We start from the raw sequence: 144,179 nt of genomic DNA, 5'->3' as shown, positions 1-144,179 counted from the left end.
TAAATATTGTTATGAGATACTAGTCTTGTTCAAATCCTACAGAGAATATGGATATTTTTGCTTAAGCCAACAATTGACATTCCAACCAGCCTTTTGGGGTTATGACTCCAATATCAGTGTGATTTTTAAAGCTTAGCAGCGCTATTCAGACCTGTCTCACATACATGCCAGCCAATATCCAGTCAAGGATCTGGTTAATAAGTAGTGGTCGTCCTGCTGTTCAGCTCTCAATGACCACATAGTTTAAAGTTATGTCTATGCATGTACAAATTGAAAATGAACCCAGAAGTTCATAAACCACTTCAAGGAGTTGCAATCCTGAGCTTCCTTCTTTCTGTCTCCTTAGTACCTGCTGGTTTCCTAGGGTCCCCTCTTTGTTCTTCTGATCAGAAAGTGAGTGTTTTGGTAGGTTTGGTACTCTATTCTGAATTTCCTGCAACTATCCCTGCATCTCAGATGAGTCATAAGAAAATATAGACATGGAACAAGCCACAGGAGTTTGTTCACCCTTTGGGGCCATGACTTTTGCAATAGGAGAGCATGCCCCTCTGGTAGAATTTGGATTCCTGTGTGCACCTGTTACTGCCACAACTGCAGTTCTTGGTGGCTAAAGTAAATGAAACACTAGAGAAAAGGGGGGGGGGGGGGGTGAAGATAATGGTTTGCCCAAGCCTCTCTGAGCTTTAGTTCTCTTTGCCATTCTTTGAGCCAGAATTAGAAAACCTCTCCTGGGTTCCCTCTGTGTATGCCCCAGCACCCACTTAAGGTTTCAGGAGCCTCGAGTTCATGCCAAGGAACACTAGAGCGGGAAGAAAAACGATAAACTCTCCATTCAGGTCCTCTCTATTTACTTTTTCAAGTCCTCAGATGTTCCACACAATTCTGCCCAGTTTCAGAGGTTTGTTCTGTGGGAGAAACAGGGTGCAGGAGTACACTTACTCCATTGTACCTGGAATCAGAACTTCTCCAGATTTTTATAAACACCTCTAAGAGGAAAGAAAAAAAGAAAGACAAAGATAAATGAGGTTTTTTATTCTACATTTCCTGCCTAACTGAAAGCTTAGCCTTATTAATGCTAGGAAGAGGAAAAATGTAAGTGTGGGTGGATGAGGTGGGACTATCATGTAGTCATGTGAAACATTTCAAAGCCAAAAAAAGGAAAGAAAGTCTTTTAAGCTTTACTTTTACAGGCTTCTATTTTACCCAGTACCATCTGTGGGAAAGGAAATAAGAAGTGAAAGGCAAAAATTAAAATAAGTTTTGGAATCAGTAAAAGACTAAAGAAAGTTTTACTGGGCAAGTGCATATGGATTCAGGAAAGAAGGAAACACACTATACTTACTGAGGTTGTTTTGTACCATCTCCAAGCAAGGGCTTGCCAGGAATTTCCCTTTTTCCATTTACCCTGCTCAGAAGCCCACCACAAAGAGCAAGGCTTGGGTTTGCCCAAGCCTACACTTGAGACCAAAATAAAACCCTTTTACCTCCTAATAGAGGACTGAGATATGAGGACTGATCTGAAAGCCGTTTTTATTGCTTGTCCCTCTTATTTTTTATAACCTTATGTGTCCTTGATATCCTTACCTTTCATCCACACAAATACCTAGTGTGGATTCTTGTATTTCTGTGTTTATTAGGTTAGGTCACAATAGAGATTGACCTCTACACAATGTGCCACTGTGTTAGCTAGTTTCAGTCTGAATCTATTAATTCTGGTTGTGCGGGAGCGTGTGTGTGCGTGCATGTGTGCACCTGAAAAAATTTTCAGAATCAAAGTTTAATCAAGAATATATGGTCCTGAACTGGCAAACTTCTGATTATTTAAATTTTCTCCTCTCTCTTTCCTACGAGTGTCTTTGTAATGGACTCTCATCCTGTTCCTGGTAAAGTCAGAAACACTGTTTCTTCCACTGTCAAGGGCTGAGAGTGAGAAAAGAATTTCTGGGTACAATTTATAAGACAAAAATACAAACTCTTCATCCTAAATGAGAAACTAAAATTTACTTTGAAACCTGCTCTATTTGCCCGGACATGACTCTCAAGGGAAACATCCTGGAATCTCTGCTAAAACGAGGGTTGTTTTTACTCAAAGCACTGTCCCTCCAGTCAGGAGCTTGGCAGGATACCAAAAGTTTTGAGTTTGGGGAACTGAATTGCTATCATCCCCACAGCCCTGAACCAGAGCAGGCATTTTGTGTGTCAGGGAACCATCCTTTCTTCATTTTTACTTACACTGAGCACAAATTTTTCCATGTGGTGGGAAATCCAAAGAATTACTTAAGTCGTATTTTGGCCAGAACTGAGAGTTGCTTCATTCATAAACTGACATTTATTGAGTTTTCTGCTATGGTCAAGGTTTTGTTCTAGATCTATACACTTGGGGATAGAAACAACATAAGTCTCTGCCTTGAGAAGACTACATTTTAGTGGAATTGTCAAAGGGTAACCAACAACCAGAGAAGTACAAAATAATGGGACATAGTAAGTGGTGTAAAGAGGACGATGAGGTGGGGGAGGGAAAGGGGAAATACTTATAGAATGAGATGGCCAAATTATATTGTTATAATGTGTGCATGTAATAAAGAATCCCATCATTATGTATAATTATAATACACCAATAAAATATGGAAAACTTTTAAAAATACAGAAGGTGATTAATGGAAGAGACTCTAGTCATTTGATCTGAGATGGTAATAGTAGACTTCTTTGAAGAGATGACTTTAGGTAGAGGCTTCAGTAAAAAGAAGCTGCAGGCTAGTCAAAGGGCAGATGACCCAGACTGAGGAATCAGTGAGGTTCTGAGACAGGACAGATGTTTAAGTACCAAAGAAAGTTGATCCAAATGGAGCTGACCAGAGAGAAGGAACATCAGCATTGCACAAAGTAGCCATTGGACTTTCAGCTCAGTCCCAAGTAGGAACCATCTTGACACATCCAGTCCCCAGTATTTCTGGAGGACTCAAAGGAGAGGGAGCCTAAATGTATTTCAAATACCAGGTTTCTTTAATAAGAGATCATGTGATAGGAGATTTTGGCTTGTCCCCAGAGCCCTGAAATAATTCATTCAACAATTTTCAATAATTAGAAAGTACCAGGTACTATATGATTACTCATGATCATGGCTTGGCAATGAAACTGGAAAAATTGTCCTTGGACTTATTTTCCTGGGAGGTAATTACTACACTGGTAAGTGGTATTAAGTCCTGTTGCAAGTTTGAAATATCCTAGGACAGCAGTGGCTATTCTTTCTGCATTCCTGGGTGGTTTTTTGTGGAATTCTCCAGTTCTTCATCCTTGGTTCTCTTCCCCATTTTATACTATTTTCTTTTTTTTTTTTTTATCATGATTTTTTTTTTTATTGTAAACAAATGGGATACATATTGTTTCTCTGTTTGTACATGGCGTAAAGGCATACCATTTGTGTAATCATAAATTTACATAGAGCAATGTTGTTTGATTCATTCTGTTATTTTTTCCCTTCCCCCCACCCCTCCCACCCCTCTTTACCCTCTATACAGTAGTTCCTTCCTCCATACTTGCCCCCCTCCCTAACCCTAACTCTAACCCTTCCCTCCCCCCCATTATGTGTCAACCTCCACTTATTAGCGATATCATTCGTCCTTTGGCTTCTATTTTCTTTTTTTATCTTCATCCAATCTGATAAGTATAGTCCCTGTGCTTATATGAAACTTGCATTTGTGTATGCACATTTATCCTGACCTCTGAACTCATGTACTTCACTGCCTACTTGTCTTCTCCATTAGGCTGATAGACATCTCAAACCTAATGTGTACAGTGCTGAATTTCTAATCTTCCTTGCCAATCCTTTTTCACCCACCATCTTCTTTGTCTGAGTTGACAATTTCACCTTTGTTCAGTACAAGAACCTCAAAATCATGCTTGACTTCTCTCCTTCTTTAAATCTCATATCCGATCCTTCACAGATTCTGTTGGCTCAATCTTTAAGATATACTCAAGCACTATTATTGATATATTACTGCTATTCCCCAGTCCAGGTCACCATCCTATTCAACTGGATTATTGCAAAAGTCTCCTGTCTGGTCTTCCTGCTACTACTCTTGGTCCTTTTCAGTCTAATCTCAAAATGGTCCCAACAGACCTTCAAACCAAAAGTTGGCTCATGGCACTCCCTTGCCAGAATACCTGCAATGGCACCCCAGTTCATTAAAATTAAAAACTGAAATCTTACAACAGCCTACAACTATCTTTTCTTCCATGGGTTCCCTGACTTCACATTAATCAGCAACTTTCCTCTTTGCACACTTTTTCCTAATCACACTTGCCTTCCTGCCTTAAACTCCTGCCTCACCATTTCCTCTGCCTGGGTGCTCTCATCGGCTGTACACATGGCTGATATCTTCTTCCCATCTTGGCTTTAGCACCAGCTTCTTAGTGATGCCTACCGTTCATCCTGTTTAGAATTGTGACCTTCTCCACAACACTCATTATCTCCCTTACCTGCTCTGTTTTCTTGAGTAGCACTTCTAACTTCTAACACAATGTAATGTCCTCAGTTTGTTATTATCTGTCTGTCACCCCTCACTAGGCATCAGTTCCACAAGGCCAAGGAGTTCTGCTTGCTTTGCTCACTTGTGGAAACTCGAGAGTCTAGACCGTGGCCTGACAATTACAGATGCCCGGTAAATATTTTTTGTCCATCAACTGACTGTATGATATGTGGCCCTCCTGATACACTACAGCTGTCTCTAAATGCAATTCCTTGCATTCTAAGCTTTTAATAAATTATCTCTGGCAACCTATTTAGCTTCAAAAATGCACTAATTGTGCAGTGCTTCATGAAAGTTTCTCATCTAGTTTCTAGTTCATGGAAACTTTTGCAGAAAGGTCACTATCAATAAAGTACAGCTCATTTTTTTCTTTTTATAGGAGTACAATATATGTACAGAAAATTGCATCTATCATAAGTGAATAGCTTGTCCTATGTTCACAAAATGAAGTCACCATGTAGCCAATACTCATAGGATGTACCTTGTCAGCACCCAGCTGCCCCCTCCTTCTTCCCTTCCTGATTTCTAACTTTATAGATTAGTTTCAGCACATTTTATTTTAATTCCATACTGGGATTCTAATATTTTCATTACCGTTTGTATGAAACTGATCTTATAGTCCAATTTTCCTTCCTCACTGACAAAGAAATACAAAATTCGAAATATTTTAAAAATTATAAACAGAAGGAATTTATCAGAAGCTCATATTTCAAAATAGGCTCTCTGGCAAAAATTGATTAAACATAGATGATTAGACATATCTACTTTTACCTCAAGTACATTGAGGAAAGACTGTGACATATGCTATTTGTCAGAAATATATGTCAAGTGCTAAGATACTCCTTTATTGCTGTAGTGGCTTGGAATATTGATGCTTTTAAATTTATCGGGATTTTTCTTAAAGTAAGAGAAGCTTGCTGAAGAACCATTTTAACGTATGTGGGTGAGCGTTGTTCCTTGTCCCCTCACCTCCCCAGTTCTATTTTCAGCACTTCTCTTCTCTGCATGGGCAGATGACTCAGACTTATTATTGCTTCCCGCCTTTCCCTCAAACTGCTTCTGATGTCATGGGGAATTTCCTACAATCATCAATGGGACGCTGCCTGGTTTAAGGATGGGGCAACCCTGCAAGTCAGAGGGAAGTTTCCTCATAGACAGAACCTCAGACAACACATCTAATTGGCCATTTAACATGAAATATCAAATAACCTGAGATTTCCCGAAATGCAAAAATATATAAGATTGATGCCAAGATCACCTGAAGGAGATATATAAAATATGTAAATATATATATATATATATATATATATATTTCCTTTTTTTTTTTTTTTCTACCAGGGATTGAACTCAGGGACACTCAAACACTGAGCCATATCCCCAGCCCTGTTTAGTATTTTATTTAGAGACAAATTCTCACTGAGTTGTTTAGAACCTCCCTTTTTGCTGAGGCTGACTTTGAACTCAAGATCCTCCTGCCTCAGCCTCCTGAGCAGCTGGGATTACAGGTGTGCACCACCACACTCAGCTCTGAAGGGAAGTTATGTGGCGCATTTCTAAGAAAGGCTAGTCTTTGAGGCTTAGTCCCATGTAAATGTCTCCCAGAGAACACTACATAGAAGGAAGTGGTCAGGATGACCTCTCCCTTGGTTGTCAGTGAGTATCCTTCCTTGGCTTCCATGGTTTGAATATTTTTATCCCCTCAAAACTCATATGTTGAAATTTAATCATCAATATAATATATTAGGAGGTGGGGGTCACTGAGAAGTCATGAAGGCATTGACCTCATGAATAGGTTTAGTACTTTTATACACTAAGCCCCAGAGAGCTTGTCCTTTCCACCATGTGAGGACACAGAAGGTACCATCTTTGAGCAATGGAAATAGTCTTTCTCCAGACACAGAGTCTGATGGCACCTTGATCTTAGACTGCCTGGCCTCCAGAACTGTGAGAAATAAACTTCTGTTGTTTATAAGCCACCTGGTTTGTGGTGTTTTGTTACAGCAGTCCAAACAGACTAAGACGCTGGCCTTGTCTATGCTTGGGCAAATGACCCAAGCACAATGAGGTTGTGGGAACCAGAATAGAGGCAATATACTGAAGCAAAAGCCTGGACTACTTCTCACCATGGCTGATCTAACAACTGCCACTGCTGAGTGCCCAAATTTCTAAAATAAGTCAATACTGAGCCCTTATTTGGCATCATTTCCTAGGGACATTAGCCATTGAGACTGATTATATTAGATTTTTTTGTCATGGAAAGAGCCGTAATTTGTCTTCATGGGACTAACTGCATATTCTGGAGAGTAACTTCCCTTCCCTGCCAGGGGCACCATAGGTGGTAGATTGCCTGCCTCATCCACCCCATGGTATCACACACACCTTTGCTACAGATCAAGAAACTCATTCACAGTTAGTGGTAGTATTAGCTTCACATCATGGAATTCATTATCCTTACATCACCTGGAAGCAGTTTGGTTGATGGAATGACAGAGTGACCCAATGAAGACTCACTTACGGCACCTGCTGGGAGACAACTTCTTGAGAGGTTGGGCTGCTGTCCTTGAAGTGGTCAGATCAGTGGTCTACATGGGGTATCGAATACGTGGCTCTGGGAACCCAGGAGCAGGTGGCCAAGTAGCTTCTTTCACTATTTCCCTTAATAAGCCACATCAAGAATATTGTCTTATTTCTGAAACATTGCATCTAGGGGACTTGAGGTTCTTGTGCCAAATGGAGAGGAATACTTCTACTAGGAAACAGGAGATTGTCTGTGAAACTTCAGGCTATTCATGCCATTGATCAAGAGTAGAAAATTGGGTGCCTGTATGACTGACAACCAGGTGACCTGGGATGGATATTCTTAGATCTATTCTCTTCCCTTTCCTGGCATGCTCTGTGGCCTGGGACACCAATCTCTACAAAACCTGAGGTCTAACTTGCATTTCCTTGTCTTCAGCAATGAAACCCTGTCAAGAGCCAGCGAGCAGAGAGAGGACAATGCTAGGATTTTGATGCCCTTCTCCCTGTCCTTCCTGCCTCTCCATGTTGAGGCAGAGGCTCCAACTGCTAGCCCTGGTGGCCTCTTCCACAGTTCTCTTATCAGGCCAGGGACAGCACTCTCTCCCCTTGTCCCTGCAGACCTCCAGCTGTGAGGACTAATCCCTGAGTGTATCCTCAGCTCTTTTTGGTTCCATTAACCCTGCCTGCACCTCTGTAAATAATCCTCACATTAGATTCTTTTCAGCTAAACCCTTTCGAGTGTGCCATCTGTTTCCTGCTAAGACTTCAATGGATACAGCAAGGAAAATGGCTGGGAAAGGAGGGAGGGAGGGAGGGATGCCAGTTATTGTGAAGTGGGGGAGATCTTGAGGCTATAAGGCTGGTAAATTACAACAGGCCTGAATAAGGCACAGTTTCACAGGCTGAAATTGGCCAAGACAAAAACAATGATCTCTACTGGTCAGACATCATAGTTAATTTTTTAAAACTGCTGCCAGTTCCTGTGGAACTAATTGGGAGGCACCAAAATTAAGGATGCAGGACTTTCAGTGATAAAACTGAGACAGTCCTGGGTATACTGGGATATTGGTTATCTCAACCTGTGGCTATAAGTAGGGCCTCTGAGTCCTGCCCAGCTGCTGTGGCAGAAGGGACATTCTAGGTAAAAGAACACTGATCTTGAACCCCATGCCTCCTCTTCTCCCTCCTTTGTCAATGGCAGATCTCACTTATCTCTCATGGAATTCTTTCTTATTAGTTCTATATGCAGTTTGAGAATCTCTCTTACCACAGTGGTTCCAGTAGCCAGTTGATCAGAGTTGCAGTGCCAGAGAAGAACCCATCTGTCACCCTTGAGCTTTGATCCCAAACTCAAAAGCTGATCCAAACCAAGCGGAGACTTTCAGCCTTGGGCCTTGTTAAAGAGGTGTGTGTGTGTCTGTGTGTCCTTTCAGGGTCCCTTGCACTTGGCCGAGAACTGATTGATCCTGGTCTTCTGTGCCTCTCTAGCCCCTATAAAAGTTCCAAAGGTCTGGCAATGTGTCCTAAAAATAGCAGCACACACCTGTGTAACAGGAATGATCTGCTAGGCACTCTTCTAAGCGCTTTGTATTTTAAAAATTATCTGTTTTAGGAACAAGGAAGCAGGAAATTAAATGACTTAAGTGACTCTTCTTGGCTCACAGGGTAGCATTCTGCAGACCTAGGACTCCAATCCACTCAGTCAGGGTTTCAGCCCCCTCACCTGTTCACCTATGTGTCCTTGGCACCCAGATCACAGCCTGGAAGGTAGTGAGTGCTTGGTCACTAAATATGTGCTTAAAATTCTTACAAGAAGATGAATTGTCTGCTCAGTTTCTCCCTTTTCTGGTCTGTCCCCTTTTCTATGAGCCCTGCCTAGGTTTTGTAAGGGCCTCTAAACAAGCACAACCTTTGACCCACTAAGCCAGCAGCTTAGTCAGAGCCGAGAGTGGCCCTGTGTAAGTGAGTTTAAGTCTAGGCTCTGTCAGTCTCTATAATAGCCTCAGAGTTGTGCTGAGAGGCAAGAACCTTGGCCTGTGGTAAATACTTAGTGTTAGCTTCGTTTACTTTGTTATTATTACAAAAAACTGGTGAACATAAGTGCAGAGGTGAGTTCCCATTCCAGAAGGATCCCTTTACTCATCCTGGCTCCATCCCCTGGCCAAGGGCTCTTTCCCTGAGTGGAGTTCACCGGCAGCCTCTTCGTTTCTCCTCCTCAGGGAAAGGAAGGAGAGAAATCCTTGCGCGCCCTCTAGAGGACAGAAGTGCTCCTGACCTTCAAACCTTCTATGACCTCCCAAACCAGCAGGGTATGTTCTGGCATCTTCTGTTTCTTTCTCCAAATGCTTGTCCCTCCTTCTGGGCTGTTTACTGTTTATTCCTCTGGATCCACCTTCCGCTTTTTTCCTACTCTGCTCTGGGCTCCAGGATGCTGACCTGTGGGCTCTTTTTCCCTCTCTGGTTCGATTTTAACCAGTAAAAACCACCAATACTAACCAACGGGGAAGTTGGGATATTATTACCCAGACTCCTCCCAGTCAGGCTGCTAAGAGTAGGCAACCCCCACTCTACTTAGACCCACGGGTTCTAAGATCCAGCTTCCTAGTGTGGGCTTTCCACATTGCCCCTCAGACCCAAGGGAGGAACTGGCTTCCTGCCATTGCTAGCCCTGGCACAGCACCTCCAGCTTCGTTTCCCTTCATCCTGGCCACACCTTTGTAAACAGCCCTTGATTAACTCTCCTCAACTACCTTGCCTGCCTGTGTTGCCTCATCTGGTTCCTGCCAGGTCTACTGATACCACGTTCAAATTCCTTGATTTAACAGTCTTATCTCTCCTGCACCTTCCCGATACTTCCGTGCTCTAACAAACCAACTACTCACAGTTACCCCAGTGTAATCAATCACAGGATTCTCTACGAACGCTTCCATCTGCAGGGCCTTACATGTTCCATACCCAATCTCTTTGCAACTCACCCTCCACCCTGACCCCTACCCAATACCAATCCTCTTTAAAGGCTTCCGCTCAGGTTGCAGGTGGAGCTTGGCAGTAGAGCCCTTGCCTAGCATGTGTAAGACCCTGGGCTTAATCCTCAGCACCTGCACCCATGGGCTTCAGCTCAAAGCTCATGTCTTCTGATTTATTAAGTACAACCATGTGTTTGTGTTGGTTTCTGTACATCTTTTCTCTAAATGTCTATGGAGGACCTTAGGTAGTTTCATTATGTTCTATTGACTGGACTAATTAATATGGGTTGAATTAGAATTCAACCCCTACACAACATTTCCCTGGCCATAGGGATTTCTATGCAGGTGTCCTTCTCAGCAAGAACCTGAGGAACTTTGTTCTGTGGTGCTGTCCCTTTCAAAAATGAGCAGGGAACATATGGTTGTACCTACCACTGGCAGCCACTTTGTCCCATGAAGAATGTTAGTGAGAGGAAGAAACTAGCAAGGAGGGAAGTCAGAGTAAAGAGGATCACTGGGAAACAGTGTTATGGCCTTGATCAAATCATGCCCAAAGCTGTCGTGCAGGTTTGAAATAGGTTTTTGGATGTATCATCTAAAAATATATGTAACACTTTTGGTTAATGAAAAAGCAATATTCATAGGGTACTGTTTTAGTCAGCTTTTTTGCTGCTGTGACTAAAGGACCCAGAACAACCATGCAGGAGGAAGAGCTTATTTGGGGGCTCGCGGTTTCAGAGGTGTCAGTCCACAGACAGCCAGCTTCGTTCCTTAGGGCTCAAGATGTGGCTGAACATCATGGCAGATGATGAGTGTGGTGGAGAGAAGCAGCACACATGATGATCAGAAGGCAGAGAGACTCCACTTCCCCGATACAAATATATACCCAAAGCCATGCCCCCAGTGCCCTACTTCCTCCAGCCACACCCCACCTACCTTCAGTTACCACTCAATTAATCCCATCAGGTGATTCATTCACAGATTGGGTTCAGACTCTTACAACCCTATAATTTCTTCTCTGAACCTTCTTGCATTGTCTCACATGTGAGCTTTTGGGGGACACCTCACACCCAAACCATAATAGCTACAATTAAAAAACAACTTATTTCTTCTGCCCATTCAAATTTACCTCAAGAGCTATTTTTTACCCTGCTACTGGATGTAGTCTTGTTGGGGTACACTCAAGAGGCCCCAAACCCTATCTGTACTTTTGCTGGTAATAAAAGTTCTTCTAATCACCTTTCATTACAAAATTGTTTATTTCAGCAACTAAAGAATCCCTCTCAGTGTAAGTCAAACTCCTGGAATTCTTTCAACATGAAAGCTTCTCGCCCCCAGCGCCAGTCACATGAAGCAACTGGTTTGCGGCTTCCTACTTGAAAGACCTGAATGGATGTTTGAGTCCTTCCCATTAGAACTGGAGAACTGAGCACTTATTGTCTTGAAACCCTGGCAGAAATTGAGATGGAAGGGGCAGGAAGAGTTTCTCTGTAACATTCTAGCCCACATCTAGAATGTCTAGTCCCTGGCAGACTCCTCTGCTGTAGAGACAGATCCTACAGAGATGTTCAAGCACGGTTAGCACTTTGATGCTAACTGATGTCGTCTATTCCTCTACCGAGCTATAAACTTTGGAAGTCAGGAACTGAATCAACTGAACAAAATGGGAGACTCACAGACCACATATAGCTGTTTAGGGAGGCGAATAACTACTTATCTAACTTATGTTTCCATATGGAGTGACTTCCCCCAGGTGATAATCCTGACCTCTCTCCTTTTGCTTTCCTGGCCTCTTATGGGGCAGAGCTAACTGGAGGAGAGTTTGGAAGAAGGAAACAAGTATATTCAGTTCCCACTTCCCCATTTCTCCCGACCCCTTCTCTCCACATCTGTCTGCAAAGAGAGAATATGTTTTACTCTCTTAGTTGCTTTTGTTGTGATATAGGACTGGATTGGGGAGGGGGACTAGTTAATTCAGGAGCCTACTAGCAAGCTTATTTGATTATCCACTTAAGGAAAGTCCTTTATTGTTACAACACCAATACTAAAGCTGATATCTTGACCCCAATTTGCCTGAAACCTGTGTGACTCAACTGTTGTTCATGTGGATGGGAAAGAAAAGGTCTTATTTTGAGGCTCACATGAACATCATCACAATCCACTAACATGGTTCCCAGCCCCCCACCATGGCCCAAATAGTTTAAAGGACTATATTTGTTTTGTAACAGCAAAAAAAGAAAAGAAAAAAAGTTGTGAGCTCATTTTTAAAGTTGTAACTTAAAATTAGGGAGATTTTTAGCCAAAGATCTGGATTTCCAGTGTATCATGATTATTTCAATAATTTGCTAACATTAGGGCTGTATTTCTTGGTTTTTAAATTGTTTTCTGAGAAAAAGTAAAAAGAAGTTTTATTGCTTTGCTAGCAAAGGAGAAACACAGGGGACTCCTGTCCCAGAGGCTGTAATTCTGCCCCTTGGCAGGAACAGGGGACTTTTAAAGAGGTGATTCAAAGGCTGCATTCCACATGATCTCAGTCCTGAGTTGTAATTCACTTGTTAATTTGGGGGAGAGTCATTGCTGAGATCTTCTGGTGCCATCCCCAAAGTCTGGATTACATTGTTCCTATGGTGGTGTGTACTCAAGGACAGATAAATCTGCCTAAAATGGGGAAGAAAGGTAATCCTGCTTCCCCTGAGATTAGGGAGGGGGAGAGATTAGGAAGGAGCCGGGAGAGAGGAAGAGAATAAAACACGTCCATTTAAAAATCAGTTGCAGCAGCAGAGCAGCGAGGGCTATATTCAAAGCATAAAGTGGACCACTTTACATTTCTCCACTGTCAATTTCTTCATTCCATTTCTATGGAAAAATGGATGATGACATCTCCAAGCTGCTCCCTGTGGAAAGAGGGCAAAGTTGGGGGAAGTAACCCAAAAGTTCTTGTTCTCTATCAGGTGGGGTATGAACAGTTCAGGGCATTCAGCATCAGAGCAGTCCAAAGGTCCACAGTGAAGGATGGCAGATGACTGGACAAGGCACACATAGGGCAGGTATTACGTTACGACAATAGTAAACAGGACAGCAAAGCGTTACATTTTTGTAAACAATAGCACAGAAGCAATCAGTATTTTAGCCAGTCTCTGAAAACCATGAAGATAGTAACTCCTAATCATATCAGTGAAACAGTCTGTATTTCTTATGGTAATTTCTAAGACTGACCAGCGGCTGTCCCTGATAGATGAGGAATGTACTTCCCTGCTCTGTCCCATTCCAATTAGCCATATTTTCTGGATTTAGCAACTATAAATGCAAGATACCCAGATTAAATTTGAAGTTCAGATAAACAGTGCTTTTGTTATCATTTTTTTAGTAAAAATACGTCCAGTATAATTAATACAATTGAGTTAGGACACTGGTATTGTATCTGAGAACCCTACCTTGCTCATTTTTGTTACCCACTTGGGCTTTGAATGTGGCTTTGAATGTGGGTCCCTTGTACTCATTTGTACTTATTTTTATATGTTCAATGCCTAACACACTTCCTGGCCTATCAAGTTTCTTCCATGTCCAGGTTGGGTGAGGGAAAGGGTTTCTGTTGGAGGGGAGGGCTGGCTATAAATTAATCACTAAGAAACTTATTTAATAGAAGAACCACAGGGGACAATTATCCTTTGAAGCAGGGGCATGACCGATTGGGCCACACCAATCTGGCTCTAATAGTGGAAGAGCCCACCTGTCCTTTATTTATAGTCATATAGGTAAAGGGGGACCAGGATGAGCTGCTTCTGTGAGAAACAGGATGGGGTGGAGTTAAGAAAGTCCTTCGCTCTTGTGGGTCATGTGACACATGCAGGACACACAAATTCTGGCAGTGAGCCAGAATTCCCATCTCTGCAGGGAAGTCGCATACTTCGGGCTATCTGAAACAATCTCTCAATGATTGCCAGCTCCTGAGACCAGTTTTCCAAGTCTGATGGCTCCACCAAGCCTGATTTTACTAGTCATAGATGGCTCCCCACACTGGCCCATTTGTGGAATAAATATATCCATGGAGCCTGAGGACTAAGACTGTATTCCATAGTCATATGAGATGAATAAAAAGAAACAACTTCTTGCTGACCACCTTTTCAGCAAAGATTGCACATTTATGATTATTGAGGCACAGCCCTGAACTGGAATTGTGGAGCCTCAACTTGAAGTCTTGGGTCTATGACTGACTTGCTGAATAGAACTGGACAAGTCTAGGGGCTGGGGAGATAGCTCAGTCAGTAGAGTGCTTGTCTTGCAAGCAAAAGGCCCTGGGTTTGATCCCCAGCACCACAAAAAAAAAAAAAAAAAAAAAAAAAAAAAACTGGACAAGTCCAAAAACTTTCATGAACCTCTGGTTTTTCATCATTAACTGGAATGAATTGAAATGCTTGCTTTCCAGGGATTTTACCAAAGCTAATTTCTTTAAATTTAATTTTGATTCTGAATATTGTATCATAGAGACAGATTAGCATATAGAGAATTTGATAGTAGTATTAGCATCTGGAAAAGTCAACTAATGATCATGTAACTGATAGTAAATCACCTAATAGAGGAACAGGTTACTTTTCATATCCTCAGACAATATTTTAAAAATTTCTGATCTAATACAGAGAATGGAAGCCTGAAATTTTAGAAGAGTATGCAGTATGATAATTTTTGAGAAGTTTAAGATGCCATGGGGTGCAGCAGGGCAAGCCTGTAATCCCAGCACTCAGGATGCTGAGGCAGGAGGATCACTTGAGTCCAGGAGCTCAAGACCAGCCTGGGCAACATAGCAAGATCCCATTAAAAAAAAAAAAAAAAAAAAAAAAAAGAAAGAAAAGACAGAAAAGAAAGAGAGAGAGAGAGAAATATTGATTTGATAACAGCTTCTTAGGAGAAAGCTACAAAAATGATCACATCTAATGCCAATTCAAGAAACTACAACACTATTTTTAAGATGTTTGTCTTCAGCTGGGTACAGTAATGCACACCTGTAATCCCAGTGACTCAGGAAGCTAAGGTAGGAGGATTGCAAATTTAAGGCCAGCCTGCAGTTTAGACCCTGCCTCAAAGTAAAAATTAAAAAGACCTGGGATGATGTGGTTCAGTAGTAAAATGCCCCTGGATTCAATCCCCAGTATCATTAAAAAAAAAGTATTATCATGGAAAAACCTTGGTATATGTGGTAAGTTCAGGGAACTGCCAATTATTTAAAACCTCATGGAGATCAATCCATGGTGAACTGACATTTATTGTGCATTTAACAAATGTTAACATGATTAACAATTTTAACAGATTTAGCAAATATTAGCACAGGGCCTGGCTTGTGCTAAGTGCTTTCACCTAAATCAGGGAGTCTCAGTCTCAGCACTATTATCATCTGGGGTTGGACAGTTCCTTGCTGGGGAGCTGTCCTGTACACCTCAGTGTATTCAGCAGCATCAGAGACACGCTGATGTGACACTGATGCCACAGCATCCACATCCCTAGTTGTGATAACCACAGATTCATTGAATGTCCCCAGAGTTGGGGTGAGGTGGGGATTGTTCCTGGTTAAGAACTCTGACCTGGATAATCCACAATATCCAGTAAGGTAGAATCTTTGCAGGCTTTACTGTGTCAATACCGCCCTGTGGACTATGCAGACCCAGCAGGGAAATGCTTCCTTAGTCACTGTTTTCTCATTTGCCTCCAGGGGACACAACCAATGTAGCCTGTTCCCAGATATCTCACTGACTAGATCATAAAATAACTTCCGCTGTTCTTCCTGTGCCAAGAGAGTCAGACTGAGTCCCTTGGGCTGGAAAAGCCATGACATCAGAAAGCTGTTCTTTGACCGGCCTTCCTTCTCCTCCCTCTGATAAGAGTGTTTACCTAAACCTTAGGATGGTTGGCAGATGGAGGGATAAAGGTCTGACTCTTATTAAACATGATCTGCCAGGAAGGAGATGGTAATGATACCCATATTATCTTGGTGGTGTTAAATTTATTTTATGGAAGCAAATGGAAATTTTCATGTGATTCTTCACAGCTTTTCTTTTCTCAATTACTTACTCATCTAGACTTGAAAATGCACTGGTACAACAAACATAACAAGGCCTTTATTAATCCCTGACATCTTGGTTGTAATGTTCCAATTCTGATCTTTAGTTATTTATCTGAATCTGTGTGTTCTCATAAAGGACTGAACCTGAGTCAGGGATCAATGTGGCCACAGGGATAAAACACCCAGCAGCAGTGTGCCAGAATCACCTGTGGTTCTTCTATTTAAAAATAAAAACTCAAGCCTGTTTTCTGGCTCCAATCTCCACTGCTCCCATCCCCCAAAAATAAAACAAAGATTATGACTCATCTCCTGCCCCATCCAGGGGTGAGTGGCCTCAACTGAGAACCAGAGGTTTGAATGTATTATTCTGAAAGTGTGTTGGGGTATAAAAATGGTTGAGGAACTGACAAACATATTCCTTAATTTTTATGGAGAGGTTTTGATATTGTCAAATTAATAAAACACATTTATTTTCACATTCAATGTTCAATGTAAATTCCTCCAGGCCTGTGTTAGACTATATAACTCACCAATTTCTCTTTGAAAGAGAATTTTACTTCTCTGCCAGACATGAGACTTTCTTTGGTTGATGAAACCTTAGAAAGCCACTGTGGGCATCACCTGCAGTCTTTTCCAGCTGCCAGTCACCAAGAATGTTCCCCACAATGATTTCCCTGACAGCCTGTTTTCTGGATTGAGGAAGATAAAGACGTGGGAAGTGAGCCTCTAGCTGACCTCTGATGGAGATGTGATGTGAGCAAAAAATAAATGTTTTTATTTTAAGCCATTGAAATGTTTGGGTTTATTTGTCACAACAGCATATCTTAGACCTTCATGAGTGATGCAAAGAGCCAGAAAGATTATTTCAATACATGAAACAGGCTGTGAATGGTAGTAATAAGGATGCATATTGAGTCAAACTGAATACTTTAGTTCACCTATAGGTGTTGACATTTTTAAAAATGTTTGAACACGTAAGTGTCCAAACAAAACACATCTTGTGTGTTTGCTTCAGGACAGTGGGCTACCAATTAGTAATCAAAGCTATAGAATTAAATTTTTTTTACCAGAAACTGAGTACAATGAAAATGGTCCTGCTATAAGATTATTGACTAAACTGCAGTAATTTTTACAATACATAAGAAATTTAGGATGTCCAAGTTTGAAATATATTTCTAAAATACATTAGAAAAGGTTCAGATTTGTGATTTTCCTTATGTAGAAGAAACGATTCTTAATTTAGTTTCCTTCTATGAAAATCCCAACTCTATTATAATACACAGTTCAGACTGAACTTTTAATAACAACTCTATGCAGAAATATCTCTTCCTCTCTCATTTCTTCATGAAATCACACATTTGCATTGGGTCCCTACTAGGACTTAGACGTTGTTCTGGCATCTAGTGGATGTCTCAATCCATTTTCTGTTGCTGTTATTTTTACTACAGACTGAGAAATTATAAAGAATAAGAAGTTTATTTGGTATTTAGTTCTGAAGACTGGGAACTGTGGGTGGCTGCATCTGGCTTCTTGCTGGGGGGAACCACAGAGCTCCTCAGCAGCACAAGGTGGAATGTGATGAGACAAAACTTTCTTGCTCGGCTCCCTCTTCTTCCATAGAGCTGAGGCCTCCCTTATGGCCTCATTTAACCCTAACTATCTGCCAAAGGTCTCACTCCAGATAGGTAGTTGGGTTAAGTTTCTACCTTCTTAATACCTCACAATGGAGATTAAATTTCAATGAGTTTTAGTAGGGACATTCAAGCCATAGCAGAGTATTAACAAGATAAGTCTTTGAAAAAGCCTACTGAATGGGAGAAAATCTTTACCACACACATCTCAGAGCATTAATCTCCAGGATATATAAAGAACTCAAAAAACTTAACACTAAGAAACTCAAATAACCCAATCAATAAACGGGCTAAGGAACTGAACAGACATTTCACAGAAGAAGAAATACAATCGATCAACAAATATATGAAAAAACCTTAAACATTTCTAGCAATTAGAAAAATGTAAATCAAAACTACTCTAAGATTTCATCTAACTCCAGTCAGAATGGCAATTATCAAGAATATAAGCAACAATAAATGTTGGCAAGGATGTGGGAAAGAAGATACACTCATACATTGCTGGTGGGAATGCAAATTGGTGCAACCACTCTGGAAAGCAGTATAGAGATTCCTCAGAGAATTTGGAATGAAACTACCATTTGACCCAGTCATCCCACCCCTCAGTTTATACTGAAAGGACTTAAAATCAGTATACTACAGAGACACAACCACATCAATGTTTATAGTAGCTCAACTCACAATAGCTAAACTATGGAACCAACCTAGATGCCCTTCAACAAATGAATGGATAAAGAAAACATAGTATATATACACAGTGGAATATTACTCAGTCTTAAAGAAGAATGAAATTATGGCATTTGCCAATAAATGGATGGAGCTGGAGAATATCATGCTAAGCAAAAAAAGTCAATCCCCCAAAACCACAGGCTGAATGTTTTCTCTGATATGCAGATGCTAATTCACAATAAGCTGCGGGGTGGCTAGGGAAGAATAGAGGTACTTTGGATTAGGCAGATGGGATGAAGGAAGGGGAGTGGACAAGGGGGTAGGAAGGACAGTAGAATGAATCATAGGGTAATCATTATTACCCTATGTGCATATATGATTACATGACCTGTGTAACTCTACATGTATGACCGGAAGAATGAGACATTATACTCCATTTATGTATGATGTGTCAGAATGCATTCTACCGTCATGTATAAATAATTAGAACAAATTAAAAAAAGAAAAAGGGAAAGAATAAAAAAAAAAAAAAGGATAATGTCTTTGCCTTCATGAAGTCTACACCCCAATGATGGTCTCATAAGTGACCCTAGCATACTGCTTCTGACAGTATGGCATATTTCCATGAGGTTTACCGAAGGCTTCTTAAGTTTGTTACTGTAACAAATACTTGAGATAATCAGCTCACAAGAGAAAAGGATTAATTTGGCTCACAGGTTTGGAAGTTCAGTCCATGATCAGTTGGCCCTGTTGCTTTGGGGTCGGTGGCAAGCCAGCATATTATGGCTGGGAGTGCATGGTGGAGCAAGCTCCTCACTTCATGGTCTGTAATGAAAAGAGAAAGGAGTCTAGGGTGCCTCTGAGGGCACACTCCCAGTGACAGAAGATGCTCCACTAGGCCCTACCTCTTAAGGTCTACCACCTCCCTATGGTGCCATGGGTTGGGAATCAAGCCATGAATACATGTGTCTTTGGAAGACATTACAGATCTAAAATTCTAGTGAAAGATAGGTGGCTATTTGTGTTCATTTCGTTTAAAGAAAGTCTTTTTTATTAAGTGTCAGAATCAGTGGTTCTTAATACATTCATCAAGGTATAAAACTATTACCACTAACTCCAGAACATTTTCAACACAACAAAGTACCTTTCTCATTAGTAGCCACTCCCCATTCTTTCCTTCCCCCAGTCTCTGACAAACACTAATCCACTTTCTGGCTCTATGAATTTTCCTATATTGAACATTGCATATGGAAGGAATCATACATTATGTCTAGTTTCTTTACTTAGCATTAAAGTTTTAAAGTTTTGTCCACATTTTACCATGAATCAATACTTCATTTCTTATTATCAGATAATATTCCACTATATAGATGCAACATACTCTGTTTAACCACTAATAATTTCATAGGCCTTTGGGTTGTTTCCATTTTTGGCTACTTTGAGTAATGCTGCTATGAACATTTGTGACCACATTTTTGTGTGGACATAGGTATTCAGTTATTATACATACATACCTAGGAGTGGAATTGCTGGCTTAGATGGTAAATCTATTGTTTGAAAAATGTTTGAACACTTTAATAACCAACAAAAATATGTCTGTGGACTTATAGACTGTTCTGAAAAAAAATTAAACATACAATTACCAGGGGGACATTTCTAAGTAAAAGGTAACTATAGTATTTTACATTCCTGCTGGCAACTTAGAGGACTTCAGCTTCTTTTTTAAAAAAATATTTATTTTTTACAGACTGCATTTTGATTCATTGTACACAAATGGGGTACATCATTTTGTTTCTATGGTTATACAAGATGTAGATTCATACCATTTGTGTAATCATACATGTACATAGGGTAATGATGTCTGTCTCATTCCACCATTTTTCATACCCTGCCTTCCTCTCATCCTTCTATGTAATCTAAAGTTCCTCTATTCTTCTCTCTCTCCCCACCCCCCACCCCATTATATATCATTATCCACTTATCAGGAAAAACATTCAACTTTTGGTTTTTTTGGGATTGGCTTATTTCACTTAGCATGATATTCTCCAATTCCATCTATTTATTTGCAAATGTCATAATATTATTATTCTTTATGGCTGAATAATATTCCATTGTGTATACATATATCACAGTTTCTTTATCCATTCATCTGTTGAAGAGCATCTAGGTTGGTTCCACAATCTAGCTATTGTGAATTGAGCTGCTATAAACATTGATGTGGCTGTGTTACTGTAGTATGCTAATATTGTCCTTTGAGTATAAACCGAGGAGAGGGATAACTGGGTCAAAAGGTGGGTCCATTCCAAGTTTTCTGAGGATTCTCCACACTGCTTTCCAGAGTGGCTGCACCAATTTTCAACTCCACTAGCAATGTAAAAGTGTGCCTTTTTCCCCACATCTACGCCAGCATCTATTTTTGTTTGTGTTCTTGATAATAGCAATTCTAATTGGAGTAAGATGAAATCTTAGAGTTGTTTTAATTTGCATTTCTCTAATTACTAGAGATGTTGAACACTTTTTAAAATATATTTATTAATCGCCTGTATGTCTTCTTCTGTAAAGTGTCTGTTCAGCTCCTTGGCCCATTTATTGATTGGGTTCTTTGTATTGACTTCAGCTTCTTAACATCCTCACCAACAGGTATTATGATCTTTTTTATTACAGCTATCATAGTGTCTATGAAGTAGTATCTTGTTGTAGTTTTGATTTACATTTTCTTGCAACTAAGGATGTTGGGCATCTTTTTGTAGGTTTACTGGACCTTTATATATCTTCTTTGTTGAAGTATCTATCCAAATCATTTTTGTCTATTTTGTTAGTTGATAGGAACATGCACTTGAAGAAAAATGAAAGTGTAGTCTGAGAGAGAATAAGAGGGAAACTAATTTTAGAAAAGGTAGTGAGAAATAAGTGATGTAAGTGAACTGATTATGCAACGATTTTGAAGACTATTCAAGATAAAGGGAATAGGAAGAGCTATGAAAAAAGTTAAATGTGGTAATAAAATAGGGAGTGGTTGGAAGGAGGGGCCATAGTACACAGGTTGGTCTAGGGAACTCTCTTTGTGGACTGACATTTAGCAAAGACCTACTAGCACCATCAATTTCATCTTTACCATCATCTCTTTTATGCAGTCACTTGTAAAGTCCTAGTGATGCTTCACATTAACTGATCTTCCAATCTTCTAATTTATGATGAGGAAGCAAAGGGAAAGCAGGCAAGTAAGTTTCCCTAGTGGGAAAAGGGAGAAAAATTCCTCTAAGTGGAAGCCTGCCAAAACACATGGAATTGGCTACATAAACTGAATTACTATTGTTTTATTTTTATGAGACAGCAATAGTAACAACATTATTTTTCTAAAAGGTTAAAACTTAAGCTCTGAACCTTAGAAGAGGAATTACAATTTTTTTAGGATAACCATTTGCCAACAGGAATTATTGGTTCAGGACCAAGGACAGCATCCCAGCTTTTTTTTTTTTTTCTGCCCCCTCCCTTCATTTTAATTATTTCACACCTGTACAAATATCTCTTATTTTCCTACTGCAACTGTTCCAATAATGCCAGACTCCTTTGCTACAGTGTACTCCATTGTACTGAGTTCCTCCATAAACACCAGTTTTATTCACGGGCTTTCTTTCAACACCTCCCCTACTTTGATAGTAAAATACACATAACACAACATTTGCCATTTACCCATTTTATGAGTATACTTCCATGACATTAAGCATATTCACATTTTTGCAACCACAACCATCTACCTACAGATTTTTTTCATCTTCACAAACTGAAGCTCCATATCCATTAAGCAATAACCTTCACCTGCCCCCCACCCCTGATTCCCTGAAAAACACTATTCTAGTTTGTTTTTCTCCCCTCTGCTTTTTGATTGGTTTCACAGGATGGTTCACCAACAGCATAAGCATCTAAAACTTAGGAACTTGAACTTGTAATAAATGCCAATCACTGGACCCTACTGAGACAGAAACTCTGGAGTAGAACCCTAAAATCTGCATATTAGCTCCGGCAGGAAGCACCTTTCTAGGCTAGCTTCTCGGGGCAGACCGCCCAGTGAGAGCCTTTCGACACAGAGCCAGCCACAAGTCCCCAGGCCAGCGGAGACCTCTGACCCGCAAGCAGCTTCTGGGACCAGGGCTGGGCAGCCAGAGACCTCTCCAGGCAGCCTTGCCCCCCTCCAGCTGCAGGCTTTTTCCACGGGGCGATCCAAGATGGCAGACTAGAGGGTTACTGCATCTCCAGTTGCTCCAGAACCCAGGATTCAAGAAGGGGAGGCATTGAGAGACTCGGACTAAAATAGAACCACGGGGTGAGTCTCCCCCACCCAGTGAAGCTCAGCTGGGTGGCAGGCCCAGATTTGAGCAGCTTATTAGAGTAGGACAGGGCAGATAGAGTCTCCCCCAGGAAGCTCTGAGCACTCTGGCAGTGGGCTCCTCCCACAGGGCCAGATTCTCCAGCCAAGCGGAGCAGGCCCCCCAGTGAGAGCCCTTCTGCACAGAAGCAGCTCGGCCAGCTCCAGCCCGCCCTGCTGCCAGCTCTGGCCCACCCGCAGATTGCTTCAGAGACCGGCACAGGGCACCAGGGACTTCCCCAAGCAGCCCAGCCCCCTCCGGCAGGAAGCGCCTTTCTAGGCTAGCTTCTCTGGGAAGACCATCCAGTGAGAGCCTGTCTACACAGAGCCAGCCACAAGTACCCAAGCCAGTGGAGACCTCCAACCTGCAAGCAGCGTCTGGGACCAGGGCTGGGCAGCAAGAGACCTCTCCAGGTCTCTCTCCCTGGAACCAGTAGCAGGCTAGGGGCAGCGTTCTTCAGAAGCACTACATTATCAAGTTACTCCAAGACTTCAGGCTACTGAAGGCTGGTAGGTGATACACTGGAAATCTACAGGGACACTATAAGCCAATAAAGGAAATCTACAATTTCACAGAGTCCCACTGATATCTGACCAACATCAGAAAACAAGGGAAGAAAATGTCCCAAACAAACCTAGATACTATATCAATAAAACCCAATGACAGCACAGCAGAAGAAATGTCAGAAAGGGAGTTCAGAATGTACATAATTAAAACAATCAGGGAAGCAAAGGAGGAGATGAAAGAACAAATGCAGGCATTAAACGAACGCACCAATCAACAGTTAAAAGAGCAAATACGGGAAGCAAAAGAGCATTTCAATAAAGAGTTAGAGATACTGAAAAAAAACCAAACAGAAATCCTTGAAATGAAGGAAACAATAAACCAAGTTAAAAACTCCATAGAAAGCATAACCAATAGGATAGAACACCTGGAAGACAGAACCTCAGATATTGAAGACAAAATATTTAATCTTGAAAACAAGGTTGACCAAACAAAAAAGATGGTAAGAAATCATGAACAGAATCTACAAGAATTATGGGATATCATGAAGAGGCCAAATTTAAGAATTATTGGGATTGAGGAAGGCTTAGAGAAACAAACCAAAGGAATGAACAATCTATTCAATGAAATAATATCAGGAAATTTCCCAAATCTGAACAATGAAATGGAAATCCAAGTACAAGAGGCTTATAGGACTCCAAATATGCAAAATTACAACAGACCCACACCAAGGCACATTATTATGAAAATACCTAACATACAAAATAAAGACAGAATTTTAAAGGCCGCGAGAGAAAAGAATCAGATTACATTCAGGGGGAAACCAATAAGAATATCAGCAGTTTTTCAATCCAGACCCTAAAAGCTAGAAGGGCCTGGAACAACATTTACCAAGCCCTGAAAGAAAACGGATGCCAACCAAGAATCTTATACCCAGCAAAACTTACTTTCAGATTTGAGGATGAAATAAGATCCTTCCATGATAAACAAAAGCTAAAGGAATTTACAAAAAGAAAGCCAGTATTACAGAACATTCTCAACAAAATTTTCCATGAGGAAGAGATGAAAAACAATGATGCAAATCAGCAATGGAAGGACCTAGCCTAAAGGAATAGCCAAATAAAGGAGAAACCAAATCATGTCAAAAAACAAAAATGAGTCAAATGACTAGGAATACAAATCATATCACAATAATAACCGTGAATGTTAATGACTTGTACTCAACAATCAAAAGACATAGACTGGCAGATTGGATTAAAAAGAAAAATCCAACAATATGCTGCCTGCAAGAGACTCATCTCATAGAAAGAGATACCCATAGACTAAAGGTGAAAGGATGGGAAAAAACATACCATGCACACGGACACAGCAAAAAAGCTGGAGTATCCATCCTCATTTCAGATAATGTGGACTTCAAGCCAAAACTAGTCAGAAGGGATAAAGAAAGACATTACATACTGCTTAAGGGAAGCATAAATCAGCAAGACATAACAATCATAAATATCTATGTCCCGAACAGTGGCTCATCCATATACGTCAAACAAATCCTTGTCAATTCCAGAAATCAAATAGACCACAACCCAATAATACTAGGTGATTTTAACACACCTCTCTCACCGCTGGATAGATCATCTAAACAAAAATTGAATAAAGAAACCATAGATCTCAATAACACAATCAACCATTTAGACTTAACCAACTTATTTAGAATATACCATCCAACAAAGAACGAATACACTTTCTTCTCAGCAGCACATGGATCCTTCTCTAAAACAGACCATGTTTTATGCCACAAAGCTACTGTTAGCAAATACAAGAAGATAGAGATACTACCTTGTACTCTATCAGATCATAATGGACTGAAATTAGAAGTAAATGACAGAATAAAAAACAGAAACTTCTCCAATACTTGGAGATTAAATAATACACTATTATACAATGAATGGATAACAGAAAACATCAGGAGGGAAATTAAAAACTTCTTAGAAGTAAATGAGAACAAAGACACATCATATCAAAATCTCTGGGACACTATGAAAGCAGTACTTAGAGGAAGATTTATTTCATGGGGCGCATTCAACAAAAGAAGTAGAAATCAACAAATAAACGACTTAACACTACAGCTCAAAGCCCTAGAAAAAGAAGAGCAGACCAACACCAAAAGTAGTAGAAGACAGGAAATAGTTAAAATCAGAGCCGAAATCAATGAAATTGAAACAAAAGAAACAATCGGAAAAATTAACAAAATAAATAGTTTGTTCTTCGAAAAAATAAAATTGATAAACCCTTAGCCACACTAACAAAGAGAAAGAGGGAGAAAACTCACGTTACTAAAATTCGGAATGAACAAGGAAATATCACAACAGACACGAGTGAAATACAAAACATAATTAGAAGCTATTTTGAAAATCTATATTCCAACAAAACAGAAAACCTCGAAGACATCAACAAGTTTCTAGAGACATACGAATTACCTAAACTGAACGAGGAGGACATACACTACTTAAATAAATCAATTTCAAGCAATGAAATAGAAGAGGTCATCAAAAGCCTACCAACAAAGAAAAGTCCGGGACCAGATGGGTTCTCAGCCAAGTTCTACAAAACCTTTAAAGAAGAGCTCATTCCAATACTTCTCAAAGTATTCCATGAAATAGAAGAGGAGGGAACCCTCCCAAACTCATTCTATGAAGCCAATATCACCCTGATACCTAAACCAGACAGAGACACATCGAGGAAAGAAAATTTCAGACCAATATCCTTAATGAACATCGACGCAAAAATTCTCAACAAAATTTTAGCAAATCGCATACAAAAATATATTAAAAGATAGTGCACCACGATCAAGTGGGTTTTATCCCAGGGATGCAAGGTTGGTTCAACACCCGGAAATCAATAAATATCATTCACCATATCAACAGACTAAAAGTTAAGAATCACATGATTATTTCAATAGATGCAGAAAAAGCATTCAATAAAATACAGCATCCCTTCATGCTCAAAACACTAGAAAAAATTGGGGTAGTGGGATCATTCCTTAACATTGTGAAGGCCATCTACGCTAAGCCCATGGCCAATATCATTCTAAGTGGTGAATAACTGAAAGCATTCCCCCTAAAAACTGGAACAAGGCAGGGATGCCCTCTTTCACTACTTCTATTCAACATTGTTCTTGGACTCTAGCCAGAGCAATTAGACAAACCAAAGAAATTAAAGGGATACAAATTGGAAAAGAGGAACTCAAACTATCCCTGTTTGCTGATGACATGATTATATATTTAGAGGAACCTGGAAATTCCACCAGAAAACTCTTAGAACTCATAAGTGAATTCAGTAAAGTAGCAGGTTACAAGATCAATGCTCATAAATCCAATGCATTTTTATACGTAAGTGATGAATCTTCAGAGAGAGAAATTAGGAAAACTACCCCATTCACAATAGCATCAAAAAATAAATAAATAAAATACTTGGGAATCAATCTCACAAAAGAGGTGAAAGACCTCTACAATGAGAACTATACAACACTAAAGAAAGAAATTAAAGAAAACCTTAGAAGATGGAAAGATCTCCCATGTTCATGGATAGGAAGAATTAATATTGTCAAAATGGTCATACTGCCAAAAGTGCTATATAGACTCAATGCAATTCCAATTAAAATCCCAATGATGTACCTTACAGAAATAGAGCAATTATGAAATTCATCTGGAAGAATAAGAAACCCAGAATAGCTAAAACAATCCTCAGTAGAAAGAGCGAAGCAGGGGGTATCGCAATACCAGATCTTCAACTCTATTACAAAGCAATAGTAACAAAAACGGCACGGTATTGGTACCAAAATAGACAGGTACATCAATGGTACAGAATAGAGGACACGGACACAAACCCAAATAAATACAATTTTCTCATACTAGACAAAGGCGCCAAAAATATGTAATGGAGAAAAGATAGCCTCTTCAACAAATGGTGCTGGGAAAACTGGAAAACCATATGCAAAGGAATGAAATTAAATCCCTATCTCTCACCCTGCACAAAACTCAACTCAAAATGGATCAAGGACCTCGGAATCAGACCAGAGACCCTGCATCTTCTAGAAGAAAAAGTAGGTCCAAACCTTCAACTTGTTGGCTTAGGAGGAGACTTCCTTAACAGAACTCCCATAGCACAAGAAATAAAAGCAATAATCAACCACTGGGATAGATTCAAACTAAAAAGCTTTCTCTGAGCAAAGGAAACTATCAGTAATGTGAAGAGAGAGCCTACAGAGTGGGAGAATATCTTTGCCACTCATACTTCAGATAGAGCACTAATATCCAGAATCTATAAGAACTCAAAAAACTCTACACCAAGAATACAAATAACCCAATCAACAAATGGGCTAAGGAAATGAACAGACACTTCACAGAATAAGATGTACAAGCAATCAACAGATACATGAAAAAATGTTCAACATCTCTAGTAATAAGAGAAATGCAAATCAAAACTACCCTAAGATTTCATCTCACCCCAATTAGAATGGTGATTATCAAGAACATAAGCAACAATAGGTGTTGGCGAGGATGTGGGGAAAAAGGTACACTCATACATTGCTGGTGGGGTTGCAAATTAGTGCAGCCACTCTGGAAAGCAGTATGGAGATTCCTCAGAAAGCTTGGAATGGAACCACCATTTGACCCAGCTCTCCCACTCCTTGGCCTATACCCAAAGGACTTAAAATCAGCATACTACAGAGATACAGCCACATCAATGTTCATAGCTGCTCAATTCACCATGGAGTGTGGAACCAACCTAGATGCCCTTCAGTTGATGAATGGATAAAGAAACTGTGGCATATATATACAATGGAATATTACTCCACCATGAAGAATGATAAAATTATGGCATTTGCAGGCAAATGGATGAAATTGGAGGATATCATGCTAAGTGAGATAAGCCAATCTCAAAAAACTAAAGGACGAATGATCTCGCTGATAAGCGGATGAGGAAATATAATGGGGGGTAGGAGGGGTTAGCGTTAGGGCTAGGGTTAGGTTTAGGGTTAGGGATAAGGAGGGTGGTAAGAATGGAGGAAGGAAGGACTGTATAGAGGGAAAAGAGGAGTGGGAGGGGTGGGGGGAAGGGAAAAAATAACAGAATGAATCAAACAACATTGCCCTGTGTAAATTTATGATTTTTAATAAAAAATGGAAAAAATATTTTAATAAATTAATTTTTAAAAAAATAACAAAAAATTGCGTATTAATGGATTAATACAATATAATACTGTTGTTGCTCTATGGATATTTCCATCATTCCTATGGACTTACTGCTTTACAGAACTTAGTTTTTCCATTGATTGGTTTTCATTGTTTCATGTCGTGAATTCTGTCTCCCCAAATAAACCATTGAGGATAATAATCATGTTTTTAAATTTCTTTAATAGGTCTTTTCAATGGTATAGAGCTGGCTATCAATAGTGAAGGTCTTCAATCAATATAGAAGCCATTTATTGTGCCTCTGCTATCTGTCAGGGATTGTGATGACTGAGGAATAATACCAAAATGAAAATATCAGTTCTTGTCTTTGCCAACCTTTCTTTAATAAGGTCTGGTAGATGAATAAGCATAATATAGATAGATGTAATGCAGCAATATAAAATTGAGCCAAGTAGAACACTAAGGGACATACTATAGACCCAAAGGAAGAAATAATAAGTTATATTTTTATAATATTGAAACTGGTTCAGATAAAGATAGTTTCAAGCAAATGTATCTTTCCAGGCCCTGAGATAGGTTTCTTTGTGTGGTAGCTAGAGGGAGAGACTAGCATGACATTCACAACTATAGGAACAATTCTGGCAGTACCTCCAAAATGTGGCTGTGCATTGTTAACACCGATCATTTAAGTACTGGCCCAGGGGAGATGTCTGGGTAGACAGGAAATAAGACTTGGTTTGAGGCATTTTAAAGTACACTTAAAGTGCATTTTAAAAGCACTTTAAATGCATGATATGTGCAGTGGTTCCCAAATATTGATACATTTTATAATCACCTAGACATCTTGTTTAAAAACACAGATTTCTAGCATTCACACCAGACTTCCTAAATCAAAACCTCGGGAATGGGGCCCAAGACACTGTACTTTCAGAAAGCTACTTTAGTGATTCTTACATATTTGTTGACAGTAAGCAGGGTTGACAGGCAAGGAGAGAATCTTGAAGTCAGAAAGCAAGGTAAGGGTTACTAAAATAATCTCAGACACAGAAGAAGAGTGCCTAAAGAGTGTCAGGAGCCACAAAAGCAGAAAAATAGGAACATTAAAAATATGCTATGAAGCTTTAGTTAATAGAATTTGGAGAAAGTTAGTTGAAATAAATCATGCCGTTAAAAAATATGTTGTTGCTTTAATGATTGAAATCAATTCCCTTTCTATGTCCTCTCCTATACTTCAGAGCAATTGCATGAAGAAAGAGTTCCACTGTTTATAATCAAGCTGCACAGTATGTTTAATCCAAGTGCCATATAATAATATGAACAGTAGGTGGCACTTTTGTGCTATACCTCAATTTCCAAATTTAAAGACTACTAACCTGGGAGGATTAGAGCTTAAAACTATAAAGGGTTCTAATAATTAAATTCAACTTCTGGTCCGAAAGAGGCCTGTAAAAGAAATACTAATTAAAGGTCATTTTTCCTTATCTACTACATGACCTGCAATGACATCTTGTAGATTTTCAAATATTGATCTTGCCTATGGCTATGTTCATATTAATGACAGGTTTACAATTTGGGGAAGTCCCAAATAATTATTGTAGCAAGTGGAATTAAATGAATTCAAGTAAGTTTATTTACTTGAATACTTCCTCAACTTTGACCATGTTTCCAAATGTGCACTTCTGAGATATTGCTGTTTGCAAACATGAGGAATGGTAGAAAAGAACAAAATCAAACATGGAAAAGAACTACAAGAGGGGCAATTTGGAATATTAAATAAAGGCTGTGGAATGAAAATAAAGAATGTATTACTTTTTATTTTAAAAAACATTATTGTGGCTGGGGAGATAGCTCAGATGGTAGAGTGCTTACCTCACAAGTACAAGGCCCTGAGTTCAATCCCCAGTACTGCAAAAATAAAATAAAATAAATAAATAAAATAAATAAATAAAAAACATTATTAAATCTTGGCTGGTATACAAAACTTTACATATCTATAATACACTTGTAGTTGTGCAAAAAGCACCATGAAAGTGAATAAAAGAGTGGATTTGGAGGTGAGACCGCTGAGTGTCTAAAACTGTCCAGGCTGTTATTTCCTAGCTGTGTACCTTGGGCAAGTAATTTAATGTCTCTGCATATGAACTTTCTCACCTGTAAAATGGAAATGGTAGTAATAGCACCTCTCTAATAAGATAATTATGAGGATTAAATGTCAAGCTGTATAAGGTATTTTAAAAAGTATGTACCATGTACATCATAGGTATATGATAAACTTTTTAAGGTCAACTTTAAATGATGGTACAATAGGTAATTTCTCCCTCATCTGTTCAATTAAAAACATATTTTGTTTGGCTTTGCTTTACTAATGAACTAAAAGATGATTTATTGTTATATGCCACTGATATTTTATGGTTGGTTGTTCCAGAGCATTATTGTAGCAATAGATAACTGATATAGCAGGAACTCAATAAAAGGCTGTTGAATAACTACACTAGATATACAGATATTTTACAGCGAGTATGTAAATGTTCTTTCATAACATTCTGTCTCCTGTCTTCATGATTTGGCTATCTTAAAAAGAAGTATTTCTTGAAAACAAAACTTTAAAAAACTTTACTAAAACATTTAGAGAAAATTTCTATATTTAAATTCTCTTTTCTTTTGAGCTAATTTCAATTCTTTCTTACTTTTTGCTTACTCTTCTGTGCCCAATATTAGACATATCATGGCTGTGAGAAATCCTGAGGTCTTGATTATGCCTCTTCCAGTATTGTTATTTTTTATTATGGTGAAACATGCATGAACTATAACTTAACACTTTAATCATCTTAAGTGTACAACTTGCTAGCATTAATTACATTTATGGTGTGCAAATATTTCCACTGTTTCCGAAACTTTATTATTCCAAATAGAAACTCTGCACCATTAAAAGAATAACTCCTTATTCTCCTTTCCTCCTAACCCCTGGTAATCTCTATTCTACTTTTTGCCTCTGTGAAACCATCTATTCTAGGAATTTATTAAAAGAAATCATATATGTTCCTCAATGTCTGGCTTGTTAATATGTTTTTAACATCCACCAATGTGATAGTATACATCAGATTTTCATTTTTATGGCTGAATAATATTCCCCCATACGTATATATCACATTTTATTTACCCATTCATCTCTTGGATAGTACTTAGCTATTTCTACTTTGGCACTATAATTTAAAAATGCTGCCATGAACATTAATTTACAAACTATTTGTTGGAACCCCAGCTTTGAATACTTGTGGGGTATGCCTAATAGTGAAATTGCAGGATCATAATTTTCTCATTGACTTTATTTATTTATTTATTTATTTATTTATTTATTTATTTATTTATTTATTTATTTTTGTACTGGGGGTTAAACCCAAGGGTTCTTTACATCACTGGTCCTTTTCACATTTTTTTTTTTTTTTAACTTTGAGACAGGGTCTCACTAAGTTGCTAAGGCCAGACTCAAACTTGAGATCCTTCTGCTTCAACCTCCTGGATCACTGGTATACACGATATGATTAACTTTTTAAGGAACTGCCAATTCTGTTTTCTACAGTTCTATGCCATTTTACATTCTCGTCAGCATTTAGGGTTTTTAAGCATACCAGGTATTTTTAAAAATGTCAAAGCCAGACTGGGAATAAGCAGCAATACTTAAAGAGTCCTACCACAGATTACTGACAGGTTGCTAGTATCAACACACTTTTTCTTTTTGGTGCTGGGTAGCAAACCCAGGACCTTGCATATACTAAGCAGGTGTTCTACCACTGAGCATGCCCCCAGTCCTTTATCAATACTCTCATCTCTAAGATTAGAGCAATATTTCTTACCATTGTAGCTGACACTCACATAGCAATCATTTAAGGAGCTTGTTACATGTGTAGAGCCCTAGATTCCACTCCATTTGTGTGAATCAGCATCTATGAGAATGGAGGCCTCTATATCAGAATTACACATACTAAAATATAAGCCAGACTCATCAACCTGGACTGCTGAGTTCTTTAGGTCAGGGAAAATATTTCAGTCATATTTGTATATCTCAGGGTCATGTACATACAGCATATATTTAAGAAACATTCTGGAATTACAATAATATTATATTGCAATCTAAAGCCATTTACTACCTGTTTAATTGCTAAACTCAGTCACTACACAAGTTAAGAGAATCTGTAATTAAAGAAAGTAATATGCCTAACACAGAACATGTATATTACCATGGTCTATCATGCCATTTTATTGCCAAGAACCTTTGTTCTATAAATTTCAGCTGTATCCTTCATCTTTTGAGGCAGGGTTTTAAAAAAGAAAGAAAGAAAGAAAGAAAAGGATATGGACTTGAAAGAGCTATTTTGGTAAGGCCTGTAAGACCAATATCTAAGAATAAAGTTTAATTTGCTAACGTTGGTAACATTTTGCAACTTCATAATGTTGCTGAAGTACAAATGATACTATGTGTAAGAAAGCTTAGTGTAGAAATGGTTATAGTTACCACGTGGCCTAGTAACTGAAACCAAAACACGTTACTAAGTCTTTAAAGACTGTGTAATTTTATTATTCTAAAGCATTCGCAAATGAGCAGATGAGAATAGAAACAAACAGCAGAAAAACATTAAAATAGATGAACATCATAGGTATCCAGCTGCGGATGGAGAGATGTGATTATACAAATTCAAATCTGTCCTCCAGGGATTTAGATACTCTGAATATACTAATACCTAGCAAGCTGTTCCTCTTCATATCAAATCTCCCTCTCCTGTCACAACAAGCTTTAGGGGACGAGTTAGAAACCCGTGGGTACGGTCTCTTTAACGCGTAATAGAACGCTGATTGCATCGATGGCAGGTTCACAGCCCCTTCTCTTCCAGTCACTTTCATTCCCATCCAGATTACCATCCCCTTCCAGGTATCAAATCCCGGAGGACGCTAGCGTTAAAAAAAAGTTGGTTAATAAACTTTGCTTTGGCGTGTGTGATAGCGCCTGATCCCGGAAAGACCCGAGCGCAGACAGAGCCCCCCCCCCCCCCCGCCCCGCAGTCCCCTGCGCGAACCTAGTCTCCGGGCTCGTCTGGTCACGCCTGGAGCGCGGGGTTTGATTGGGCCGCCGTTGTTGTAGTGACCGGGAGGCGCTGCCGCTCTGGGCAGACGGTTCCGGGCGCCGCACGGTCCCCCCTCCCACCCTGCCCCTTCCCCTCCCCCGGTTCCCCCCTCCGGCTGGAGTCCGGAGCTGACTGCTTCCCCCATGGCCTCCGCTCCGGTAAGGACCGGCTGGCCCGCCCCTTCCCGAGCCGTTCCCGCGGGCTGCGGGGCCAGGTCGGGACCGTGTCCACACCTGACGGGAGATGGTGGCAGGTGTCAGCAGCCGGCTCCGCCGCTAGCCCCTCGCCCTGGGGCGTCGGCGTCTCTCTGGGGCCGGGCAGCGGGAACGCCAGCCTAGGGCGGGCTGCGGGGCTCTCCTCCCCGGGTCCCGGAGCTCCGGACAGAGCCCGGCCGGCCCATGGCCCCCAGAATTCTCAGAGGGTTTCCGTGGAGCGCCTGCGTCAGAATCACCTGGGAGGTTTCTGACTAGTACTGAAGCCACCTGCGGGTTCCGTGCCGGAGGGCGGGGCCTGGGACCGTGCATTCCGAAGGACCCGCCAGGTGGTCCCTGGTCCGCTCTCCATTCTGGGAAGCCGGGATGAAGGCTTTGGCCCCTCTGCGGGGGCAGCGGCCGCCCGGCGTCTCCCTGTTGGGGTGCTGGGTGCCGCGCCCGCTGGAATGCTGCTGCCGAGCGCTCCTACTCCGCTACCCGCCATCTGTGCGGCGGTTCCCGATCCTCCCCCGGAACCCGCAGCCGAGGTCCCGACCCCAGAGTTTCAGATTAGCACCTGCTTTTAAAACTTGACAACTTTCCTTCCTAGGAGGACCCCGTTCTGGAGCGTTATTTTAAAGGCCACAAAGCTGCAATCACTTCTGTGAACTTCAGCCCCAGCGGCAAACAACTTGGTAAGTTTTCTTTTTTCTTTTTGCGATGAAACAACAGTTTAGTTGGCCGTAAACCTTTCCTTCTGTGCAGGCTGGCCCCCGGAGAACCACTGAGAACCTCTATGGGGGATAAGAGCGTGGGAGACTGGGGAGCTTGGCCCAGCCAGGGACTCTCTGGTCATCCAGGTCCCGGTTTGGCATAGAGCCGCCTGCCGGCTGGGCCTAGCAGATGACTTTCGCAAATGAACCACCAGGAGGAGCGAGTGGGAAGGGGAGGGGTTTGTCCTCGGCCCGGAGAGGGTGGGGTGTTGGCCGGAGAGTTTGTGAAAAGTTCTGAGACGAGCAGGAGGAAGTGGGGAGAGAAGAACTGGTCTGTGCCGGAGGCCGAGGACCCAGTGTTCTCAGGTGGCCCCTGGGGAACTCGGGTGGCTGGGAAGGAGCCGAGCGCCTGCATGAAAGGAAGGACCTACAGGGAAACTCACCCCTACCTGGGCCGGGCACTCAAGCTGCGGGTTTCGCAGCGCTTCTGCGTGGTGGCTTGGTGGCCGGGTCTACGTCCTAGCCTGGAGGATCCGGATGGCTGTGAGGTGGACCTGGGCAGGCAAGAGCTTCCTGCTGCTGGCGCTTTTAACAGTGGCTTATATCCTGGTGGAACTCTCGGTCTCTACCTTCCAAGCTTCCCCAGAGGCCGGCCATGCCAGGCAGCAGGGGTCAAGAGGGCTCTCAAACTTTGCGAAAAAGGCAGAGGATTTGTCTCGACCTCTTTATGAAAAACCCCCTGCAGATTCCCATGCCCTTGGGGAGTGGGGGAGAGCAAGCAAACTCCAGCTCAATGAGGACGAACTGAAGCAGCAAGAAGAACTCATTGAGAGATACGCTATCAATATTTACCTCAGTGACAGGATCTCTCTGCATCGCCACATAGAGGATAAAAGAATGTATGAATGTAAATCCAAGAAGTTCAACTATAGGAAGCTTCCCACCACCTCTGTTATCATTGCTTTCTATAATGAAGCCTGGTCAACTTTGCTCCGCACCATTCACAGTGTTTTAGAAACTTCCCCAGCAGTCCTTTTGAAGGAGATCATCTTGGTTGATGACTTGAGTGACAGAGCTTATTTGAAGGGACAACTTGAAACTTACATCAGCAATCTTGATAGAGTTCGCTTGATTAGAACCAATAAGCGAGAGGGACTGGTTAGGGCCCGCCTGATTGGAGCCACTTTTGCCACTGGGCAGGTCCTCACTTTCCTGGATTGTCACTGTGAGTGTAATTCTGGTTGGCTGGAACCACTTTTGGAAAGGATTGATAGAGATGAAACAGCAATTGTTTGTCCTGTTATAGACACTATTGATTGGAATACTTTTGAATTCTATATGCAGACTGGGGAGCCCATGATTGGTGGGTTTGATTGGCGATTAACCTTCCAGTGGCATTCTGTCCCCAAGCATGAAAGGGACAGGCGGCAATCCAGAATTGACCCAATCAGATCACCCACTATGGCTGGAGGACTGTTTGCTGTTAGCAAGAAATATTTTCAATATCTTGGAACGTACGACACTGGAATGGAAGTGTGGGGAGGTGAAAACCTCGAGCTGTCATTTAGGGTATGGCAGTGTGGTGGTAAATTGGAGATCCACCCATGTTCTCACGTGGGCCATGTGTTCCCTAAGCGGGCACCATATGCTCGCCCCAATTTCCTACAGAATACTGCTCGGGCAGCAGAAGTGTGGATGGATGAATACAAAGAGCATTTCTACAATCGAAACCCTCCTGCACGGAAAGAAGCTTATGGAGATATTTCTGAAAGAAAATTACTACGAGAACGACTTAAATGCAAGAACTTTGACTGGTATTTAAAAAATGTGTTTTCTAATTTACACATACCAGAGGATAGGCCAGGCTGGCATGGGGCTATTCGCAGTATGGGCATATCCTCTGAATGTTTAGATTATAATTCTCCTGACAACAACCCAACAGGTGCTAACCTTTCATTGTTTGGATGCCATGGTCAAGGAGGCAATCAATTCTTTGAATATACTTCAAACAAGGAAATAAGGTTTAATTCTGTGACTGAGTTATGTGCAGAGGTTCCTGAGCAAAAAAACTATGTGGGAATGCAAAATTGCCCTAAAGATGGGTTTCCTGTTCCAGTAAACATTATTTGGCATTTTAAAGATGATGGAACTATTTTTCATCCGCACTCAGGACTGTGTCTTAGTGCTTATCGGACACCTGAGGGCCTGCCTAAGGTACAAATGAGGACTTGTGATGCCCTAGATAATAATCAGCTTTGGCGTTTTGAGAAATAGAGCACAACAGCACTTTTATCATAAGCTGACAGTAGCCCCAGTAAAGATTGTATTTTATCAGAATTCACAGACGTCTGTGAGAGCACTAGAAAGGTGTGGCTCATTTGGGGGTATTACACTGAAACTGTGTACATAGAGTGCTGCTGTTTAATAGTTCAACGTGCCTTACTTATGAGTTGTTTTATTTAAGAGATTTGTCTATATGGTCTCTTCTCCTTAAAGAAATTGACTGTGAATTGAGATACACAGAACACTTAAGTGCCAGACTTCACATTACAGAATGTAAAAGTCCAAGCAAAATTGGGTATGATTTATGTTGGTGGGTAAGTTCACTGCACATCTCATTTTTTTCTCAAAACTCATAAATGTGCAGTTTGAGCTACTGCTATTTTGATTACATAGGATTTGAATTTATTTTAGCCAGCACATTAAATTTTATTTTTTGTTTATTGTTTAATTTTCTTTTACTCAAGTAGAAATCAAAGAAAGTTGTTCTTAAGGAGAAAAAGACCTAGTGTAAATATATTGTCATTGGAAGAGGGCATCAGTTTGAATGTGAATTTGGAGGTCTTTTTATCATACAGCATCTCAGAAAATCATACCCACATCTGAATGAAAGGGGAGATATTTACATTCCACAATTTGTAAACTTGAGCTCTTGGACTTAACTGACTTATACCTCAAATCATTAATTTTGTAAACTGTCCTCTCTGTGAATTTGTTTGAGTTTAGGGCGTTTTCAGATTGCACTTCCTTAAGTTATGAATGTACTAGAAAGGGACTCATTCAGAATACTGTGTCTCCCTTTGTTAATGCTTAATCATTTAAAGTAAACACAGTTGAGGCCGCTCTGAAATTAAACCCAACTGTGTTAAATGTGTGAAACTGAAAGCAAGCCAGGTTCTGCAAAGGCGTCTACAATTTCTTGCTGATCTGGAAATTTAAGAATTTGTCTTAAGATCACAGGTTAAAAAGACTGTCGTGGCAATTGCAATTGCTGCCTTCTATCATTTTCAACACCTAGCAGCCTGGCACATAAGTAACTTTTAGTAAATGGGTAAATGAGTGACTGAATTAATGAATGGCTCAGCCAAGGCATGTTACTTTGGTCAAGTCATTTGACATACTTGGTCTTCAGTTTCCTCATCTGTGAATACTGAACGGGATCTTGATGATCCCTTCCAGTGAAATGTTGATTGTACATTCTCCCCTTCTCATACTCAGTCACTATGCAATTTCTACAACACTTTTTATGTCCTCGCTTAACATAAGTAGTGTTGAGCAGTTGAGTAATGTTCAGTCCAGGTGTGAACCTGGATAAGAGGGTTCAGTTTGTAGTCATTTCATTTTGACAATTGTTGAACCAATTTTGTTATTAAAACTTTTAAGGTCTAAAACATAACTAAGAACATAAACTTTTTCCAAACTAAATTACTTGAGAAGTAAACACACAATTTTAAAGTATTTTTTTTACTGATTTTATACCAGTGTTATATTCAGACATCACAAATAGAATTTAAAATTAAATCTAAATTTACTTCACTTTGCTCTAGAATTATTTTTAAAAAAAGCGTGATGCTCCATAAAGAATTAGTCCACAGTATTCATAGGTGAAGTTGTTTTTAGTGTTTGATGATTTGTCAAGTAGGAACTTTGCAAAATCTGAATGTAAGAAAATTATTTAGGAAGACCATATCAAAAATTATAATTGCTGTGTAATTGTGGCTATTGTTTATCTTTTGCCTCTTAAAATAAAAATGTGTTTATAGTTTCTAGCCTTAAATTTTATCAAAAAAACTGTCCAAATCTCATGTGCAATGTGCTCAACCCTGGGTTTAATTAAAAAAGAATTTATAATAACACTCTGAATTTTTTGAGTTTCTCCTAAACCTACCCTCTCTCCCTCAGTCTCCTTTCTAAAATAATTTTCTGTTTTTTACTTATTTATTTCTTTTTTTATGTGTTCTTTTTAACATCCTATAATGTGGGAGAGCTAAAATGACTATATTCTACAAGTACTTATTGGAGTTATTTTATTTCAGGATTCTGATCCTCTTATCAAAAGGGAGAAAGAGTACTTTACTTAATTCTTTATTTACCTTTTACCCTAAATTGTTGAGTGTAACCAGTGATCTTTTGGTTGGAAAATTTAGACTGATCCTTTATTTATCCCAATAATACAGAATGGTCAGGCTATTCATTCCTCAAAATATCATATGTAACAGAGAAACAAGACTTTGATGTTTTTATATATTGGCACATTCCAATTTAATTCCCAAAACATGCTCTAATGCTACATATAAAATACATTTTGATTCCTTAATTCTAATTTATTGTTACCAAAGCATTCTCATTATAGAGAATTAAGAGTTGACTTTCAAGCTAATTTACATACATAGTAATAGTTTTATGAAAATATTTAGTGGGCAATGAGTTTCCACTTTAAATGTTCACTCTATCATTTAGTGACCAATTCTAGGAATAGATTGACTAAATAAGCTCATTTATGTTTTGAAGGAAATGATAATTTAGTCATTGGAAGAATCTCTAACTCAAAATAACTTCTTTGTAAGAGAAAATTTGTTTACTCACCCAGTAGTAGGCTTTTGCATACATATTTTTGTTAGCAAATCAAAATTTTCTAGATTAAAGATGATATTATTTCTAAGTTGTATATTCTTAGTTGTTTGGGGGACTCAATTCTAATTAATAAAATATCTAGTATTGACTTTTCTTTTTGAATGACTGTTTTAATGATATTTTTGAATGAGCACAAATACTGTTGGGGTTCAGATTAATCTCTTGTTGGGGTTCAAATTAATCAAGAGATTAATCTGAATGATGAATTTATTTCTATGTGATGAGAAGTTTTCATCCTTTTTTTCCTTTGTTAATGGTATTTGTAATGTTGATTAAGACAAAATAAAATGTATGTCTAATTATTTTTGCAAATGGATTCTGATGATTTTAGTCTATGGTATTACTGCCACATGTATGATGACAAGAGAGGCAAGTTAAGCTTTTAGTTTTTTTACTTACTTGAAAATACAGACAGAATATTAAAATTCAGTGTTCCTTTATTATTTTTCAAGGTGTCATTAACCAGTAAGTATTCTGAAGTGGTTTTAGTACTGTTATTGCATTAATTCCTCATGAACAAACTGGAAACAATCTAAGGATCTATAAGACTCTGTAGGGCAACTGTATAAGAAAACAAATAGCAAATGGACCCCGGGTACAAGAGCACTGACTTCTTTTTCTTTTTTTTAACTTTAGAATGAGCTTTGTTTGTTTTCTTTCGGTGCATTTATAGAAGCACTAATTCAAAACCCTGGGCTGAAAAGACAAATGTCTACCTTATAAATCACATAACCTCACACTTTCCCTGTACATAAGGACAATTTCCTTCCTCAAGTAGCATATCTCTTTCTTTTTAGTGATTCCTGGCTAACACCTCTCCCTCTCCCTAGTAAGACAATAACTAAGAATGGCTGTTGTAAGAACTGTTTTTATCATATGTCTTATAGCCACATTCAGGATATATAGAAGTACAATAAATATTTTCTTTTTCTATGTTTTTATACCCTTAGAAGTTATTGTAAATAGGTGTGCCATAACCCTGCTTTCTTACTAAGTGACTCTTGGAACCCTGTGCAAATTACCTCTCTCTGTGTTTCAGTTTCATGAAAAAAGACTAGAAAATCCAAAGAGTCAATATATTTGTGGTTTCCATGGCTTAGGAGAGGGAGAAATAAAGAACAATTGCTAGTATGGATTTTTTTTTTTAATGGGAGTTGATGACAGTGTACTGGAATTAGTGATAGTAGGTGGACAACTTTGTACAAAACCTAACTTATATACTTTGTTATTTATTTATTTGTTTATTTTTTGTACTGGGGATTGAACCCAGTGGTGCTTAACCACTGAGCCATATCCCTAACCCTTTTTTATTTTTTTTAGAAACAGGGTTTCACTAAGTTACTTAGGGCCTTGCTAAGTTGATGAGGCTAGCTTTGAACTCGAAATTCTCCTGCCTCAGCCTCCCAAGCCACTAGAATTACAAGGCATGCACCAACATGCCTGGGCTGAATTATATACTTTAAAGGGGTAAATTTGGTGGTATGCAAATTATATTTCAAATTATATATATATATTTTTTTTTTAGGTACGAATATGAATATTTATTTAGTTTGGGAAATAAATCATTTTTAAAATGACAGATTTTTAAAAGCCCTTAACTACCTTCAGTATTACAAAATCCAGAAAACCAAAATACACTATGTCTTTCATTAATTGCCTAACATATTTCTAAAATAATTTTCCTACATCTATTCACTACATACTCTCTCATTATCTCTTCATATAATGATTTTGCAATTTATTTTCTATAGAGATAATAGAAAGATAATTCATTTTTTTCCTCTAGAAAATATTAAAATTTATTTTTGTTTTTGTTCTTTTCAGGGCCAAAGACCAAACAAACTCAGGGCTGTGTGTGTGCTATGCAAGCACTCTGCCACTGAACTAAATCCCCAGCCCCTAAAAATTGTTTTTTTATAACTCATAATCTAAAAAAGTTTATCCCAGCCTCATGACTTGTCATCAATAATGTCATATAGATTTTTAGTACTGCTTTCAATTTTAGTGAACTTCTACCACATTTCTTTCATATGGAAGTAATATTTCAGGACATTCCAGTTTTCTTAAGCAGTGACTAACCTTAAATTCTTTATTTTTTATTTTTTTCTTTTTTTGCAGTGCTGAGGATTAAATCCAGGGCCTTGTGCTTGTGAGGCATGCACTCTACCAACTGAGTTATATCCCCAGCCCTTAAATAGTCTTTGGATTAAAAAATAAAAAATTAATTAGCTACTCTTCTGTCAGTTGTAATATGAAATAATCCAGAACTTATTTTCAAGAATATATCTTTTCCTTTTAAATAATTGCTTTTGGTATGATCTGAAATTATGAACTCAGATCACTGTTTTTGGCATAATCATTATTTTGTACCACAGACCTTTAATTTTTATGTAAATAAAAATTTAAAATATATTTAAAACTAAAAATGAATTCAACCATATATTTTTAAAATGAGAGAAAGAATGCTTCACATGCATACTAATAAGAAGTCTTTAGTTGTTTTCTTTAAATATTCCAAAATGTCTTATCAAATTAAATTATACATCTAAGTTTCATCAAAATTCTTACTATTTTACATCTTTTTTGTATATGAGTTTGTCTTCCACATCTCAAACGATGTCTTTTTTTTTTATTGTAAACAAATGGGATACATGTTGTTTCTCTGTTTGTACATGGCGTAAAGGCATACCATTTGTGTAATCATAAATTTACATAGAGTAATGTTGTTTGATTCATTCTGTTATTTTTTCCCTTCCCCCCACCCCTCCCACCCCTCAAATTATATTTTTAAAAATCCTTCAGGAAAATAAAATGATGCTGGGAAATTTCATGTGTCCCAAAATAAATTTTTCCGTGCATCTCTGTGTATGTTTTACTGTATAAGAACAGCCAGGGGGGGGACTTACTATTAATAATATTTAAATCAGTTTGTAATTTGTAGAATTAAGAAAGTTTTGATGTATGTGTAAACTCTTTCAGCTTCTGCTTAATGCTAAGTGGATCAGGGAATCAATTTGTATTGGTGTTTTTCCTGAAACTTCTCAGAAATTTCAATCAATCTGTGTGGATAGGAGAGAGAGTATTATAAAAGGTGACATTAGTGTCTGAATTGTATAGTTGTTCATGACAGAATGAAAGAATAGAGAAGTCCTAACTTGCTAATAATTGGGTGCAGTTTTTTCCTTGATACCAAGCTCTCACTAAGAGATTAGCCACTACAAGTTGGTGATGTCCTCCTCAGCTATCTGGTCACTGTTCTAGCCCTTTATTCACATTTATCTAATCATGTTCCAAAGGGGTGAGGGGAAATTCTCTATTTCTTTAGTTCTCCTTTACTTAGTTACTGCTACTGGGTGCCAGATACTACCCTCTATTCTGGTATACTTACAGAGGAGAACAAAGCAGACGTGCTTCCTAAAATGGTATGCAGAGTTAATGGTCCAGTGGTATAGGCAAATATTAACAAGTAAATCTGGAAATCCATGCATTACATGCAAATTGATGGAACAAAGGAAAACAATCAAATGTTGTGAAGTGAAGAAACTGTGTATTGAGGAGTGATAACAGTGAAAACACTTAAATGATTGAGATCAAGAAATAATCCTCTGCAGAAGTTAGATTTAACTGAAGCACTGAAGGAGGAGTTCACTAGGTAGACTGAAGAGAGAGTAGAATAAGCAAAGACCAAGGGTGGAAAGGAACTTGTACTAAATCAAGGAAGTAAAAGGATTCCAGAAAGGTGTGGGGGAGCCTGATGAAGGAAAAGAGAGATGAATTGCAAAGTCAGCTTGGGCAGGGCTGCAGACCCTGCAATGGGTTAAGTGGTGGCCTTCCAAATGTGTGCATGACCCAATTCCTGGAACCTGTGATATGGCCTTATTTGGGGGAAAAGGTCTTGGTTCTTGTAATTAAGGATCTTGAGATTAGATTAGCTTGAATTATGTGGTGGGCCCTGAATTCAAAGGGGAAAGTGCTCTTAAAAGAGAAACACAGAGATAGGGAGACCAAGTGAAGCCAGCTGGGGAGATAGTGATGCAGCTGCAGAGCCACGATTGCCTGGAGGCACCAGAAACTGGAAGAAGGAGGGAATGGAATCTCCCCTAGGGACTTTGAAGGGAGTACATCTCTGCTAATACCTTCACTCCTGACTTCCAGGACTGTGAGAGAATACATTTCTATTGATTTTAACCTGTAAGTTTGCAGTAGTTTGTTATGGCAGCCATAGAATACTGGAACATATTTGGGGATTTTATTCTGAGTGTTGTGAGAATTGTTGAAGTGTTTAAGTAAGGGAATGACATGATCTGATTTAGACCTCAGAAAGAGCATCCCAGCTACTATGTGGAGACTGAACTACTTAGTAGAGAAAGCTTTTAGGAACTTTTATAGTAACATTAACAGGAGATAACAGTGATTCACAATAGGTTGTTGACCCTCAAACTAGAATGATTGGGGCAAGAGATAGATTTGAGGGTTCTAAGCATTGTTATGGTTTAGATATGAGGTATACCTCAAAAGCTCATGTAAGACAGTGCAAGAAAGTTTAGAGGTTTAATGATTGTTACAAGAGTCTTAAACTAATTGGTGCATTAATCCACTGATAGGGATTAACTGGGTCATAACTGTAGGCAGGTAGGGTGTGGCTGGGAGAGGTAGGTCACTGTGGGTGTGCCTTTGGGGTATATATTTTTGTCCCTGGTGAGTGGAGTTCTCTCTGCTTCCTGATTGTCATGTCCTGAACTGTATTCTGTACCATGCACTTCTGCCATGATGTTCTCCCTCACCTTGGGCCCAGAGCAATGAAGCATACTGTCTGTGGACTGGGACCTCTAAAACTGTGAGTGCCAAATAAACTTTTCCTCCTCTAAAAGTGTTCTTTCAGGTCTTTTAGTCATAGTGGCAAAAAACTAAAACATGCATACAGATGGTTTTTAAAGTCCTAGAAAGGGATGAGATCACTTGAGAAAAAGTAGAGCATTGAGATCAAATGGCCCATGTCTGAGTCCTAAATAGAACCAAACTTCAGATCAGAAGAGGAGATAGCAAAAGACTCTAAGGAAAAATAATCAGACAGGAGGGAAAGACATTTCATAGGATCTTTGAAAGTCAAAGTCTAGAGTAGGGTATAAATGCTGAAGAAAGAAGAGAAGGTCATTACTTATTAGAGAGTGGAGCAGAGAATTTTTAGAGAATTGCACACACTTTGTCATGTAGAAAAGCCATGTGAAATGAGTGCTCATGAGTTTATAGTGTTTCCAATCTGTCAATGGGGGAAGAAGTGTTCAGCAAGTTCTTATTAGAACAAATGTTTCTCAGAAAATGTTGAGTGGGATTTTGCCAGGGGAATTTAAAGAAGGGAGAGTCAAGGGACTGAAGGTATGTGTAAGAAGAGTGTTATAAGGTGAAGATGTTATATAGTGAGATGAAGTTGGTGAGAGGGAGCCTCTGAGAATATAGGTCAATAGATTGGGATTCTGGATAAGATAGAAGCTGTGAGTAGGTCATAGAAAATGAAGCAGGCTGTTATGGGGGATTTTGAGTAGTGATTTGCTAAGTGCTGCTGGTAACAAGTTCCAGGGTGTGACTATAGGATAGGTTGCTGAGTAGGCATGAAGAAAAAGTCTCTGTAGAGACCATTTTCTTCTGTTTCAAATGTTTACCACCCCATCTTTTTGGTTGTATGGCTCCTCGTCCCTCATACCTCCCCCTAAAATACCACTGATCACTGTAGCTACATTAAATATTCCATCCTCACACAAAATTATCGTAATGATTTCCTGCTTTATCTTCCAGTTCCCTTGATACAATTTAAAAATTTAAATAGAATATTTCAAAGTAACTAATAAATAGAATATTGAATGTTCCTACCACAAAGAAATGATAGATCTGAGGTGATAGATATACCAATTACCCAGACCTGATCATTGCACATAGTATACATGTATTGAAATGTCTGCAAGTATTTACAATTATGTGTCAATTTAAAATGTATTTTAAAAAATAAATTAAAATTATATATTTTCCTACATATATATGATCTGTTTGCCTGTTTCTTCACTTGAATCTTAGCTCCTGATTTAGAGATTTCGTCTGTTTTTATACTGAGCATTACTCCCTTCCCCCACATGTCAAAGAGGTCAGATACCTGTTGAACAAACTAATAATACTAGCAGATGGAACAGAGAGAAAAACTGTGTCCTGAAGTAGGTAAAGGACGAGAAAATTATTGTTGCTTAAGAGGGGTTCAGGAAACTTGGTATTCCCAAGCAGAGCCAGAGACAAGGCGTGAGTAGCTAAGGAAGAGGAGGAACTTTCAGAGAGGAAGATGTTAGCTTTAAGGGAGATCATCCATGTAGGGGATACTCTGGCCCAGTGGTAGCTTTTGGGAAGAACAGAAAACATGCAAAGGGAATATGTGAGTGCAGGTTTGCACAGTGATTATGACCACACACTGAAAACTCAAAATTCTGTCCAGACTGGAGGAAATGGAGTGTGGGACATGGTAAATCCTGCTTCTCCATAGCTTCTTGGAAGGTGTGGAATCTTGAGTTTCATAGGCTGGGTTGGGATGTGATGAAAGGGAAGAAATGGGAGAAGCAATAGTCCATGGAGGTGTTATCATCACTTTTTATGGACGCAGAAATTGGAAGTGTAATAATTTGCTCAAAACTGTGTAGAATAACAAAAAGAGGTGTGTTGTACCTGGTTCAGAGTCTGATTCTTCTCTGTTAGGCTAATTACTCTTTTCCAGAGAAGCCACCTTCAAGTTTAAACAAACATTAAAAGGTTTTCACATGGTTTGCAGAATCTGAGCTGGACTTTAAAAGTTTCCATTTAAATATATAATTTTAACATTGACTTTATCACTTTTCCCCCTTTTCTCCTTCAAGGTTACACCATCATTGACTCAATCTCTACTTAACATGTGGGATGTTTGTAGAATAAATGATGGTAAAGAAAAAGTCAGTCTCTCCTTTTTTTTTTTTTTTTTTTTTTTTTACTGAATAGCAGCAGAGTCAGATTTGGGATTTTAAAAGTTATTTTCCCTATAGTGAAACCATACTGAAAGAAGTTTCCTGAAAATTCTCTTTCTTTAAAGTTCTTGGAGGTAGCCTATCTGTATAGTAGCTTTGTTGAGCTTCTGTTTTAGCTTTAATAATCACATTCAGGTGCTAAAGAAAATTACACAGTGAGAGGCAATATCAGAGTGTTGTAGTCAGCTTTTTTGCTGCTATGACTAAAAGACCTGACAAGAACAATTAGAAGAGTAAAAGTTTATTTGGGGGCTCACAGTTTCAGAAGTCTCAGTCCATAAGTGGCTGGTTCCATTCCTTGGAACTTGTGGGACTCAACATCATGGCAGAAAGATGTGGTGAAGGGAAGTGGCTCACATGGTGATCAGAAAGCAGAGAAAGACCCACTTACCAAGTACAAAATGTAAACCCCAAAGGCACACCCCTAATGCCCTACCTCTTCCAGCCTTACCCTACCTGCCTTCAGTTACCACTCATTTAATCCCTATCAGGAGATTCATTCGCTAATTGGGCTAAGGCTGTTATAACCCAATCATTTCACCTCCACACCTTCTTGCACTGTCTCACTCATGAGCTTTAGCGGGGTACCACACATCCACATCATAACACAGAGTGCAGTATTTCTCATATTTCAATGTGCATCAGAAGTGAGAAACTTGTCAAAAATTCATATTCCTGATTTTCACTTTGAAGAATGTCTGATTTTCCTAGAAATGTACATTTTTAGCAAGGTCCTCAGTAATTCTAGTTGAGATAATCCGTAAATCCTCTGCTTTGAGAAGCATTGGCTTATTGGTTGAAAGCCCGGGCTTTGGAGTCTGATAGGAGTGGGTTGAAAGTTGAGCTCTACCGTCTAAAGATACCTAACTTCACTAAGATCCCTTTTTATCTATAAATAGGAATAATTATATTTACCTGCCTTGCTGTGAGGATTAAATAAAAGAATGCACATTAAGTGTTTAAAAGAACCAGGCCTATAATAATAACTCAGTGAAGTTCTGTGTGTGAGTCTTCAAAGACATGTGGAATTTGAATGAATTAAAATCATTTTCTATAGATTGTCATTACTAAAGATTATTTTTTAGAGTGCCCGCAGTTCCTTTTGATCCTACTTAAACACTAGCAAGCTAATTACAAAGTACCAGCTAGAAAGAAAACATTCATTTTATTTCCTCATTCAGGGAAGATGAATTTTAAATGAATGCTACCACTTAATTATTGTATGGTGTACCTGGATAGCACAAACTAATTCTGACAGTGTTTCAGTGTTAAAATTTATCTAGTTTAGTTTGGAGTATTATCATTTTATCATGCAACCCTCACCCTTACTTCCAATTTGGTTTATTAAAGTGTTTACCTGGGGATGGTATTTTATTTTTCTTTTCTTAAAAGTGTTCATAGAGATCTCCTTTTCACTCATTTCGTTAGAATTCCCAATGGATTTGTACATGCACAAGGCAGTTCAGTGTCTCTTTTGTGACTCAAAGACCAGCAGGAAGCTGGAAATGCAGCAGAAAGTATAGTCATGGTACCTTCAAAATAGAAAGCTGAGTTTATTTCCAGTAGTGGATTTTATAGTAGAATGTAATAGAAGAATGAAATATGTAAGAAGACTTCAGGAATCCTAGAAACACCCAAGGATTTCTCTGTGATGGTGGTGGGAATTATCAGCATTCTTTTGAATATAGAATGAAAAGTCCTGAGAAGAAATGTAATTCAAATTTGTAAAGTCATGTCAAGCGCTTCATTATGGACATGAACCTTTTCAGCAAATTCTGATGTACATGCTCTTTGACTCAGCCCCAGCAATAATTCTTCTAGGAATTTGTCACAACAATATATTTATACATTGGAAATCACACTTGTACATTGCAACATCATTTGTAAAAAGCTCGAGATTGCAGACAAATAGGGTGGACTTCTTAAATAATTTAAAGATACAGCTACACACAGAACATTATACAGTTATTAGGAAGAGTGAGGCAGATTTATGCCTCCAGCCAGGGCAGTAATAGGTATATGAAACAGCTGTAAAATTAGGCAAAATACATGAGATAGTGCTGCTTTCAGTCAGTGAGCTTCTGAAAGTACAAAATGATGATCCTTGCAAGAAGACAAACACACAAGGTGAGTCCCTGGATTACCTTGACTTTTTTTAGAGGGATACTTTTCCAGCAACAAAGCAGAGAGAATAGAACTGAAGCAGTGGCATCCTGGCTGAGCTGAGGAGGCAAACTTCAGAGTTCTGGGATGACTGCTGGAGGCTGAAATTTGTGTGGCAGAATTCCTGAGAAGTTGCTGAGCTGAACAGGTAGACAAAGGTGTGTGTGTGTGTGTGTGTGTGTGTGTGTGTGTGTGTGTGTGTGTGCCTGCCTGTGAGCACACACTCACGTGCATGTCCATGTGTGTATGGAAGGGAGTTTCACAGTCTTTAAATCATTCATCATCCCAAATGCTCTTAAAAGTCCCCACCACCTCTTTAACACTCTCACATTGGGGACCAAATCACAGCATGAGTTTTGGTAGGGACAAATCACTTAGTAATAAAATGTTGTTACATTTCTAATTTCATTGCAAATGATTATTAAAAATATATACATATGTAAAAGTACTTATGTAGAGAGAAAATGATAAAGAAAATGGACAAAATGTAAAACATGGCAAAATCTAGGTGGGAATTGTGTGGAAGTTTTGTGTCCTACATTGTAATTTTTCTGTAAGCTTGAAATTGACCAGAAAAAAAAATTACCAAAAATAGAGGAAGAACAGAATAAGGGAGCTATATTAACAAAACATGATCTCCAAAATATATTGTACTAAACGGGCTGAGGGAGGGGAGAACTGAAAGGCTACATGCAAAAGAGCAAGTGCAGTATACTATCATTTGTATAAAAAGTACATGAAAATGGACACACCCATTCATATAAGTATATAGAGATTCCTGAGAAAATGGTAATGCCAAAAATGGTAATGTGAGTTGCCTCTTAGAGGGGAACCAGGCAACCAAGGAGTGGAAAGGGGGTTTCATGAAGTACCCTTTTGAATTAGGTGCATGTTTTACCATTTGAAAAGACAAATAAGATATTTAACAAAACACAGCAACTGACGGCAGTACCATTTCTTCTTTAGAAAATAGTACTCCAGACAGAGCAAACTTCTTAGTAATTGCAGTTGGTTTCTGTTAAATCAATGAATGAGAGAGCTTGGGTTAACTAAAGAAAGTCATTGCTATTCAAGGTAACACAAAAACTACTGGCTTTGGGGACGGCGTGCAAAGAATCATGGTTCCCATTAGTATGTTCTGTTTTGTCACTTCCAGCAACAAAGCAGTATGCCAGGAGAGCATGGGCTTTGCTCTCTCAGATGTCCTCACAAAGATTTCTTAAAATAATTCACTATTGTTTCAAGAATGTATAAACATATACAAAGAAAATATAAAGTCTTTTTTTAGATTGATAGGTTTGCTTGCTAATCTTTTTCTTAACTTCCTTCTTTTGACATTTTATCTCAAAATAGACAAGTTGAGGATGAACGCTACGTGCTTTGACATTTTAAGTTATGTGGTAATGTTTATTTAGGGTGTGGTTCCATGGAAACATAGAAGCAAATGCCACGTTGACACAGTACAACATTGACATCAGAAATCAAATACCTTTTATTATAATGATATTGAGTTTGATAGGACAATTCTTTGGTAAGAAAGAAGGTTAAGGAACTAAGTAGGAAAATTCAGCATTGGTTTTCATAATTTTTAGTAAAAATGCTTTATGGAGTTTTATATATTAGTATTCATTTTTTTTTTCCTCCAGTGTTCCTGAAATTTAGAAGAAAATATAGAATGTGCCCTGAGCTACCCTGTCATAATTGGAATATTTCTGCTTCAGGTGTCTCATATTCAATAGGCCTCTGAAATGCCACCTCACCTAAATCTACTTCTACAGGTTGTTCTTTTTAATCACCATACTATACAGTCAAAACCTCTCTCTGAGCTCCAGGTAGATATATCCATCTTCCTACTTGATGTTTCTACTTGTATGTCTGATTCACATCTCAAACTTACTATGTCTGAAAACAAACTCTTGATTTCTGCACCATCCTGCTTCACTCCAGACCCCTTTCTCTTCCCATTTTATTAAATGGCATTAGGATTTTTCTGGGTATTCCTTCCAAAAGGCTGGCACTTTTGCTACTTCTCTTTTTCTCTCTCTCACTGCTAATCCATTAGCAAGCCCCTAGACTCTACCTCTACAATGTGTCTTGATTTTAACTGCCTCTCCCATTTCCGTGTTCTCAAACTTAGCTTAGATTCTATTGTGATTTGAATATGTGGAGTTCCCCAAAAGCTCCTGTGTTACTACAGGAATGTTTGGAGGTGAAATAATGGAATTATGAGAGCTGTCACTTAATCAGTCCATTCCGGTTCGAAGGGACTAACTGGGTGGTAACAGTAAGCAGGTGGGGGGTGTGGCTGGAGGAGGTGGGTCACTGGGGTGTGCCCTGGAAGGGTGCATCTTCCCTACCATTCCTTCCCTTTCTCTGCTTACTAAACAGAACAGCTTCCCTCCACCATGCCCTTCCACTATGATGTTCTGCTTCACCTTTGGTCCAGAACCAATGAAGTTGGTTCCCCATGGAATACATCTCTGAAATGTGAGCCAAAATAAACGTTTCTTCCTGTAAGTAGTTCTCATCAGGTATTTCTTTTTGTCACAGCAACACAAACCTGAGTAACACAGACTACCACCTTCTGCTGACTAGATTATTACAAAACTTGTGAATTGTTTTTCTTCTTCAGTTCTGTCTCCCTGCCTTTCTGTATTCTCCACACAACAGCTATAATGATCATTTTATATTTTTTCTAAATGTTTTTTGAAAAATAGATATATGCCAAAAACTTGTACAAATTATAAGTGCATAGCTGGATCAATTTTCGCAATGTGATGTGGCCATTCAACCAATACCCAAGCAAGGAAACAGCATTACCAACATTGCCATGCTTCAGCTTTTTTGTTACTCTGATAAAAGTCCTGGATAAACAACTTCTAAGGAGGAAGGATTTATGTTGGCTCACATAGTTTATTAATTTATTTATTTATATTTGGTGCTGAGGATTGAACCCTCTGCCTCACCTGTGCTAGGCAAGCACTCTACCACTGAGCTACAACCTTAGCCCCAGTTTCGGAGGCTTTTGTCCATGGTTGGTTGGCCCTGTCACTTTCAGGATTGTGATGAGGAAGGATTTCATGGTGGAAGCTGCTCATTTGTGGCTGCTGGGAAGCAAAGAGAGACAAGAAGGGGCTGGGGTTCTAATACCCCTCAAGGTCACATCCAGATAATTTAACTTCCTCCCCTAGGTTCCACATCTTTAAAGTCCCACAACTGCACAATAGCACCACAGGCTGGTGCCCAAGCCTTTACCACATGGGTCTTTAGAGGACACTTATCCAAACTCTACCATACTAGAAATCCAAATAATCTCTAAATTTACTTCTGACTTCGTAGGTTAGTTTTACTTCTTTTTAAACATCATACAAATGAAATTTAAGCATACAGCAGTTATACCACATAAATGTATGCAGTTTGCTTTGATGACAGTTGAGTATCTAGTTTTGATCTCTTTTGAATAGTGCAGCCACTGATGTTATTGTATATGCCTTTTGCCAAACATGAATTTCTGTTGGATATATATGTAAGAGTGTTAACTGTCAAGTCACATAAGAGTTCTAGTCATTCTGCATCCCCACCAAGGTTTGCTGTTTTTGATCTTTTTCATTGTGACCATTCTGGGTGAACTTATAATGATATACCATTGTGATTTTTGTGTTTGCTTGATCATCAGTGGAATTGAGCACCTTTTCATATGTTTATTGCTTGTTTGGATAGCTTCTTTCATGAAGTGCCTGTTTTAAGCCCTTTGCCTATTTTCCAATTGGATCATGTACTTTTCTTATAGATTTGTATGTTCTAAGCACACTTTGTTATATTGGATGAATATATCATCTCCTAATCTGGCTTTCTTTTTCATTTGGTTAGTAGTTCTTTCAATGCACAGTTGTATGAATTTTTGTATACTACAAATTATTCTTTTCTTCACCATGATTAGTAATTTTCATGTGCTTTAGCAGTCTGCCTACCCTAGGGTCATGAAGATAACTTGTTCTCTTCTAAAAATTTATTGTTTTATCTACCACATTTTGATCTATAATCCACAGACTTGATTTTTGTATATAATATGCAAAGTTAAAATTTGTCTATAATTTTTATTTATAACATAAACTTAATTCATTTTTTTCTTAAAATCTAGTTTACCCCACATGATTTTTTGAAAAGACTGTCTTTTCCTCATAGCAGAATGAAAATATTTTTCAAACCATATCATGTGATACCTCCTTTCCAAAATCCTACAGTGGTTTCCCATTGCACTTAGAATAAAATAATTCACTTTCTCATTAAACTTAGAATAAAATGGCTACTTTTCTGATGTCTGCCTCTTTGTAGGCTTCCCTCCCACTATTCTCTCCCCTTCCCCTCCACTATGGCAAGTTGGCCTCCTTACCATTCTTCAGTCTCCCAAGTTCATTATTGCCTTATGTTTTCCACATGGGGTCGTACCTCATTTCACTCAGCTCTTGACTCAGATGTACTTTCCTTAAAAAGGACCACCTAAATCACCTCATTCAGTATTCAAGTCTAAATAATATATAAAAGTCCTCTGTATGTGTACGATATTAGCAATGTTTCCCCTACTGTCTTGTGATTCTTTGCTTTTGTATATCTTGTTGCAGCATAATACTTGAACTCAGTAGGGTCCTAAGCATGATGCTCAATGATAACTCACTGTTTCCCTGTTTTGTTTACAGTAGTCTCAGATAATTTAGACCCTGGTATGAATATTTTATAATTTGGATGAGCTGTGATGGAACATCAGCATGTTGTACTTTTTTAAAAAAGGGTGCTAAGTGGCATTGTAGTTTAAAATATATTAACTTGCTTTAACTGTTTACGTGGAAATATGTTTAGGCTAAGTTCATGTGTATTTTACATATTGGTTAACAAACTTGTAGAACTTCAGTAACTATATAAAGGCAGGTGCTGTTTCTCCTTTAATAGTGATATTAATTATGTTTCAATTTTACAAAACTGTAGCCTTTCTAAGCATTCTATAGCCTAGACTTAGTGGTTCTCATTGCCTAATTCTTATTATTGGGACTATTTGGGGACTATATGTGTATAATGTGTAGATTTGTCTTTAATTTGTTTATTCATTCATTCCTTGCTAAGGCATTTATTTCTACCATTGATCACATTCATTTTCCTTCTCAAGAGTTTTTCTTTAATACATGTGTGTTTGTATAATTCAGAAACAAACCAATTCAGAATATATATATCATGTTTTAAAATTTTTTTAAAAAAATTCTAATTAGTTATACATGACAGTAGAATGCATTTTGACACATCATACATAAATGGAGTATAATGTCTCATTCTTCCGGTCATACATGATGTAGAGTTACACAGGTCATGTAATCATATATGCACATAAGATAATAATGTCTGACTCATTCTACTATCCTTCCTACCCCCATACCTCCTCCCCTCCTTTCACTCCTTCTTTATCTAGTCCAAAGTACCTCTGTTCTCCCCGCATATTGTGAATTAGCATTCGTATATCAGAAAACATTTGGCCTTTGGTTCTTTGGGATTGGCTTATTTTGCTTAGCATGACATTCCCCAGCTCCATTTCTTTACTGGCAAATGCCATAATTTCATTCTTCTTTAAGACTGAGTAATATTCCACTGTGTATATATACCACATTTTCTTTATCCATTCATTTGTCGAAGGGCACCTAGGTTGGTTCCATAGTTTAGCAGTGGTGAGTTAAGCTGCTATAAACATTGATGTGGTTGTGTCTCTGTAGTATGCTGATTTTAAGTCCTTTCAGTATAAACTGAGGGGTGGGATGACTGGGTCAAATTTCATTCCAAATTCTCTGAGGAATCTATACTGCTTTCCAGAGTGGTTGTACCAATTTGTATTCCTCCTTGCCAACATTTATTGTTGCTTATATTCTTGATAATTGCCATTCTGACTGGAGTGAGATGCAATCTTAGAGTAGTTTTGGTTTGCATTTTTCAAATTGCTGGAGATGTTGAAAATTTTTTCATATATTTGTTGATTGATTGAATTTTTTCCACCAAACTTCTTCTCTTAGAGTCTTAAGCTAATATCTGACACATGGTTCTTTATTAAGCATGAAATGTCATAAAACTTCAGAGTAGAAAGACATCATCTTGTCTACATATAAAAGCATATCTGGATTGAATGACAGAAATAGAAAACAGTTGGTAGATTAAAGTATTGCATCTATGATTAATTTTCTAAACTGACAGTTGTGCTGTGGGTACACAAGAGAACATCCTTATTCTTAGGAAAAACCACTAAATCATTAGGAATCTAAGTGTCATTATTACAAAACTTATTCCCAAATAGTTCAAGAAAAAAATTTTTATGGGTGTTTGTGTGTGTGTATGTATACAAATGTTTATGTACATGTGTGTGTATGTATACAAGTGTTTATGTACAAAAAGGAAGGGACAAATTATAAGCCAAATAGGGCAAAATTTAACAGTAGTACTTGGGTAAAGAGTTTTTTAAATATTACTTGCTATTCTTGTAAATTCTGTAAGTTACTTCTGTGATGTTATTTCTAAGTGAATAGTTTTTAAAATGATCTCATCCATCCCTCTCAGAAACAAAACAAAACATACAACAACAACAACAACAAAAACATATGCAACCCACATGACAGGAAGGTTAGGCAACTTCCCAGTTACCCAGAGGGTAAGAAACAGAGCTGACCCTCAGTGTGGAGCACTCTGTTCTAGGTGCTGTCTTCCCCTAGTAAATAGTTTCTGAGCTCTTATTTATGCAGGAGCCAGTGATATTGTTGTGTGGACACAGCCAGTTTTGTATAAACATGATGTAGCTTTGTGTATTTTTAAAATATATTTTTGCTGTTACCTGGTCAGCCTTGCAGCCTGCAGGCCTGCTGTTACCAGGACACCTTGTTATCAGATGTGCCACCCATTGTAATGAGACCTGCCTGTGTTTGCATTTTAACAAACCATGGTTTGTTCTTCTATTTCTTGATAGTTACTGCTTCTTGGGATACGTTTCTCATGCTGTGGAATTTGAAGCCGCATGCTAGAGCTTTCAGATATGTGGGTCACAAGGATGTTGTAACCAGTGTGCAGTTTTCTCCACTTGGAAACCTACTTGCATCTGCCTCACGGGACAGAACCGTGAGACTTTGGATTCCTGATAAGTAAGAGCAAGAAATGTTTGATATGCTTTGTATTTGGAAATGTGAAAGAATGCTGGCCTCGGTGTTGTTTTTGGCCAGGGTGCCTTGGTTCTCCATGTATACCCCTCCAGCAGGAGGATCTGGTCTTTCTTATAAATAACAGGTGAGTTCCTAGAGAATAAAGGCAGAAGCTGGTGACCTTTCAAGGTAGGCCTGAAGCACACAGTGTCACCTCTGCCCCATTTCGTTGCTCAGAGTAAGTCATTACACCAACCCAGATTCAAAGGGAGGAAAAACAGCTGGAATCATAGCACTCCTGTCTTAGTTTCTCATTCGCTTCCTGTTGAGACAAGATGGAGTGGTCAGGTCAGCCTGCAGTGGAGAGGAGGGCCTTTACAAAGACAACCAGCAGATGACTGCTGGGGTGCGCAGTGTAGAACTAAAAATCAAGGGGATTTTGATGGTACTGCTGACTATCTCATGACTTCCCTTCATTGCAGATGCCAAGTCTTGTCTGTTATCTCTGGGATTTATGCTTGAATTCAGGCCAAACTATACTTTTGATTTCTGCTCATGGAAATCTGCCTTAAGTCCTCACTGAACTAGTCCCTGAATGCTCCCTCCTAATTTTTGTTTTTACTGATTTCAGTTATTCCTGATGGATTATCAGATATCAGGTGATAGAGATTAATAATTAAGTAGGCTTTGCCTTCTATAGGGCACTAGAAGAGCCAGCCAGGTTAGATCTAAGAACTTTTAAGTATTGATTCTTCCCAGTGGAATTCAACAAAATGTATTGAGCTCTTTTTAGTGTCTCACGTTGTGCTAGGTGCTGGTCTTACAGAGATGAATAAATCATCATTTCTGTCCTCAAAAAAACTTACTGCTTAGTAAACAGAAACAGGTTGATTTTTTAGAAGTCTCAATATAATGTAGGTATAATAGTTACAGCAGATGGGGAGCAAACTGAACCATATAGCTTGGTCAAGGAGGTCTGGGGACAGGGAAAGAGTCTCACATGAGAAGGCATAGGTGTGTTTGAAGCACTCTGACCATTCTGAGTACAAAGTTCAGTGCAGTGGCAAAGATGCCTTGCCAAAGAACTTGGGTGTTGCACTTTATGATGGAGGGAGCCAGTGACACGTTTACACTGGGATTTATTTGCTTGGGTGGCACTTTAAGCAAGGTAATAAGCACAGTACATAGGTGATGGAGGAGGGGATAGGAGATTAGAGCAGGGAGGCTAGTTAAGAGGCTTTTGCAGTAATCCAGGTGAAGGGTGTTAGGATATATCTACCTGAAGGCAAGCAGAACCAGGATAGAAAGCAGAGGAGTGTTCAAAGGATATTTAGGAAGTGGTAACGATAGTGTTTGTTGACTTACTAGATAGGGAAGTAGGGAGTGACTTCCAGGCCTCTGACTTGGAGATAGTCAGGTGTTGCTCTAATCAGCCACGGTAGCAAATACAGGGTGAAGTTCAGGTGTATGGGACATCAGGGTAAACATTTGAAAATTCGAGACAGATGTATGTGTCTGACTAAATTCTGTTGCCCAATCTTTTTCAAACAGTTATGGAAATATTCCTTGTCATATATTATTAATATGAATATGATCTTCTAAATGGGAAAATTGTTAAGTCCTGGATATAGTGTCATCAGAATATGACTTGAGAATTTAGGACACAAAGTAGTATTTCCCAAACCTGGAACTCCAACACTACGTAGTCTGGTCCTGTTTAAACTATTTTTCTGCTTCTTCTCAAATGCCTCAAAATATTTTTTTAATTTATTATCTTTTCCCCTCCCTAGACCAGAAAAAAAAAATTTCTAAAATTTCAGAGTGTTGATGTAGGTTTTAGAAATTATCTTTTGTTTTGTTTGTGCTTGTAAGATTGCTCCTACAAGGCAAGCAAGGCCTTGGGTATACACTGGGACCACAGGTTGTGTTACCTCATCAATATGAAATAATAGTTATGAAGAATACAGTACAACATAGTTTTCTCATACTTTTGTCAGGTTTTTTTATAAGAGGTAAACTGTTTTGTATGTTTCAAAGTCTATACACTGATGAAATATTGATTATAATTAAGTTGAGTAAGTTATTAATATTAAATGGTGTCTTTCTAGGAAAGGGAAATCCTCAGAATTTAAAGCTCATACAGCTCCGGTTCGAAGTGTAGACTTTTCAGCTGATGGCCAGTTTCTAGTTACAGCTTCCGAAGACAAATCTATCAAAATATGGAACATGTTCCGCCAGCGCTTCTTATATTCCTTGTACCGACATACACACTGGGTACGCTGTGCCAAGTAAGTACAAAAAGTTTCATAATAAGACTTCCACTCTCCCCACCACACACTTTTTCTTCTGCAGCCCATGTTTGCCCCTTAACCTCCAGAAAAAGGATTGAAGCTATATTCATTCAGTCACTCAGCAAATATTTATTGTGTGACTGCTGTGTACTGAGACCAGTAGTAAACAAAGCAGTCAAAATCACTTGCTCTCATGGAGCTTCCTTCTAGACAGACAATTAAAACATTAGGACAATAGAAAGCTATGTCAGATAGTGGTAAATAATGTAGAGGAAAGTAGAGCTGGGATGGAAGTGGGTGTGAAATTTTAAATAGGTGTTCAGGGATGGCCTCATAGAAGGTGGCCTTGAGCACAGACCTAGAGGAGAAGAGGGGGTGAGGCTTGAAGAAATCTGTGAAATGAAGGGGGAGTCTGGTGGTTGTTGGAGGAAAATCAAGGAGCTGGGAGCGTGGAAGTGGAGTAGGAAAGGCTCAGGACAGGATAGCTCTGACATGTACCCTGAGTGAGAAGAGATGCCACTGTAGTATATTCCTTTCTCTGATTTTATTTTCATGGGGTGGGATCACCTGACTGCTGTGTGGATAACAGACTGTCAAAAGAAGAGAGATATTATTAGGAAACTATTGCAGTACAAGTCCCCACCTGGATCCTGGTGGGGATAGTGGGGATTGTGAGAAGTGGCTGGATTGCAAATAGTTTGAAGTTAAACCAACAGTACTTGCTGTGACATTGATGTGACAGAGTCAAGAAGGACTCCAGGATCTTTGGCAGCAGTCCTATGGAAGACAAATTCTACTGAAGGCATTATTGTTAGCTATCTGCTAATGGCCACAGTGCCTTTCCTGTGCATAAGGTACACTGCCAAAGTACTTCATATGCCCATCTCATTTTCTCATCAGAACTTCCTGGGCAGGAAGCGCTCTTTTATTCCCCCCACTTTGCAGATGAGGAAAGTGAGTTTCAAAGTTAAATTTTGTATTCATCTAGTTGAAAATGATAGAAACCCAGATAAATTCATTTTATGTTCCCAAGGTAGTTAATTAATTGGCTAATGTGTTTGATAACCTCAGAGCAGGGAAGGAAATACTAGAACCAGGGACTGTGTATCCTATCTCTGGGCCTGTGCACATGGAAGCTTCATTCTGTCACACACACCAGCACTGAGGCCATGGCCAGCTCCAGGCTCCAATCCTCACAGCTCTGTAACTAGAGAAGAGAAAGGCCACCCTCTCTGCTCCTTCTAGAAAAGTACCCTGCTGACTGGCTCAGGTGGCATGCTGTGCCCATCCCTTCACCTAGCGTGAGATGCTGAGGTTGCCTCAATTCAGCTCAGCTGCCTGGCTTGGCCAGAAACAGGGTCATACCCACTGTGAGCTTTGGGCGTTGGGATAGAGGATGGTCTTCACAGAAGGGGTACTGCTCAAGCATGGTCACTGGGGAGGCCTGGGGGGTGGGGACTAGACCCTGCACCCTCCCTGCTTGTGCCTGTTGAGTGAAATAGCATGCCAAGCGACCCAGCTAGGAAGTGGTAGAGTTTGAGTCTGAGTCCAGCTGGCTGTCTGCTCTTTACTGCCCATGCTCTTCACTGTTTTTTTGGTCTCAATGGGACATTATTTTCAGGAAGTGTTGATTATAATCTAGGGTAATGAGCCTGAGATAGAGAGAAAGACATGCTGTTAGTCAATAGTTTTGTTTTTTTTTTTTTTTTTCTCCTAAAGATCTCACCCACTTTTTGGCTCTGGCAATCTCAGTGTTTTTTCTATATTTAACATATAGCTATGGGTTAAGAACATGAATTCTGGACCTAAAATATAAGTCAAAACCCAGGCCTACCACTTATCAGCATGTGACCTTTGATGAAGTCACCTTGTGTGTCAGTTTTCTTCCATATAAGTTGGGATGATGGCAACAGTAACCTGCTACATAGGTTGTTAAGATATTTAAATGAATAAATATAGAGATAGAACCTAGGATAGTGCCTCCCACATGGCGGTCACTACAGAGCTCTTAGCCATCTCTCATCATCATCACTGGACTTACTGAATTTTTAAAGACACCTGTAACTTGAGTTGATCATTTCTTATGTCCCTTGCCAGAGAGCTTGGCAATAAGTGAAAACACCGTATATTGATTTAACTAAGCAAACAGAATATTTCATGTACACTCTAATAATAGTCATTATTTATCAAGTATATTTCTTCTGGAAAGAATGAAGGTGGTTTATGATAACTCCTATATCTATATATATATCAGTCATTAGAAGGAATGGGGAGATGATTCTATTTAGAATCATTATGCTCAATACAAATTTAGTATGATATTTATCCTGATTTCCTACCCCTCAGATATTAATGGAATGATGGTGGCTGGTGTAGTTTTCATTTTCTTGCAGTTGTCCATGCAAGAAAATTTTTCTTGAAAGTAATTCTAGCAGGTATTTTATTCATTGCCCTTATAGTGAATCATCTATATACAATATAAATGTAAAAAAAGGTAACACTAATGTAAGACAAAAAAAAAAAAAAAAAAAAACAACTCATGAAAAGTCACCAATTTTGGTCCTCAAAATATTCCTTTAATTGGCATAGTGCCTGCTATATATCACATATCTGTGTTATTTGCATGAAGATTGTGTGTCAGCTTTTTATCACTGAGACCAAAATACCCAACAAGAACAACTTAGAGGTGGAAATGTTTATTTGGGGCTCATGGTTTCAGAGGTCACAGTCCATAGATGACCAGCTCCATTGCTGTAGGCTCAGAGTGATACAGCACATCATGGAGCAAGGGCCTAGTAGAGGAAAGCTGCTGAGCTCATGTGCAAAATGCATTTAGTTCATCACCACGAATCCCACAGTCAACAGCTCTGGCATTGCCCAAAAGTCCAATCTAAGTCAAAAGTCACCTCTGAGATTCAGGGCAAACACTTTGACTGTAAGCCCTTATAAAAATAGAAAACAAATTACATATATCCACTATACAGTGGCACAGAGTAAACATTCCCATTCTAAAAAGGAGGAATAGAGGCATAGGAAGAAGGGATGGGGCAAAAGCAAGATCAAAATCCAACTGGGCAAATAGGTCTTATAACTCTGCATATAGCATCTAGGATACATGGATGTGAAATGTGCTCTCCAAAGGACTTACAGCCTTTCCCCTTTGTCCTTGCCAATTGAAGTCCACATGACCTCTCTTAGCCTGAATTTCTCCACAGCCAGAAGCTTTTCTTAGCATATAGTCCACATTACTGGCATCTTTTTATTCCTGGGGTCTCAATTTCAACTTTGGCTTTACCTGCACAGCTTTACACATCACCTTCTTAGGGACAACCCCCAGGGACTCTGACCTTGCTACACTTTGCCTGGCCTTCCAGACCTTCCTTTGAAATCTTAGTGGAAGTCTCCATGACCCCTTAACTTTGCTATCCAGTATTCATGCAGAACCAGCACCATGTGAATGGTGCCAAGGTCTGCTGCCAGCTTGCACAGTACCTGGGCCCCCTGGAATCACATCTGCAGGGGTACTGCACAGGCATGGTCACTGGCAGGGATGCAGGGGACTAGACCCTGCACCGTTCCTGCTTGTGCCTGATGCATGAAATAGCATGCCAAGTGTCCCCAGCTAGAATGTAGTACAGTGAGGGTCTGAGTCCAGCTGGCTGTCTGCTCTTACTGCCCATACTCTTCACTGTTGTTTTGGTCTCAATGGTACATTATTGCTCAGGAGGTGTTGATTATAATCTAGGGTAATGAACCTGAGGTAGACAGAAGGATAAACTGTTATTCAATAGTTTTTTTTCTCCTAAAGATCTCACCCACATTTTGGCTCTGGCAATCTCTGGCAATCTGAGTGCCTGCATGGCTCAATATGGTGAAACAACTTCTTAGGCCCTCTGTGCAGGCAAGGTACCCCCATGATCTCTTCCAAAGGAATTCTCCCTTCTACATTCTGGAACCTGCAGTGGGTATGGTCTTGCAAATTCCTGAGATGCCCTACAGGCATCTTCCCTATTGTGTCTGGGCAAAGTACTCAGCAGTTCTTTAGGGGCTGCTCTTCAACAAGCACAACTTCCTTAGTCCTAGCTTTACATCCACTTTTCTGACCAAACCTCAAATTTTTTTCAAATCCTTCAGCTCTGTTTTCTGTACCTGATTCTCAGAGTAAACCTGGCTAAAAGCTGCCAGCAGTATCCATGCCACCACCTGACGGCTATGATGCTCTGAAATTTCCTATGCCAGGTTAATTAGTCCATCATCTCTAAATTCAGCCTCACACAAAGTCTCAGGACAGGCATAAAGGAACCATGTTCTTTGCCAAAGTGTCCTCTAGTTCAGTTCCCAGTGGAGTCCTCATTTTCCTCTGAAACCACTTGAGTATGGCCAACATTCCTATTGGCATTCTTATCTTCTAAGCTTATTAAACTCTGTTTACAGCATTCTAAGTTTTTCCAACCTTCATCTCTAAACTTGTCAAAATTCCTCCTGCATACCAGCTCAGAAGCCTTCTGAATCACATGGTCCAGTTAGTCATAGCAATGACCCCACTTGTTGGTATCAATTTTTGTTTTGTCAGCTTTTTTTCCAGCGTGACCAAAATGTGCAACAAGGACAAGGTAGAAATGGAAAAGCTTATTTGTGGTTCATAGTTTTAGAGTCCATAATGGCCAACTCTGTTGCGTTGGGCCCAAAGTAAGGCAGAGCATCATGGGAGAAAGGCCCAGGAGAGGAAAACTACTCACTCATGTCAGGGTCAGGAAGCAAAAAGAGAGAGGAAGGAGCTGAAGGAAGTACCCTTCCAGGGCACACCCCCAGTGATCCAACTCCTCTAGCCCTATTCCACCCATCTACAGTTACCACCCAGTCAGTCTATTCAAACTAAGATGGACTGATTAGGTTACAGCTCACTTAATATCATTTCATCTTTGAATATTACTGCATTAACAGTAATACACCTCATATAAAAACCTTTAACAGAGATGAAAGACAGTCTTGGCCTCAAGAAGATTATAGTTCAATGGAAAAAAATAGATACTAAATAATTAAAAACCATTGTATCCTATGGAAAATAACAGAAGGTGATGAAGGAGAATATAAGTGAGGTATTAAAGTGGATTTGTGTGAGGAAAAAGTTAAGAAAGACATTCCAGGCACAGAGCTGAGGGAAGGGGAAAAGAAGAGGAAGCTGCAGTACATTTATCAGTGAGGGAGAAAGTGAGAGAACCTGGTGTGCTCTAGATATGTTAATTTTTCAACTGAGGTCAGAACACAGGGAGTACAGTGGGTCAAGATAGTCTGGTATTCTTATGCCTACCTGGACCACATCACTGCCTTCAAGCAAGTTAGTTTCCTGCTCTCAGACTCTGTAGAAATTGGGGTTAATGAGGCTTCTCTCAGTGGCTTATTGTGAGGATGAGAAATGCAAGTTTTTGGTGTGTGGAGTTGAGCAGTGTTATTGAGACTGCCTTTACTCCAGCCAGGCACTATCAGGGAGAAACTCTGGAACTGGGGAGGAGCCACTGAAAATGTCCTCCTTATCAATTTGAGAGAAGAAAACATGGCGGGACTCAGCTCATTCCTGTTTTCTGGTAGCAGAGATTGAGTTTTCCCAGGGAAACTGGCCTCTTCTCATATTCCCTCTGTGTGCTAAGGACTGAGAGGCCTGTCCCCTTTCTAGCAGTGGACATAAAGCTCACGTTTGCCAGTGGGAACATAGCACTTCACTCCTTTATGAATGAGTCTTGCTGGAATGGCAGGTCTTTCTTCTTTAGACTAATTTAGTCCAGAGCTGCTGAGGGACACTATGGCAAAGAATTGACCTGAGAATGTTGATTCAGAGGAAAGTAGATTTGTGAGATGAAAACAGAATGAAACCAAATCACATGGTTTGGTTTCTGGATACAGCCATATCTGAAAGTATTTGTGTGTACATGGTGTTGAATGTATGTGAGAAGGAAGGAAACCTTAAAATATTCTCTTTTGCTCCCCCACCCCACCCCAAATAAGATGCTTTCCATAGAAAGTGATGCTGGAGCAGAGGTTTGGGAAAAGGTGATCTTCATGTCCAGTTTTACATCCCTCCTCACTGTTGCCTTAGTTTTAACATCATTGGCCCTTGTGGAGATTTTTTTTTTTTTTCTTTTTTGCAATAATCTTTTAAAATGTTCTCCCTGCTACAGATTCATCTTCATTCCCCCACATCCTGCTTCTGCAAAAAGCAAATCTGGCCATGCAGTTCATCAGCGTCAGACCCTCTCTGACTCCTTGTCCTGGCATGTCTGCTCTCTGCTTACTACAACCCATCCTTCTTTTGTCCCTTTCACCATTCCCCTTACTGAAGTCCTACAAGGTTCCTCAAGCATGCAGGGATCTGTCCTGAGCCTTTCCTCATGCTGCTTTTCATTCCTGGGATGTCCTGTTTCCTTCTGGACCCTGCTTGGTATCTCTTCATCCAAGAGGGTCTCTCTCTTGCCCAGGCCAAACTTGTCAAGATGCCTCCATGCTAATACACTGTGCTGTTAGGAGCTCTCTTTGTCAGCTCAGCCCCTCTTTCCTGTTAGGCTTTGAATAACATGTATTTTATTCATATAGTATTCTTTTGCCAGGCACTATTCTAAATTCTCTGTATGTATCAGAAAGTAAAACAGACTGAATTTCTGCTCTCATAGAGCCTTTGTCCTGAAGGGACATAGACAACAAATATAATAATAATAAGCATTTATGAAAAAACTAATTTAGGATAGCAAGAATGAGACAATGGGGTTGATTGGGAGGCACCCTTTTATAGATATCAGGAAGAAATATTTACTAAGAGGATATTTGACCCAAGACCTGACTGAGATGAGGGAGCTTGTGAGGTGTATGAGGACAGCATTCTAGTCAGGTAAATAATCCCAGTAACTTGGGAGGCTGAGGCAGGAAGATCACAAATTAGAGGCCTGACTTGATAACTCAGTGAGATTTTGTCTTAAAAATTTAAAAAGCAAATGGCTGGGGATGTAGCTCAGTGATGGAGCACCCCTGGGTTCAATGTTCAATCCCTAGTACTGTAAGAGAAAGAGATAGAAAGAGAAGGGGAGAAAGGAGAAAGGAGAGAGACAAATGACAAATACAATGTGAGAATCACTGTATTTGTTTATGGAAGAGGAGTTGTGGAAAAACATGATCAGTTGGTCAGGAGTAGAGTTAGGTTGTGCAGGTAGCATTGGTGGGAATGTTCACAGTCTTCTTCAGGGAAGAATCGTTTTTGTGGATCTTCTGTAGCAAATTCAGGAGTATTGTACATGCGTGGTATGCTTGGAATGTTTAAGTGGCTGCATTACTTTCCTTGTCCCTTGTGGTTGACTCTCATTCAGACTGACAGATTGCTTGCTTAGCCCACCTGGTCTTAATGAAACACATTTACTTTGCTGATACCCTATGGTTCTGGGGGATTTTTTTTTTTAAACCAGTTCTTTTCTTACTGTTTGGAGTGAGTGACTCATGTAAAGCTCTGCAGAAGTCTCCTTGGAGGAAAGCTCTTTGGTAAAAAATTTGGTTAAATTTAATGATTAAAGATATCTTTTTGGCCACTTTCTATATATGTGCTCTACAGCATTCTTGAATTCTTTCTTATATGTTTATTATAACCTTTTCGTCTTGACTCATCTTATTGCAGTTAGGACAGGACAGTAGAGATGAATGTCTAGCTGACGCAAATGACCACTGAGGCCCAGACCCCCAGACTATTTATGCATCTTCCTGTGAGAATTTAGCCTTGATGAAGTCATCCTAATCCAGGACTTTCTTCCAAAGAGCTGCAAGACTTTAAGTCCTCTTTTCAGATTGCATCCAGAGGTGAGAAAACTCAGCAGGAATTGAGTCATGCTTAATAAATTAAGCAGAGTCTGAAACAAACCTGATGCCAGTAACTTATTTAATGATAGTGGTAATTGCAAGAGGGCCTAGAACTTTTGCATGCCTTACTCAGGGCCTTCTTACTTTGTCAACAGAGTCAGAATGTAATCAGAGGTTACTCAATGAGGCCTGGAACTATAAAGCAAGAGGAGTTTGTTTAAAAAAAATCTGGATGGATAGTTTTCATCATGTTCAAAAGTGAGATGGGCCCATCTCTTACCCACACCTGCTCAGGATGCTGAGTGACTGGTTCTGCTGGTTAGGTACAGTCCAGAGGCCAGAAGGGAGACATGTCCACTGACTCTTTGCCTCATATATTTCTGGACATCTCCTTTCTGTGAATATAGTATCTCCCAGGGATTCAGTATCACTGTCATGTGATTCTGGCCACATAGTATAAACTCTCTGGGTCCCAGTGTGCTCCCTTATAAAATAGGTTTGAGTAAGTACTTTCGTCATGTAGTTATTTTGATGATTAAAGTTAATGAAGGGTCAATTAATGTTAACTATTTGCTGTCCTCATGTTTCAGTTCTTCCTGCTAGGGATTTTGTAGTTCCCTCTAGGTGGTACTCAAAAGTCATTTCACACATTTGCACCTAGTTTTGGGAAACACTACTATTGGTAGCTATTATCATCTATTGAATGTACTTTATGTATTTGACTGTCAGAGGGTGACTATTTGTAAGTAGTTGGATCTGAAGTCTCTGCTATTTAATTGGAGTTCATAGTCCATTTAAATGTATGTAATAAGTACTATGATTAGACATAGTACTTACTGTTTTCTGTTTGTTCCATCTTACTATTTTCTGTTTGTTCCATTTGATTATTGTTTCCTTATCATCCTTTTAGATTATTTCTTAGTATCCCATTTTATCTCCTCTACTGAGTTTTTAACTTTATTCTTTGTCCATTTTTGTGTTCAGTGGTAACCTCTAGAAGTTATAGTAAGCTTCCTTATCACCGTCTACCCTTGAATTAATTTTATGATTTTTATATATAATATTCAAAACATATTGACCAGAATATACAGTAACCCCTTGAACTTGGATTTCCTGGCCTCCAGAACTATGAGAAATAAATTTATGTTGTTTATAAGCCCAGTTTGTGGTATTTTGTTGGTTTACATTGTCTTTTCTTGTGAAGGCAGCAGTCATGTTTACTGTAATTCCCCTATATGTATCTTTTTATTCTGCTGCTCTAAGATATTTTGTTTTTAGCAATTTTACCATGATGGACCTGGGAATGACTTTAATGCTTTTCTTGCGATTCACTGAACTATTTGGATCTGAAGATTATTATTTTTATTATATTTGAAAATATTTCTATATTTTATTCATTTATTTTTCATCCTTAATTTCTCACTTCTTTTTGAGATTCCAAATTCACATATTTGGACCACTTGACATTGTCCCATAGTTTATTGATACTTTGTTCACTTTTTCAAACTTTTTTTCTCTCTGTGCTTAGTTTGCATAGTTTCTATCCCCTCTCTTCAAGTTCACTGGTCCTTTCTTGTGTAGTATTCAGTCCACCATTAAGCTTATTCATTCATTTCTCTGGTGAGGTTCCCAATTTTGTTCATTCACAGTGTCCATCTTTTCCTTTAAATTTTTGTACATATTGGCAAAATTTATTTTACATCCTCATCTGCTAATTCCAACATCTATGTAGTTTCCAGGTGAAATCTTCCTTCTTCTTTGTATGTCCTGTGATTTTTTTATTGTATTCCCAAACATTGCTAAATGTTTGAGAGTATGTATTCTTCTGTAGTTGTCTAAAGAGTATTGTTTTGTTATGATAAGGAACTAACTGTTGACCCAACTAGATTCTGTTGAGAAATGAATTATTGAACTTTTATAGGAAAGATTTAATGTAGCTTTTGCTCATGGGGTATAGTACATTGATCTTTCTAGGGTCTCAGCTGAATGCCTGGTGGTCAGCAAACTCTGGATAGAACTTGAACATCAGAGTTGAGATGCAGTTCTTCAATACAGCACTTGTCTAACATGCATAAGGCCTTGTGTTTGATCACTAGCAACCGAGAGAGAGAGAGAGGGAGAGAGAGAGAGAGAGAAGGAGAGGGAATATGAATGAATTAATTTGGTGCGTGTGTGGGTTCCCTGTGTTCCTTTCTGTCCTCAGAATTCCAGCTCTTTGGCAGTTTTTAATTCTGATTTCTGTTTCTCTGCCCAGTGAGACCGCTGTTTTCTTGGGCTCCACTTCCATGTACCATAATTTAGAAAGTGCTTCAAGGAAGAAATCTGGGTTGAAATGGATTTTGTGCTCATGTCACTTATTTCCCATCTCTCAAGATTCACAGCTCTATCCTATATTTTCTCCAGTGCCTAAAAACAGTTGCTTCATGTGTTTTGCTGGTTTTATGATTGTTTATTGTTGAGGAGCAAATCTTGTAACCATTACTCTCCTCACCATGGCCAGAACAGGAAGTTCTCTTAAAGAAATTAGTGGAATCTAACAACCTAATTTAAGTTTACATGGGTGTAATATATAAGTGTGTAAGAATGGCCATGAAAAATATTGAGAAGAAGAAAAATTAAAAGAAACTTGTCCAACTAGCTCTTAATACATCCGATAAAATTATAGTAATTAAAATATGATTATAATGGTTACAGAATTAAGAAAATTGGTCATGGAAAGCCCAGAAACAGACCCATGTATATATGGGAACTTATTTTAGATAAAGATGGCATTTCTAATTAGTGGGGAAGTCTACAGACTATTTAATATGTGATTTTGTTTTGTTTTGTTTCAATGTTAGAGATTGAATCTGATCCTCTTAAATGCTAGGCAAGCACTCTACCATTGAGCTACATCCCTAGCCCTTAATATGTGATGAAGATAACTAGATTTCTATTTGGAAAAATACAACGTTTATTTGTATTGTTATGTTTATTTCACAGCATGTATTTTGTAGATGAGTTAAACAGCTAAACATTAAAAGTTATCTAAGTGATACTACTCTTCCCCCACTGAATGTACAGTATTTAAATGAATGCAGAGGATCAGCAGAGTCATTTCTTAATTTAGTATGAGGGTTTTAAAGTATGCCATGGATTTATGTCATGAAAATTCTGTGCTATGTGCCAGTACTTTCTATGAAGTTATTGCATGTGGTACAGAGACAGTACCTGTCAGTGCCAAAGGAGATGAATAGCTGAGTTTTCTGGACTAACCATTGTTTATGATCTTGTATCTTAATTTATAGAAATATTTAAAAATAGTTGCTCTATTGAAAATATACTTGTGCTTTTAAAATATAAATTAGTGTAGTTTTAAATTTTTTTTTTGAAATTCATTTGTGAAAATATCAGTTTTTGTTTGCAGTCATTCCTCAACTGGAAATTTTTCTTGAATTACTGCCTTTTTGTATTGGAAATTATTGCTTTCAGTATAATTTCAATGACAAGAAATTAGAAATAACCAATTTGCCAAATTAAAAAACTAAAGAAATTTGGATTATTATGAAACCATTAAAATGATAGTATATAGAAGTTATGGTATGAAAACATGTTTACATGGGGAGTAAAATTCAGAACTCATGATTATGATATAAAAGACCTATATGTGAGCAAAAGATCAGGTGCCAATCAAACATAAAATATTAAGAGTGATTGTGTTTGGGTTTTGAGATTCTGAACTTTTAGCCTTTTTTATATTTACCAATTTTTAAAAATGATTTTTCTTTAATGATGTAGACATTTATGATTTAAAATATATGTATAGGTACAAAAAGTGCAAAAGCACTTTTCTCAAAGTTTAAATTACTGTAGCACTATATTTTTAAGTGGTGTATATTGTAGCACACATGCTTCTTTCTGATGTCCTTAGAGAAAAATAAGTAGAGGTTAATGATGAGAGAACTTTTCCAACATTACTACTTATCCAGCATTAATTTTAGGGGGAAGGAGATCTGCCTTTAATTTTCAGTTGGTAGTATTGCAAGTGATCTTTTGGCCTTCTGAATTACAAAGATTTTTTTATTGTGGTAAATATATATAGTGATGCTTCTCAACTTTTGATGGAATTACATCCTAATAACCCACCATAAGTTGAAAGCATTTAATCAAAAATGCCTCTAATGCATGTAACCTACTGTACATCGTAGCTTCTCAACACAGTAGGCTGTGGAGTATTGGTTGTTCCTCTGGTCAGTGCTTCGCTGCCTGGGAGCTGCAGTGAGCTGCTGCTGCCAAGTATAGTTTTGTTCCTCATAATTGCTAGCCCAGGAAAAGGTCAGAATTCAAAGAATCATTTCTAATGAATGCATGGCCTTTATACTATTGTATAGTTGAAAAATCATAAATCCAGCCATCATAAGTCAAGGACTGTCCATTATAACATAAAATTTACCATTTTAAGCATATTTATGCATTTAGTTCTGTGGCATTGAGTACATTCTCATTGTTGTACCCAACAGATTGAAAATATTTTAAACATCAGCTTTCATTGGCTATATATAATATTAAATTAGTCTTCATTCTTTTAAAATAATTTTTAATTCCTTCAGTATTTACGAAGGACCTTTTCAGTGCCAGGCACTGTACTGGGATAGAAGCAGGTGTGACTTCTCTCACCTTCTGTTGGGAGAAAGAAACACAGAACACTCAGTGGTGGGTGTGATGTAAGTGTGAATCTGGGCCACTGTGAGACCACATCCTGAAGAGCTAACCTATTTGGGGCAGGTGCTGGTGCTGAGGAAGATTTCTAAGGAAGTGACACGGAAGAATATGTAAAATCCTATTATGTATTTAAAAATATGTAAAGAGTAGGGAACAGGGTTTGAGGCACCAGGAATAGCATGTGAGGACCTAAGAGAAGATGGCCAGGAAGAATAGGGCAATGAAGACGAGGCAAGAGGCTCGTCCTGGAGGACTTACTGCAAGCTGTGGGAATGATGTCAGACTTTTGCTCAAGGCAGATACGAAACCACTGAAGGGTTTACACAGGAAAATGACACAATTTAAGATATAAAGGTCATTTTTGCTGCTGTGGAGATCAGAAGACTGTAAGGGCACTATGGTAGGAGAAGTCAGGACCTGATAATGGTTTGGAATGTGGGGAATTGGAAGGTAAAGAAGAAACAAGCAAAACTCCTAGGTTTCTGAGTTAAGAAACCCATTCACTGAGAAAAAGGACTCTGAAAGGAGCAGAGGGGGAGGAAAGGACTGACTTGGCTGTGTTCAGTGCTGGAGGCACCTCCAGGATACCCAAGAGGACATGCCCAGGGGGCAGTTGTACTCGTGGCTGGAGAACCCAACGGAGTCTTGGCATATAAACACTGAATGACCCAACAACTATTGGCATGTTTCATGGTACAGTTGTTCTTTTTATATCATTTTCATTTGCTCTTTGTCTCTCAGCAGTCATAGGAATGAATCCTGTTACTACAGTCAACAGATGGTCTCTCTTGTAATGCTGACCAACACTTTTTAAAAAAATTATTGTATTGATTGCCCTGAACTTCTCCTTCCATATGTAAACACCAAATTCTGTCAAAGCAAACTTTAAGACTGCCAATTTTTTAATGCATATATGAAAATTTTGGTCTGAATACAATATATATTCCCTATTATGCAAATAAAAAAACTGTGGCCTGTGTGTTTGTGAGTTTCACAAGATTTCATAACTGGCTAGGTGCAGTTCTAGCCCTAGAATTCAGTACCCTATACTTACTGGGCTGTCTTATTTCCTTACTTTTTACTGTTTCCCTTCCTATTGAAAGACCTGTTGGCTTGAGAGTTCCTCTTGCTCACGATTTGTTTCTTATGGGACATGGAACACTAACTGCCTTGTTTGGTCTTAAAATCCTAAAGCCTGGAAATATGTGTTTTAGAAAATATAATGATAAGAAATTCTCAAGGCAGGATTGGGACTGTAGCTCAGTGTTAGAACACTTGTCTAGCATCTACAAAGTCCTGGGTTCAATTGCCTAGCATAACAGAAAGAAAGGTGGGGGTAGGGTGGGAGGAAGAATGGAGGAAGGAGAAGAGAAACAGCTAAAGAAAAACTTGTACTTCTTATGAAAACACTTTAAAACTTTTCATGGTTCATGAACCTTTTTGGTTCTCTAAGGAACAAAATAACATGCTGCATGTGCACCTAGGCAAAATTTTATGTGCTGTTTCAGGAACTCCATAGACTCCAAGTCAAAGAACTTGTAATTTGGGCTACTCTCTAGGACATATGAACCAGTTTTTCTAGAAAGAAGTACAAGACCGTCCTCATTCTCTTGCACGATTAGTTCAGTTGACTTCACAAGTATCTTTCAGACAGTCCCTGTTTGCCAATCCATTAGTCACCATTGACTAATATCCTTCTCGGTGACACACTCTCAGGAAGTTTTAAAGGTGGAAGTTTTAAAGGTGGTTTGGGTGGTACTGAATTAAAAAGTCAGAAATCTACTAATTCTTAATAGAAATTTTATATCTTCTTAACATTCTTGAACTCTCTTAGATGTTGTTTGAACCCTGACAATAAAGAAAGGCCTAACCTTTCCACATCAAAGTCAAGACAAAGAGAGGCCTGGTTTTGTTGTTTGTTTTGTTGCCAATCTATTTTTGATGTCTTTAATTAAAAATAAAAGGGAGGAGAAAATAGAAACCACCATCTTTACTTTCAGTCCCTCCAAAGGTTAAGAAACAGATGCAGGAATTATAATATCTAGAGAAGGGCAAAGGCCTTAACCCTGAGCCCCCACCCCTACCCCAGTGGGTGTGTTATGTTGAACGTGGAAACTCACTCCCTCTGGTACCAGTTTCTCTCAGCCTCCACCTCCACTCATCTCTTTTTCATCTCTCTCTCCAGGTTGGTACCAGGGATGGAACCCAGGGATGCTTACCACAGAACCACATCCCCAGCCCTTTTTACTTTTTATTTTGAGACAAGGTCTTGCTAAGTTGCTCAGGGCCTTGCTAAGTTGCCAAGGCTGACTTCGAACTCTTGATCCTCCTGCCTCAGCCTCCCAAACTGCTGGGATTACAAGGATGCACCACCATGCCTGGCCCCCACTTATCTCTTTAGTGCTGGGAAGTTGCTGCCAGACTTTGGACCCTTCTGCTCAGAATGATTTTTTAGCTGATCAAGATCACCTGCTTTTCCTTATTCACAAGTTTCTTTAAAATTCTGTTTCTTCCATGGAGCTTCTGTTGACAAATTAGAACCTTTTTTTTTTGGCATTTTGTTTGTTTATTTTTTAATGGGTTATATTTTGTTGTTGTTCATTTTTTGTTTGTTTGTTTTAAACTGAGGATTGAATCTAGGGGTGCTTAACTACTGAACCACATCCTCAGTTCTTTTTAATTTTCATTTTGAGATAGGGTCTTGCTAAGTTGCTTCAGGCCTTGCTAAGTTGCTGAGACTGGCTTTGAACTTGTGATCCTCCTGCCTCAGCCCCAGAGTTGATGAGATTATAGGTGTGCACCACCATTCTTGGCTTGGCATATTTTTGTTATCACTATCTAAATTTTATCTTTTGTATGTCCTCCCACCTCCCTAGAATGAAAGCTTTACTCTAGCAGGGAGTTTATTAATCTCATTCACAACTATATTACTGTTATCCAAGGTCCTGCCAGTGTTGGTGCTTAGTAAATCTTTGAATGACTCAGTGAATGATTATCACCACCCCCTAAATCTTCTGGAACACAGGGACTATGTTTGTTCTCATTACAGCTTGTGGCAGCACACTTATGTATTAAAGTATGGTCTGAGCACACTGCCTTACCATATCCATTCACTTTAGAACTATCTGTGGTTTGCACAGAAGCCACCTGGAACTTTCAGTGTTCTAAATAACTTGGCAGTAGAAAAAACTTTCCCTTTTTTTTTTATTTGGAAGGGGGAGAGGGGGTCAGACTTTAGCAGAATAGATCTAAAGTTGCACTGTGGAAACAGTCTGGTTCAAATTTGCATCTCTCTCCTTATTGACTTTGGCAGTTCCTGAATCTTTATGTGCTGTTTATTCACCTGTAAATGGAGGCAAGCAATAGCACCTGTTTTATAGGGTTATTTTGAAAATTAAATTAGTTGCTATAGGTAAAGTATTAAAAACCGTACTAGAACATATATGCTCAATAAATGTGGGTAGATAATAATTGGACAATGGAGGTAGGATTTGCTCAAAAATTTCTGTACTTTGTTATATGATCATTCCATTTTATTAAACATTTTTCTTTATCGTTTTCTCAAAATGTCATTGGTTAGAAATATAATTGTGACTTCAAATATTCACATTGTCATTTTTTAAAAAAATAGTTTATTAAGAAACAATTTGAGCTGGGTACGGTGGCACATGCCCATAATCCCAACAGCTCAGGAGATTGAAGCAGGAGGATCGAGAGTTCAAAGCCAGCCTCAGCAAAAGCAAGGTGCTAAGCAACTCAGAGAGACCCTGTCTCTAAATAAAATGCAAAATAGGGCTGGGGATGTGGCTCAGTGGTCAAGTGACCCTGAGTTCAATCCCCGGTACCCCCGCCCCAAAATAGAAGAAGAAACAATTTGATTCCTGAATTAGTTGTTTATAGTTACAATGCAAAGTTTATTTTCATGCAGCGCCTGAGTAGATTTTTATTCCCCAGAGTTTCTATAAGTTTCTTCTATTTCTGTAATACTATTTATGCATTTCTGTTATACTTTTCTCTATATTTCTTCCATTTTTATTTTCTCACGCATTTTCTGGAGAAAAAGAATAATAAAATATCATTGGTTATAAAATTAGATGGATTTTATACAGCATGAAAGATTTTAACTTACAAGATTTTCATGAATTTTGAAAGATTATTTCACATAGAACTTAATTATATTTGTGTCTTTTTTCTTCTTTTTCTTACATGATGAATCATAAATGCCAGATTCAAAATATCTTTCAGGAAGTATTATTTTTAGGTCAACCTTAAGAATGGGATGGGGTGGTGGTGCAAAAAGAAAACTTCCAATTATGTTCCACACCCTTAATTATTGACTTACGGTAATCTGGACTCTGGGTTTAGAAGGAAACTACAAAGGAAACTGAAACATGATCAGCCTATGACTTAAATCTGCCTTTTTTTGGTTTTGGTATTGCTGAACGTTAAAAATAAAAATACTATTCATGGTTTCCTAATAGTTAAAATTTTGTTTCATGTTCTATTTGGCCCTCATCTATTTTTAGAAGGCAGTTAGAAAAATTAAAACAAAGAAACTAGAAAGGATCTTAAAGCAACAGACAGATTACAAGCAGTGAAGAAGGTGTCTGAGATCTTTCTCGTGTTTTCTAATGGAACATGTGGATGATAGGTTTGTCCATGAAGGAGCTCCTGTTCTGTCTACATAAGTTGTCCTACTTTCAGTTCCCTGGAGCTCTCCGGCCTCCCCACATCCTAGAAGTTATAAGCTTGGGGAGTTAGGTTCTTTTGTGGGTGACGTCACTTAAATTTTAATTCTCAACCCACCAATTCCTTTCTTACAAAAAACTTCACTAAAGGTTATTAGGATAAGTAGAAAAGGCTCTCTTGAGTCGAATGGATAATACTGGAAAATGACAGAAAAAGAAAAAGGAAATACAGTACTTTAAGAAATACAAGGTAATTGGCTTGGAAGGTGTGCAAAGTTGAATAAAAAACTAAATACCATAAAACTAAACTCTTTGAATAAAAGAATAAAAGAAAATTGGTTAGGCTGCGTAGCATATTTTGACCTTTCAGAGTTTGTCTGTGTTGTTTGTCATGATGATATTTGGTTGGGAAGAGGCTGGTTGCAGAATATGACTTGGCTCATGGTGTGGTAAAAGGAGCCTGGTGTGTGATATGTACAGCGTGGCTTACATATGCTGTGGCAGTGTAGGGTGGTAACTGTTGGGAGCTTTTCACAAACAGAATTTTATTTCCTCTGCTTTCTAGATTTTCACCTGATGGAAGATTAATTGTTTCATGCAGTGAGGATAAAACTATTAAAATTTGGGATACCACAAATAAGCAATGTGTTAATAACTTCTCAGATTCTGTAGGGTAAGTCCACTCCCTTTGTACGTGTTTGTATGGATCAGTTTGCTAAGGAGACATGTCATTATAGCATTTTTAAAAAGAAATGAGGGTAGGGAAGGCAAGTATAGAAGTTCATTGGATTAGACAAAGAGGAATAAAGGGAAGGGAGAAGTGATAGGAATAGGAAAGACGGTAGAATTGATTGGACATAACTTTCCTCTACTCTTATATAAATACACGACCAGTGAAGCTGCACATCATATTCAGCCACAAGAAGGGATCAAAATTGTAGTGGGTTGTACCCCACGTATGTATAATATGTCAAAATACACCCTACTATCATATATATTTTAAATCAACAAATAAATGAGAATAAAGAAATCAATATTGGGCCATTTTAATCTTTCCTCCTAGATTTGCAAATTTTGTGGACTTTAATCCTAATGGTACATGCATAGCTTCAGCAGGTTCTGATCATACTGTAAAGATCTGGGATATCAGAGTAAACAAGTTACTCCAGCATTATCAAGGTAAGTCAGCTAACAAAATCATGCAGGTTCTGAATGACTGCAGTGGAGAGCACCCATTCCCCTCCTTGGTGTGGTTTGGCCTTCTACATAGAGAGCCAGGGGCCACTTTGAATGAACAGTGTAGTAGCTCCCATCAACAGCAGAAACAAGAGGCGAGAGGGAGGTACAGGAATTTTAGAAACAATGTTAGGGCTATTTAATAAGAAGAAGTTACTGTGGGATTTTCCAACTCTGGTTAGCTACTTTGTGTGAGACTCAGGGATAGAAGTTGACACTGAATTTTGAATCTCAAGGAGTTATGAGTCCAAATAGGTATCATAACGGATAGAAAATGATTTCCTACTGTGCCTATGTATTGCAACTAAAAGAGAAGTAAGTTAGTTTTCTTGGTTTATATTGGAATTATACAAATCCACAACGTTATTGCACCTTAGTGTAATAGTAGCTATCACTTACTCACTGTTCACTATGTAGCAGACACTGTGCTAAGTCCTCACAGTATTCCTAATAGGTAAGCACAAGGCATTGGGTTCAATCCCCAGCGCTGCAAAAAAAAAAACAAACAAACAAACAAACAAACAAACAAACAAAAAAAACTAATAGGTATCATATTTCCTCCATTTTAAAGATAAGGAAATTGAGGTTTAAATACAGTAACTTGCTCAAATAATTGCTAGAACGGACAGGGTCTTCCTGCTGACAAAGTGCAAGGAAGAACAAGTTTTGATCACTGCATTGTACTGCCTCCTATTGAAAGGACCTTATCCAGAAATGAATTCTCAGACTGGTGGCAGGACTTTGCCTTTCACATGTGTCTCCATACTCTGTACTCTTAATCCTAAGTCCCTAATTGTTTGTTACATTTAATTTGAGGCTAGATTATATACCTTATATGAGTTGTTAGCAATTAACTCTTAATTATACAGGTAATATAGCCAAAGACTTTATAGTTATGTGGTCAATAAGATTATATTTACATGTCACAGTCTTAATTTCAAAGTTATTCTATCTCATTAACTAGAAGCCTAATACTGTGTAAGGTCAAAATATTTATCTTAGGTATAAAAAATGTTGGTGTTAGGGGAAATGATTCTTATTTTCAAATTAAAACTGCTATAAGTTAAAAAAAAAAAAGGTAAAAAGGCCTTCTTTTGCCTTGTAACATATATAGGATTATGTATGTTATAGTGTATATAGCTATATATAGTATTGTAAAGAAAATCAATTATATGCAGCTATGAATATATTAAAGATCATATGACATAATAAAGAAATAATTGTTCCCTGAATTTTTGCTTTGATTTTCTACTAATTAGTTCACAGCTGTGGAGTGAATTGTATATCATTCCATCCTTCGGGTAATTATCTGATCACTGCCTCTTCAGATGGTACACTTAAGATTCTGGATCTCTTAGAAGGAAGACTCATATATACACTTCAAGGACATACGGTATTAACAATAAGATTTAAATTTACATAGGGCAATGTTGTTTGATTCATTCTGTTATTTTTTTTCCCTTTCCCCCCACCCTTCCCACCCCTCTTTTCCCTCTATACAGTCCTTCCTTCCTCCATTCTTACTACCCTCCTTATCCCTAACCCTAAACCTAACCCTAACCCTAACGCTAACCCATCCTACCCCCCATTATATGTCCTCATCCGCTTATCAGCGAGATCATTCGTCCTTTAGTTTTTTGAGATTGGCTTATCTCACTTAGCATGATATCCTCCAATTTCATCCATTTGCCTGCAAATGCCATAATTTTATCATTCTTCATGGCAGAGTAATATTCCATTGTATATATATGCCACAGTTTCTTTATCCATTCATCAACTGAAGGGCATCTAGATTGGTTCCACAATCTGGCTATAGTGAATTGAGCAGCTATGAACATTAATGTGGCTGTATCTCTGTAGTATGCTGATTTTAAGTCCTTTGGGTATAGGCCAAGGAGTGGGATAGCTGGGTCAAATGGTAGGTTCATTCCAAGCTTTCTGAGGAATCTCCATACTGCTTTCCAGAGTGGCTGCACTAATTTGCAACCCCACCATATATACACTTCAAGGACATACGGTATTAACAATAAGATTTTTGCTTTTTAAATAATATGTATTTTTAAATTTTGATCCATTTTGTTATATGGCTTTATTGTTTTTCTAGGTTGTAGCACACTTTGCCATTATCAACAACAACAACAACAAAAAGCACCAACTTTTTATTTCTAAGACTATGTTTTTTCCCTCTGGAAACAACTCTTAGAAATATTATTTATTGTAATTCTTGTCAAAATCAATGTCTTACAATGACCATTAAGTAAATGTCACTGTCTTCATTAGCATACAGCATAGTGTGATTGGTTAAATGGTGGTGGGTAAGTTTATTTTATACTTCTGATCTTTCTATCATGGAGAGCCTGTCTCACTAGCTCTAACAGCCTTCCACACCCCTTTCTTCATCTGATTGATGAGTTTACAAGGAGAACCATGCAAGGTAGCCCAATACTTTCATTCTCCTGCCTTAGCAGTGAGCCTGACTTCGCTGTTTTTCTGTGATACTTCTAGTGGAGAGACTTGCCCTTATACAATGTTCCTGGTGACTTAGTCAAACCTGGCTCATTCTGGACGTCAGTTCTAGAAAGTCTTCCACATAAGCCACATTCTCTTTCTATAAGCTTTTGTTAATTAAAAAAAAAAAGTGATATTTTGCCTCCTATATGCCTTATTTCTTTGTCAAATAGGGAAGAGGAATTGAGAATTTTTTTAAGTATATAAACTGTTCCTCCTTTGTAGGTAAATATTCAGTTTTTTTTTTTTTTAAATAACACATCCTCTTTTTTAAAGTGTACTAGATACTTCCTTTTAACCAAGTATAGTCTATTTATGTCAAGAAATAGAATGAACTTTATGGTCTAGAAGAAAAGGGTTTCTTTCTACATATTTGCTGCCTGGCTTCCTGCTTTGCCTTATCATTTGTTCTGTTAAAAGGAAGCAGAAATAGACTAACCATCTCAGATATATGCATACATTTAGACTTAAGCTGAATAAACACAATCACTAAAAGTGGCCAAGGACTTAAATATTCATGAAAGAAGTACAAAATAATGAAAAAAATAAACTATTTAAGAGAAAGGCAGTATACATGAGAATGGAATTTTTCATAATCTGAAGGTTAGGGTGTTTATGAGGCTTTAATATACTAAGTCTGTGGAATGGTCTATTGAAAAATACCAAATATTTTCCCCAAAAACTTGTCTTATATAGATTAAAAGCTTATTAAAATAAACAGAACATATTAATATTTTTGAGATAAGAAATAGTCCCTCTTCACTGAAAATTGGCCTAGAGGCTACACATCTGTAACCACACTGAATACAGTGTTGTACCACTCCACAGCCTTGCCCACCTCCGAATTCTCATTATCCCTCACCTAAATGGTGGCAGTAACTGCCAAACTGGCTTCCGGTTTCACTCTTGCGCCAGTTCTTCATTCTCACGGTTCTACTATTGATTTTCACAGTTGCATCTCTCCTATGTATATCCTGCTTTGAAACTTTTAGTAGCTCACGACTGTCTCCTTCAGAAGGGAGAACTCAGTTCCCATGTATTCAGGAAATGGCCTTTGTTTATGTAGCCTCCTTCCCATCATCTATAGATTTATCATTCAATTTATGCTAAGTATTCAGTTGGTTGACCACAGAATAGAAAGACAAAAGCTCATAGCAGAAATTCTGATTAGCTTCCACATGTACAAACTTATCTTAAAGGAGATAATTTTTAGTTTTTTTTTTTTACTAATTTCTAGTATTTCTTTTTTGTTTAGTATTATTTCATTGTTTTTTAATATAATAGAGTTGGTTCTTTGACTATCTTTCCTCTCCAAGCACTAGTTGCTAGAAACTGGATATGTTCTGTCAGACTTACTGCATAAGTCGTCTACATAAATTGTGATGAAAAATTGGTACTCACACTCTTTCTCTCCAGGAGGAAGCATTACCAAGTGCTTTTTCTCTTTTATCTCCCTTAATTTTCCAGGGACCTGTGTTTACTGTTTCATTTTCTAGAAGTGGAGAGCAATTTGCATCAGGAGGTGCAGACACACAGGTTTGTATATCTTTCCACTCCCTCTTTGATGGGATAGAGGAATTTAATTTGAATAAAGGAATCTTTGACCTCAGCTAAGATTTTTATGGCCAGCTAGTTTGTGTATGTTAAGATGATTACATTTCCATTTAGTGACAGGAAGTCTGCTGTCTCATAGCTGAAATTGTCCCAATTATAATAGTTTTTGGTGTTCAGCAGTTATTTTCTTTTGCTGATTTCACACTTAATTATGCATGTAACTGACTCAAATGTGTAGTGCTTTTGCTTGAATTATTGCCACATCTTTTGTCTATATATCTTGTTTTTGAGGAAAACAAATGTTAAACTTCTTGAGGGTGGTAGTAATAATTTATTAAGCTTATTTGCATTTATTTGAAATGACCAAAATTATTTATAGTCAGATTTATTAAATAAAGTAGGTGACCTAGCCAAAAGCATGGTTTGGACTCTGGGGAAAACAAGAGAATTTTAAGTTAATATGATACTATCTTATTATTAATTTTAAGCCAGACATGAAAGCAACTTGAAATGCTAAATTTCCCCACTATGCCTAAAAAAGTATTGAGAAGCAATAACTTTGATGAAATGTGTGTGTGTGTGTGTGTGTGTGTGTGTGTGCGTGTGTGTGTATGGAGATATATAGATATATATATCTTTTTTGACTAATTAGAAGGACAATTCTGTATATGTGGCTTTTTATAAATTAGTTCTGTTGTTGATACATGCAAGCAAATAACTGCCAGCATTACTGACTTTTTTGTAGGTCTTATTATGGAGGACCAACTTTGATGAATTGCATTGTAGAGATATTAACAAAAGAAATCTCAAAAGACTGCATTTTGATTCACCACCACACCTGCTTGATATCTATCCAAGAACACCACATACTCATGAAAGAAAAATGGAGACTGTTGAAGTGAGTATTTTGTGCATATATGTCTTACAGTTTGGGGTTCTTACACAACTAGGTGCTTGAATTATATTTAGTTATATAAAACCTAGTCCTGCCCTAAAACAGCACCACTTTGAGAAAGTCTATTGTTTTCACTAATAAAACAAACTATATGCATGTGGTAGTATGCAATAATGTTAAAGCCTTTTACATTCACTTCTTGAAGGCCTGAGAAATAAAGCTAAAAATTACTTGACAATAGTAAAAGATGAGAAATGAAATCTAAGGCCTCGGGTGACTGGCTGGCTTCATATTCTAGACATTTTTAGGGAGGTCATGTGATGTGTGTCATAGGAACAGAAATAAAGGGTACAGATTTTTATAACAGCAGTTGAAATAGGTATCTTAAACCCTTATGTAGTAAAATAAAAATTAAAAAAAAGATAAAGATAGAAAATTGTATGACCAGTAAAAAGAAGCGATTTAGGCATTAAGTCTAATTATTAAGACCATTTTATTACTTGCCTACATATATTTTGGGGTATATAATTATTTAACCCTAGTTTTGTATGTTTGTTTTGTTTTTTGCAATACTGGGGATTGAAATCAGGGCCTTGCACATGCTAATCAAACACTCTACCTACCTTAACCCCCAGCCCTTTACCTTAGAGTTTTGTTGACATGTTCCCTTAGGTCATATAGATTTATATATTCTCTCTTCAAAGAGAAATTCTTTGCTGGGTACTTAGCTGGTATTAGCCTGCTGATTACCATTTGTATAATTCTTCTTAATCCCTTTCCTTTCTCTTTCCAAGAGCTGGTTTCAGAAATTGTTATTCCCTGTTTATCTTTTTATCTGATTCTTTTTATTTATTTTTTTTAACCATCAAAGGGATTTTCTTTGCATTTAGACTGGGTATTTTGAGTTCTTAAACTTGTTCCTGAGTGGCAATGCACAGTAGTAGCCCATCACTATTTCAGTCTGTATTCCCAAGTCTAAGGTCTTCCACATCAATTGCTTCTTTAATTTTGGTTTCCTTTGTCTTGATCCTCTCTCTTACCTCAGGCATTTCTGTTAGCCTTGGATTGTGCAAGTGTACATGTGTTTTTTTCTTTCATAATTTTTGAACAACTTTAAAAATTTTGTTTAACCCATTCATATCTTGGGATTTCTGTCATACTTTTTCCTTGGTTCTGTTTATTTTCAATTATTTGCTATAATTTTATTCCTCTTGTACTTCTGACAGTCTTTCTGTTCTTCTAAAGAATTAGTCAGTGCATTTCACTATTTGTTTTTTTTAATTTTTTTTTTAGTTGTAGATGACCTAACCAAAAGCTTTATTTTATTATTGTTATGTGGTGCTGAGGATCAAAGGCTTCATCACTGAGCCAAAACCCCAGCCCTCCTTACTTCTTTATATTACTTCTTATATCTTTTTTCTTATTATTTTTTGAAAGAAAGAATGTAATTTGCTTATTGTTCTTCTCATTTTTCTTCAGTGCCTACAATTGTAGGTATATTTGTTGATCCCTGCAATTACATATGTTTATATGAATTAAAGGTGAACTGTATTTTAATTTAACTTTAGTATACTTATGTTGCCAAGGCTGATTGTTTTGGCTGGGCATGATCAGGAGAGAGATACCATGTTCCCCTATCATCTACTCAGCCACCTCACCAGAGTGGTGAGGCCAGGCCTGGATCTCCTCACTCCTAATTCAGTATTTCCATGACACCATGCTGTCTCAGCACAGAAACGCAAGCCATTTTCTCTGTGATTTACTGTCAGCCCCTGTCCATTTGAGAGAGCTAAGCTTTCTTTAAAATGTCAACAAGTTGTCTGAGTAGCTCTGACCTGACTGTACAGCCAGAGAGCTGAAAACCCACCTGGGTTGCTTAGTATTGCTAGGTCAGGATGACCCAGGCCATGCAAAGCCACTCTCAACTCTATTTTTAAAATATAAACTTAAAAATTCTATTAAAAACTGACTTTTCATTTTGGAATTAGAGTTCAGTTGTGCTACAGAATGCTGAGTATTGTGACTGAGGGGTTTTTGTTACTGTTTTTTGTTTGTTTTTGTTTTGTTTTACCTTAAGTAAATCAGCCTTATATATACAGTTTAAATTATCTTCAAACCCTCATTGCTGCTTGAATTTAAGTATAGAGAGTATGGCTTAGTTTTATAAATCCTGTGATATGAATTGCCAAAGAAATAGTAGGACTCTGCATATGAATATCTAATGGTTCAGTGTTTTTTGTTTTTGTTTTTGGTAAAAATTTTCATAGTAAAGCAGAGGACATTTTAATATTATGAAAAAAATATTAATTACCAAATTGGGTATTTTTTCCATTTGTTTTTGTGTGGTTTTCTTTTTGTTGTTTTTGTTTTTTCCTTTTCACTGTGTGTGCACGGTTGGAGGGCAAGGGGATGGTACTGGGGATTGAACCCAGGGCAATCAGCCACTAAGCTCATCCAAAGTCTTTAAAATTCAATTTAATTTTTTGAGATAGGGTCTCAAACCTCCTGAGTAGCAGGAATTACACGTGTGTACTACTGCCCAATTCAAATTATTTTTTAATCACTTTACTTTAAATTAATGCATATGGAAATCTCCAGAGCCAAAAATCTATGTAATTTAAAACTTACAATGGAAGAGTATGAATCAGGATAGAAGTTGTGCAGTGTCCATTTATGAATAATAGACTGTAGTGCTTGTAGAAAGTCAAGGTTTTTACTATAAGAAATGTTTCCTCTTTTCATGTTTAGATATTTTGAGCAGTTCCAATTTCAAATGGTGAGACCAAATTGTATTTTGATTGGTAAACATTTTCCTATCTACACTAGGTGGCAGTAGATAGAAGAGAATGAAATGTCTGAAAGCAATCTCTGGATAACTGGACTAAGCCTGAAAGGAAAACAAGTCACCCTGGGTTGCTTTTCTTTGCTTTTGCTTCAGACTCAGCTTACACCAGGAATCTTGGTTGCTTTCTGCTTTATGGAACAGCCTGAAAGAAGCAGAGTTCCTGGCTAGCTGGGCAGTAGTCCCTCATGCTCATCTATACAGATTTATCCCTCCTTTACTGTAACAAGGCAATTACTGGGCATGTGCACCCATATCTAACACCATTTGGCTGGATAATTATAAAATGTTCTGTTTCTGAAACAGCACCTATACTCATCAAGAGTGATAAGTGTCTTAAAAATTACTCTAGTCTTTTTACTGCAGTCTCAGCCTTTCTTGAAACAGTCTTGGACTGTCAGTAGTGTCTCTGCTGCTATCCCAACTTATTCTTTTTATTCTACATATCTCTCCCACATTAACCTTTCTAAAGTACACTTTAGATATGAACTTTTTCTGCTTTCCAAAATCCCTTCACTCTTTATAACTTGACCCTTGCCAGACTCTCTAATTGTCTCTTTTTTCCATCCCTGTGCAAAAAGTACCGTCAGCTTTCTGTCACTGTGTTGAGGAATGCTCTTTAACTCATCTCTCTTGCTTTGTCTTCTAAGCCTTTTTAAGGCCGTGTTCAGTCATGTTTCCTCCATCAGAAGCTGCTCTCACTGTCTAAGCACTGGGGCAACCAATTCTTCTGGGAGGTTCTTCAATGCCTTCCTGTTAGTACCATTTATTTGACATAAAGTTCTGCATCTGTCTTACCCTTTGTTTACTTCTTTGTATTAATGTTATTTGAATTTTTTTGTTTTTGCTTTTGGTCTTTTTGAATTTTGAAATAACTTTTCTCAAAGGTAGTCATGATTGTAGGTAATCATTCTCTTGTTTTCCTTTGTAATTTTACTATATATATTTGAAATATGTTGTTTAGCTATGTTTTTGGACTTCATATTAATGGACACATATTGAATATTTCTGTAACTTGCTTTTTCATTTAACACTAATATCTTGAGATTTATGTATATGAATTCTGAATATATATTTTCAGACGATGTACAGTTTTATTTTATTTATTTTTGCTGCTGTGTAGTCTTCCGATTAATTTGCCACAATAGTAATCCCCACAGTCTATTTTACTATTAACAGACATTTGAGGTATTTCTAGTTTTTTGAATTGGGACCATTTAAACAATGTTAAAAGCAATGTTAATGTCATTGAATTTTCTAGGTTTTGTAATCTGATAGGTGTTAATATTTTCCTTTAATTTTATTTTCTCATTACTAATATTTCTGAGCATCTCTTCATATGCTGATTAACTGTTAGGTTTTCACTTCTATAGTAATTTTTTCCTTGGGCTAGCCATTTTTTTTTCACATTGATTTGTACAGTTTTGGTGTGTGTATTTTAGATATTTATCCTTTTTTCCATTTTAGGTATCATAATATCTCTTCCTTCATTATCTGATTAACTTTGTGGTGTCCATTGTTAAACAGAAATCCTGACTTTTTTTTATACAATCATATACATATTTTTCTTTTTGGTTTAGCTTTTTCAGTTTTTAAGGTTTTTTTTTTTTTCTCCCTAGCCTCTCATTACTAAGATACTCCTGAGTTTACTTTTACTTGTTTTCATAGCTTTAGCATAACAGTTAGGTTTCTGATTTATTCACTGCCTACCCTTCCATACAGTGAACTTATTTTCTCAATTATAAATCCTCTGTCCTCTATTAACTTGTGTTCCCACTTGTCTCTTACCATATTTATTTCCTGTATATACTAATGAACTCTTTATAGCATGACTTTCTATTTGAGTCTTCTTTTATTTTAACATAAGTTTTATTTTTTCCCCATATGGTCTTATACATCTTTGTATATTTATTTTAATGTATTTAAGAATGTTTATGTTATCATAAATGATGTCTTTTTAAATTTCATGTTTCTAAGTGTATGCTCGAATGCAGAAATACAATTGATTTTGTATCTTGATTTGGGGACTAGTAGTTTTGTAAAAATCTCTTACTAGTTCCAATGATTTAGCAATAGATTCTTTTGGGATTTTTCCATAGGTAGTTATTTTATATATCGATGAAAATTTATTTTCTCTTTTAAAATTCTTACATCTTAATACTTTATTTCATTTCTTGTCATAATAGACTGACTAGGATTTTTCCTATATCTTTTGAGATGGGTCATTTTATTTTATTTATAATATTCCTTTATAGGTGATTTACATTGATTTCTAATGTAAAAATTACCTTATGTTCCTGGGATAAATTCAACTTTTTTATAGTCTTTTTTTAATGGATATATTTGATAGACTAATATTTTGCAAATGTTGTTTTTATCCAGTTTCTGAATACAAATAGCATCCAGTTTCTTGTGGTATTAAAAAAAGTCATACTAACTTTTTTTATGTATATATGCAGATTAATCCAAAGCTTGAAGTACTCGATTTACAGATTTCTACTCCCCCTGTTGTGGACATCCTTTCTTTTGATTCTACCACAGTAAGTTTTTTGTTTCTTTGTTTTATATTTAAATGGAATTCAATCTGATGCAACCTATTTCCTTAAAAAGTATGTGACGGCAAGGATAAAATGTGGGCTAAGTAGTCTAACATTTTAGCATAGAAAAATCTTATACAAAAAGTTGCACGTACAGTATCTCTCAACAGCCACAAGGGGGAGAAGTGCCAACTTTCAGAATAGCTTTCACTTTGAAGGCCTTGTGCTCTGTGCAGTTGGTTACCTATTAAGGAACTATGCAGGTGACATTTCACTTGCTGTCGCAGAACAGATTCCCCACTTTGTTTCTAGATGTACTAAACTTACTTCTAGACTTCTCCTTAGAAGTTAGAGGAATAGCAGTCATTTTACTTTGTTAATCTCTTGATGTATTACCCAGAAATTGAATATTTCTAGTTCTTAGAACTTGATATGGCCAAAGGCTCCAAAGATTGAGAAAAGTTTGAACCTTTCAACTTAGAAGTCAGTTTAATCTTTTTGAGGCAAATTATTGCCACAGTCAATCCTGCTAGTTAGTGCAAAACTAGTGTTACGAACAAATGGGAAGAGTAGCATTGTCTTTGGTGGCACTGCTGTTAAGGTGTCACTGTTGTTAAATATTTGGGGTAAATTTTCAATGTGTGAACAAAAGAGGAAGCAAAACTAAACAAGCAAACAAAACAGAACAGAAATTCCTGACACTATAACATGCCAAACTCCCCAATCTCAAGAATGGTAATTACTGTAGAGGAATTCTGCGGAGGACCAAATCATTTTATAGAGTCTATCTTATACCAGAAAACACTCTGACTATTCAAAGGTCTTTTCAGTGTTAATCACACAGCAGAGAAAGCTCTTACATCTCTCATGAGAAATGTCAGTATCAAGAACCAAATGATGGCAGTCAAGGGGCTGATTGCCAGAGAAGTCCAGAACTCAAGTGACAAGAACCTCAAACTGGTCCTTGGTCTCGACTCTTCCACTATTCATGTTTACAATGTAACCCTACCAGCATTTCTGCATTAATAACATCAAATTAAAAATTAAGCAACTTAGCTTTGCCATTGTGCTTGGCTTATAGCAGGTTCTCAATGCATTTATGCTCAATAAATTACTCAAAATACATGCCATTGAGCTGGGAGCGGTGGCACATGCCCGTAATCCCAGCAGCTCAGGAGGCTGAGACAGGAGGATCATGAGTTCAAAACCAGTCTTAAAAACTTGGTGAGGCCCTAAGCAACTCAGTGAGACCCTGTCTCTAAATAAAATACAAAAAAAGGTTGGGGATGTGGCTCAGTAGTTAAGTGCCTCTGGGTTCAATCCCCAGTACCAAAAACAAAAACAAAAAACAAAAAACATGCCATTGAAACTCACACAGCTTGGTGAGTTGGGTTTTTCACACTATAATGAGAAGCAGCAAAAGAGAGGTGGTTTATGAGATGAATTGCCTCCTTGTGAGGTAGTCAGTAGACTAAAATTGACTATTTGTGGCCTAAAAATATCACAGATCATTAGAAGTCTTTGTCGCACCTTTTGAGACTTAGTCTTGCTCTCAGTACCCTTCCAGCTTTGCAGGTCCTCATGACTCGGGAATGCAGACATTCTTGATAGGCAGTGTAGTAGGGAGGTGGGCAAAACTGCAACCTAGAAATCCAGCAGTGCCAAAGTCAACTAGTCTACATCTTAGAACCCTAACGCAGAGAATGCAGTATATGTGGGACTTTGAGAAGACTAGTTTTTATAACAAGCACATGACAAATTTAGCAGTTCTCTTATAAAACAGAGTAAGATTGAAGAGTATAATTATTATCCACAGAAGGGATAATATTAGGGTACATTATATGAAATTGTCATTTTGAAGACAAAAACAGTCTAACATCAATGACTTCACATGGGTCTATCCAATGTATAAGCATTAAAAGAAGACCCTGCTTTCACTGTGAGTTGTATACTTGCTGCTATATAAAAATAAAGCAAGCAAACAAGAAACTACAGGAACACAAAATCTCATTTTCTATAACTTGGTTTGAGATTAAGATCATTTAATCTATCCCATTCAGATAGGTTGTTTTATAATCTGGAAGATAACTGCTTGCTCTCTAGGCATGGCATAAATACTTAATTTCACTGACATATTCTAAAGACATAGATGCTCAGAAAGTGCTTAGTTTTTATGAAGTGTATCTCTAAAAGACTTTTTAAAAAATTGTCAATTTATGCATCTTTCATTACCCTGATAGATAATTGATTAGAACACTAAAGTGAGATTAATTTTTAAAATGTTTGCCTTCTCATTAATGTATTAGAAGTAATTCTTGATCCATAGTCTTCTTTATACATTGACTGTTTTTCTTTTGCTTCTGAACAACAAATCAGACATAACTATAAAAGAGATTTTTTTCTACTTTCCCATGGAGCACAATTACACTAAATATTTTTGGTCAACTGTGCATGTGATTTTAATTTAAAAACCCAGAGAAATATTGGAAATTCAAAAAACAAACAAACAAAAAAAAAAAAAACAGTGTTTAAAGATAGTTTTTGTTGTTGTGATTTTTTTTTTTTTTTTTTTTTTTTTTTTTTTTGAGGGTTTGTTTGACATTTTCAGACTGGAAAAGTTTCCTCAGAAGTTCATTTAATCAAGATAGGACATAAAAAGATAATGCTTACCTGACCTACAGGCGCTCACCTATGACCCCCGAGTACTCAGGAGGCTGAGGTCGGAGGATCACAAGTCCAAGGCCAGACTGGGCAACTAATCAACACCCTGTCTCAAATGAAAAATAAAACGGTCAGGAATGTAGCTGGGCGGCAGAGCACTTGCCTAGCATGCAGGGTTCAATCTCCAACACCACACACACACACACACACACACACACACACACACACAAATTGTACTAGGGCATTAGCATTGATGTGGCTTCATGGAATACTCCAGGCTCCTTCTTTATTTACTCCAAAAATGGATGAATATGAAGTTTTGTTTTTTGATTTTGTGTTTATTTTTTATGCTGCTAGGGATTGTAGCACAGAGCTATAATCCTGAACCAAGAAGAAGTTATTGTTGTTTTTAAACTTAGTATAAATTATTTTGAAATACTATAGGACTACTGCAAGTTTTGTTAGCTTTGGGTAAATTGTATTCTTAAGTTTTGATGTATTCATTTTATTAATTTGTCTTACAAATGAACAAAATGAAGTTGATAATCTTGCTGTTCCTTTGATTGTCAAAGCACTGGACTGTTCTGAGAGAGCTGACACAGTGTTCTTATCTCTATTCTGGAGTTGTGCAGAGTGTGGATGTAATACATATGCTTTTCTATAGAATTAGGAATAGTATTTCAGTTCTGATTAATTATTTACAATAAACTGGAGGCCTACATTGTAGAAAAGGAATCAAGTATCTAACATAGTGTTATTCCATTATCAAAATAAGAATATACTTCATGAAGGCATTACCTGAGATGCTGATGGTGGTGTCAAGATGGTTGTCTGAACCCAAGAGGCATGCAACGTAGCCAGGTAGAAATAATCATGTAGGAAGCAAGTCACTTTCAAGACACATAGTTCCTACAGTAAATGATTGTCAAAGAATGGTTGCTATGGGAGTATTCAGAAGAGGTCATTATTGGACTGGAGGAAATGGGAGGACTTTTCTAGAAGAAAACTTTTGATGAGTCTCTGACCTGACTCATTCGTTAAAAGTAGATGCCTCCAAAGAAAACGAAAATATGTACCATGGTTGTAAAAGTGTGTCAGTCCGTTTTGGGTCTTTATGTTGCCTACCTCAACAGATGGCAGATGTGGTAAATCCCAGTGAGGATACCCACTCATGTACACATACACTTCTCAATAAATATTTATCAGATAACAATCCTGTGCCACTCACCATTCTTAGCTTTGAAGAAATGAACAAAACAAAGATACCTACTCTACAGTTCTCCTCAGGAAAGAGGCAGTTTACAAATTAGAAAAATAAGTAAATAAACAAACTTTATACTATAGTGGACCAGAAAAACATAAAGGTGAAAAAATTACCAAAGGCAGATGGGAAGAGGGTTGCAATTTCAGATGCATGACCAGGCCAGGATGCACATGACAGGTGGCATTTAAGTAAAAAACTGCAGGCACAAAGAGAGCAAGTAGAGTGGGTATCTGGAAAGGGCACTCCAGTTGAGTGGGAACAGTGATAGAAGGCCAGATCTGGAGTGATATAGGAGCCACCAGAGTGATTTCTGTAGAGGAGGGACATCATTTGACTTATGCCTTAACAAGTCCACTGTGGCTGCTGTGTGAGAACAAGAGGCTGCAGGTGGTGATCAGGGTACAGGTGACTCATTAAAAAGTCAATGGAATAATCAGACAAGAGGCAAGCAGCTTGACCCAGGGTGGCTGCAGAGAGGAGGTAGTGATAAAGGATCTGATTCAGGATACATTTTGAAGGCAGAGCCAAGAGGATTTCCTGACAGATTGGATGTCAGTTGTGGGATTCCCTATCTCCTTTCCCCAGGGACAGCAAGGTGTAGCCCTAAGTAATCTCAGGGTAGCTGAGAATATCTCCTGGCTCTGCTTTGTTTTGACAGAGGGGCTGCTGGGAAAAAAAGCATTGTGGTTTTCCTGTCTTCAATTCTAGGATCAGGAAAAGCCATCAGCTGAATCAGTGCAAGAGACATTCTCCCGTCTCCATGACTTTGGGAAGCACACACCTTCCTAAATGACATTTAGATTTGCGTTTTTCAGCAAAGTTTCTTTTTGGAACGATTTTTGCATTGACCTATTTTTTAGGAAGAAAAAGGTTTCACGGAGATTATCATGTGGTATATGCCATCAGAAAAATATTAATGTATAGACAAACTATATGGACACACAAAGAGTAGACTAGCAGATACAGAGAGAATGCTTCCATGGATGTTGTGGCAACAGTGCATCCTGGTTACCAGACAACATTGCGTAACTAGTTCAGTTATTTCAGTTCCTAACTGCTTATGTAAGCAAAGATTTGGAAAGACTTACTTGAAAGAACACAGTGTATGCAAACTTAAATGTCTCAAAACTAAAATTTATGATTTTAAAAGTATAAAGTGGCATATTCAATTTATTGTCCCTAGATTCCCCCTTTATTTTTCTAGGAAAGTTGATAAAAATCATGCTATACAAACCTCCTGAATTCTCTACTTTTCTGTATGCCAACTTTCCTGAATTTACATATAGACATCTTCTAGACTGGAGGTAGGTGAGGTTCTTTTAAAGTTTTTAATTTTGCAACAGCTTATAAAGCTGCAATGATTTATAAATTTAGTGCATAATGACTTCTGAAACTTAAGTATGTTTGTAACTTTGTGGCTGCTTCCTAAGCTTTGGGAAACAGGCATTTTTATGATATCTTCAAGCATTGGGTCAGAGGCCCTGCAGTATCTTTCTCCTGCCCCTGCTACTGTGAGAGTATGAAAGGAAACACACATAGGAATTAGTAGAATCCAGGCCTTTGAACTCACTAGTTGGTGCCTCCCTCAATTTATCTTTCTTTCACTAAAAGACTGTTAGTCTTAACTTCAAATGATAATAAATATGTCAAGTGGGACACACTAATTTTTTGTGCATCAATTCAAAAAGTTAAATGTTAGGTACTAAGATGCTTGATGGAATAAGAGGAATTTTTAGAAGATTTAAGAAATAATTAAAAACATATCCCTTTGAAATTGAAATATGTGAAATAATTAAATTGTCAAAGGCATTTACAAATTAGGATATATGTAATATTAACACAAGTAAGTGAGGAGAAATACATTTTCATAGTTCTCCTGCCATTTGGAAATAGAAAACACCTTTTTTATTTCCTTGGGTTCAATCTTTAAAATAGAGGAAAGAAAATATTAGGAATGGGGAAGAAATGGTTTCCAAATTGGTTAGATCTTTGCTTTTGAAGCACATCATGACCCATATGTTACAAAAACTACTAACAGTTGTGAATGTGAGGCTGACCTTTTTTTTTAAAAAAAAAGTGCTTGAAATTTCAACAATAACAACTAAAATCGTTGAATTTGTTGAAGGAACATGGCACCTTTTTTCAAAGAGACAAGTATAGCTGATGAGACTAGCTGTAAAATTTATTAAGTTACTGAAAAAAAAAATAAGTTAACAGGTCAGAGGCTTTCTTTCTTTCTTCCAAATTAAATGTGCTCTTTAATAAAAGTGACAATAACTAAGTCCTAAGTGTTTAATTAAGATATACTGAAATATTTACTAATTTGAGTTTTTCTCGTTAAGTTTCAAAGTCACAGGGAAAGAAAACAATGAATTTATCAATAATTTTATATGAATTCAATTTTTATGAATTTTCTAGTTAATATACTTTATGTAGTGAGACTGGTACTCATTCCTACTGACAAAAGTGATGTAGAACTTAAACTTTTCTATATGAAATGTGTTGTTTTTTTAAAAAAGGAAATATCCAAAAGGATTTATAAATGTGCTGTTTGGAAGTCCAACCGAGTAAATACTTTTTATGATTTCCTTTAGAAAATTAGCACATGTCTGGGAACTGGAGATGGTGAAGTTTCAGGTATTATTTCTGCCTTCCAACTTCCTGAGATACTGTATTTCTAAACACTGACTCTTGACTGCCTCAGCAATAGCGAGGGTTCCAGGCCTGGGAATCTAAGCCACATCCCGGGTTCCCACAGCTGAGACTGAGGCATGCTGAAAATGCCCGACAGCTCTCAGCCCACACATCCAGCAACAACTGGTTTCTTCCTCTTCCTGTGGAAGAGCAACATCCTCTGAGATGAGAAGAAATGCAACCTGAGGAATGCAAGAACAGCAGTGAGCTTTTCACACAGGAAATGATGAGGGTGGCACTCTGAAAAGTGCTGTCTCCTGGACCATCAGCACAAGAGCTTCCTGCTGACCCAGAGCACAGTTTACTAGGGAGCCACATGCCATTCGTGGGCTGTTGGAGTTTCAGGGAAAGGCGAACTTAGCTTTTACCTCTTCTTTCTACCCATCTGGTTTTTAATTATTTGATACTGTATAAATGGTGAAGCTGATTGACTCTGCTCCTTTTCCATTTGATCTCTGGACAGTAAATTATTTGGTGGATATACTCAGCAAGTCTGCTAAAACAAACGTATCAGTCAGTTCTTTGTGCTTTATGAAGTCAAGTTATGTAAAATATATTAGAGAAATTAAAACCTTATAATCTTGGTTAATTGGCTCTTGAGGCCCACTGGTGGTCCTTACCTAGTTCTTTGTCTTTTTCAATTTCCTTCCTTTTGCTTTCTGAGACAGTCAGACATCAGTAGAAGATATCTACTACTATGAAAACATGATATATTCTCAAACACAAATCAAACTTATAAATTTAAAATTTTAACACTTAAAATTTAGGTTGACTCAAAGTGACTTTTTCAATGAATGAATGTTTTAGAATAATTTGATTTCCAGTTTTTTCCTAATTCCAACAGTATTTTGTTTCTCATTTGCTTGAGATGATGTGACCATTAGAAAACTCAGATTTTATAATCATATGTATTCTTTTTTATTAGAGCTTTATGGTTGTATATAGTGTAGGGAATCATATATACTTTTAAAGCTTTTCTGAACCACTTCAGAATTTTGGTAGGTTTCAGTATTTATGATGACAAATTTCTTTTGCTTTTTATGTATTTCTTTGGAGTATTTTGCTGGAGCACATAAGAGTTACTTGTTTGTTTTAAATTGAAGAGGAGATGGAGAAGGAATGCCAGGCATTTCCTTTTCCTTTTCAGAATGTCTTTTTAATGAACATTCCTCTTTTCCTCCTTGTGAACAAACCATTTCAGTTCAGCAAGGGCCCTCCAAGTGTCTAGTTTCTAATAACCCAACCTTTTTGTTTAGTTTCCTTGCCCTAGGGAGGTACTTGTTTCATGCATTAACTATGTCTTCTTACCTCAGAGTTCTCTGTTTTTACAGATTTCTAAGCCACCTTAACCAGCTCCCTGTATTAAACTAATTCTGTTAAAATAACTGTTGTCATTTTTACTTTCTTGCTGAACCCTGAATGATACATAGTAAATCATCTCAAAGAAATAAGATATACACACAAAGATTTTTATGCAAGGGTGCTTATTCCACCATTATTTATAACAACAAAAAGGAACATAAACCAAATGTCTTTTAATAAGGTATTAGTTAAGTAATTTTAACAGATGAAATGGTATATACCCCATTCTTTGTTTAATTACAACTAAAAACTTTGTGATTGTGAATTTGACTCTGGACTAGTGGAAAAATTGTTTTACAGGACAGTATTCAAATAAGTGGCAAAATGTTAGATGGAATAATAGTATCATGTTAAATTTCCTTATTTTCCTAATCATACCATGGTTATGCGAGTGAATGGACTTGTCCTCAGGACATACCTACTGTAGTATATGAGGGTAAGGGGCAACTTCTGTCTGCAACTTCTCAAAAGATTCAGAAAAAAAATTACCTAGATAGATGGCAAATTTGATGAATCTGAAGAAACATTTTATTATTCTTGCAACTTCTAAGTTTGCAATTATTTCAAGTTTAATCAAGTTAAAAAGCCAAAAATTGTATTTCACTATGTCACAGGTAAAAATATTCCATATATATGAAAATACATACCATCATATGAAAAAAGTATAACAATTTTGTAAAGGGAAAAGTGTGTTTATCTGTTCAACAGAATTCCTTACTAACCTGGGCATTGGAATTTGTCCAAGTTTATCTCACCAATAAGTAACAGTGCTTGGTTTTGAACTCTTATTTGGCTTTGGAATATGTGCTTTTACCTACTGTGTATTATGTTTCTAAAGAAGTAACTTTCTTAATTCTACAAAGAATAAATAGTAATTTAAATGAGAACACACACCTATATCCTCTCACAAAATGAAAAAAAAAGTATTGCCAGGAGACAACCATTGTTAACTTTTGAAATGTAGTCTTCCAGGAAGAGGTGGGGGTTATTAGAATCCAGACACTAGGACAGGAGACCTTGTCCTCTAGTCCCAGGAGCTCAGACCCTATGGAACCAAGGCCAAATGTACAAGGGGCAGCAGCCAGGTAATGCTAGAATATCCAGGGTGTTTAGAGCTGCTGCGGCAAGAGGCTCTGGGAAACAGCAATCAGGGAGGAACAAGTCTCCCCTCTCTTCTCTGGCCTCTGGTGTCTATCTCCTGTCCCCCATTAACAGATTCAGATAGGAAACCAACTGACAAGAGAAAACTCTAGTTTTCAGAGCCCTAGTCTCTGTAATACAAAACAGAGTTTGGTAAAGTGGATTTGGAGCCAAGAGACATACTCTGTTTTATACAGGGAGTACTGGATAAAAGGTAGGCACTTTTTTGGGGGTGTGGGGCAGTTACCAGAGACAGGGTCTCACTGAGTTGCTTAGTGCCTCACTTTTGCTGAGGCTAGCTTTGAACTCAAGATCCTCCTGCCTCAGCCTCCCGAGCCGCTGGGATTACAGGAGTGCACTACCGCATCTGGCAAGGTAGGCATTTTAAAAAAAACTTTATAAGGCAAACTTCACTCTAGAATGAGCAAATAAATACTGATTCCTATCAGTATAAATACTGATACACATGAAATTTTTTATTTCCTACACTTTTAAATATACTAGGCAGTGTATTTTTGTTATTATGTACTTTAAAAGTTTTAAAAACTTAGTAAAGGGCTGAGGTTGTAGCTCAGTGGTACAGTACTTGCCTAGCATGGGTGAGACACTGGGTTTAATCCTCAGCACCACATAAAAAACAAATAAGTAAAAAATAAAGGTCAAATTCTATTAAATAAAAAAACTTTTTAAAAAAGCTTAGTAAGATATTACCAAGTGAATTCCATTTTTTAGTGACTTGGCAACTTTTAACGTTTTCACAGTTATGTTCACTTGTGTTTCTGAGAATTGCCTATTTGTATACTTTTCTCATTTTCCTGTTGTACATTTAAAAATCGATCTTCAAGTCATTTTAATGCAAAGGGTTGACCCTTTGCCATATGCTGCAAATATATTTTCCTTGTTTGTCATTTCCACTTAAATTTTGTTTCTGAACATTGATAGGTTTAGCTGCATTAACTATTTGAAAACTATATTGTTTGCATTTTACAATTTGTTTGGATTCTATGCAACAAAAGTCCCTTCCTAAATCCCAAACATACCTTTAGCTATTATTTTTAAGAATTTACTTTTAACAATAAAATCTTAAATTCCAGGTACATCAATTCAGGTATGAGGTACAAATTTAGTTAACAGTGTGCCCTCAAATTTGTATTGTTTCTTTCTTTGCCAATGTGAATTACCTTCATTAAACATTATTTTCTTTTGGAAACTGACTGCTATCTTATTATTCTGTTTGTTCTTGATCCATTCTCAGACATTGTTGTCATAGCTTTAGAATATTTCTTTAAAATATTTTTCAGTTTTGCCATTAATTTTGAAAATATTCTTGCTCTTTATTATCTACATGAACTTGAGAATTATTTTATCTGTTCTCAAAAAATATTGCACTGAGATGTTGATTGACTTGTCATTAGACTTATAAAATAACTTGAGAACTACCTACTTTACCACCTTGAATTGCTCATCCAGGAACGTAGCATATAGAAAAGTCTTTTACATTTTTCACTGCATCAGATTTAGGAATGTTCTCATCACATACCTGTGGTTCCCATAGAAATAGCCACCATTTTTATAGTCTACTTAGCATTTTACCTTCCTTTTCACTTGAGCATGCACATAGATTCTCTCACTCCGCAATTTAGCCTTCAAGAGGTTGGGCAACCTGCCCAGAAGTGAGGAAATAAGGAAGGCAAGCAAGACCTGGATCTGACTAGCACCAAGGCCCAACTGCCCCCACAACAGGTAAAGACACCCACTTGCCCTTGTTGTCCACATGGTTTAAACCCAAGTAAATATTTCTTCACTGTAGTACTGTAGCTAAAGAGGCCTGCTCAGTATAGGAGAAAAAAACAAACATGAGTGCTAAGGACATCCAGTGATGAAACAGGTGGAGAAATCAGCCCTAGAGTCAATGCTAGTAAGTTATTGGTCTTTGAGCCCACTTTAAGATTTTACATTTTGCCTATTTCCATTTGCCAAGTAGTTAAATTCTAGATATATACTATACTTTAATGAGCAAAGTTCTTTAGCATAGTGTTAGAATTCTCATTAAAAATAAACAAACAGTTGTGTTAAAGATATTGATTATCCAAAAGGTGTGCCACTTGGCATGTTTCTCACAGGTGCTCAAGCCTGATCACATGAATATAGCTTCCTGGTATGAATAATTAGTTCATCTATCACATCTTAAATGTCTTTTATAATGATAAAGTGACTTTACCTCTGTTGGCAGTCTTGTTACTGTTCTCTATACCCCCCAGATTTGTACCCCTGCCCATCACTAATTTTCACTTTTGTGTGTTCAGTTTTTAGGAGAGGAAATTCTGTGTGGCAAGAACTGTGTGTATTTAAGTTTTATTTGGTGGTATTATTGCTGTAAGTTCTGGTGGGTGCACGTTTATTTCCTTTGTGGAGTAGATGAAAATATCACTTTACATCAGATTTGGTTAGTGTGATTTTTATAAAGTAAATGCTATTTTCCATTGACTTTTATTTTTAAACAGAATTATATTTTTTTGGTAAATATCCTCAGCTTATTGTTTTAGAAATCTTGTGGGCAGGACTCAAAAGCATGCCTACCCCCATAATATTTTGGTTGTTCTTTGTTTTTTTCCTAGTAATTTGAAGTACTTGTATAGCTATGTAACTGTTTGCGGAATCCAGGCGTTTCTTCCAACTTCTCCCCACCTTGCTATTACTATTGCTCAGAGCATGAGTAACCATTTTTCCAAGGGACCCAGGCTCCATATTCACAGCTTCTCAGTTTACATGTCTTGGACTGATTATGTGGCAGAACTGTGTGTGTGAGTTTGTAATTCCTTGTCCTGGTTGGAACTTTCAAAGAAATTTTGTAGTTCACTTGGGCAGTTCCTCCATTTGAAACTTCAGGTTCAGTACAATGAATATTTACCCTACTTTTTCCATTCTCCAAGGTTAATATTAGGTAAAATAAACTTACTTTAAACTTATTTTAAATCTAGCAAGAGGCAAAGTACCATACTGAGTAAATGATATTCTAAATTTAGAAATATGCATTCTGAGGATAATGATTTAACAAAATTTCAGAATGTTACATAATTAAAACAATTCATTATTTTAAAATAGAATTGTAAATGTGTCATTAAAATCAAGTGAAGACAGTTGTGTGCTTTGGAATATCAGTTGAAATCTGAAGAATTTAAGAAGTACTCTTCCTGTTTTGTACTTTCAGAAAATTCTGTGTAGTTTTTGTACATTTGAGTGTGTGGTAAAATTACTAAAAGAAATTTAAGATTTTAACACTATTTTAAAATTATTTTGTTCTTTCCTTTTATAGAAATTATTTCTACAAAGTGCTCTGTGCATTATAAAAGTAATAAACAGGTGGCTATTTTTACATTTGGGGCACTAATGTATTAAGAGTCCTAGCCTTCATATCTCACCTGTGGGAAAAGCAATCTTTGTCCGATATGCAATTCAAAGACATAAGAAAATTTAAAAATATAAAATCGTGTCTGAAAATATTTTTGATCTGAGTATCTGGGCAGCTTTATCAAATAGAATGGAGAAAAAACGTTTTAATTTCAAAATAAATTATTACTCACAATAATGTATTTGAAACTGTTGATTTAGAGAACAGTTCTCTAATATATTAGGAATACTTAAGTGTTAAAATCTGTTTATTTCTACTACTAAGTGCTATAATTATTTTTTGTATTTATTATTCAAAGGAAATGACAGTCACAGGTTTTATATCCCTAACTATGACCGTGTTTGTGAATATATTTGCTTATTTTTAGTTTCTACTTTAGCACTCTTTCCAGGCGGTTCTCTTGGCAACGGTGATATTGCTTCTGCCTGTCGTGTATTTTGTGCTTAATTACTCTTTCATTATATCTCCCCACTACTTCTTTCATGCAAAGGTTCTTACTATTCTGTCCAACCACTAACTCATGTAATTTTTCTTACCATATTTTTAGTCAATTTTCCCTAAATGTAAAGAAAATGAATTTTTAAAGAATTTAAATAGTTTAAAAAAAATGGATATACTAAAAATTTGTATCTTCCACTCTTACCACCAGTCTTTCCCTAGCCATTTTCCACCCCAGGGCAAGAGATTTGGATTTGACCACAAGAGCTGGCATTTGCTTATTTTCTCTGCTACTTACGTACCTGGTACAAAAGAATCTACAGTACTGGTAGACTGCTGCATAGAGACTAGGGCCAACCAGCTCATTAGACTGGAAAGACAGTACATAGGGAATTAATTACTCTTCTGCCCATTGCTCTTTAGACCCCAAATAGTGAATCTTGGCAAAAATAGAAAATCTTTCAGAATGCTACTCAGAGATGAGCTGGGTGTCTGTAGGAGCAAAGCTTAGGGCATGAATTTTGTGATGTCAGTATCATGAAGGAAAATGACTCAGCCTAAGTCAGGGGCTGGCTCAGTGGACATTGCTGATTTGTGAAAAACAAACATGCCAGACTCTAGGTCAAAGTGGGGGTGGGGAGTCTGTGAGTGGGCTAATGTGCTTTGCAAAAGCTATCATGGACCATCACCTGGTATGTTGAGAATATAAACTGAAGGATTGACTAATCACTAGTATGCATCAGGTGGGCTCAGAGAAAGATGCCCTGTGAGATGGGGTGGAGCTAAAATCTAAAACCTTGCTACTCCAAATGTGACCTGTGGACAGTTTGCTAGAGCACCACTTGGAAAGTTAGTAAAAATGTAGATTTTCAAGTCCCACACCAGACCTAACCAAAAGATACCCTGCATTTTAGTAAGATCCCCGGGTGATTCATGTATCTTAAAATCAGTTATAAAAGTGCTGATCTCAAGCTTCAATAAGTGTTGAAGTAAGAGGATTGGGAGTACTAGAAAGTTCTCATTAGAGAGGACAGGCATGCAAAGGCTGCCCTGCTTGGTCTAGTCTAGGAATTGGGTCCAGGGATGGGCAAGGCATTACAGTGAGCCAAGCCTGAAAAAGATTGTAGGAACTAGGCATGCAGGCCTTTTAAACATTTGGTCCTTTTCAGCTTGCAAATATCTTCCCAGCAACAGAATAGACAAATGGAAACTGGTTCAGAGTGAAAGTCAGTAGTAGTCCAGACAAAAACTGAAAATAACTGGCATTAGGATTATCTTAGTGAAGATCAATAGAATGGAATTCATTCGATAGATACATAAGTGGTATAATTGATAAGATTTGTAATGAGTTGGAAGGAAAGGAAGATTATTAAGGATAATTCTTAAATTCTACCTTGGACAATGATGTACCATTCATTAATGTAGGGGATTTCTAAAATTTTCTATCCTGAGTTCCAATTTGGATATGTTGAGTTTCATGTCTTTGAAACATTCAGGAGTACCTGGCAGGTATGCCATAGTACACACATATCTGGAGCTTAAGGGAAAGATCTGGACTGAAAATAAAATGTGAGAGTATTCTGCATGTATGTGGCAAATAAAGTATCAGGCTTAGATGAGACTGAGAGTACAGAGTAACAAAGAGGGCCTGGCAACACAAATAACATGTGTCTCATGCAATAGATACAATTAACCCCAATCTGACTGTACATTGCATACATGAAATGTTACACAGTACCATATAAATGTGTGCATTTACTATGTCAACTAAAAATATGTATATTAATAAAAATATTTAAAAAATACTTAAGATTGGGCTTGGAGGAATTTAAATAAAACAGTGTGATGAAACAGGATAAGCCTTCAAAGGAGGCAGAGAAAGGGATAGGAGGAAGCAGGGAAACCAGAGAGCATAGTGTTATGGCAGCCAAGGGAGAAGAAATGGTAAAAGTCAATATGACTCAAAGTCCAGAAAAGGACTGAAAAACCTTTGCTGAATTTAGCCAAGATTACTGGTAATCTTTCTTTCTTTCTTTCTTTCTTTTTTTTTTTTTGTTTTGTTTTGTTTTGTTTTTGGCACAGTAACTAAGGAAGGATTGAACCCAGGAGTATTCTACCTCTGAGCAACATCCCTAGCTCTTTATTTTGTTTTGAGACAGGGTCTCTTTACGTTGTCCAGGCTGCCTGTGAACTTGTGATCCTCCTTCTTCAGCCTTGGGAATAGCTGGGATTATAGGCATGTGTCACCAGACTTGGCTATTGGTGACCTTTAAAGAGAGGGAAAAGTGAGCTAAGGAATAAACTAGAATAAATTTGTTCTTTTATTCAATACATTTTCTGAGTACCTGTTATATACCGAGCAATGTAAATGTACAAAGGAAAAACCAAGTCTAGTAATAGTGATGTATACTGAAATAAGTGAGCCTCAGCAATTTAGCAAGGCCCTAAGCAACTTAGCGAGACCCTGTCTTTAAATGAAATATATTTTAAGAAGGGCTGGAAATGTGGCTCATGGTTAAGAACCTGAGTTCAATTTCTGATACCAAAAAAAAAAAAAAAAAAAAAAAAAAAAAGTCTGAAAACTTAGAATTAAGAGTCTTTAATTAATCAGGCCATTGGGTTCCCAATGGTGACTCCTAAACTTCATAGTAAATGGGATAATTATGATAGATATCATTTGCATCTTAATTATCAGAAAGGATCATTAGAAGACTGCTTATTTTAATAATACCGATTATTTGGTAAAGAACAGAACTGAAATATGAAATAGAAAGAAACTCCTTATGTTTACTGGCTGTGCATAATGAACAGGCTTTGGTGGTGTCATGACTTCCTCATTGAGAACTTCCTGCTTACTCATCTGAGTTTGAGCATAAAGATAAATTGTCATGATTCTGTATCTTTCACGTTCATATTTCTCAGACTCCTGGCATCTATGAAAATATTCTCTGAGTTTTATGTGTGGTATTCAAATATTTTTTTTCCTGAGCTATTTTCCTCATGGTAACTATTATGAAAAAAGTCTTAAAAAAAATAATAACCAGGGTCATTATTTTTATTGTCTTTGGTTTTATCAGCAAAGTAAGAAAAGAAAAGAACACATACTTTTACATACAAAAAGGTTTAGAGGCAGGAGGATCTGAAGTTCAAGGTCAGCCTAAGCAACTTAGACTCTGTCTGTAATAGAATGTAAAGGTCTGGAGATGTAGTTTAGTGGGAGAGTACTTGCCTAGGCCCAGTGTTAATCCCCAGGATCCCCGCCTCCAAAACACACACATAAAGTATGAAGGGAAAATATATCTCTATTAAACAACATAGTGTTGTTATCTTATTTTCAGTTACTTATGATGAAATATTTGTTACTGATACTCTATTCATAAGTCATTTAAGAATGCTATACTTTCTGGAGACTTTTATGCCATAGTTTTTCAACTGTGTCCTGTTACATAATCTTTAGTTTTTATCAAAGGATTAAACATTTGAGATGAAGTTTATGTATCTAACTGCTCAATGTTAGACTGACTTTCTTTGCTATTATCAGAAAATCATTTTTCATTCATTAAGATGATGAAGCCAAAATTTCTATATAGATATTTTAATTTTGCCTGCTAAGTTTCTTTTTCCAAAGTATTATAAACATTTTTTCAGACAGCTATCTGGAAATGGAAATCTTTTACTATTTTTCAAATTACATTTGAGAGCTTGATTGGAGGTTCTAGCAGGGGAGCGCAGCTACTCATATACCCTTGACCGAAGAACGGTCCTCCTCTATCGGGGTAGGTCGTCCTCTTCTACCGAACGCGCAGCTTCGGGAGGGACGCACATGGAGCGGTGAGGGAGGAAGGGGACACCCGCCTAGCCAGCCAGATCAGCCGAATCAACCCTGGCGATCAATGGGGTGACAGATGTCGCAGCCAGATCGCCCTCACATCCTCAAATTACATTTGAAAATGCCTAATTCTTTGGTGTTTGTTAAACAGCAGTTTTTATTTTAAGTGTATACTTAGAATATACTTATTTATTTATGACTCAGTATTCATTAAATATAGCTTTCATTTAATTCCTATCTGACTTTAAATAGTTTATTATTTAATTTGAGAAATTGAATATATATGTAGGAAAGATTTTTTTAAATGTGGAACTTAATGGATAGAGAAACATCGTTAAAGCAAGAGTTTCATTTATTATACTCTGTGGGCCTTACATAGGTACTTAGCATGTTGTCAGCTCTCTGAAGAAAAGTAAGCTATGACTCTCAATGGTCTAAGTATTTTGACTTCTAGTGGAGGGGAAAGAGGACAAGATGTGACGATATTAATGATGGTGATGATGGGTAATTTAATACCAACTACAGATTAAATCTTTACCTACCTTCTCACAACAACCATGTAATATAACCCAATATTATTATCTCCATTTTACAGAAAGGGAACTGAAACTTAGGTCAAGTAACTTCTCCCAGGTCGTACTCTTAATACACCAGAGAGAAGGGTTTAAACCAAGTCTGAGTGACTTGAAGTCCCATTTATACAACCATCCTATTGTATGATGTCACAGATACTCATGCTATCACAAAGAGCAGAAATGCAAATAATAATTAACAATTGCTTTAAGAAGCAACTTTGAATTGTAATAGAGATTTGAAGAAGGGGTAGATTTCATCTATTTTAGGAAGATGAAGAAAGACTTTATTGTTTTTTAGATATAAGATAATATAAAGTTTATATACTGAGTCCACATAGAAAACTTTTACTGGTTTTTAAATGACTTAATAAATAATAAATGGGCAGAAGACTCTCAATACCAAGCTGTCAATGCACATTACTGTTACTCTGTAACCACAGTTAGCATTAATCCTGCTAGAATGTTCATATTATGTATGATGATGAATAGAACAATAAACAAATATTTGTCCTCTAAAGGATGATCTGTACGGCCTGCCAGCTTTTTGAATGTATCTTTGTTAAGTGATTGGATGAATTTCTGCCTTAAGGTTACCTCTTCATAGAATTAAAATAAGTACAAAAAAAGAAGCTGAAGTCTTACTCAAGCAAGCAAAGCATGACTTACTTTCTCCATATAATCTTTAAAAATTAAACCATGACTTTTAACACACAGCTCACATCTTTTGAACTTACCACTTGAAGGGTTTTGAGAAACAGAAAACAGAGCCTTTAAGAAAGGCTAAGGAATAGTATTATTTATCTCAGAGAACAAGGAAGCATGGGAAATAATTTTCAAAAATGAATTCTAAGTAATTCTTCTGATTCTGTGGTAAGTTTATGTTTCATAAAAATGAAGGCAGTTGGGTGGTGGGGAGAGGTAATATCCCCTTCCTCCTGTGATTGTCCTCCCTCCTGCATGCTCTGCTCAAGGTTAGAAAATGCTGGGTTAATGGGAGTTGGTTCTGTTTATCAGGCTGAAAGTTCAGGGGTCCACAGTCGTTCTATAGTCAGAAAGCCTTTGCAGTGAGCTGGGTGTGGTGTTGCTGCCTGTAATTCTAGCACTCAGGAGGCTGAGCAGGAGGGTCATAAGTTTGAAACCAACCACAGCAAATTAGTGAAGCACTAAGCAACTTAGTGAGATCCTGTCTCAAAATAAAAAGGGTTAGTGTTTAAGTGCCTCTGGGTTCAATCCTGGGCACAAAAAAGAAAAAAATACAAATTTTTGAGCCAGCTGTGATGGGACAAACCTGTAATCTCAGTAGCTTAGGAGGCTGAGACGGGAGGATTCCAAGTTCGAGGTCAACCTAAACAACTTAGTGAGATTCTGTCTCAAAATAAAAAGGACTGGGAATGTAGCTCAGTTGTAAAGTGCTCCTAGGTTCAATCCCTAGTACAGAGAGAGAGAGAGGGAGAGAGAGAGAGAGTTTTTGAAGACATCTTTGACTGTTGATTTGGGTGACTTTCTAGCATAAAAAAGTGGTGATGGAATGTTTGATTTTACAGCACACATATTAAAATTGAGGTGCAGAAGATACTCGAGTGTCAGGATAACATGAAATTTATCAAGTAGTCAATGTTTTTGGAATTGTTTTTATCGATAGGCTCAGGGTCATAAAGGTGTCAATTTTGAAATCTATAAATTTGAGAAAATACCAATAAGCATCCCAGTAAAATGTTTAATTAAACTTAAAAAGTTAATCATATAACTTATATGACAAAGCAAAGAGGGAGAAAAAAAAGCCAGGATGGTTCTGAAGGTTGAACCTTGTTAAGCTCCATGTGGTGTTTCAGAGAGAAAGTAAGAATCCGTGACAGAAGGCCGGTGACAGAACCACACAGGTGTGGAAGTCGCTATGTGGAAGATGACTGCAGATCTATGGAGATGGACTAGCCACTAAATACTCTGTTCCTTGATTGCTGGGACAATCATGCATTTAAAAATAAACTAAAATTCTGTTCTTTGTGGTACTTTTAGCTAGAAACAAAAAACCAATACCTAAAGACTTAAATGTGAAAAGTAATACTTTAAAGTCCCCAAAGGAAGACAATGTATTTATGCATTCCGGACATGCAAGAATTTCATTTGAAGAAACACAAAATAAATTATAAAGGAAAAGTTTGATAAATTTGACTGCATTAAAAACAAAACTTTTACTTAAAAAATTCATAAAAGGGAAGACGAACCACAGAGTAGGGAATGTATCATACACATAAAGAACAAGTATCAGTATCCAGAATATATAGAGAACTCTCAAATATAAATTAGAAAAGAGATAAATAGATCAATTTAAAAAGTGGGCAGAGGATTTAAGTGGGCAATTTACAGAATAATTATCAATATACACATAAAATATGTTCAAGTTTCTGGTAATCTAAGAAATGCACAATGAAATTAAAGTCATGAAGTGTGGTTTCCTGCCCATAATTTTTATAAAATTTGATGTCTAATGGTCAATTATTTGTGACTTTGTAGATAAAAGAGACTTCTGCTAATAGAAGTTTAAGTTAATGCTAGCATTTTGAACAATATCTGGTAAAACCATGACTTAGCTATTCAACACTAGCAAGAAATCTCATGCCTATATACAGGAGACACTTAAAATGTTCACTATAGCAGTCATTGTTGATTAATAATAGAAGGAATAGTTTGTGGAATAGTCAATGGAATACTATTTTGGCAATATAAGTAAGTAAACTAGAATTCTATGCCTCACCGTTTGACAAATCTAACAATGTTGTTTAACAGAAAATACCAAAAGGTTCTACTATAATACGGTTTTATGTAAAGTTTTAATACAAGCAAAATCAGCTTCTTAGGTGTAGACTCAAAAAGGTATTCAGTTGAATTTTCTGATATGGTGTTTGTATTTTTCTCACAACATCCCTGACAGGTGACCATCCCAAGACTATTTTAGAATCTTCCATGATGAGAAAGTTACTTTGGGTGAAATTGTCAAGACCAATTTTAGATAGACTCTTCTGCTTTTTGTCTGTTTTGTTCTGTGCTTACAGAATTAAAGCAAAACTAGAAATGTTGATTGTAAACAAAACTGATATATTTTCATTAGTTTTTTAAAGATATATCTGAAGTTCAAGTTACTGATCATTGTTACAAGTGAAATTCTTACTTTTTCATTCACATTTGTTGGAAAAATCCTTGTGTTATTCAGCAGAAGCCATAAGGTACACCGTTACCAGTCAAAAATCATGAAGTGATTTGTAGTTAGGTGATACATGCATGCATTGTTCTCTTATCATGCTCTTTGGCATTAAGGATAGGAATTTCCAGCAGAGAGTGGCATTGGCTTTACCTTAGGTTTATACTTCTCTCCAACTACTATGTTAATGCTAGTTTTTGTGTGTGGATGGCTCAGCTCATGCAGGACAGTCAATTGAATTCAGTTCAACAATTTCTATGTCCTGTCTCATGTATGAGGCTAGACACCTGAGAAAAAAGAGGATAAAATTATGACTCCATCCCTCAAAAGGGGTTTATAACCTTCTAGGAAATACCAATATGTAGACACAAATAGAGTAAGGAGTGACAAATGCTGTACTCATGGCAAGAACAAAGCAAAGTGGCACCAGTGATTAATTCTGACTTGCTGGCCCAGACAGTGGTGGGTGGGAAAGGTAGAAGAAGGAAAGGAGAAAAAGAAAGAAATACATGACGGGTGAACTTTGAGAAGTAATCAAGCACCACAATAGTTGACTGTTCCTTTGCTAATTACATAAGTAATATTAGTTTAGGCTGTGAATCTGCATCATTTCTGTCTTGCTGGCTTAGCAGTGACTGAGATGTGGCGGTGTGGGGAGGGATCTTGCCCTGCCCTGTCTTGGTTCTCTCCCACAGTGGAGAATCCTTTGAGGGCAGGCGTCATACCACACTCACAGTTACAACTGGTAGGTGCTCCTTATGAGGTAGGTGCTCAGTGAGTGTGTACTCAAAAAAAAAAAAAAGAATATTAGCAATTTTGAAATAGGAGAGGATCTCAAAGTTTTGGGAGGAGCCGTCACTATAGACTCAATTTGCTAGAATTCTGTTGGCCCAGAATGTTAACATCAGTACCTTTTTAAATTTTATGAATTAGTATAGTGAAACTTCCCTAAGTGATGCCTCTTACTCTTCCCCTGTACGGACAATGCAAAGGAAGTGTTGGTTAGTGAAAAAGAATCTGCTTACGTGAAGGTCCCAATACCTTTGAAAGCCAGAAAGGCAAATGTGCCAGCTGACTGCTGCTGCCAGGTGGAGATCTGGTACTAGTGTTCTCAGCCTATTCCCTGTTTCATTTTCATATTCTCACTTGATAGTAATGTATTTGCTGACTGATCCCAAAAATGAAGTTTATTATTTAGGCTATGTTAGAGCCCCTTTATTGCTTAGATGGTTTATGGTTTTAAATCATTTCCCCCCATTTTCATTTTGCCATTTCTTCACTAACTACCTTGACTACAAACCACCAGAGTTTAAAGATTGGTTTGTTAATTAGATTGAGTCCTTTTCCCAGGAAGGACTGGAACTGTGATTTCAATATGACCAATGATACTTGTGGCCATGTGAGTACATACTTAGGAAAATTGTGATATGTATTAAAAAATAAATAAAACTCTCTTGGTTATAGAGAATTTGATTTCCATCTGTGAGAACAGTGATAAAATCTGTATGTAAAAGACATTCAAGTTCCTATTAAATACTAGATATGATCCCAGCTGCAGGGATACAGTGGTGAGAGCAGTAGACATGGTACTGTCTACTGGAAAAGACAGGCAGTAAACAAGGAACAGATATATAATTGCAAACTTTGATCAGTTGCCGAGGAAATCGTCAGGATGCCAAGCCAGCAAATAGAAGGTCCAGCTTTACTAGAGTGTTCAGGATTGCTTTCCTGACATTTACACTGAAATTTGGAGGCTGCAAAGGGCTCAGGCACACTAGGGTAGGGTAGCAGAGAAATTCATTGCAGACAGGGAAGAAGCAAGGAAGAACGAAAAGCTTGTTCTTTGAGCAGGAATTATTTACTATGGGGTGAGAATGTATGTGCATGGGCAACCATATATTGTCCCCAGTGAATGAGGTGGCTGCCTAGGATCAGGAATGCAGACTGTAATCATGAGACAGGACTTCCCAGTGAGTCCTTTGTGTTTCCATACTCACCTTTACCATGCTTTCATCCCAGTTTTTGCAGCCAGCCCAGGAACTGGGGGCCCATGTACATAAGGGCTGTATGTCACCTTCCCAGTTCCATTGTAGATATAGATCATAGATGCTTGTGAGTACAGATAATGAGTAGCATTAAAAATTCTTTACAGTAACTTGTTCTTCCATCTGTGATTACCAGGTTTTCTTCTGGACATTTTCAGTACAGTTTTAGCTTTTCTTTGTTATATGGAGTTGAGTAGTTCAAAGTGACAATAATGGGATTGTTTCAAGTGTGTGGAATTTATTCATACCCTAAAAGTCATTCCCTCCCAGGTATTTTAGATTTGTACTCTAACAAACATTGAGCATGTCCCAGAGATGGAAAATTTAGGGGTGCAGAGCACAGCTCCTTTAAGACTAAGATGGTTTTTCAAGATAAAATGTAATCATGCATGGTGACTCAGGTCTGTAATCCCAGCAGTTTGAGAGGGTTTGAGAAAGGAGGCTCACAAGTTGGAGGCCAGCCAGTCTCAGTAACTTAGCAAGACCCTAAAGCAACTTAGTGAAACCCTGTCTCGAAATAAAAAAATAAAAATGACTGGGGATGTAGCTCAGTGGTAAAGTGCTCCTGGGTTCAATCCCCAGTACTAAAGATTAACTAATTAATTAAAATAAAATATAGAAGTTCATAAATCTTGGCAGGAAATAATGAACAAGTTCCCAAATGACCAATGACCCTGGAGTGTAAGCTACAGGAAGGCAGGGTCTTGGACATTGTTATCCACTGTGATCTCCCGCTTAGAATTGTGCCTGGCAGAAAAATATATGTTAAGGGAACAAGTGAAGAAGACCCTGAACAGACAGTCTTGGCCAAGTGGGAGTGCAGAAATGTGTTTTATATATATATTTTAAAATAAACTTGAATTAAGAATAATTGTTGGGCTGGGGAGATAACTCAGCTGGTAGAGTGCTTGCCTCACAAGCACAAGGCCCTGAGTTTGATCCCCAGCACTGCAAAAAAAAAAAAGAATAATTGTTTGGGGCCAAGGGTGTAGTTCAGTGGTAGAACACTTACTTAGCATGCACAGGGCCCTGGGTTCAATTCCCAACACCAAAATAATTATAAAAGAATAATAGATTTTTAATTTGTTTTCATTTAAACAAATGGTAAATTATTAAGACTATAACAAAGGGAAGTTTGAAAGTCTTCATCTTCCTAAAAAGTGATAGGTAGGATCATGGAAAATAGTGGCTTTGTTTCCAAAGTCCCAGTATATGAAGTCCTTTGGTATCTCTTAGATTTGTGATTAGTTATGTTTTATCCATGTTTCCTACCTGTGAGACCTTGGGCAAGCTAGTTATCCTCAGTATCTGTTTCCTAATTTGTAAAATAGGAATAGGAATTTGGAGGGACTCAGCTTTGCCAGAAAGGTAGAGAAGGCTGTTACAGGTGGGTAGAACCTACCTGACAGGATTACCGTGAGGACAAAATCAGCTAATATGTGCGAATCATTTGCAATAGTGCAGAGCACACAGTGAGCTTTACGTGTTGATCACTGACATCAGAAGTACATTCCTCATGTCTGAAACAAGGTATTTTGGGAACCCCATATCCCAAGGGATAGCCAGACATTTAAAATATATTTTTAAAAATCCAATGTGGCAATCTTTGGATTTTGTTTATTCTCTTAATAGCTTTAATGAGATAATTTGCATGCTATAAAATTCACCCTTTTAACATGTACAAGTTAATGGTATTTAGTACATTCACAAAGTTGTACCCCCTTCACCGCTAATTTTAAACTATTTTGTCACCCCAAAGAGAATTTTAGAGCATTTTCATCGCCTCCATACCCATTACCAATCCCTCTTCATTCTCTCTGCCTCTCAGCCCCTGGCCACCACTAATCTTAGTCTGTCTTCATATATTTGTCTATTTTGACATTTTACATAAACAGAATTCTACTGAATGTGACTTTTTGTTTTCAAGATTCATCCATGCTGTAACATTTATCAGTACTTCATTTCTTTTTGTGGGCAAATGATAATCCTTAGTAAGGATATACCACATTTTATTTTTCTATTCATTACCATAGGGGTAATGAATAGATAAATAAATGGGGCATGTGGGTTGTTTACATTTTCTTAGATATTATGAACAATGCTACTATAAACATTCATATACAAGTCTTGTGTGGATGTATGTTTTTACAGCTCTTGGGTATTACCTAGAAGCAGAATTGCTACATAATATGGTAATTCTGTGTTTTAACATTTTGAAGAACTTTTCAACTGTTTCCCTAAGTAGCTGTTTTTTACAGTCCCACCAGCAGTGTATCAAGGCTCCAATTTCTCTACATTCTCACTAACACGTTATTATCTTTTTAAATTTTAGTCATCCTATTAGGCATGAAATGGTATCAAATGGTATCCATTGTAGTTTTGATTTGCATTTCCCTTATGGCTAATGATATTGGTCATATTCATAGCGTTTATTGGTCATTTGTGCATCTTTGGAGAAATGTCTATTCTGATCTTTTGCCCATTTTAAATTAGGTTATATGCTTTTTATCATTGTTATAGGAGTTCTTTATATGTCTGCATGCAAGTCCCTTAATAAATATATTATTTGTAAATAAATATTTTCTTTCATTCTGTGGGGTTTTTTTAATCTTAATGGTAACTTTTTAATTACATGAATTTTTAATTTCAATAAATTCAAATTAATTTTCTTTTGTCATTTGTGCTTTTGTTGTTGTAAATAAGAAACTCTTGTCTAAAGTCAGGAAAATTACCTCTTATGTTTTTTTCCAAGTTTTATATTTTAGCTCCTTTGTTTAAGTCTGTGACCTATTTTAAGTTAATTTAGTATATGATGTGAGGTAGGGACCTAAATTCACTCTTTTGAGTGTGCATATCCAGTTTTCCTGCACTGTTTGTTGGAAAGACAATTCTTTCCCCCATTAAACTGTTTTGGCAACCTTGTTATGAATCCATTGACCATAAATTAATGGGCTTATTTCTGGACTCTGGATTTTATTCTGTTGATCTGTAAGTCTGCCTTTTTATCAGTGTCACATTGTTATTTATTTATCTAAGCAGTGCCAGGGATTAAATTCAGGACTTGACACATTCTGGGAGAGTTTTCTACACAGAGCTACATCCCCAGCTCCACACTGTCTTAATTACTGTAATTTTGTAGGAAGTTTTACAATTTGTAATTATGAATCATACACCATTTTTCTTCAATGTTCTTTTTGCTGGTCAGTGTTCTTTGCATTTCCATATGAATTTTAGGATCAACTTAATTCTTCTGCTTTGATCCAGGAACATAGGGTATAAGATGTCTTTCCATTTAATTGGAGCTTTAATTTCTTTCAGCAATGGTTTGCAGTTTTCAATGTTTAAGTCTTACACTTCTTTTGTTAAATTTATTCCTAAGTATTTTACTTTTTGCCAGTATTATAGATGAAATTATTTTCTTAATTTTATGTTCAGATTGTTCATTGCCATATGGTTTGAATTTTTTTAAATAAAACATTTTATTGTGAGATAATTGTAGACTCACATAGAGCGATAGGAAATAAAGCAGAGAAATCCCATGTATCCGTTGCCCAGTTTGTGTCTTTCTTTTTTTTTTTTTTTTTCTAAATTCTACAAGTTATTTATTATCTTACTTGATGGTAGAATTTGAGTGTTTTCAAGATTTTTAAAAAATTATTATTTTTTTAGTTATCAATGGACCTTTATTTTTATTTATTTATATGCAATGCTGAGAATCAAACCCAGTGCCTCACAAATGCTAGATAAGTGCTCTACCACTGAGCTACATCCCCACCTCATTTTCAAGATCTTTTTTTTTTTTTTTTTTTTTTTTTAACAAACTGCATTTTGATTCATTGTACACAAATGGGGGAACTTTTCATTTCCATGGGTGTACACAATGTAGATTCACACCATTTGTGTACTTAGAGTAATAATGTCTGTCTCAGTTCACTATCTTCCCTTCCCCCAGACCCTCCTGCCCCATTTCCCTCTACACAATCCAAAGTTCCTCCATTCTTCTCTTACCCCTCACCCCCATTATGTATCACCATCCACTCATCAGAGAAAACATTCAGCCTTTGGTTTTGGGGGATTGACTTATTTCACTTAGCATGATATTCTCCAACTCCATCCGTTTACCAGCAAATGCTATAATTTTATTCTTCTTTATGGCTGAATAATATTCCATTGTATATATATACCACAGTTTCTTTATCCATTCATCTGTTGAAGGGCATCTAGGTTGGTTCCACAATCTACCTATTGGGAATTGAACAGCTATAATCATTGATGTGGCTGCTTTACTGCAGTATGCTGATTTTTAAGTCTTTGGGGTATAAACTGAGGAGTGGGATAGCTTGGTCAAAAGGTGAGTCCATTCCAAGTTTTCTGAGGAATCTCCATACTGCTTTCCAAAGTGGTTACACCAATTTGCAACTCCACCAGCAATGTATAAGTGTGCCTTTTTCCCCACGTCCATGCCAACACTTATTATTGTTTGTGTTCTTGATATTAGCCATTCTAATTGGAGTTAGATGAATTCTTAGGGTGGTTTAGATTTGCATTTCTCTAATTACTAGAGATGATGAGCACTTTTTCATATATTTGTTGATCACCTGCATATCTTCTTCTGTGAACTGTTTGCCCAATTCCTTAGCCCATTTATTGATTGGGTTCTTTGTATTTTTAGTGTAAAGTTTTATAAGTTCTTTATACATTTTGGAAATTAGTGCTGTATCTGAAGTGTGTGTGGAAAAGATTTTCTCCCACTCTGTAGGCTCTCTTTTCACATTATTGATTGTTTCCTTTGCTGAGAAAAAGCTTTTTAGTTTTAATGCATCTCATTTATTGATACTTGCTTTTATTTCTTGTACTCGGGGGTCTTGTTAAGGAAGTTTGGTCCTAAGTCAACATGATGAAGATTCAGGCCTACTTTTACTTGTATTTGGTGAATGGTCTCAGGTCTAATTCTTAGGTCCTTGATCCATTTTGAGTTGAATTTTGTGCAGGGTGAGAGATAGGGGTTTAATTTTATTTTACTGCATATGGATTTCCAGTTTTACCAGTAACATTTGTTGAAGGAGCCTATCTTTTCTTCATTGTATGTTTTGGCACCTTTGTCTAATATAAGATAACTGTACTTAGGTGGATTTTTCTCTGTCTTTGATTTTGTACCATTGGTCTACCTGTTTATTTTGGTGCCAGTACCATGCCATTTTTCTTACTATTGCTCTACTGTAGAGTTTAAGGTCTGGTATTGTGATACCTCCTGCATTACTCTTCCTGCCTAAGATTGCTTTGGCTATTCTGGGTCTTTCATTCTTGTAGATGAATTTCATGATTGCTTTCTCTATTTCTCTGAGGAATGTCATTGGAATTTTAATTAGAATTGCATTAAATCTGCATAGTGCCTTTGTAATTATGGCCATTTTGACAATATTAATTCTGCATATCCAGGAACATGGGAGATCTTTCCATCTTCTAAGGTTTTCTTTAATTTATTTCTTTAGTGTTCTGTAGTTTTCATTGTCTTTCACCTCTTTCGTTAGATTGATTCCCAAGTTTTTTTTTTTTTTAATGTGAATGGAGTTTTCCTAATTTCTCTTTCAGACTATTCATCACTTATGAATAGAAATGTATTAGATTTATGAGTGTTGATTTTATATCCTGCTACTTTGCTAAATTCTTTTATGAGTTCTAGAAGTTTTCTGGTAGAATTTTTTTTTGATCCTCTAAATACAGAATAATGTTGTCAACTAATAGTGATAGTTTGAGTTCTTCTTTTCCTATTCATGTTCCTTTAATTTCTTTGGTCTGTCTAATTGCTCTGGCTAGAGTTTCAAGGACAGTGTTGAATAGAAGTGGTGAAAGAGGGCATCCCTGCCTTGTTCCAGTTTTTAGAATGAATGCATTCAATTTTTCTCCATTAAGAATGTTGTTGGCCATGGGCTTAGCATAGATAGCCTTTAAAATGTTGAGGTATGTTCCTCCTATCCTATTTTTTCTAGGTTTTGAGCATGAAGGGGTGCTGTATTTTACCAAATGCCTTTTTCTGCATCTATTGAAATAATCATGATTCTTAACCTTAAGTCTGTTGATGCAGTGAATTACATGTATTGATTTCTGGATGTTGAACCAACCTTACATCCCTGAGAAGAACCCCACTTGCTCTTTTTAATATGTTTTTGTATGCGATTTGCCAGAATTTTGTTAAGGATTCTTGCGTCTATGTTCATCAGATATATTGATCTAAAAGTTTTCTTTCCTTGATGTGTCTCTGTCCGGTTTTGGTATCAGAGTGATACTAGCTTCATAGAATGAATTTGGAAGGACTCTCTCCTTCTCTATTTCATGGAATACTTTTGAGGAGTCTTGGTATAAGTTCTTCTTTGAGGGTCTTGTAGAACTAATCTGTCTGGTCCCAGGCTTTTCTCGGTTGGTAGGCTTTTGATAACTTCTTTTATTTCATTGCTTGAAATTGATTTATTTAAAATGTATATGTTCTCCTGATTCAGTTTGGGAGGATCATATCCCTAAAAATTTGTTGATGTCTTGAGATTTTCTGTTTTGTTGGAGTATAGATTTTCAAAGTAACTTCTAATTATGTGTTTCAATGGTGTCTGTCGTGATATTTCCTTTTTCATCATGAATTTTAGTAATTTGAATTTTCTCTCTCCTCTTCATTAATGTGGCTAAGGGTTTATCTATTTTTTTTTTTTATTTTTTTTACTTTTTCAAAGAACCAACTTTTTTGTCAATTTTTTAATTGTTTCTTTTGTGCCAATTTCATTGATTTCAGCTCTGATTTTAATTATTTTCCTGTCTTCTACTACTTTTGGTGTTGTTCTGTTCTTCTTTTTCTAGGATTTTGAGATGTAATGTTAGGTCATTTAGTTGTTGACTTTTTCTTCTTTTCTTGAATGTGCTCCATGCAATGAATTTTCCTCTTAGTATTGCTTTCATAGTGTCCGGAGATTTTGATATGTTCTATCGTCATTCTCATTTACCTCTGAGAATTTCTTTATCTCCTCCCTGATGCCTTCTGTTATCCATGTTTCATTCAGTAGCATATTATTTAGTCTCCAGGTGTTGGAATAGTTTCTGATTTTTATTTTATCATTGATTTCTAATTTCATTCCATTATGATGTGATAGAATATAAAGTAGTATCTGTATTTTTTTTTTTTTTTTTGTATTTACTAAGGGCTGCTTTGTGGCATAACATATGATCTGTTTTAGAGGAGGATCCATGTGCTGCTGAGAAGTGGTGTATTTGTTCATTGATGGATAGAATATTCTATATACGTCTGTTAAGTCTAAGTTATTGATTGTGTTATTGAGTTTTGTGGTTTCTTTGTTGAGTTTTTGTTTGAAAGCTCTATCCAGTGGTGAGAGTGGCGTGTTAACACCCAGAATTATTGTGTTGTGGTCTATTTGATTCTTAAAATTGAGAAGGATTTGTTTGACATACGTGGATGCACCGTTGTTTCAGGCATAAATATTTTCAATCATTATGTCTTCCTGATTTATGGTTCCCTTAAGCAGTATGAAATGTCCTTCTTTGTGTCTTCTGACTAACTTTGGCTTGAAGTCCACTTTATCTGATATTAGGATGGAAACCCCTGCTATTTTACTGAGTCTGTGTGTGTGGCATGTTTTTTCCCATTCTTACACCTTTTGTCTGTGGATGTCTTTTTCTATGAGATGAGTCTCTTGAAGGCAGCATATTGTTGAGTCTTTCTTTTTAATCCAATCTGCCAGTCTATGTCTTTTGATTAACGAGTTTAGGTCATTAACATTCAGCGTTATTATTAAGATATGATTTACATTCCTGGTCATTGTGGCTTATTTTTGGTTTTTAACTTGGCTTGGTTTCTCTTTTGATTGATTTTACCTTTAGGGTAGTTTCTCCCTTTGCTGACTTACATTGTTGTTTTCTGTTTTCTTCTCATAGAATATTCTACTGAGAATGTTCTGTGATGCAGGCTTTCTATTTGTAAATTCTGTAAACTTTTGCTTATCATGGAAGGATTTTATTTCATCCTCAAATCTGAAGGTTAGTTTTGCTGGGTATAAGATTCTTGGTTGGAGGGCTGGGGAGATGGCTCAGTTGGTAGAGTGCTTTCGTTGCAAGCACAAGTCCCTGGGTTCGATCCCCAGCACCACACACACACACACACACACACACAGACACACAAAATAGATTCTTGGTTGGTAACCATGTTCTTTCAGAGCTTGAAATATGTTGTTCCAGGCCCTTCTAGTTTTTAGGGTCTGGTCTGAGAAATCTACTGATATCTATATTGGTTTCCCCCTATATGTAATCTGATGCTTTTTTCTCATAGTCTTTAAAATTCTGTCTTTATTTTGTATGTTGGGCATTTTCATTATAATGTGCCTTGGTGTGGATCTGTTTTAATTTTGTATATTTGGTGCTCTATAAGCTTCTTGTATTTGATTTTCCATTTCATTCTTCAGGTTTGGGAAATTTTCTGATATTATTTCACTGAATAGGTTGTTCATGCCTTTGGTTTGTGTCTCTCTCTGCCTTCCTCAATCCTGATAATTCTTAAATTTGGTCTTTTCATGATATCCCATCATTCTTGGAGGTTCTGTTCTTGATTTCTTACCATCTTCTCTGTTTGGCCAACTTTATTTTCAAGAATAAATATTTTGTCTTCATTGTCTGAGGTTCTGTTGGTTTTGCTTTCTATTGGGTTTTTAATTTGGTTTATTATTTCCTTCATTTCAAGGATTTCTGTTTGTTTTCCTCAGGATCTCTTTATAGAAATGATTTTTTGCTTCCTGTAGTTGTTCTTTTAACTGTTTATTGGAGTGATCATTCCTTGCCTGCATTGCTCTCATCCTTTGCTTCAAGGATCATTTTAATTATGTATATTCTGAACTCCTTTTCTGACATTTCTTCTACTATGCTGTCATTGGATTCTATTAATATAGAATCTTGGTTTGTTTGGAACACTTTCTTCCCTTGTTTTTTCATGTAGTTCATGTATCTTCCCCTCCAGCAGTGCAGATCTGGGGTATTGCAGTTTCCCCCCTATAGGCTTATAGTGACCCTGCGGGTTTCCAAAACCTTTCCTTTAAAGCAGCACCAGGTACAGACAATATACAACCCTAAATCAATCTTGGATTCTCCACTGTTTTTTATTTTATTGAGTCATATACACATTACATGAAAGTTGCCATTTTTAATTGTACAATTCACTGGCAGTAAATACATTCACAACTTTACAATGTTGTGTAACCAAAGTTCTGTTTCCAGAACGTTTTATCATTCCAAGCATAAATGCTCTACCATGAAGCAGTAATTCTCTAGTATCCTTTCCTGAGCTCCTAGTAACCTCCACCCTAATTTTCATCTCTGTGAATCTACCCATTTCAGGTACCTCATAAGTGGAATTATACAATGTCTATCCTTTTGTGTTTGGCTTATTTCACTTAGCATAATGTTGTCAAGGTGTATCCATGTTGCAGTATTTGTCAGAATTCCATTCTTTTTTTTTTTGTGGAGAATATGTTCTAAGTTAGTACCGCATTTTTCTTATATATTTACCTGTTGATGGATGCTGGGCTGTTTTTACCTGGGGGTTAGTGTGAATAAGGCTGCTGTACATCAGGGAGTGCCGTGTCTGTTTGAGTCTCTGCTCCCCGTTCTTCGGGGTATATGCTTAGGAGTAGAATTGCTGGGTCTTGTGATAATTCTATGAATAATTTTTTTGAGGAACTGTCAAACTATTTTCCACAGCAGCTTCAACATTTAACACTTCTACCAGCTATGCATGAGAGTTTCAACTTCAGCTTCTTCAAATCTTTACCAATGCTTTTTATCTTCCCTTCCTTCCCTTCTTTCTTTTTCTTTCATTTCTTTCTTTCCTTTTCCCTCCCTTCCTTTCTTTCTAGATGTGAATATTTGTTTTTACTTATTTGTATTTTTTTACATTTTATTTATTTTGCAGGGATAAATCCAGAAATAAATCCATTCATTTATGATCAGTTGATTGAACTCAGGGCACACTACCACAGCTATATTAGCCCTTTTATTTTTTTATTTTTAGGCAGAATCTTACTAAATTGCATAGGCTGGCTTCAAACTTGCAATCCTCCTGCTTCAGACTCCTGAGTAGCTAGGGTTACAGGCACATACCACAATGCCCAGCTGAATGTTTTTAAATTAAGAATTAAACAGCATCCAGCAATCGTTTTTTTCTCCCACTGTGGTACTGGAGATTGAACCCAGGCCATTATGCTGGCAAGCACTCTACTACTGAGCTGCATCCCTAGTCTGCAACAGTTTTTTTTTTTGTTTTAAAAAATTTTTTTTAGTCGTTGATGGATCTTTATTTTATTCACTTATTTACATGTGACTACAGATTGAATTGAGAATTGAACCTAGTGCCTCACACATGCAAGGCAAGTGCTCTATCACTGAGCCCCAACCCCAGCTCTGAACAGTTTTTTTTTTAATGGCATAACACTGGTTCCTTAGACAGACATATGTGAAGTGTCTTTCCATGAGAAGGAAAGATGTGATTTTTCTGCTCACTGTTAGTATTGTATCCTTGTTGAAATTTCTTTATTATATTTGAAGATTAATCATTAAATCTAAGTTTGGAATTTTTAGAGGAAGAATATTTAAAACTTTTGTATATAGATATCATTTTAAAGTTTGGAAAACATAACTCTTCCTTCCTTTTCTATGATATTAAAGACAATAGAAAACGGTGGTCGAAATCTGCCAGACAAGGGTGAAGATGTTTGTGGATATTTCTTGAACCCTTCCGTAATGTCACCAGAATGTTCACCAACAACTGTGAAAAAGAAAACAGACGACTTGAGTGACTTTCCCTCAGAGAGCCAAAGAAGCATACCACTCGCTGTGACAGATGCTTTAGAGCACATCATGGAACAGCTCAATGTCTTGACCCAGGTGGGTTGGCATGCTTTACCTCAGGGGTAAGATACACCAAACAGTCCTGGTCCGAGCAGGTTGCAAAACCAGTGGAGCAGTAGGAAACATTTCATTACTAGAAAGGCAAACCCAAGGTGGCAATCATGTAACAAGCAAGATTTTGTGGAGAAGCTCCGAAATCATGTGCATGTATGCATGTGTGTGTGTGTGTAAACACATACCCATACGTACACATAAACATCCACACTTGCTGTGCTATCTCTGGCATCCTGAGGCCACAAAAGCAATATAGGCTATGAAGAACAGTTTGTGGCACTCCAGGCTATGGATATGTTTGGTTTTAGGCATTAATCTTTTACCCTTAGAATTTTTGATGCAGTGTGTTCATATTGAGCCACTCATAAAGAAATATTTATGGGTTTGTAAAAAAAATGAATTGGAATATAAACATTTATGGTTACTATGACTATCACCAATGTTTATAGTTTTTCACTCTGAAAACATTCTGTCTGTCCTGTTGGACAGTCTCTCATTCCAAAGTTGCTTATTTGAGTACAGTTGTTATTCCAGGGGTATTGGCTTTGCATTCCCATTTTGAAATCTTAACCAGTCTTTTCAGGCTAATTCATCTTTACAAAAAAGGGATACAGAGGGCCTTAAACAATGTACCAAAGGCTTTCAGCCTTTGGTCAAGAACCATAGATGTAGTATAAGGAGAACTGTATGGATACAGCAGAGGTTTCCTCCAGCTCTGTTGATACCACGTTTTGTTTTTTTTTTGTTTTGTTTTTGTTTTTTTGGGTTTTTTTTTTTTGTTTGTTTGTTTGTTGTTTTGGAGAAGGCTTCTGTTGTTCTTCCTTGATATGTACAATATCTGGTGGCAGTATTTGTCAGAGTGGACATTGCCCCAAGTTATCAGAAAGAGAATCTAAAGCACAAACTAACTAGAGAGATGTCGATTAGAGAGATGTCCAAATAAAGTACTTCAAGTTGAAATAGCTTCTGCATAGAAATCATCTGAATCTGTTCTCCATTCTAGCCATGCATTTTGTTACTGGGGCTGCTAAAACATGTCCAGGTCTCACCTCCAGAGTACTTTGTACTGGTCTGGGACAGGACGCTGGCATAAGTCATGTAAGCACCCCACATGATCCTCTTTTATAGTCAGTGTGTAGACCCACTAATTAAATGAGTGTCCTGTATATACCATCTTATGGCCTTTGAAATTAAGAGGCATGCCTGTGGATTCAGTCCTGACAGATTGTGGGAAACAGTCATGTGAAAACTTGGGAGTCATTGTAGGATTTGCTCAATTAAATTCATATTAAAATCACCTTTACACTTCATAATATTATGAGAGAGGTAACTTTCTCTGTATTTATCAGCTATTTCTTTCCTTTCAAGGCCATTGTCCTCTCAGCTTCATTGCATATTTAGTTTTAACTGGTTTGTTTCTCACATTACCATGACTTCCCTACCTAAACTATCATCCATCAGTGTCAGATCCTCATTAGGATCTCTCCCAAATGAATCTTTCCATTCCCATTTCATGACCCATTTCTCCTTTTTACCTGCTCAGAGTTAAATGATTCATTTAAGCATTATTGAGTTTCTCTATGATTTTTAATTTTGAAGGGCTTTATTCCTTCTACATACTAAAGAAGTTCAAAGCTGATAGCACATTTTCAAAAGGGAAAGAGTGAATTTGTGGGCAAGTAGCAAGTGAAATGAATATGCTTTGATTCACTTTAATTACAGGTGACTTAACACCACCTAAGTTTCAGGGTGTTTATAACTGAGCTAAAATTGAAATAAATGAAAATGAAATTATATTTTATATAGCAGATAAATAGGTTGCCAATGTTAAAAGATGGTCAATAGCATTCATAAAGTATCTATCAAATTGTTTCGCACACAGTACCACACTCAAAAAATGGGAGAGAAAGTATTATAAGCATCAGTATTTTTAGTTGTCACCTGTTCTGTGGAATATGAAAGCAGAAGGTTTCAAATAATGATAAACTGATTTACCTTCAAACTATGATGAGAAATCAACTTATTGCCATGAAGTTTGTTGACTAAAATAACCAAGCATTTATACTGCTTTTCCTATGTGAACTCTACCGCTGGGTAACCAATTAGTGGATGAGGAAATGGACTCTTACTTACAAATTATTCCAACCCAATAAATCTTTTTTCTTGCAGTATTAGGGATAGAACCAGGGGCACTCAACCACTGAGCTATATCCTCAGACCTTTTTTATTTTTTATTTGAGACAGGGTCTTCACTAAGTGGCTCAGGCTATTAAATTTTTTAAGTGACAGAATTATAATATTATCATTTGCATTCCCCATGAATTAATAGATCTAGGCACTGAGTGTTACTACAACATTACTGAAAGGGAAACAACCAAACATTTTTAATGTGTCCTCTAAAAAAGACTAGACTGCCACATGTAGTTTTAGTAAAGAATTTATCTGGTCAAGCCTTGGGATCCAGCTCGCCAATTTTTAGAATTATTCAGAGGATGGAAGAACAGGCCTGAACAGCACCCTGAGCATGTAATCCCTCAAATCCAGACTGGTCACCCTGAGCCTGTAATCCCTCAAATCCAGACTGGTGAAACTCCACGGGTTAGAATGTGTGAGCTTGTCAGCAGGACTGTCAAGAAAAGAAAGGGAAAAGGTGGGGTACCTGCATGTATCAGATCTTGAAAGGACAAAGAGAAATTATAGTGTCTAGGAATGTGTTTCTGGGAAATAAAACCATAAAGAAATGCAAAACAGTGATTATGAAGGTCTAGATAGTGGCCATTGCAGAGTTGGGGAGTGGGGGCGATCTCAGGAGGCTCATGGGAAGCACTCTGGGGTGGCTGGCAAAGTTCTAGTATTGAGTGAGAGCTATGTGGGAAATGCTCAATGTGCATTCATTTAGTGACACATGTGTTTTATGTAGTTTCCTGAAGAATCTGATCTTGTTTCTAAGAAAAAGTTTTCTATTAAAAAATATAAAAGATTGAAAGTAGTCAATATCACAGAAAAATTAGATTTCGAGTGTACCATATACACTTAGGTTTGTGTCCTAAATGAGCATATGCGATCACCCATCAGAGGAGGAGGAGTAGCAAAGGCCCAGGTCCTGGGAGCCCAGCACTTGCTTCCCCACTGCACATGTGTCTCTTTGCTCAGTGCTTTCAGCCTCGCTGTGAGCTTCTGCTGTATGCATGAGGGATTAATGGCAATTATGGTACTTTCAAAGCTCTTCCAGTTATCCAACTCTCTGGGATGTGATATGTACGACTGCTTGCTATGGATTGGATGGTGACAGAAGGTGCGAGATGGATGTTTCAACAGCACCTACCTGGACCAAGCCATGTGGCATTGCACCCCTGCCGTTCCCTAGGCTACCATGTAGCCCGTGACTCCACTTAGGATTCTGCATGTGGCCTCTTCCCTGGCTTTGAGGCTTCATAAGATCAGCAAAAATCTGCAGAGGCCTGAGCTTTTATTCCTTTTTCCTATATGCATTAGATTTTTTGTTATTGTAGTTGTTTTTCTCAGTCTCAAACACTTGGTAGTCCTTCTAGGGCTCATTTTTGAGCCAACTTTTTGGCAGAAAGTTGATGTCCCTACCCCGAAGAGGATCTCCTATGCAGAGATTGCTATCGCCATCCTAATCCCTAGGTGACGGTTGGGCATTGATTATTTTGTCCTCCCTTTTGTAGACGGTTTCCATTTTGGAGCAGCGACTGACTTTGACAGAGGATAAGCTGAAAGACTGCCTTGAAAATCAGCACAAGCTTATCAGTGTCGTCCAACAGAAAAGTTGAACAGGAACGTGTGAGCAGGACACAATCAGCGAACAGGTCCTCGGGAAGGCAGAGCAGAATGCTCAGCACACCTCATGCGCTAATTATCATGGCATTTCTTCAAAGGGTGAGCGACAGAACAAAAGGCAGAAAGGCATATTTAAGGACTAATTTAAACACACAAATCAATGTCAAGGACTAATTTGAATTGCTACCAGTTATGATTGCAGTAATAAAAAGTGGAAGCATCCAAGTGACTCTGCATCTTCCCACATGTTATTTTAAATGTCAGTTTTCATTTTTGGTCCAAATCCTGCCAGGAAAATAACCAAATCTGTGTATTTCATTGCTAAATCATTTCAGATTGACCATGTTCAGGCAACTCCTTAAAGTAATCAATGTATTTCTTTAGTGAACATTCTTGAGGTGAAATGATTCATTCACTCTAAAACAGCATCCTAAATGGAGGGAATGAGTTATTGATCTGACTTGCATTTCTTTCAGTTAAAAAGAAGAATCCTCTTACTAATGTCTTGAAAAGATGATCTAATAAAAATTCCTAGGCCACAGAATTTCCACAGCAAGAATACACTTATTTTAATTAGCAACAGTACATATATGCATATATGACATAGAGTAGTGGGTTTTTATTTGATTTATTGTGGACATTGTGTATCATTTGGCCAACCTAAGGAAAATGAAGAGTTAAAGCATCTGAAGCACATGTATCTTTTCTATCACAGGTAAAAGCAATGAATAATTTAGGTTGTACTGAACCTGTGGTCACGATTCACAAAGATCATGTTTGAGTGATTTCAGCATGCTAAAAGCCAGAAGGATGCAACAGCTGTATTTAAAAATATAGACACATATGGCACGTGGATAAGTTCTTTTTTATTTAAAAAAATTTTTTTTGCTTCATCTTTTTTTAATGAATTGTTGATTTGAAATAAAATGAAATGAGCCAGACATTCTAAAAGATCTTGAGTACCATTTAAGAATTCTGTTTCATCTTAAACAAAATGAAGATTAAAATAAAAAAGCAGGCAAATTGATTGTAGCTGGCTTTTCTGTTAACCTGCATTAAGAGCTAAGGTGAGAGAAAGCAGATCACGTTTATAAGCTCTATAATGTGGGGGAGATGCTCTCTGGGTTTTGGAAAGGAAGATAAAGTAAAGCCCTATTTATGTGGGAGTCTATCTTTAGAAATTTTTTTTCTCAATGGTACCTATGAATAAGTTTTATTTTTTACCATCTCATTGTGTGTCATGCCTTTTAATTCTCCGGACATTCTCAAAAACTTACAAAGATCAAGTGACATTGTATTTTTATTGAGAAGACCAAGGAATGAAATGTCATAACAATTTTTGTTTACTCTTTTTTATGCTCAAATAATAAAGATGTTTTTTTCTAAAAAAAAAGTAATTCCTTTTCTTTTTTAAATATTTTAAACCCATAAATAACTAGTTTCCTTATCATCTAACTCACTCGGTCTTCAGTGAACCTAATGGTCTGTGGAAGAGCTTGTCCACACCATTTCCTGGGCCTTATCTTGAGTTTATGACCCACTAGGTTGGTGGCTCCTTGACTCACATCTCCAACATGCTCATCTGTGGTGCTGCTGCTCTTGGGCTGAGGTCCACGTTGTATGAATCACGGAATTATTAATTATGTAGAGAAGTTTCAACCACTTCTTACAAAATACTTTTACAGTCAGCACAGAACTTTATAATGCTGATACATTATAAATGTATATAAATGTATACATTATAAATGAAAATACCTTGAAACTTTTTTAAGAGGGCCACTGAATAACACACACACACACACAAAAACGGTGTACCTCTTTTTCTTCTGGCTTTTGAGGAATCTCCTTAGTCTTCATCAGATGTTCTTTCCTAACTTGAACATCCAACTATCTGATCAATGTCTCCACTCAGAAGCCTAATATACATCTCTAGATATGTCCAAAATTAATTCCGCTGCCTCAGCCACCGGAAGCAGCAGCACTTCCTTTCCTAGTCTTCCCCATCTCAGTAAAATAGCAACCTTCCTTCCAGTTGCACAGGCTGAAGACCTGGAGTAATCCTTGAACTCCCCTCTCTTGCACCCAGGCACATTCCTTCAGCAGGTCTTTTCAAAAACTATGGAATTCCCAACCACTTCTCGCCATTCCCTCCTCCCACCATCCAAGCCACCATCATCTCTTGTCTGACTGACTATAGGTGCCGCTGAACTGGTCTCCCTCTGTCACCCTTGCACAGCAGGCCGGGGTGAAAAGCAGGAACCACAGAACCGTGGTTCCTGGCCTCCCACCCCACTGGGACTAATGGCTCCATTCTCAACTGTACATCATCTGTCTCCCTACCCTGCCCTGCTCTTGGATCTTCCCTGTGGGTCACTGTCACTCACTGCCCTCTGGTCATAGGGACCTCCTTGTTGCCCTCTGCCTGGCACTGTGACCACTGCGTACTGCCTTTTTAGAGGTGCCCTCCCCTGCTCCCCTGTATGAAGTGGTAACCCTCCACACACAACAGAATGCAACTCATCCCAGTAGAGTTTCTCAAAACCTGTCTTCCTAGTTGCTGCAGATAGGATTTATTTTTTACACATGTAAATATTTTACTTGGACTTATTCAAGTTGTAAAGTAGATGTTAAAGATTTCAGAGGCTTTTAACAAAAGATGACCTCCCATTAGTCTGATGTATCTGTTAAAAGATAAACCAGGAACATTAAAAATTTTCCAGTCTTTCATTATTTTTAAAAATTTAAATTAACATGTAATTATATGTATTTTATGGGGTACAGTGATAAGTCAGTATGTGTATACAATGTGTGATGTCAAATCAGGGTAATTAGCACTTCTGTCACCTTAAGCATTTATTATTTCTTTCAAGCAGACAACAATTCAAGAATCAGGCAATGCGAAATTGCAAGTGGTCTGGGTTTCACCAAGGAGCACAAGGGGACACTTTTATAAGGTGGATGAGAAAGCAAAATGGAAAATATTTGATTAAAGTGGAATAGTAATTGTAAAGTGCCTAGTTAGGGGTTAGAAAGTAGTTTGATTAATTAAGCCTAAATTAGGTCTTCCTGCATGATCCTCTACTCAGTTGGGGTTCCCCTCTCAGTTGTTTACAGAGACTGTCAGGTTGCTAGAGCTGCCTCAGTCAAGTGGGCTCCCAATTAATAATTTTAACATCAAAATCTACTTTGCATCTCTTTTACAAATGGGTTATTTCTAATTTTACTCTAGGACACTTTTTAGTATAGAAGACATAGGAGATACAATTAGTGAACTTTGGTGAAATATGTGAAAAATAATTTTAGGAAAGACTTTAATAATTATTGTTAAAAACTACACCATAGAGTAGGTAAAATTTGATATACTTTACCTTCCTAATTATATATGCTTATTTTTTCAATTAATTTTGATATCAACTTTATTATCATACAGATAGATGAAAAATCTACAATCCTATAGATGAAAATACACTTTCAATTTATTTACATGATGGTATCTCTAGATTTTACTAAGGATTTTCTGATAAATGAATAACTGCTGCAGAGAGACACAAGGCTCTAGTCTATGGGATGAACTCAAATCCAGCTGCTAAGTTGTTTTGCTAGACTCACTGATTTTTAAAATTTTTTTATTTTTGAGTTAACTCCTGATATTCAAAAATCGGAGATTTTGTACTGAAATTTAGATACCTGTGTTGTCTTGGCAAATCAGTAAAATCTACAAATGTTGGGCCTACATTCTTCCACAGCAGCAATGTCCAAGAGGTGCGGGGAGGATTCCCTTGTGGGCAGACATAACCGACTCCTGTTGTCTCTACCCACCTCCACTGCTTGTCATTACTCATGATCCTTTAGAAATCAGAGTCTTGCAGAGTATTCTCAGGTGGTTGCCCTCTGTCCCCAGTCAGCACCTTTCTGAGGCGCTTTCCCACTTCATGCCTCTTTCTGAACATTCTTTGCCTCCTGCCCCATCACTGTGCATCCTATTCTCAGCTCTGCTGAACTTTTCCTCATTATTGGGATGCAACATGCCATCCCCTGCCCACCTCCACTCACATTGAGTACACTGTCCCTGTCACCCTACATATTTCTTCCCTCCCTAAGAAACCCCTCCTCACCCTTTAAAAGGTACCTTGTGAGTCAATGCATACTTTTCCTGTCAAGTTTCCATGGTTTTCTATGCATATCTGTGCTACAACATAGATTGCAATATAGTTCCAGTTCTTCCTCTTCCACTCTAACTTAAACTCAATAGGAGGAGTTCAACAAAGGGTTGAATAAAGGAATATTTTCAAGTGTTTTTAAAACATGTCTCTTCACTTCAACCCTAAAGCAGTTAAAGCTAGTATGAATAGACTTGAAGAAATAGCATGGGTAAAAACTTAGATGTGTGATATTTGGACTGAGTGGGCATTACAGTGGCCTGGTATTTGTTGAATAGCTCAGTAGCAACCTGAATTGTCCTTGAAACCAAAAAGACTTAGGTGCAAATTCTGCCTATGCATTGTCTGGTACTGTGACCTTTAGGGGAGATATTCACAAAGCTTAGTTTCTTTAACTATAAAAGGTAAAAATAATCATGTGAATGATTTGTGAAATGATCATAGCAATAGTTATCACAGAGAAAATGATGGATAAATGGTGGCTATCACTGCAATTTATTAATCATTTTGTGTCTCTGGACTGCATTGCTAAGTAATATGATTTCAGTTATAACTGAATGGACTGCAGAAGCTAGTATTAAGTAGTAGCAAAGGAAAGTGCGATATTTAATCCAAAATTAATGTTACATTTTAAAAAATTCAAAAGGAATAATGACATAATAGAAATTAGCTTTTCATAAACAGAAAACCTCAGGGTTCTGGCCAAATGCTGGCATCTTCTGAGGAATTCCACCTAAGAATACTAATGCCATGATTATCCTGAATAAAGGCTAGGCAAGAAGGGGAAGTGTGTGGGAGGGATTGGAATGTGAATCAAGTAAGGTCATTAAGAAAGAGACTTGCACAGAACTCACGTATTCCTGGCCCATAGACCATTTGGAGAACAAATATAATTTGCTTTACTGCCTTTGCTCAAAGACAAAACAGCCCATATCCTCACTTACCATTTCATTCATGTGTGGAGCACACTTGAAGGTTCTTATTCCCAGGATGAATTCTATGCATCTAAGAGGATTGGAAAATAAACCATCTGTCCCTGGATAGAAATATTTAGCTGCTGAGAAAAAAAAAAAGTGATTTGAAGATGTGGAGATTATTGACAAATAATCATGATTAAGCCATGAGCAAATTTAATAATTGAAACAGATAGGTCTAGCATAGATTTTTAGGTGAAATTATACTACAAATACATTATAGGTTTCATTTTGCGGGATGGCTTAGAATCGGTGAGCAGGTCATGAGGTTTTAGACTTCAGGCACCAGAGGATTTATGAATGCACATTGACTCCAGGAACACAATGTAATTGCCAGGTTGTCTTCCATAAGCCCCAACTGTGACTCAGCCAGGTAACACAATTGGAGCCTGGGTTTACTAGGAAAATAGGTCAATGTTTTGCCAAGAGGCAGAGGTTAATGAGGAGGGTGTGGGGCAGGGTGTGTGCACCGCTACTTTTTTCACTGTAAAGTACAACAGTTATATTTTCCTTTGGGTCAAATTTCAAACATGTTTCTGTGAAAAATACAGACTCTGATCTGGGATTCTTCTCATAATCAAGTAGATTTCACAACGAAAGCAAGAAGAGCTAAAACTTGATCATCTAAAAACTAATCTTCTAAGGCAAAAAATACGTGAATATAAAAAATTTGCAGAAATGCCTTACCTAAGTGGGAGAATATCAGTATTTCAATAGTACAATTATCCACAAAATTAGATTTAATATTTGTGCAAACAAATACATGGGAGTATAAATTAATTTACTTTTTTGCCTAAGGGTATCTCAAAGATTGACCATGTTCAGTTGTAGTCAAAATTCCATTTGTCATATAGTCAGAGAGTAAGCAGTAAGATTAGAAACAACCAGATAAAAAGATTAGTCATGCCCAATTTGCAAACATGAAACAATTTTTTAAATTTTTAAATTTTTTAATTTGTTCTTTTTAGTTATGCATGACAGTAGAATGTATTTTGACATATCATATATATATATATATATATGGAGTATAACTTCCCATGTTTGTGGTAAAAAGAAAATTTAAACTGTAGTAATATTTAAGTCAGAAGGGAAAACCCAAAATGTAGGAAAAAGTACTTTAAAATGAAAATAGAAACACAGTATGTCAAATTAAATAGGATACTGCCAGAGCAAAAAAGTATTAACAAGTATCTAGAAATGCAGAGTGATTATAAAAATGTAGAATGATTATAATAAAATATAACAAGGCTAAAATAAGAAATGTGAAAAAATAATTGAAAATTTTAATGTTAATATCATTAATCAAAAGTCAATAAAAACCTTGTTTCACTTTAAAAGTGACTAAAAACATGGTTATTTTAGGAAATGGGTCATTCAGGTTATCATTGAAGTTTTTAAAGTATATAGCCACAAATGGGAAGATAAAAATTTGAAAACTAATCTAATAAAAATGTGATTTATGTTACAGTTTCAAGAATCTGTGGTAACTTTCGAGTAGTTTCGAGTAGTGACTAAATATGTACATTTTATCTGGTCTCATGTTGACAGTTGTGTCAGAATGTCTTTAGTGTAGCTGCTTCACACAAATTCTTATCCTTTCGCGTCATACTGGATCTTTCTGCCAAACTCCTGGTTTGCAATAAAAAGTGTGAATAGGACAAATTTGTAGAAAAAACACTTCAGGCATCTTGAAAACCTGAAGCCATTTGTAAACAGGAGACTGTTTGCTCTCTTCTCATTCTTTGTACAATAGCATCTAAGATCTATCGTTAAGAAAATACTCATCTGCTCTTCTCTCTGATCCTTTCATTGACCTGGAACCAAGACATGGCAAGATTGAAGAGGCATCTACTGATTTTTAATTATTTCAAAACAATTTAGTGCTTTACAAAATGTTGCATGTAAAAACTTTTGCAAAATACAAAGAAGGAAAAAAAGCATGTTTCACTTTTGGATGAGACACATTTCTGCCTTGCTTAAGAAATCACTACTGCCAGGAGCAGTAGCATACGAACCTGTAATCCCAGCTACTGGCACCAGGCTGAGGCCAGCCTGAGAAATTTAGTGAGATCCTGTCTCAAAATTTAAAAAAAAAATTTAAAGGGCCAGGGATGCAGCTTGGTGGTCAAGTGCCTGGCACCTGGCATACAGGAGGCCCTGGGCTCTAGCCTCAGAAAGAAAGGAGGGAAGGACAAAGGGAAGAAGTGAGGGAAGGATGGAGGGAGACAGGAAGGAAGAAACCACTATTGCATGCTCAAGATACCCCTGCAGCCAGGAGAAAGAGACACCTCCACAGGGCATAGGATTTGTGGTTCTGGACGCTAGATAAGAGGAGCAGCCCAAGGTTGCAGAAAAGGACTCTTGTGGCGTTGGGATACTTTTGTGACTGTTAATTCTAATGAAACACTATCCCTACCTCAGGTTGTTTCCTCTGCTTAATCCCCTGAGGAAATCCCTTTGCTTTTCAAAGATTAAAAAAAAAAAAAAAAAAAAAAAAAAAAAAAAAAAAACACCGATAGTAGAACAAAGAGAAAGTCAGGGAAGCTCCTGGCCTCTTGCTATAGAATTTCACTGAAGCTTTTCCAAGCCCCAGGATACAGCCCGAGGGCCCTACTGTTTATTCCTACACCTGGATTGAATATCAAGGTCTGTGAGATGAATCATTTAGCAACCTGTGTTCTTACAGGGGGCTGCTTCTTCAGAACCCTAATAACAGCTATGGCAAAGGCAAAAATCACACGAGAAGTTCAAAGTTGCTAAATCCCCTGTCCCCTGTGCTTTCAGCGAGTGAGTCAGAATCTGGTATCTAGTGATGTTGATGATTCTTTGTCTGAAAAGGAGATTAAAGAGGAGGAGGAGAAGAATAAACTGCTTGAGGTGGCAGTTCTCACTCAAGGGAACACCTGTCTGAGACTTTCATCATTTTCATTTTTATTTTCAGCTTAAACTGAGTGATTAAGGCAAAAGACACAGGATTTGATATGGATCCAGATGCGATCATGAAAAATATAAATGAAAGGAGCTGAAACCTAGGAGGATCCTGACTTAGTTGTTTCCAGTACAGTACATGCTTATTCAAGAGAGCACATCAAAGCTCAGCTCAGTCCCAGGGGCATTTTGGAATGCACAAGGGAAGTAATTATTCTGTCAATGTGAAAAAGTAGAGATGATAAAACCCTAGACTACATTTATTCACCATTAATATAAGTATTCAGTGTTTTAGACTCATTAAAATAATTCAATTGCTGCTTTAGCTGGAGATACAAACTCAGTCTCAGTAGACAAGTTTCGTTTGGCCATTGCACTATTGCATTTTGCTTTGGTTTTCAAATTAGATTCTATAGTTGGAAAATCAAACAATGTCACATGAAAGTCTAGATTTCTGAAAACTTGGAGGATCTGGCATTATATATTCTATTTTATATATTGCATTATTACATACTGGGGCATTCAGTTTCATGTGGCAACTGCCTACAGTCCACCTGGTCTGCCCATCTTAGTGGCTCTGCCCTGAGTCAGTATCTGAACAGTGGGACTGGAGTGTCTCAAAGGCACAGATCTCATCATCTTGCAGACGTGAGAGTGGTAGACTCAAGGAAACCTACCTCTTATTTTAACTTCCTTATTTTGCGGAAATGGAAATACCGTGATGGGTTTGTGCCAGATCTTAGGCTATGGGTGCCAGCTTTTCACTCTGGCTAATCTGCTCTCCATGCTGCCTCCCATAGTTCATATTTTATTTCAAAATTCTAAATCCATTTCAAAAATCACAGAGGCTTAAATAATCATATATTAAGAAAGAAAAGAAAAATCACCTACACACAGTCTGATTAGAATGGTGTTAAAATAATGCATCAAGAAGTCTTTGGGGGCTGGGGTCGTAGCTCAGTGGTAGAGCACTTGCTTAGCATGTGTGCATGAGGCCCTGGGTTTGATTTTCAACACCACATATAAATAAATCAAATAAAGGTTCATTAATGACTAAAAGAAAATTTTTAAAAAAAAAGTCTTTGGGTAGTGGCATTAGGAATCTTTTTTCTTCTATTTTCTAAACCTTCTTTAATAATTATGCATAAAAATAAAATTTATGCAATAAAATAAAACTTTATTTTTAAAAGTCCCAACCAAACTGTAACAGACTTTGCCCAGTCATGACAGTCCTACTTTCCTCTGCCAGATCTGTACTTCTCTGGCGCCCTTGTAGTTCAGATTGGCCATGTGCCTCCATGCTGATTGAGACAGAAGGGGAAGTCTTCTGGTGGCTCAAGAAGATTTTTAGGACTTTCAGTCTTAAACATAGTTGTGTGAAAATGCCAAGCAGAATTCTGGAGGCAGAGTTACAGATTCTAACCTCAAGTGAAGAACAAAACATGAAACTTGTACCCATTTCCAGATACCTCATTAAACATTATCCTTATGATTTAAGAAACTATTCTGTTTTCTAAGACTTGCAGTTAAAAAAAAAATATATATATATACATAAGAACATCTACCTTTTCATCCAGATAATGCATTTAAGTACATTATCTGGAGTTTAGAATTTTCTTTAAATTCTTTTCCCAGTGCTACCTCTGTAACTTGAAATTAAAGTCAGTACTTTTGATTATCTTGTCCAAAAAGGGAGGCTAGTAAAGAGATCAATAGTTGACCACGTTATATCCCTCCAAGAACACACTGGTAATCATCCATTTTCATAAGTCTGGTTCTAACAATTCTTGAGTTCCGTAAGACTGATTAGGAAGGGAAGAATTTACTTACGATCATTCACAAAATGGAAAGGTATATATTTGATTTCATAAAAGTTTTCTGGTGAACACAGAGGACAATGCTCAGTTCAGGTTGTCATTTGATCCACTTCATTGGTGATGCTGATTAGTGGGTGATACAGGAATTTAGAGAGGAATGGTAAGAGAGCATGGGAGGGAGAGAAGATGCAGACACTGGGAACCACCTTATGACCCTGGTTTAATGGTTGGAAACCTTTAGCGTGAAGCAGAGAAGATGCGGTGAATGTAAGAACTACTAGTTAGATTCTTGTGGGTTCAAGGATCAGGGATCCATTTGGTTTACTTCAGGCAAAGCAGGAAGTTTTAGAAGAATATACATAAAAATAAGGAAGGCAAGATCTTGATTGCGGCAACCCAGAAACAGTGATGGAAGCTCATGCGAAAGTGTAGAGTTGTAGTCTAGGTGGGCCTAACTGAGTCTAGAACTGAGATCCGACACAAGAGATCACTGAAAATTATTAGAGTCCATCAAAATTACAGTTACCCTGGTTACTGTTCCGTCCACCCAGCAGCAGAACTCCGCTTCTCGTGCTCCACCATCAACGTGACTTGGCTCTTTTTGACTCTGATTTGCTAACGCTGCTGTCTAACTGAACTCTCCCCATTTTTCCAGACCAGAGAAAGAATCTCCTAATGAATCTAGTCACCAACATCCCTTGTAAGGCAAATACTTGTGCTGGGTCTCCCCATAGGCAACAGCCTATAGCAAGCCAGAAGGAGCACATGGAACATGGCCACTTAGAAATAAGGACCTGTGTGGCGTCCCCACCTGCCCAACTGTAAAATTCCTGTACAGGAACTAGTTGACCTAGGTATTTGAAAGCTGCCATGTAGAAACTCTGGACATCAAAAATACTATTCCAATAGGCAGAAGGAGGGTAGAGATTATAGAAATGTAGACTTTAACCAAACATAAGGAAGACTTTCAAGCATTTGGAACTATCTGAAAGCAGAATGGACCTCTTCAGAGGTCAAGGGCAGCTCATTCCTGGTGGTGATTTAGGAGAGGCTAGATTACCACCTGGCAGGGAAATTATGACATGGAAGAGAAGATAGAATATTTGGGATCATCTTCTACACTAAGTTTCTGGGAGCCTGAGGCTTACATCTGCTCAATTGGTAAAAGTAAAAGGAATTTTAGGACCAGAGGAGACTCACAAGTCAACAATAGGGTGGAGGAATTTTGATCCTCAAGAAACTCCAGATGTCAGGCTCTGACTCTTCCCTGAGGCAGATATTTGATCAAAGTTATGCTTCAAGGGTCACTAGCACTCCAAAGGGACTCAGGAAAGTTGCAAACCCAATTCATCTCTAGGGTAAATTGAAGAGAGTAGCAATTCTCAGTTTTTGTCACTGTTTTGATGTAGGCGTTGAAGATCCCACATCTTCGTGAGAGAAAGAGAAACAGAGGGAGAGAGAGAGAGAGAGAGAGAGAGAGAGAGAGAGAGAGAAAGAGAACATGCCTTCTCACATTGCAATTTATCATATGAATTAGATAGTCACCTAATGACAAAGGCTGATGGTTTCAAGAAGGGCAATAAGAAGGAATAACTAGGAATAACTAGTTATGCTCATTGTTTAGTGATGGCTTGGAGCTTCTCCTGTGGGGCAGTGAGTGCTTGGAGGGAATGAAAGAAAGTGGGAAATGAAGATGAGAGAGAGAGAGAGATGACCCTAATTGGACACCTGCTCTAGATAACTCTATAGTAAATACCTGAACTCTAAGAATCTCACATCTACTTTGGGTGATGGATGAATAATGACCCATGTGATTCTATGAAAGCAGCATACTTGTGACATTAACATTAACCATTTCATAGGAAAAGAGGGAACATATAACTTGCATTAATTTCTGTTTATTTTTTATACTCAATCAACCTAAAGCTCCAATGTTAATCTAACATTGTAGTTTTCTTACAGTGTGGCTGACTCATGCAAAGTTACTTATAAATATTTGAATTCACCAGTGCTATTTGGAAATTACTGCAAGTGTCATAATGGTGAATAATTCAGTTCTTAGCACTTTGAAAGGATGTGTTGAGAAGGATTTTACTACAAAATTATGAGGCAAAAGTCTTAAAGAAAAGAACCTTTGGACCAGGTGTGGTAGTGTATACCTGTAATCCCAGTGACTTGGGAGGTTAAGGTGGGAGGATCACAAGTAAGAGGCCAGCCTCTACAACCTAGCTAGATGATCAGCAACTTAGTGAGACCCTGTCTCAAAATATAAAACATAAAAAAGGACTATGTAACTCAGTGGTAAAAGTGTTCATGGGTTCAATCCCCAGTAACACCAAAGACAGAGAGAGAGAGAGAGAGATAAGAAAATAACCTTTGGAATGCAAGTTCCAGTGAGGAAACTGGTGAGTAATCTTTGTTCATTTCATAAGTGTCCTGAATGTAGGTCAAAGTAACCAGTGTGCTGCTCCAGAGCCAGGGTTTACAGGAAATCTGGGTGGGGTTAAAGAAAAAGAAAAAGCCAATTGTGAGAAAGCATTGAAATTAAAATTAAAAAAAAAAAAAAAAGACAACTCAGTACATTGTCATTCTTTATTTTTATTTTATTTTATTTTATTTTATTTTTGGCAATGCTGGGGTTTGGACCCAGAGCCTCATACATGGCAGGCAAATGAGGGCACCCCCGAGCTCCACCCCAGCCCTGAGTCCTGCCATTCGTATCCTTGCCTTGGGGCTCTGCCTGTGCTGCTGCCCTGGTCCTCCACACTTCACCGCAGAAGAGGAAGGGACTCTACTCAGGAGCCCTTCCTTGCTCTGGGACAGGTAACCAGAGACACAGAGGAGGCTGATGCTCGGCCAGTTTCAGTGTCACATAGTGGAAGACATTCTGATCACTACTCCACCTCTCCCCATCGTGTAGCCAGCACGTACGGAAGGAACCCTAGAAGCCATCGGGACGAGTCCAGAAGAGTCCAAGCCAGCAGGACAGTCCTGTATCCCTTGAGTCGTGGTTGGTTGAGAGGTAGTCTGACCAGAGTGGGTGCAATACAAACACCTTCTTCCCCTGTGGTAAAAGGCAAAGCCTTAGACACTGTCATTACTCACAGCATCCCGAAATCCCAATAGGAAGTCACTCTGCAGACAGAGCTGACACAGAATGGAGAGCTAAGTCCAGCCCTGGCGAGCCCCGCCTGAGGCAGGACCCCCTTTTAGGTGGTTCCCTTGCCTGTGCTATAGGATCTTGCAGCCCTGGAGAACAAAAGCCCCACTGGGTGTTATGTGACAGGTGTTAACTGGGGAAAGTGTTCCATCGTCAAAAATGTTTGCAAAGTACTGAAAGAAGCAACATGAGACAGGCTATTTCAGAGCCATTTATAAACTAAAGTGTGTTATAAATTCCCCCAAAGGAGCTACAAACTTGTTCAATCCAAGAACCACCTGAGTATTTTTGTTTTTGTTTTCATTTGTTTTATGGGGACATATTAGTATTTTGAGGAACACAGTTTAGGAAGCTACACTGAGTCATTATCAGGTATTTTACACCTTAGTGTGTGAAGCATCAAGAGAGAAAAATAGTACACGGCGGGCATGGAATGAGAGAGGGAAGCAACCAAGAAGCAGAATGTCCTCTCTCCCAGGTCCACCTGAGAGCTCTGGAACCCAGAGGCCTGGTTTAGAGGGCGGTTTGTCATGGTGGCTGTGAACCAAATCACCTCCGGGACTCTCAGGAGCTCAGCCACACTCTACTTCAGTAAGTCTGAAGGATCACACAAATTATATGCATATACATGTATCAGATGTAGATAAATAAGTCATTTATGTAACACACTTGTCTATGTCACATATGTGTATGGATATCTACTATCTATATACATAGATATTTGTAATTTGTTTTATGGAGGTCATGAGCATTTCCATTTTAATTGTAAAATGACTCTTCCAAGATACACATGAAAGTTCTCTATTTTTTACTTTTTACTTTGAAATACTTTCAAGCATACAGAAAATATTTTAAAAATGATACAGAGAATTGTCATATACCTTTAACCCAGGTTCCCACATTGCTAGCATTCTGCCATGTTTGCTCTATCATTTTCTATCTATCTATCTATCTATCTATCTATCTATCTATCTATCTATCTATCTACCCACAATTGAAGGTTGGAGACCTGATACTCTAGACCCACTGGAAATATCAATGTGAATTTCCTAAAAAACAAGGGCATTCTTCTACATAATCACAGTTCAGCTATCGAAGGCAGGAATTGACATTTATATTATCACCATCTAATGTCACTATCTAAGTCACACCTCCCATTCAAATTCACCTGTTGTTCCAACATGATTCATCCATCTTTCTTTGACTTCTATGACCTTAATTTTTCCTTTTTGTCCATGCCAGTTATTTTGTAGAATCTCCCTCAGTTTGGGTTTGTGCAAAGTTTCTTTATGATCGATATGTGTATGTGTCCAGAAATAGCAAAGAATCTATGCCATGTTCCTCTCAGGGTGTTATATCAGAGAAAATATTATGTTGATTTGTCCCATTATTACTGATTTTCACTTTGATCTCTGCTCACAGTCAGACAGGTATACTTAAAACAATAAACTGAAGGTTAAATGCCACCATTCCAAATATGAAAGTTGTTTTTTTCTAGCCCTACACAAGAAGATGAAAAAAGAATACAGGGTGAAAAGAACAGTCCACAAAAGAGCATCATTGTAGGCAACCAGATTTTCTCAGTTTAATAATTTCCTTGTTTCTGAAGAGGAAGAAAAATATGATTTTTTTCCTCATCTAATAGAAAAGGGTGTGCTATGGTCAACACATTCAGGAAGTATCGAGTTTACTGTTAAACAGATTATAAAACATGTTTATGCAATATTAAACCATGGGTTTATTCTAGGTCATGTCTACTTCTTAGTCAGATATCCATTCACATGAATCAATTTTAACCTCCAAACTTATCTGGTGTAATCCAAACATTAATAGTGCATAAGCAGCAAGTAGATCAGAGAAATGCCAACTTAGTGCTGGAAATCTGAATTCTGGAGAAGCTGTTTCAAAGGGAAGTGGCACATTGTGGAAACAAAGCAGATGGCCTCCTGCAGAACACTCAGAATCCCTGTGGGAGGGGCAGTGCCAGAGACTATACAGCAGGGACCTGGGGCATCAATCTGGTTATAGGAGAGATGGCCAAGGGCTGCCTAAAAACTACATCATAGGTGGCACACCACTGAAATGTAAATAATGTATAACATGCCAATAAAAGTAGCAAAATTCTCTAAATATGATTTTACATCCACTTGTAGACCACTAAGACATTGTCAATTATATGTATTTCAGAATATTGTTGTTTTACTTGCAGTAAATGGTCTAAACCATTCTGGTCAACAGACAATCATGAGGTTCTTCCTGGTAAATTGTGGTAGTCTCCTCTAACAGAACGGTAAGTGTTATTTGATCTAAACCAGTTGAATGTGTCATGAACCACACAAGTTTCAGATCAGGTAGGTTCAACTATGAATGACGTCAGCAAGCAGGCGGCACAGGCAGACGTTATGACTCTGGACAGCTCCCTTCCTGCTGCACAAGCACCTTACAGGAAAGACACAGCCAGAGGTGGACTAGTTCATGTACTCCCAGCAGGATTTTGTAGGCAATATATGAGTTGGATCAAGCACGGAAAACCTCCAGAGTAGAAGCACCCAGAACTAAGAGACCCCAGACCTGAGTGGGTACGGGCTGTTGAAATTAGCCAATTTGTGTCCTTGCCCACAAAAAGGCAGGAAAGTCCTCTCATCACTGCTAACTCACCCATGAAACATTTCTTATCTTTCTCTTGTGTGTGCATGTGTGGTACCAGGGACTGAACTTAGAGGTACTCTACCACTGAGCTCCATCCCCAGTCCCTTAAAAAAAAAAAAAAAAAAAAAAAAAAATTGACACAGGGTCTCACTAAATTGCTGAGATTGGTCTAGAACTTGCCATTTTCCTGTCTCAGCCTCTCAAGTAACCGGGATTACAGGCATGCATCCCCCTGCCTGGCCTATTTCTAACATTTCTATATGCTAACTAACTGCTCTCAGGTGTTGATTTATGTAAGGATAGTCCATATGTGTAGTAATCAAGTATAAGAAGTGGATTTCTATTTTGTCACTTTATATGCTGATTAATCACAGCTTGAGTTGTTGATTAGAGTTAATGCCTACCCATTTTTTTTTTTTTTGTACCAGAGATTTAACCCAGAGGTGCTCAATCACTGAGCCACATCCCTAGCCCTTATTTTTATTTTATCTATCTATCTATCTATCTATCTATCTATCTATCTATCTATCTATCTATCTATCTATTTATTTGAGACACGGTCTCCCTAAGAGACCGGCTTTAAACTTGTGATCCTCCTGCCTCAGCCTCCCAAATGCTAGGATTACGGGTGTATGCCACCAGGCCTGGCAACGACTACACTTTTAAACTAAATCATCACTTTTAGTTAAATTGTCACATAGGTAAAATATGGAATTATTTTTGCCAGGGTGGCTTTAGTGGTAATGGTCTGGTGCCATAGCATTACAAGGGCATTACCAGACTGAGACAGTGCACAAGGCAGGCCACAGGCATCCAAGAGTCATTGAAACCTAAAGGAACCTGCAGCACAGAACACCAAGGAGGTTCATGATGATGTTGTCTCATTAAAAATTTCTTATTTTACATATTATAGAAAAATCAGAAAATTAGTCAATAGAGAGAATGGACAATTTATAATTCATCCTGGCAAAAATGACCAGTTTTTAGTTTTAAACATGTAGATACTTATGAATAAATATGTGTGTACAATTGTTTTTACAAACATGGGGACTTTCTTCTTCTTCCAAATGTATGATCAATTGCTTTTGATCATCAATGTATATGCTAAATACAATGGAAAGGTCGCACTGGTTAATAAATTGATTAACTGAATTTTTCTAATTTCTTGCTTTTACAAAACATCCTGCCAGTGAACAGGACAAAGTTCCTTAATCAAGAAAAATTCCCCCATGCTGTGTTGCCAAGTGAGAGTTCATGCCTATTTTTCTTCCCTTGTCCTTAAGTAATACCTGTTCATCTCCTTCGGTCTTCTCAGTGACCACATCACATTTCCCTAGTCGATCCATTCTTCCACTCCTTCAGGCTTCCCACTCTCAGCTGACGGCATTGCTTCATATTTCTGTGAGAAAAATTGACGTCAATGGAAATTTCCACCAGCACTCCTGCCCACCTTGCAGTGTCTGCTGCCGTACACCCCGCCTCCCTTCTCTGGAGGTGGAAGGAACTGGCCTCCCCCTTCTCCCTGGCTCCAATTCATCTCCCTCGCCTACCCAAGGACATTGCTCCAGTAAGTCTCTTTTCTTCCACACCATCACTTTCTTCCTCTGTTTCCCAGGGATCATTCTCACCAGCATATAAACAACTCTTATTTTTTCCATCTTTATAAATAAGTAGACAAGACCCTTCTCTTGGCCCCATTTCCACTACAGGTTCATTTCTTTCTGCAGCAAAATTCTAGGAGTCTTCATTTGCTGTTACCTGTTCTTCCTGTTCTTTGTTAAATACACTCCTATCAGACTGTCACCTGCACATTCCACCAACACTGTTTGTGTGGAGGTCACCAATGACCTGTGGAGGTCACCAATGACCTCTTAGTTCCTACAGCTAACAGATGACCTTCAGTTGATCTTTTTTTTTTTTTTTTTTTTTTTATTGTAAACAAATGGGATACATGTTGTTTCTCTGTTTGTACATGGCGTATTTTTTCCCTTCCCCCCACCCCTCCCACCCCTCTTCTTGAAGAGTCAATCAGCAGCAGCAGACAGGGCTTTCAATTCCTCTTCCTGATTTTTTTTTTTTTTTTTCACTAGGCTGCATAACACCATCAGTTTGTGGTCGTCCTTCTCAGCATCCATTGCTGGTTCCTCCTCAACTCCATGAGAGTTAAACTCCAGAGAGCTCCAGAGGCAGGTTTTGACACCACTCGGCTGTTAGAACTCTGTATTTCAGTTATCTCATCTGGGCTCATGGCTTTAATATCATAGATGTGTTGACAAACTCTCCAGGTCAGCCTTCTTCTCTGCCATTCTTTTTCCTGTATTCACATCTATTTTTGGTGGGGTCATTCTATACATAGTTTTAAAACCTGCTTTAAAATTTTTAAAATATTTTTAGATGTTAACAGACTTTTTTATTATATTCGTTTATTTATATGTGGTGCTGAGAATCAAACCCAATGCCTCATACATGCTAGCCAGTGCTCTACCACTGAGCTACAACCCCAGCCCTTAAATTTTTTGATATGCATATAATTTAGACTTTGAATACATACCCAACTCTCCAAATAGTCTTTCAAAAATACCATGTTACTTCTTGTTGACAGTGTATGAGAGTAAATTTTTTTTCCTTTTCTTCACAAACCTTGGTCTTATCAGATTTGTTCTGTATGTAATCTAATTAATATATCATGTTTGAATCTGATGTTGAAGTCTTTGTTAGCAGACTTTACTTTCTGGACATCTTCCCAAATTCCCCTGTCACATTAATCACTTATCAATATACACATGCATCTCTTCTAACAAAGGTAAAGATTCAAGGAACAAAAACTTCTCTTTCTTAAAAAAATTGCCAAAGAGTTTCCCAAACTTGAGAAGCCATCTTGCTAAAAATAAGCAATCCTAATGGTTTGATTTAGGATCTACCAATCAGCCAAATGTGAACACGAGCCATTATTGGCAGTTGGATACCTCAAGGACTGTCATAAAGTGTTGATACCACCTACAATCAACTGGTTATACGTTCCATGATTCCCAAGGACACCATTTACGTAAGCTACAAGGAGAAGTCACCCCCCGGAGTTGTGCAGTGTGTCAGTCCCCAAAAATGTCTGACTGGATTAATTCCATTTTAGGAATTTTTTCTAAGATATTTTCTTTCTCTGACTCCATTCTTTTCCCTCCAGATTTATTAAGCATTTGTCTAAGAAAAGAAGATTATGGTGATAGTCAAATTTTTACAATTCTCCTTTTTGTTCTCCTCTGTGGTGAACAAAAAGATACAAGCAAGTCATTTGTTCCAGTAAAATGACCAAACATTTCTCTCAAATGAGTTTACTGACAGTTCTGCAGAGAAAGCTTGGAAGGAAAGAAAACAGCTGAGCTCTGAAACCCATCACATCTTTGGTGGGACATTCAGTCATCTCTTCAGACCCTTATGCCTCCTCTCCTGCTTCATCTCATCATTCTCTCAACTCAAACACTTGAATCCCAAGCTGTATACGATGGCCTTATGTATTTGAATCCAATCTTTTCTCATGATTGGAAGAATTTTTCAAACTCTTTTTTTTAAACTGGATAACCTCATTCTTCCAAGCAAGAAATACAGCAAACCCCTACACAAAATGTTAACAGACAAGTCAACGCAGAGCTGTTCTGAAGGCCTCTTGGAAACAGACCCGGAAGACCTGGCTCCTCTCCCCTTTCCCTCCCATCCTCCCCCTGCCTCTGTGAGGTTCTCCTGGAGGTGAGAGTGCAGCCCTGGCCTGAGGGGCAAAGTTTAGGGGAGAGGGAGCCAAAAAACTCAGGTAAAGATAAAGAAAAATTTAATGCATTATTTTAAACAATCAGAATTAATGGGAAAAAAAATCCATGATAAATGAAATGTTAAATAAAAGGCAGAATTGGCACTAGTATCTCCCTGAGTCATATTGAAGCCTGAGCCAACAGAAAGGTCTCAGCTAGGCTGACACTCTTTGTTGGGATACTATTCTTTATCTTGATTGCTGAACTTTTGGTGTCACCTCAAATTCTGGGCTCCCTGTAGGTGCCTCACCCTCCTATTCCTAGTCCTGGCCCTCACCATGTCCTCTCCATCCATCACCTTACATTGCTATACAGGTGATTATTGCTCATTGTTCATCCCTTCATAGAATGAATGGTCCCTGAGGGAAAGGACCGTGTCATGCTCATCTTTGTATCTCAAACACACTAAGCATGTAGCAGGCACTTAAACTCTTCTTAAGAAAATAAAAGTATCAGACCAGAAGCCATTAAATGTGGATCCATCCAACTGGCTTGACCTTCACCTAGCCTT

General features: G+C 37.7%; 2 protein-coding genes across 10 annotated transcripts; both read left to right on the top strand.

Annotated features, from left to right (window-relative positions):
* Nucleotides 1-32,957: 32,957 nt before the first annotated feature.
* Nucleotides 32,958-125,855, top strand: POC1B (POC1 centriolar protein B). 9 transcript variants are annotated; one of them, XM_079139204.1, is made up of 12 exons: nucleotides 32,962-33,711; nucleotides 34,355-34,439; nucleotides 55,560-55,731; nucleotides 57,837-58,016; nucleotides 75,807-75,914; nucleotides 76,305-76,420; nucleotides 77,737-77,870; nucleotides 80,453-80,521; nucleotides 81,285-81,437; nucleotides 86,736-86,816; nucleotides 98,241-98,310; nucleotides 99,251-99,297. In XM_079139204.1, coding segments are annotated over exons 1-12 (1,185 nt in total). In that variant the 5' UTR covers nucleotides 32,962-33,696; the 3' UTR covers nucleotides 99,253-99,297. The 9 variants fall into 9 exon arrangements, with proteins under 9 accessions (XP_078995326.1, XP_078995330.1, XP_078995329.1 ...); XM_079139198.1 differs by lacking the exons at nucleotides 98,241-98,310; nucleotides 99,251-99,297 and adding exons at nucleotides 120,143-120,361; nucleotides 124,069-125,835 and having other exon boundaries at nucleotides 32,966-33,711; nucleotides 77,806-77,870; XM_079139197.1 differs by lacking the exons at nucleotides 98,241-98,310; nucleotides 99,251-99,297 and adding exons at nucleotides 120,143-120,361; nucleotides 124,069-125,829 and having other exon boundaries at nucleotides 32,967-33,711.
* Nucleotides 34,733-39,530, top strand: LOC306660753 (polypeptide N-acetylgalactosaminyltransferase 4). Its single transcript, XM_079139196.1, has one exon. The coding sequence runs from the start codon at nucleotides 34,995-34,997 to the stop codon at nucleotides 36,729-36,731; it is 1,737 nt and encodes a 578-aa protein (XP_078995322.1). The 5' UTR covers nucleotides 34,733-34,994; the 3' UTR covers nucleotides 36,732-39,530.
* Nucleotides 125,856-144,179: the final 18,324 nt, after the last annotated feature.

This window comes from Sciurus vulgaris (assembly GCF_902686455.1).
Source record: "Sciurus vulgaris genome assembly, chromosome: 5".
NCBI classification, from domain to species: Eukaryota; Metazoa; Chordata; class Mammalia; order Rodentia; family Sciuridae; genus Sciurus; species Sciurus vulgaris.
The sequence above is the reverse complement of the archived record's forward strand: the minus strand, read 5'-3'. Positions and strand labels throughout refer to the sequence as shown.

Coding starts and splice junctions, on each gene's coding strand:
- LOC306660753 (XM_079139196.1), top strand. CDS start 34,995: ATGGCTGTGAGGTGGACCTGGGCAGGCAAGAGCTTCCTGCTGCTGGCG.
- POC1B (XM_079139197.1), top strand. Junction 55,732..57,836: donor AGACTTTGGATTCCTGATAA/GTAAGAGCAAGA, acceptor GTGTCTTTCTAG/GAAAGGGAAATCCTCAGAAT. Junction 80,522..81,284: donor CAGGAGGTGCAGACACACAG/GTTTGTATATCT, acceptor ACTTTTTTGTAG/GTCTTATTATGGAGGACCAA.